Raw genomic sequence first — 133511 nt, forward strand, 5'->3', positions numbered from 1 at the left:
GCGGTACACGAAAGAGAATGAGGCCAGACGAATAAACAGGCTGTTCGCAACACAACCTGCGAAGGTGTACGCTCAGTGGCAGGGTCCTAACAACAGAGCTGACCCACCAAGACTGGAAACTGAAAGGTACTGGAAAGGCATATGGGAGAAGGAGGTTGCACATAACAGCAGTGCACAATGGCTGGTGACCCTGAGAGAGGAGCACAACAACCTCCCTGAACAGAACCCAGTTACCATAACAGTGGCAGACATACAGGAAAGAGTCTCAGATATGAAGAACTGGACAGCACCAGGCCCGGACATGGTCCACACCTACTGGCTAAAGAAACTCACAGCACTCCATGAGCGCCTAGCAGCACAAATGAACCAGCTGCTGAGGGATGGGACTCACCCAGAATGGCTAACCGAAGGGCGAACGATCCTGATCATGAAGGATCCCTCGAAGGGTGCAGCCCCATCCAACTATCGGCCAATAACCTGTCTCCACAACATGGAAGCTCATGTCAGGCATCATTGCGGCTAAGATAAGTGGACACATGGATCAATACATGAACGAAGCGCAGAAGGGCATTGGTAGAGATACCAGAGGAGCCAAACATCAGCTCCTGGTTGAAAGAACAGTCGCACAAGACTGCAGGGCCCGACGTACCAACCTGTGCACAGCTTGGATTGATTACAAGAAATCCTATGACTCGATGCCACATACATGGATCACTGAATGCCTGGAGTTGTATAAGGTGAACAGGACCCTAAGAGCCTTCATTGCGAGGATGTGGAAAACCACACTTGAAGCCAATGGCAAGCCACTTACCCAAGTGTCCATCAAATGTGGCATATACCAAGGTGATGCACTCTCCCCACTGCTGTTCTGCATAGGACTGAACCCCCTAAGCCAAGTAATCACCAAGACAGGCTATGGATACCGCCTAAGAAATGGAGCTACAATCAGTCATCTCTACATGGATGACATAAAGCTGTATGCCAAGAGGTGTCACGTTGCATGGTGGTGGTGGACCCCAAAAAGCAGGAGAGAGGAGCGGGGTGTATTTGAAGATGTGTATTGAAAAAACACAGAAAACTAAATCCTAAGCAAATAAAGTCCAAAGTAGCAAACAAAATCATGACTGAAGATAAAACATAGCAGCAACCAAAACATGACTCAAACAAACATGACAGTAGCAAAAACAACAATGACCCGACACTGAGTGTGCGGGCAAGAGTCCTTTTATAGGCCTGATTACCTATGGCCAACAGGTGTGCAGCTGCCAGGGGAGCTCTACAGTGCCACCTGTTGGTCCCCAAACCGAATCATGACAATAGGGACATAGATTCCCTGATCCACACAACCAGGATCGACAGCAGCGACATCGGGATGTCATTCGGGCTTGAGAAATGTAGTCGGATGGTGACTAAGAGAGGAAAGGTAGTCCGCACTGAAGGGGTCTCACTCCCTTAAGGAACAATAGCAGATAATGAGGACAGCTACAAGTACCTTGGTATACCACAAGCCAATGGCAACCTCGAACTGGCAACAAGGAAAGTGGCTATGGCCAAATACCTCCAGCGAGTGAGGCAAGTCCTAAGAAGCCAGCTCAATGGCAAGAATAAGACCCGGGCAATAAACAGCTATGCCCTGCCAATGATCAGATACCCTGCAGGAATAATAAGGTGGCCAAAGGAAGAGATTCAGACCACGGACGTTAAGACCCGAAAGCTCCTAACCATGCATGGAGGGTTCCATCCCAAATCCAGCACCCTGAGGCTGTACGCAAGCCGAAAGGAAGGAGGCCGGGGACTAGTGAGTGTGAGAGCCACTGTCCAGGATGAAACATCCAAGCTCCATGAATACATCAAGGAGAAGGCTCCAACGGATGACGTACTCAGAGAATGTCTCAGACAATGGGGAACAGAGGATGAGGAGCTGGAAGAGTGACCATCACGGGAGGACAAGCCCCTACACGGGATGTACCACCGGACCATAACTGAAGTGGCTGATCTTAAGAAGTCCTATCAGTGGCTAGAGAGGGCTGGCCTGAAGGACAGCACAGAGGCACTCATCCTGGCTGCTCATGAGCAGGCCTTGAGCACCAGAGCCATCGAGGCCCAGATATTCCACACCAGAAAAGACCCAAGGTGTAGGTTGGGCAAAGAGGCACCTGAGACGATCCAACACATAACTGCAGGGTGTAAGATGCTGGCAGGGAAAGCCTACATGGAACGCCATAACCAGGTGGATGGCATAGTCTACCGAAACATCTGTGCGGAGTATGGACTGGAAACCCCAAGGTCAAAATGGGAAACACCTCCGAAGGTGTTGGAGAATGACAGAGCGAAGATCCTGTGGGACTTCCAGATCCAGACTGACAGGATGGTAATGGCGAACCAACCAGATATCGTGATCATAGATAAAGGGCAGAGGAAAGCCGTTGTATTGGATGTAGCGGTCCCAAGTGATGGAAACATCAGGAAGAAGGAACATGAGAAACTCGAGAAATACCAAGGGCTCAGAGAGGAGCTGAAGAGAGCCTGGAAGGTAAAGGTGACAGTCGTGCCTGTGGTGGTCGGAGCACTCGGGGCAGTGACCCCCAAACTAGATGAGTGGTTGCAACAGATCCCGGGAACGACATCGGACATCTCAGTCCAGAAATGTGCAGTGCTGGGAACAGCAAGGATACTGCGCAGAACCCTCAAGCTTCCTGGCCTCTGGTAGAGGACCCGAGCTGAATGAGGGACGGACACCACCCAAGTGGTGAGACGAGGAAATAACAAGAAAAGAAAACATTTGTGACTGCACCACAAATTCTGTATGGCAACAGCTTCATGTGGTATTGGAATAGATTTGTCTCAAAAACATTTACACGAATACATGCGCAATTTACATTCCCCATTCATTCCCCAGAAACACAAACCTATACGCAATTTTCAGACGTGTTTTGATTAATGTTATGTGCATTTATCATAAGTCAACATTTGCAAATATTACATTGTGCGTTTTATTGTCGAATGTTTGTTTGTGGAATCAGCGAAGACGCACATTTATTTTTGACACAAACGACATGCCGTTTCAACACATTCACGTGTGGAAAGGCCGTGCCTCGTTTGGCCGCTAGATAGCAGTGTTTCTATTTCTGTTGAACGGGGTGACCTCTCACGTTTATTGTTTCAAACTTGGAAATTGAAAAAAAGTATTTGATCTTCTGTAATATGTTTATTTAGCACACGTCAGGAAAAAAATACGAACGCAATATGTTTCTATCGAGCTTGTTTTGCCTTCTCACAGAAAATGTTCTTCTTAGTATATAGCAGTAAAGAACGTCTTCCAGCGTCAATGTTTGTTTATCCATTCCACTTTCTGAACCACTTGTCCTATCTCACTCAGGTCACGTGAGTGCTGGAGTTTATCGCTGCCCTCTTCAGGCGGAAGGCGGTCTATTCTATGTATTTTTTTCCGCACAATCCAGACGGCAGGATGCATTTTCCAAAGCAAGTACTGTATTTACTTGCCGACATTTGCAACCTTACGACGTTCCGGAAACACTCGGCAACCACCGGCGAATAACTGGATCATGCTGGTTGTCTTCGTGTTTGTGAAGTCACGTGTGATCACTTTTCAGGACTTGATTCTTGACCAGTGGTGGAAGAGAAAATTCATGTGAGGAGACAATTGAACCAAAAATTGTTAAATGCCTTGATGTGCGCATTCTGCCCAAAATTTAAAAATGTATTTCTTTTAAGATCCGAAAAATCCTCATGCGTGTCGCTCCACCGTACTGAGTGTGTGTGTGTGTGTCGTGAAGGGGACTACAGGTGGGTTGCTTCTACAGTGTGATTTTGATCATCTCTTGATTCATATTTGAGTGATAATCTTAGAATTTACATAGTATAATGTGAGAATGTTTTGAAGATTTCTGTGCCAAATAAAAGTTTGTTCTCCAGTGCCAAATCATAATTCTTTTATATATATAAGAATTATTTTATTTATTTATATATATATATATATATATATATATATATATGCATGCGGCTGGATAGCTCAGTTGGTAAGGCATCGGTTTGGCATACGGGAGACGGTGGTTCGAATCCCGCTTGGGGCAAAAATGAGCACATAACACCATCCAGTGTGGGTCCTTGGGCAAGATCCTTCACGCTAATGCCTACCTCATACAATGATGAGAGACAATAAAACGAATGACATGCCGGCTCAGACGTCGCCCGGCCAAACAAGGTCTGCGTCAGGTGCTGGGGAACCAGAGCACCTTCATGAAAAATGGGCTACTGGAACAAAGCGGAGATGGGCGAGAGGCGATAACATGGCTCTGTTGGAATGCTACTACTCAAGCAACCCTAGTCAGAGGGGTTACATGCAGAGAATGTGGACTAAATGGTTACTTCGTAACCCACAGTCACGGTTGACCACGAAACAACTAGTAGCTCAGTGTTCCAACATCCACAAACGGCAACTGCTGTCACAACTTGAGATTGATGAGGTACAACGCAGGTTCCATGGCGAAGGGCCCCAGGCTGCCAGATCAGAGGAAGAGGTCATACAAGAGATTGGGAGGCAAGCCCCAATGAATGCAGATGATGAGATTGGGTGGCCAGCCCCAATGAATGAAATGCTGAGCGAGGCAGCAACTGACCTGAAAGCTAAGATCATGGCGAGAATGAAAGCTGGGCAACCTAGAAACCGATTACAACGGCTATGTGAAGTACCATCTGAAAGTCTCATAGAAAGTGTGAATGCAGCACTGAGGGCGATCCCTACCGTAACGATCACAGAAACCAATGAGCTGATATACGCGTCAGCATCAGTGATCCTGGAGACTCTGGGCTATAAGAGCAACCATGGAAGCCATGAGATACGTTACCCACCATGGAAAAGACGGTTGGAGGCTAAGATCAAGGCGGCCCGGAAAGATGTGAGTCAATTGACGGAGGCCCAGAGAGGTGTGATGAAAAGGCCGATACCCGAGAGGTACATCCAGATGACCATACCTGAAGCACTCGAAACTGCCAAACAAAGGCTCCAAGCCTTGTCCAGTCGCCTAAAGCGGTACACGAAAGAGAATGAGGCCAGACGAATAAACAGGCTGTTCGCAACACAACCTGCGAAAGTGTACGCTCAGTGGCAGGGTCCTAACAACAGAGCTGACCCACCAAGACTGGAAACTGAAAGGTACTGGAAAGGCATATGGGAGAAGGAGGTTGCACATAACAGCAGTGCACAATGGCTGGTGACCCTGAGAGAGGAGCACAGCAACCTCCCTGAACAGAACCCAGTTACCATAACAGTGGCAGACATACAGGAAAGAGTCTCAGATATGAAGAACTGGACAGCACCAGGCCCGGACATGGTCCACACCTACTGGCTAAAGAAACTCACAGCACTCCATGAGCGCCTAGCAGTACAAATGAACCAGCTGCTGAGGGATGGGACTCACCCAGAATGGCTAACCGAAGGGCGAACAATCCTGATCATGAAGGATCCCTCGAAGGGTGCAGCCCCATCCAACTATCGGCCAATAACCTGTCTCCACAACATGGAAGCTCATGTCAGGCATCATTGCGGCTAAGATAAGTGGACACATGGATCAATACATGAGCGAAGCACAGAAGGGCATTGGTAGAGATACTAGAGGAGCCAAACATCAACTCCTGGTTGACAGAACAGTTGCACACGACTGCAGGTCCCGACGTACCAACCTGTGCACAGCTTGGATTGATTACAAGAAAGCCTATGACTCGATGCCACATACATGGATCACTGAATGCTTGAAGTTGTATAAGGTAAACAGGACCCTAAGAGCCTTCGTTGCGAACTCGATGAGGATGTGGAAAACCACACTTGAAGCCAATGGTAAGCCACTTACCCAAGTGTCCATCAAATGTGGCATATACCAAGGTGATGCACTCTCCCCACTGCTGTTCTGCATAGGACTGAACCCCCTAAGCCAAGTAATCACCAAGACAGGCTATGGATACCGCCTCAGAAATGGAGCTACGATCAGTCACCTCCTCTACATGGATGACATAAAGCTGTATGCTAAGAGCGAAAGGGACATAGATTCCCTGATCCACACAACCAGGATCTACAGCAGCGACATCGGGATGTCATTCAGGCTTGAGAAATGTAGTCGGATGGTGACTCAGAGAGGAAAGGTAGTCCGTACTGAAGGGGTCTCGCTCCCAGAAGGAACAATAGCAGACATTGAGGACAGCTACAAGTACCTTGGTATACCACAAGCCAATGGCAACCTCGAACTGGCAACGAGGAAAGCGGCTACGGCCAAATACCTCCAGCGAGTGAGGCAAGTCCTAAGAAGCCAGCTCAATGGCAAGAATAAGACCCGGGCAATAAACAGCTATGCCCTGCCAGTGATCAGATACCCTGCAGGAATAATAAGGTGGCCAAAGGAAGAGATTCAGACCACGGACGTTAAGACCCGAAAGCTCCTAACCATGCATGGAGGGTTCCATCCCAAATCCAGCACCCTGAGACTGTACGCAAGCCGAAAGGAAGGAGGCCGGGGACTAGTGAGTGTGAGAGCCACTGTCCAGGATGAAACATCCAAGCTCCATGAATACATCAAGGAGAAGGCTCCAACGGATGACGTACTCAGAGAATGTCTAAGACAATGGGGAACAGCAGATGAGGCGCTGGAAGAGGGACCATCATGGGAGGACAAGCCCCTACACGGGATGTACCACCGGACCATAACTGAAGTGGCTGATCTCAAGAAGTCCTATCAGTGGCTAGAGAGGGCTGGCCTGAAGGACAGCACAGAGGCACTCATCCTGGCTGCTCAGGAACAGGCCTTGAACACCAGAGCCATCGAGGCCCAGATATACCACACCAGACAAGACCCAAGGTGTAGGTTGTGCAAAGAGGCACCTGAGACGATCCAACACATAACTGCAGGGTGTAAGATGCTGGCAGGGAAAGCCTACATGGAACGCCATAACCAGATGGCTGGCATAGTCTACCGAAACATCTGTGCAGAGTATGGACTGGAAACCCCAAGGTCAAAATGGGAAACACCTCCGAAGGTGGTGGAGAATGACAGAGCGAAGATCCTGTGGGACTTCCAGATCCAGACTGACAAGATGGTAATGGCGAACCAACCAGATATCGTGATCATAGATAAAGGGCAGAGGAAAGCCGTTGTAGTGGATGTAGCGGTCCCAAGTGATGGAAACATCAGGAAGAAGGAACATGAGAAACTCGAGAAATACCAAGGGCTCAGAGAGGAGCTGGAGAGAGCCTGGAAGGTAAAGGTGACAGTCGTGCCTGTGGTGGTCGGAGCACTCGGGGCAGTGACCCCCAAACTAGATGAGTGGTTGCAACAGATCCCTGGAACAACATCGGACATCTCAGTCCAGAAATGTGCAGTGCTGGGAACAGCAAGGATACTGCGCAGAACCCTCAAGCTTCCTGGCCTCTGGTAGAGGACCCGAGCTGAATGAGGGACGGACACCACCCGAGGGGTGAGATGAGGATTTTTTTTTTTAATATATATATATATATGTATGAGAGAGAGAGAGAGTGATTAAAAGTTTAAAATATCTTGTGCATTTTTCAGAAAGTTTTATTTAGTGTAGCAACACTTCGTTTTGTAAAAGCAGTATTACATACACTTGTCTAGCTTATTGAATACATACGAGTAATTACAGTACATCAATATAATTTAGGCATGCACTAGTAGGGCCTGCCGTATGGCTGCTGCACTGTCACATGTTGGTCTTTGGTCATCTCGTTTCATCTGTGGTCTCCTCATTTTCACAACTTGCCACCATCCATTCGTTGTCAAAACGTTCTCCCCATTTTTCGCACAAATTGTGAAGTGTACAACATGCTGCAACAATGTTATTGAGGTTCACCATGTGTGTTTCCTGTGTTTTGAGCAGAATCCTCCATCGACCTTTCAACCTGCCAAATGCATTTTCCACAACCATTCTTGCCTTGTTATGTTTATAGTTAAATTCTTTCTGAGGTTGTGTCAGTCTAGTCTACCATTGTCTGAAAAAGGCGTCATAAACCACGTAGATAAGGGATATGCTGCATCGCCCAACGGCACTAATAGTACTGGCACTCCACTAATATCCCGTTTATCTCCCCAAAACAATGAGCCAGATGTTCTGTTTTCATATAAGGGAGAGTTTGTAAATACTCGTGTGTCATGTACACTACCTGGCCAGCCAATACAAATGTCTATAAATCGATAGCTGCTATCGACAACTGCTTGCATCATAACAGAATAAAATCAATTTCTGTTGTCGTAGTCAGTATGACAATCGTGTAGTCGAATAATGAGAATGCATTTGCCATCGAGTGCACCCAGAACTTGAGGAAAGCCCCAGCGCTGTTCAAACTTTCAGACATTTTCAACCACCAGCTCACCAACATTCATCATTTCCGAAACAATGGCCGAACAAGTCTGATGAACGATGACACGGATTGTGTTTTTAGCAACACCGAAAATATGTCCTATTGTTCTGTAGCGCGCGTTGGTAGCCAGTTTCCATAGGGTGATCGCGACCCGTTATTTCCACGCTGATCGGCATTCGCGTGGCAATCGTTGCACGTGAGAGGGATGGATGAAGCTTCTCGCACACATATCCGAATGCTTCCTTGCTCATTCTGAAGTTAGATATCCAGTCTGAATGAGTAAACGAACCGTTGACAACTCGGTCCCACCAAAGAGAACTGCGTGTCTTCATCCATGTGTTTTTCTCGGCGTTTGGTGACGCGACGCCGTGGCGACCGTCCACATGGCCATGAACGCCACGAAGTCGTCCACTTGTTGCTGAATAAATCGAAGGATACGTTGTTTTCGTGCTCTTTTGTATTTCAGCAATCTTTTTTCTCTCTCTCATCCTGCAGCGTGTTAATCGACCACATGGTTGATTTCTCCGGAGAAGCCATTTTTTGTCACAAAGGCGGAGGAAAGAAAGTACTTTAAGCAAATGTTACTTCCGCATTACTGTCGTTTTGCTACGCTGCAGAAACTGCCGTGTGACAGCAAGTGGGCTGCACCGATGCTACGCCAGACTAAGCGTAGATGAAAATGCATATATGTCATACCTGTCAACTCATACGGTTTAGCCATAGTTCATACGGATTTTGTGGTGAATCTTACGTAAATGGCCGTATCGCACAAATCATACGGATTCTGAAAATTTCCGTTTTCCCCCCCCCACCTCATTTGGAGTTGGTGAAAAAAGTAACGCAGGAATACAACTCTGAACAAACACAGTAATGCCACTAAGGAGAATGATGATTAGACATTAACCAGACATTGTATTATGGAGATCTACAATAAATATCATTGAAATTTAGTGGGGGGTTTTCTGCCGTTATTTTGACATAAAATGCTTTGGTATGTTATAAGGTTTTTTTGCTTTTTATAAGGATTCTTTTGGTAGTTTATACCGGTTGGCGCTCCGAAACGTTGACTGGTATGATATGTTGTCATGATTTTAGCCACTTGGAAGGGAAAAGGTAGTCACGTGCTGAACTTTCTGCATTCATTAGAACATATACAGTATTCATCAAAGCATTGCATGCATTCAAAATAGGTATAGTTCATCCTTCAGTGATACACAGAGACACGTCAACAACATTATGAAAAACAAGTCTGGTTTTATTGTGAATTTTGGCTTTTGTCCATGAAAATTGCCAAACATTTCTGTGTAATAAAGCAAGGTATTTGGAGGGAGGAAATGTAGAATAACACAGCAAACTCAAACATTGTCTTAAATGAGTCTTTGGTGGCATGACTATGAGAAACTGGCAAGGGGCGCGGTGAAAAGGAATTGTAAAAACATAACCACACATAAAGAAAGTGTGGCATCTACACCTGAAATGATGCTAAACTGAACTGGGCAAAGCATGATCTAAAATTAGATGGAAGAAGTCAAACAGAATTGAGTTGAAGAAATTACATGTGTGGAGCAGAGTGACTTTCTTGAATGGTGTATTTGATGGGTTGGCCGCCGTCAGCAGAGAAAGAAAAGAGTTACATTTGTACTGTCTGCGATGGATTGGGCTCAGTGATTGACAATTACCGGTAGATTCCAGTGTTCACATGTCAAACAAATGAAAAGCAGACAGCAGGAGGGAAGCTTGAGCTTTATCCCATCTTTCCAAGGTCAACTCTTCTCTCCACTCCATCCACTATGGCTTGCCCATGCCCACCAGAGTAGAAGAACTGTTTAGGCAAAGTTGTGAAGAGCCAGCCTGAACATTTCGTTGGTGCATACCCAAGCGCTATTTATTTCCTTCAGGAGGAAAATCTGATGAAAACCCATGATTTGGTCATTGTCAGCCTGCAAACAAAAATAGCAGCTGTTGAGACAGCCACCGGCACATCAGTTCCACCAAATATGATTTTAATCAAACAGCTGAAAACAAACCAAATTAAAAATGAAAACATCTGAAAAAATGTCCAGTCAACTTGTATTGTGACATGCTTAACACTGGTACAACTAAAACTTTGCATTTGTAGCTCTACTTACTTTGAGCTGTCCTACAACCATACTCAGGATGCAGCTGTCTGTGGTTGGCTGGTGGTCATGTGCTGTAATAGTATGCCCTATTTTTTTGATGCCCAGATTCTGTCTCACGTACACACACACACACGCACAGGGAAAGTTAATATATAGTGTAGTTGAGATTGATGTTGCTTAAATCACGGATGCCCATTTTTGCCATTAAAAAAAAATAATAATGTGATGTCCAAAATACCCCATTAACCCAAAAACGTAACTTTATTTTCACAAGAGAGTGATGATTTGCTTTGAGACCCTGATCTAAATGGCATTTCCCCCCATATTTTTGAGTTGAGAATGCAAGTCATTAAGTGCAACATGAAATGGAAACGGTAATGGCCCAGCTCGTGAATGATTGGTAACATAGTCGGCAGCATGAAACACCAATCAGAACGCCCCTAACTTTAATAATTTTGCATGATCTGTTCAAATGAAGATGTAGGTACGGTCGGTTTCGAATATATTTGGACCCCTTCTGCCATATTTCAGGCTTCAAACAAAGATATAAATTTGGAATTTTGGGGGAAGAATCATGAGAGTGAACAAAACTTATTCAATGTTTTAAACTGTTTTTTGAAGAAAAGTGTGGTGCGCATAGTTATTTGGTGACCCCGCCTCCTGGATCAATACACTGTAGAATCAGCACAGATTCTCAGTTTGATTCAAGTCTGGACTTTGACTTAGCCATTCTAACACCTGGATATGCTTAGTTTTGAACCATTCCATTGTGGATTTTGCTTTTTGTTTCGGATCACAGCCTTGTTGGAAGGGGAATTCGGTGTCAGTCTCAGGTCTGTTGCAGACTCCAACAGGTTCTCTTCTAGAATGGCTCTGCATCTGGTTGCATTCATCTTGCCATGACTAACACGAAGTGGCCAAACAATATTGCACACTTCACTTTCTGTTTTTTCCCCCCCCAAAAGTTTATTTCCTTCCACTTCACAATTGTTGTACCACCTGGTGTTGATTATTCCTGAAGAGATTCCCATGTTATGTCTTTTTGTTTGAAGCCTGAAAGGGTGAAAAAAGTTAAAAAGTTCAAGTGGGCCAAATACTTTTACAAACTACTGCAATTTTTAGCAAAGGTGGCCAGAATCTTGAGATGAGCGAGGCAGAATAGTTGGGGAAATGGTCAAAAAAACTTATATAGGCCATTATTTTAGCAAGGAGATGATATAGCATGCTCCTATAGCTTGGTTCATTGTGACCCATCACTACATCAGCAGCCATGAAAGCAACATTGTCAATGTATACATTTCAAGCAGAAAAACTTACAAGAAGTTTCTTGGTAATTGCATCCTTGCCGCAGATTTTTTCCCCTTCCCAGGTTAGTAACGACTCTGCTATCTGTGTGATAGACGGACAGTGTTTAAGTCGGAGTTTATGAACTATAACCATATACATTTGTAATTTCTGAGTTCACAGCCTCTGTAGAACGGTTGGTTTGAATGTTTTTAAGTTTAAAAAAACTAAAATCACTTTATAATTCAACTTGATACAATTTATTCCGTCCAACTTTTGATTTTATTACGGCAATATTTTTCATGAGTCTTGAGTCTTTCTTACAACCTCTTCAAAAAAAGTGTTCCGCAAGACAATTTTTTTTAAAGCATGTCTCAACGTTTAAAGGTCTAGATGAAGCTAAAGTTGCACTCACATACAGATCAGCCAGTTTTGCTCTGTCATTTTGAAATAACTGGTAATAGTGTCGCACGAAGCCAGTGCCTATCTGCTCCCACAATGGTGAGTCCTGCATCCTGAATCACTCTGCATGGGACACAAGAGAGAAGTAAACAATGATCACAGAGATTTCATGGGAAATGGCCATGGACCTGTACAATGAGATGTGTTCCAACCTCAGCCACAGTACAATTTCAACTGACACCAATCCTTCAGCATTCTTGGGACACCAATAAATCCTGGTTTGTGTCAGATATTTGAATATGTGACCAATAACATAGTATTCAACAGGGTTCAACATGTAGCGGTAGCCCGATGGCCGGGACACGCTTGGATAAAGGTGCACGTAACAGGGTTAAACCTAATGTCACTAGCTTTGACTAGTCTGTTTGCCACTAGCCTTAAAATAGCACCACATCAGCAGGACCATATAATGGAGGTGAGGAGCAAGGGCACTGATGTATAATGATACTTCGTCGACGGATTATGTACAGAACAACTGGGTGCTACTAGGGGGAAAAAAATATTCATCATAGAAGTTGTGCACCAACAACACGACACTTTACGGCAATGTGTTGTTACTGTTCTAACGACTGCTGGAAAACAGCACATGGCCAGGCTCAAATATCTCCACACATACTTAAACATGCATCCACATGTTCGCAAAATGTTTGGCTAACGTTCGTCAATAGCCAAAGTTATTTTACTGCACAGGAATTTTGAACCTGTTCATATTTCCCGTGCAACAAGAAAAGTGTCAGCAAACGTTGAGGGACGGTTTCGCAAACTTTTGCAACCTTGAACGAACTCTGACGGGAACACAACTTGCACTGCTTTCGAAAACACTTGCAACTGTTCGCCACTGGATGGGACAGGTGATTAAGATTTAATATCTCATTGAGGGGAGAAGGTTTGCAAGTGTTTGTGTACGTAGCAATTGCTTTTGTTCAGGTTCATTAAAGGTCACAAACTAAGACGTTCAACAACAATTGTCTCAAGCAGTTTTTCGTGTCGGCATGAAATTTTAAACATTTTCAACTGTTTACAAACGTTTAAACTGTCTCTCTGGAATATCTTTGCAACCGTTTGCAACAATGAATGAAACCCTGACCCCCCCCAAAAAAAACAACAACATTCACTACATGTGCAAGAAACTCACTAAGATACGGACTTACAAGACGAATGCAATGAAATGCAAAGAACAAGGGGGAGGTAGGACTAGGTACGTTTTTCACTTCTTCCTACTTCCTTTAAACATGTAAACTGTGCTAAATTACTGGGGGGTTCTTATTTTATTATTTTTTATACTTCGATTTTACTTCATACCAAATTTCTGTTATCTGTTTATATGTCCTATGAACAAACAAATGCACGCATTACAAAATCGATTAAGATCATAATAGACTGTCTATTATGATCTTAACAGTCTAACAGACCGTTTATTAGACCGTTAGTCGGCTCTGTCAGAGCGATAATTATGCAATGTATTATTACCGAGTCAGAGAGGCGTCAACGTTTGATGGCGCTCAAATCCGGATAATCTTGATTCGGTACGTGAGTCTGCGTGACAGAGCAGGGCGTTTCGTTAGCACGCGGGACACCCAGCAGTCGACTTGTAAAACATGTTCACATTGCTGATTTCGACCACAGCATATTTTGATGGAATACGCTAGCGACCAGATTAATTGAACACATGGCTCGACAAAACGCAGTTTCACGATATCTTCTGCTTACAATTAACATGTCAGTAAGGGCGAAAGATGGCAATGCTATTTTTATCGCTCATTCTAGACATGCTTGAATAGGAACAGTTAGCTATAGCTTTCTAGCATTTAGCTGCTGAACCACCGAGCTAACGGTGGTGCGCGCTATTTTACCAATAACCGATCAAAGCGTGTTTCATCCCTTCTAAACCCTTGAGAAGCATTGTCACACGGTGCCCCCATGCGATATCCTTCTGACTAGATATTACTGACCCTTTCGCCGGTTGCTAAAAATAAATACAGTACTATGTCCCGAATTGTAAATGTCTTCACTGAGTTCGAGCTACAGCACTGGCTAGCTAACAGACATAGGCGTGCCCAATTCGACCAGGAAACAATCACAAATCGATTGACTGCGAGATTAAACAGTAGCTCATATTTTCCAGATTAACGTTGACTATTTTCAAAAGTATTTGCTTTAAATAAACAACAATCCTTACCTCGCAAACCCGGGCCGGGTATAGATGACACAGTGCGACTTTTACGTACACTGCACGTAGTAAAAGGATTCCGTCACTTGACACAGTGTATTGTGGGCATTGTAGTTTTTAAAACGAACATCGCCTACACAATGCCTATTTATTCCGTTGACATCATACAACGACAACAACAAATACACGCAAGATCTGATATTAAGGAACCTCAACAAAATTCAGCAACTCCATCCAATATTTTTTTTTCATACCGCTCTAGTTCTGGGTCACATTACATGACTTCAGTCCCCTGGCCTTCACCCCACCAGTTAGCCTACTGGGCAGCAGTGGACTATGTGCTATGTTATCCATTGTGATCATCTTCACTTCGTGTATTGGGAGGGGGGGGGGCGTTTAGCAGCTGCAGTGGCACAGAGGAAAATGGTCCAGGGGGTTATTAAAACAGCCCAAAATATCGTCAGGTGCCATCTCACATCCATGGAAGAACTGCAACAGATCCCGCTGAAGAATGTGTGACTTGTGTCTTTTTGTTCTTCAAATGCCATTCGTTGTTTATTATTTTGTGGTTTAGCTTTTCTTAATGCTTTATTTTGCACAGACGGATGGACAATTTAAATTCCATTGAATGTTACAATGATGGTAAAGCTGTTCTATTATCCTGTTCTAGGTCACGGGGAGCTGCAGTGCATTACAGTTGACATTAGGCAAAAGATGGACTTAACCCAGGACTGGTTACCAGTCATCACAGGGAACGTACATAGACAGACAACCTAATTCAGCATTGACTAGTCAGTTTGCCGCTAGTCCTAGCTCGATACCAGCGGCAGCGGGACGACATTCTGCTGACTCGTTTGCAGCACTTGGTGGGCATTGGCGGCAGGTCCTATCTAGCTGACGGGACCTTTTGTGTCAGCCTTGGTTGCTCTGAGTCACGCACTGCTCCCCTGTCATGTGGTGTTCCACAGGGCTCAATTCTGGGGCCTCTGCTGTTCTCGCTGTATCTGCCCCCATTGGGTTCCATCTAAAGGAAACATGGTATTCCCTTCCACTGCTATGCAGATGACTGCCAGATCTATGTCCCACTGAGCAAGAAAGACACCTTCTCATTAAGGCCACTCCTATCCTGTCTGGAAGAAATCAAAACCTGGATGGCACAAAATTTCTTGAAATTCAACGAAAAGAAGACAGGTGATATTGTTTGGTCCCAGTGGCCCTTGTACATTCCATCCTGTAGACTTGGGCCCCCTGTCTCCTTATCTGAAATCAACGGTCTCAAACTTGGGCCTTAAACTGGACAGTGATTTCAAACTCGATTGGCAAATTGGTGCCGTTGTTAAATCAAGCTTCTTTCACCTTAGAGTAGACAGCTGGTCAAAATAAAACCTCTCCTCTCACATGAACACTATGAGACAGTAATCCATGCCTTTGTCACATCCCGGCTGGATTACTGCAATGCCCTGTACTTTGGAGTCAGCCAGTCCTCCATTAAGCGCCTTCAGCTGGTCCAGAATGCCGCTGCTCGCCTCTTGACTGGTACTCGTAAGAGGGAGCATATAACTCCTACTCTGGCATCCCTTCACTGGCTCCCCATTCATTTTAGAGTTATTTTCAAGATCCTCTTGTTTGTTTTCAAATCTCTGAATAATCTCGCGTCACCTTACCTCTCTGAGCTTATCCGCCCCTACACACGTGCCCGGTGCCTCAGGTCTGTGGACCAGTCTTTGTTAGAAGTACCAAGAACTAAACTGAGGCTCAGAGGGGATCGAGCCTTTTCTGTTGCTGGTCCCTCTCTCTGGAATGACCTCCCACTAAACATTCGGCAAGCCTCCTCGCTGCCCATCTTTAAAGCCCTCCTCAACACTCACTTGTATTCTTTGGCGTTCGACTCAGCATGACTTAGATTTGTTATTGATTTTACTGCTTGGTGCTTTCTACCGCCTTTATTACCGATTCGTCTTACTGTTTATTGTGTATGTTAAATCACTCCATGTACAGCACTTTGTACGCAGCGATGGCTGTTTGAAAGTCCTCTATAAATACTGTTGACTTGACTTGACATGATGGAGGTGAGGAGCTAGGGTAGCGATGCAAAGTGATGCTTCGTCACAATTGTAAATGTTGTTTTTTACTTACATTTGTTCCTGTTTGTATCGTGCGTGTGTGTGCAAAATTGGTATTTAATTGATGATAATTTGATGTTATGATTGCTGTTGATGTTATGGTAAACCATGTTATGACAAACAATTACTTCTCAGCATGCATGCTATGGACTGAAAGTAATACACGCGGGTTCTGATTGGAATTGACAGAAATATTTTAAGGTGTTTTTTTTTAAAAACTGAAAACAGATTGTTTTAGGGTTTGCGTTCAGATCAACTGTATGTTTATTTTTTAAATATGCAGTTATTTTAAAAAATGTGGCAGAGTGTCAAGGGGTCTAAGAATTCTGCATCCACGTGAAAATGGTAGAAAAATCACAGATATCTAAATTTCCCACAAGAAATCGGGATGGCCAGGGATTGTTCTCCGCGCATCACGGAATTGCCACGAGTTACCGCCACAAGGAAGAACAACGGAAATACTTTCGTATAGTAGGCCACAACGCGCCTGATTAGTTTTCCAAAGGCGAAAGTCTCACTCACAAAACAACGTAAATTTACCCTTTTTCATCGAGATAATGCAAATGACGAACTTTATACAACAATGAAAGCCACCATTAATGATTTCCAATAATAGCAACGAACATGGCAAGATATGTGTGACTTCAAAATCAAAATACAAAAAAATGTCACTTGGATCACTTGCTAACCAATCACTTTAAGTTGGAATTACACGCCATATTGTCTTTTGCGTTCTCTTATGCATTATTAGGTCAACGTTAGCATTTCATACATTAGGAATGATAATATATGAAATGCATCATCATGTATAAAAGTGTGTTCATTGGGAAAACGACATTTTCTTGCCACCTTGGTTAGTGAAGGACCCGTCGGGGTGCGGTAGCAAAGCAGTGTAGTCTTTTTTGGAAACATTCGCATTAAAGAGCATAATCAAAAACTACAATACCCACAGGGCACTGTTCCACTCTACAGTGACTACATTCTGCTGCTTATCCGGGGATGTCACACCACTGCTATTTTCTCCTCGCAGTCCCCTCTCACTTTCAACGTACAGTTCCAGTGAAGTGAGACGGGGGTTGCATAGAAAGAAGCTAACATTAAGACACAGGCCAAAAAATGGCAGAGCTTGGTGCGGGGAGCCTGTCATTGGGGGATCCTGTTTTTAATTACCAAGAACATGAGCTGAATGAGCGACTCAAGCGGCTTTACCCGGCCGTAAACGAGGAAGAGACCCCTCTACCCAGATCATGGAGTCCCAAGGATAAATACAGCTACATTGGGCTGTCACAGAGCAACCTGAGGGTCCATTACAAAGGTTTGAGATTTGGTTTCATGCTGTGTGGAATAGTAAAGTTAGTCATACTAATGGTGTGGTGGCTCGTGTATGTCACGATGGTTATCTGTCTTTCTCTCTGTAATCATGTTGACGGTGTGAATGGTGAATCCAGTAATAGCTGCCTTTTTGCCCTTAGCCTTGCTTTGTGTCTCAGACGAGGAGATAAATGCCTAAATGGTGAACTCACTCAGTTCGGCAATTCATCCAATAACAATACTGAAATTACCCTTCATCAACTCCGCTTCCTTTCCGTATATGTCACGAATGGCGTTGTTATTTGCAGTGACATGACATCGTATTTGACGCACTCTACTGTTTGTATTTCTTGGTCATAGATCATTTATGATATACATTGAGTGCTCTGCTGGTATTTAGGAGCTAGCTAACAGCTATGCAAGCACGGTAGTTAGCTAGCTAACCAACGTTTCCGATCTAGTTTTAACTTGTGACTAGTATGCGAGTGGGGAGCTAGGATGACAGGATAAACAGGCCACAAGATGGATACGAAACATACGTGTTAACCGTTTAACTCGACAACACAAAGAAGAACGATCCAATTGCTCTTTTTTGTTGTTGGTGTTTTTGGCATGAATTATCACCCATGATAGAGTACAGGTATCCAATTCATGACAGCGTTCTCGTTGTTAAGATAAATAATTAAATACATCAAAACGCAAATTAGCTTAACGGTGTGCCCAGTTCAGTTGAATCCGAATTTGTCTCGAGCGCACAACAGTCTGATGCCTCTTAACGGGCAACCAGCTCGTTTTCAACAGCTGCTGGAGGCCGCTGCGCATACAGAAGGCCAAAAAAATGGTCAATCTGATTGGCGACATTTGTCTAAAACATAAAGTATTTGTCCTACAGTGGAATCAGTCGCCGATCCTGATGACAAGAATGTCTGTTGTTTGTATTTCATATAGATAATGTGTCATTTCTATAACGCCATGTTAGAACTAAGGTCTGTTTTCTGTTACTTTACATTAGGTCAAACTTTCAAAAAGGGAGGCTTCTATTTTGCTCATTGAGACACCGCGTCTGGTTTTCATCACTTAAACATGACTCAAAGATGCTGCACGATACAGTACTCTGTTTCACAAATTACAAACCTGGTAAATGCCCTTCCGTTTTGTGCCTAGCAGCTAAAGGCCTTCCGTTTAAATCTAGGTTGACATGCATAGTCAGATATAATTCACTGATTATATCATGCAGAATTGAGCTGTTCCTGTTGACAAAAGTGTGGTCCGATTTACGATATCTCACACTTGAGTTAATAAAAGCTTTGGATGGATGTTGACATACAGAAGTCTGAGAATTATCTTATCAATACTTTACATTCATTCATTCATTCATCTTCCGAACCGCTTGATCCTCACTAGGGTCGCGGGGGGTGCTGGAGCCTATCCCAGCTGTCTCCGGGTAGTAGGCGGGGGACACCCTGAATCGGTTGCCAGCCAATCGCAGGTCACACAGAGACGAACAACCATCCACGCCCACACTCACACTCACATCTAGGGACAATTTAGAGCAGGTGTCACCAACATTTTTGAGGGTGAGAGCAACTTCATGTGTACCGATTGTGTGAAGGGCTACCAAATTGATACACGTCTGAAATAACATATTTGTCCAAAATACCTTCAATAATATGAGGATGTGTTATTTTTAATACTTGATGATTTAAATTGTCAGACTTTGATCGTGTTTCGAAATGTCTCACAGTACTGCCAATGTTTGCATTTTTAAATCATAATTTCTACTAGCAAATCACAATGTCCAGGCACTGGCGGGCTACTCAAGTGGTCTTCACGGGCTACCTGGTGCCCGCGGGCACCATGTTGGTGACCACTGATTTAGAGTGTTCAATCAGCCTGCCAGGCATGTTATTGGAATGTGGGAGGAAACTGGAGCACCCGGAGAAAACCCACGCAGGCCCAGGGAGAACATGCAAACTCCACACAGGGAGGCCGGAGCTGGAATCGAACCTCTGCATTGTGAAGCCGACCTGCTAACCACTGGGCTACCGGGCCGCCCAATACTTTACATTTAATCTAAATAATGTTTACCTCAGGCATGCCGTGTCATGGTTGAGATTGAAATGTGTATGAATGAGTGATATTGGGATGATAAATTACAATGCCATATATATTTCCTTGTTACTTGCTCCAGCGACTGCCCTGCTCCCTCACACTTGTGGTTAAATGCATTTTGACCAAAAAACATTCCTGTTCAAGGCGAGCAGCTGTGTCAGGGGCTCGTGTATAAGATAAATAAGAACGACCGTTGAACTCTTCTTGCACACAAAGCTAATCTGGCACAGTCATAGCAGAAATTTAGATTCATGTATTTTGTTTACTACGAGGGGTATTACTGAATCAAGTCCAGCTGGAAATGAAAACTATTGCAATTGTTCCTTTTAGCAAGATCATGACCACAAAAATTCTCAGGAATGTGATACTGTATGGTGCAATGTAAGAGAGAGTCCATATAGACACTTAACTCTGTAAATTGTAAATCCTCATTGATCGCAACCGTATTGCAACTTGTGAAACATGACTTTAATTATGTGTTTCTTCTTTTCATCCACACTCATTTTATGGTTTCATTTATAATGGACGGGGAATGAGCCATTCATACACATGTATTTGCACAAACTTTGCTACTCTACCGAGTAGTGCACAGCCAAGGCAATTCTTTTTTCTTTTTTTAAGAATGTGCCACACATTTATGAAAGGTAGGTGAATCAGCAGTCGTTTACTTTGGCTCTGTCTCATTACTGACACTTCCACCCTTGTGCCCCCAAATTGCTCGTCCACCTTGAGGGTACGAGTGTGGAAGGTGTTCCAATTCTCCGAAGTACTGTGTCGTCCTTCTCCTTTCACACCTTTGTTCCACACGTCGGCATTCATCGTCGGCCAAAGTACACCCCCACAATTCATTACGGATTTCTCCAAAATAGCGGGAAAATGACGACATTCGGTGGGATTCCTTTGCCTGTGCCCCCCTCACCCCCAAAGAAGCCTTTTCATGTGTGAATAATCACATTGATACATATTTTATCATTTGTATTTGTGTTATTTGCTCATTTCAATTGAAGTATTAAAGTCCCCTAAGTATTTTTGTACAAGTGTAGTTGCCGTACTTACCGACCCTCTGCGTATGCAGCGCAGATAATGTAGGGGCCGCAGATAGTTCAAATAATATAGCATTTATTGTAGTTTTAGTCATTTTAAGCAGCAAAAATTGCAATTTTGTGTTTTGTTCTGTCTACTGTGTTTTACTGTTTTTATAATTTTTGCATTTAAATGAATGAATGGTTTTATTACTTTTGTCTAGATATTTTTATTACAGCTGTCAGTTTAGCGCGTTATTATTGGCATTAATTTAAATGAATTTTAACGGCATTAAATTTTTTCTCACGAGATTAACGCGGCACACGTCACAAGCGGATGTTACGGTGCTCTACACCAGAAACAAAACAACAAGCGCGCTGCAGAAGTCCACGCCCATGTCTGTTTTGCCAGCCACGGGAGCACGAGACACCAAAAACGGATACTTAAAGAGTTTATGAAAGGAAAGTTTACTTTTAAAAAGTTGCCATATTGCTCCACTGACAAGACCAAAGTTATCTGTTCTTCTCTCTCTCTCTCTCTGTATCATACAGGTATACGATGTATGCCACTGACGCGATTGTTACTTGTTTGGAACTATTTTGTGTGGAAGGTTACAGCGTTCCGTGTCCATATAAATAGAGCGGGTGGAGCTTCTCTGTGTTCGTCTGACAGTGACAGTGCGCTGCTGTTGTAGCAACCTAGCGAAAATTAAACGTCTGCAGTGTTGTCATCGAACCAAGTGTAGTCATCCGAAATGAGGTAGACACAAAAACCGTAGAGAGACTTCCGCGCAAGAAGGACCAACACAATCAACATTGCCTGACTGTGTTAGGGGGCATGTTTTAAATCCACTATCGGCTGAGTACTAGTTTACCTTAGATGTGCACTTTATAATGTTATATTGCTCTGTTTTGATTTCATTAAAAAAGCTGTTACAGCAGCTGTTTTCTGACAAAATATTTTTTTTCTCTGTTGTTGATGGTCAGTAATATTGTGTGAGAGATTATGTGTTAACAACTGCTCCAAGTGAAAAATGTTCATGTAAAATTTAAAATTTAAATTTTTATTTCAGTAAATATTTGCATTTGGCACAGAAAACTGATTCATGATTCCAATTTGATGAGAGCATTAAAATGCGGAAAAATAGGACAAAAAATGTAAAAGGAAATTCAGAAACGATAAAAAATGTGTGAGTAATCACAATTAACTTTTTAGTTCATTTGAGTTAATTATGACAGTTGCATTTTTAATTAGATTAAATATTTTAATCGTTTGACAGCTCTAATTTTTATGTTTGATTTTCACTCCATGTACGATTTGTACGCAGCTACGCTTGTTTTTAATGTGCTCCATAAATAAAGTTGAGTTTAGTTGTTTTGTGTGTAGTAACAGCGGTAACCTGATACTCCACCCATTAAAATAACACAACGACTGAGCACGATACTTCACAATAGATCATTTTAAAAATAATCATACTACAATAGGGCTAAACGATTGTGCGAAAATATTGAATTGCGATTTTTCTGACAGGGATTGCAATTTCGATTAAATTCACAATTATCTTTAACTCAAGCTTCAGTGCAGTATTCTTTATGTACAGTAACATTTACAAATATGACAGACATATACATCATACCATCAAAACGTTACACGCTATTACTCTAATAATGCACGGACACAAAAGAGAATGTGTGGGGTAGGTAGTCCTTTCATCAAAGTTTTAAAATGGTTCAATAAGGCAAGAACTATTGCTTGTCATCATAAAAGTATACATATGCAGTTATGTGTAATAGTGCATGTAAATAAATATATTTCTTAACCAAAAATGTTTTACATTTTGTTATAATGTACATGTTCTTTGTCCATAAATGTTTGTATGTAAATATATTCTCCCCATATTTTTCCCAGAGACTTAACTGCTGAAATGAATCCTTTCAGTAGTGTGAAATTGTCAAATTATAATGGTAGTATTTCTTAATGAGTTATTTAAATGTGAATGGTAATTCTAGTTAAAAGGGTCAGAAAATGTATTTGTTATTCTGTGCTAGTTTTCATTTGATTGTATGTAATTAAATACACCTAACAAATAAAAAACATGTAGTCCCTTAGCGATGCTAAATTAATTAAAAAAAGAATTTTATTGAAATTAAATTCAAAATTTAGCATTGCTTCAGACCGATTATTGTGTATGTCTCAAGACTCAGTACTTTGTGGTGCAAAATAGTGCAAATAAACGCATATAACATTGCTGATATATTTTATATATTTTTGACCTTATAAGCTCCTTATCATGGCTGAAATCAGCCGCATCTGATTCATTCTCAGTTTTCGAGTGTGCACATACTATGTAGCTGTTTTGTTATTTTATTACGAGATAGTTAATTGTAATGCTAATTTTCAGTTTTTAGCTGGTTACTCTCCGCCTTAATGTGGTCCTAGCCAGACGTCCATGAAAAGCATACTCTACACCAAAGCACTTGTTGTGGTCTTGCGTGATTGCATTTCACATTAGTTTAGCGATTCTTCTCGTGTTCCCTCTTGTTGCCCGGTGTTCTGCATGCTTATGCAGTACCTGTAGACATTCCTTGTCTGCCTTGAGTTGGGGCGCAACTTGTCACAAGTGTTTCTTATTTGCCGCCACGGAGATTAGGATTACCTTACTTGAAATGCTTTACCATTACAAGTTCCAGAACGGCCTGACACCATACCATACCCGCCTTGCTTGGCCCAGCCTGGCTTCTGTTGATTTTCCATTACTGTAGATGCCAATCAACTAAAGCAGGATCAACAGAACTGTGCAATCCTCCAATTCATGGTGCACATTCATAGTAATATGGGGTTCTGCCTCAATATTTCACGAGTGGAGTTTTGGCCACTGCCTGCGGTGGTTCAAAATAGGAATTGCCTATGTATGCTGTGTTGTAGTTGCCAATTACACTCAATTAACAGTACAGAAAATGCACAGTTACTATTTGGTCCATCTCAGAAAATAGGCAAATAGGTTGGGCATAGTTCACAAAGTAAAGGGAATTATTTTGATTCAATGCATAGATAATCAGTCTACAAAAATCTTGACAATAATCAACTGTTGAGGTGCTGAAATTCCAAGGACTGGAACTATTCTACATTAAATGGGGTCTCCAAATGATTCATGGATCCTCCAAAAAAGTTTTGATTAAGGCCCGGTGGCCCAGTGGTTAGCGCGTCAACCTCACAGTGCAGAGGCCGTGAGTTCGATCCCAGCTCCGGCCTTCCTGTGTGAAGATTGCATGTTCTCCTCTGGCCTGCGTGGGTTTTCTCCGGGTACTCCGGTTTCCTCCCACATTCCAAAAAAACATGCATGGCAGGCTGATTGAACACTCTAAATTGTCCCTAGGCGTGAGTGTGGATTGTCGTTCGTCTCTGTGTGCCTTGCGATTGGTTGGCAACCAGTTCAGGGTGTCCCCCACCTACTGTCCAAAGACAGCTGAGATAGGCTCCAGCATCCCCCGCGACCCTTGTGAGGATAAAGTGGTTCAGAAAATGGTTTTGATTAATTTGATAATCAATAGTTGTCAATGAATTGATTGATCACTGATATATACAGACTTATATATACTATACTCGTCCTCGAGTGCCCCTAAAAAGCCTGTTTTACACGTTTACCCCCTCGAACATATCTGATTCAAAATTATTAGCTTATGTTTTTATGTTTGTTTTTTGTTTGTTTATTGAACATAAAACATATACAGTAATAATTTGACAGAAAATAAGGTTCAACAATAAAAAAGCAGATGTCAAAAATATGTGTAAATGCAAACCAGACGATATAAATCCTGAAGTGAATTCATGCAACTTTTTTCACGTAAGCATAGTTCTTTTTTAAAAGTGGAGGAGTTTAAGTGTATTGGGCTCTTGTTCACGAATGAGGGCAGGAAGGAGCGAGAGATCGACAGGCAGATCGTGCAGTGTCTGCTGTGATGCGGAATTTGTATCGGTCTGTCGTGGTAAAGAAGGAGCTGAGCCAAAGGGCTAAGCTCTCAATTTACCGGTCGATCTACGTTCCAACCCTCATCTATGGTCACGAGTTTTGGGTCGTGACAGAAAGAACGAGATCCCAGATACAAGCGGCCAAAATGGGGTTCCTCCACAGGGTGTCCGGGCTCTCCCTTAGTGATAAGATGAGAAGCTCGGTCATCTGGGAGGGGCTCAGAGTCGAGCCATTTCTCCTCCACATCGAAGGAGCCAGATGAGGTGGCTCAGGCATCTGATTAGTATCCCACCTGAACGCCTCCCTGGTGAGGTGTTCCGGACATGTCCCACTGGCAGGAGACCCCGGGGATGACCCAGGGCACGCTGGAGAGACTATGGCCTGGGAACGCCTTGGGGTCCCCCGGGAAGAGCTAGAAGAAGTGGCTAGGGAGAGGGAAGTCCGGGCTTCCCTGCTAAAGCCGCTGCTCCCCCGACTTGACCCGTAGATGTAGACCATATGAGCGGTAGAAAATTGATGGATGCATGGATAATTCTTTTTTTTTGTTGTTGTTGCAGGGCATGGCAAAAATCACAAGGATGCCGCATCTGTACGAGCCACGCATCCAATCCCTGCAGCCTGTGGGATTTACTATTTTGAAGTCAAAATAGTCAGCAAAGGTCGAGATGGGTAAGTGGACACCTTTTAAAAATCAGCTTTAGTGCATCTCCCTACTTGTCATTTATGTTGAGTCCCCGGTTCTCAAACTCGCAGCATGAGGACCACTTGCGGCCATATTTTGCAGGTCTTTACTCGACAGCAGTTCAAGCCCATATCTCATTGAGCGGTGAATGTTTGTGAGTGTTAGCGCACATAGTCAAAGTTGTTTGTTCGACCAAGTTTGTTAAAGCTTTGCTAGATATTCACATTTTAAAGAACAAACAGTTCTTGTTGCATTTTCTTTTTTTATTTTCAAAATTTGCTGGAGACAAGAAAAACGGTCATTTCCAGGCGTGTGTGTGTGTTTGCGTGCACGCTTGTGTATGTGTGTGTGAGCGTGCGTGCGTGTGTTTGCGCGCATGTGTAAATGTGTGCCTGCACGCGTGGATATGTGAGGGCTGAGGGACATAGTTATCATATCAAAATCAAAATTTAAACCGTCAAGATACTAATATCAAAATGATGACAATATCAATCACGTGACCTTGCCACTCTTGCGTTCATGTAATCCTCAATTCAACCGAATGACGGATATTCACTGAGTCGCCTACCAATGGTGATAAAAGCTATATCCCACTGAGCTGTGAACAATTGCATTTTCAAAGGTCAAAGTGTTCTCGTCAGGGTTTGTTAAGGTCACAAATATATGCCAAACACTTGCCAGACATTCGCCTGTCCTTTCACCAATATTGCTGGTAAACATTAGGCGACCGTTTTACAACCATTTACGACCTTAATCAAACCCTGATGAACTCTGAGATCAATGCTCAATCCATCCATCCATCCATCCATCCATCCATCCATCCATCCATCCATCCATCCATCCATCATCTACCGCTTATCCGGGGCCGGGTCGCGGGGGCAACAGCTTTAGCAGGGAAGCCCAGACTTCCCTCTCCCTAGCTACTTCTTCCAGCTCTCCCCGGGGGATCCCGAGTCGTTCCCAGGCCAGCTGGGTGACATAGTCTCTCCAGCGTGTCCTGGGTCTTCCTCTGGGTCTTCTCCCGGTGGGACATGACCGGAACACCTCACCGGGGAGGCGCTCAGGAGGCATCCGAATCAGATGCCCAAGCCACCTCATCTGGCTCCTCTCGATGTGGAGGAGAAGCGGCTCGACTCTGAGCCCCTCCCGGATGACTGAGCTTCTCACCTTATCTCTAAGGGAGAGCCCGGACACCCTGCGGAGAAAACTCATTTCAGCCGCTTGTATCCGGGATCTCGTTCTTTCGGTCACGACCCATAGCTCGTGACCATAGGTGAGGGTTGGGACGTAGATCGACCGGTAAATTGAGAGCTTCGCCTTTTGGCTCAGCTCCTTCTTCACCACGACAGACCGATACAACGTCCGCATCACAGCAGACGCTGCACCGATCCGCCTGTCGATCTCCCGCTCCCTCCTACCCCCACTCGTGAACAAGACCCCAAGATACTTGAACTCCTCCACTTGGGGCAAGATCTCCACCCCGACCCGGAGTGGGCACTCCACCCTTTTCCGACTGAGGACCATGGTTTCAGATTTGGAGGTGCTGATTTTCATCCCAACCGCTTCACACTCGGCTGCGAAACGCTCCAATGAGAGTTGGAGAGCCCCGTTTGAAGGAGCCAACAGCACCACATCATCTGCAAAAAGCAGGGATGAAATACTGAGGCCCCCAAAACGGACCCCCTCAACGCTTCGGCTGCGCCTAGAAATTCTGTCCATAAAGGTTATGAACAGAATCGGCGACAAAGGGCAGCCTTGGCGGAGTCCTACCTCAACTGGAAACGATTCCGACTTACTGCCGGCAATGCGAACCAAACTCTGACATCGGTGGTATAGTGACCGAACAGCCCGTATCAGGGGGTTCGGTACCCCATACCCACGAAGCACCCCCCACAGAACTCCCCGAGGGACACGGTCAAACGCCTTCTCCAAGTCCACAAAACACATGTAGACTGGTTGGGCGAATTCCCACATACCCTCAAGGACCCTGCTAAGGGTGTAGAGCTGGTCCACTGTTCCACGGCCGGGACGAAAACCACACTGCTCCTCCTCAATCTGAGGCTCGACTTCCTGACGGACCCTCCTCTCCAGCACCCCTGAATAGACCTTACCAGGGAGGCTGAGGAGTGTGATCCCTCTGTAGTTGGAACACACCCTCCGGTCCCCCTTTTTAAAAAGAGGGACTACCACCCCGGTCTGCCAATCCAGAGGCACTCTCCCTGTTGTCCACGCGATGTTGCAGAGGCGTGTCAACCAGGACAGCCCCACAACATCCAGAGCCTTGAGGAACTCCGGGCGGATCTCATCCACCCCTGGGGCCTTGCCACCGAGGAGCTTTTTAACAACATCGGTGACTTCAACCACAGAGATAGGAGAGCCCACCTCAGAGTCCCCGGGCTCTGCTTCCTCCAAGGAAGGCGTGTTGGTGGAGTTGAGGAGGTCTTCGAAGTACTCTGCCCACCGGTTCACAACGTCCCGAGTCGAAGTCAGCAGCGCCCCATCCCCACTGTACACAGTGTTAGTGGTGCACTGCTTCCCCCTCCTGAGACGTCGGATGGTGGACCAGAATTTCCTCGAAGCCGTCCGGAAGTCGGCTTCCATGGCCTCACCGAACTCTTCCCACGCTCGGGTTTTTGCCTCGGCGACCACCGAAGCCGCGGACCGCTTGGCCAATCGATAACTGTCAGCTGCCTCTGGGGTACCACAGGCCATAAAGGCTTGATAGGACTCCTTCTTCAGCTTGACGGCATCCCTTACTGCTGGTGTCCACCAGCGAGTACGGGGGTTGCCGCCACGACAGGCACCAACCACCTTACGGCCACAACTCAGATTGGCCGCCTCAACAATAGAGGCACGGAACACGGTCCACTCGGGCTCAATGTCCCCCGCCTCCCCCGGAACATGGGAAAAGCTCTGTCGGAGGTGGGAGTTGAAACTCCTTCTGACAGGGGATTCCGCCAGACGCTCCCAACAAACCCTCACTATACGTTTGGGTCTGCCAGGACGGACCGGCATCTTCCCCCACCATCGGAGCCTACTCACCACCAGGTGGTGATCAGTTGACAGCTCCGCCCCTCTCTTCACCCGAGTGTCCAGAACATGCGGCCGCAAATCCGATGATACAACTACAAAGTCGATCATCGAACTGCGGCCTAGGGTATCCTGGTGCCAAGTGCACATATGGACACCCTTATGTTTGAACAAGGTGTTCGTTATGGACAATCCGTGACGAGCACAGAAGTCCAATAACAAAACACCACTCGGGTTCAGATCGGGGGGGCCGTTCCTCCCAATCACGCCCCTCCAGGTCTCACTGTCATTGCCCACGTGAGCATTGAAGTCCCCCAGCAGAACAAGGGAGTCCCCAGCAGGAGTACTCTCCAGCACACCCTCCAGGGACTCCAAAAAGGGTGGGTATGCTGAGCTGCTGTTTGGTGCATATGCACAAACAACAGTCAGGACCCGTCCCCCCACCCGCAGGCGGAGGGAGGCAACCCTCTCGTCTACCGGTGTGAACCCCAATGTACAGGCACTGAGCCGGGGGGCAATGAGTATGCCCACACCTGCTCTGCGCCTCTCACCGTGAGCAACTCCAGAGTGGAAGAGAGTCCAACCCCTCTCGAGAGAACTGGTACCAGAACCCAGGCTGTGTGTGGAGGCAAGTCCGACTATATCCAGTCGGAAATTCTCTGCCTCACACACCAGCTCGGGCTCCTTCCCTGCCAGAGAGGTGACATTCCATGTCCCAAGAGCTAGCTTCTGCAGCCGAGGATCGGACCGCCAGGGTCCCCGCCTTTGGCTGCCGCCCAGCTCACATTGCACCCGACCCCTTCGGCCCCTCTCATGGGTGGTGAGCCCATGGGAAGGGGGACCCACGTTGCCTCTTCGGGCTGTGCCCGGCCGGGCCCCATGGGTGTAGGCCCGGCCACCAGGCGCTTGCCAACGAGCCCCACCTCCAGGCCTGGCTCCAGAGGGGGGCCCCGGTGACCCGCGTCCGGGCAAGGGAAACCTTGGTCCATATATTTTGCTCATCATAAGGGGTCTTTGAGCCGTGCTTTGTCTGGCCCCTCACCTAGAACCTGTTTGCCATGGGTGACCCTGCCAGGGGCATTAAGCCCCAGACAACTTAGCTTCTAGGATCATTGGGACACACAAACCCCTCCACCGCGGTAAGGTGACGACTCACGGAGGGGCTCAATCTCCGATTTAAAAAAGCTCATCCTTAAAATTCATTCACTGCCAGCCACATTAAAATGGATATTCTTGGAATTCTACAGCCATCACTGGCAATGAATCAGTTAAAAAAAAACTCCAAAAAAACATCCTCTTTCATCCTTAGTCCGTGAACACAATATGAATCGGATTACTGCATTTGACTCGTGCTGGCACACACAATGTATTACTGGAAAACCTTTGATATGAATCAACGATTAAGTACAATGTTCCAGTGCTCACTCTGTTCACACATTTCTCTCAAATAAGATAAAGACCAAAGAATTATTTACCATTTTAATTCTCGGGTCCGTGCTTATCATTTCATCATCAAAATTAATACAAACCCCCCACACTATCACGATTTTACTGGCCCCAAACCATTGTTCGTATCGCTAGCTAAACTATGACATTAGCTTCCCTGTTTTTGTGGGTTTTGTAATGACGAATGACGTTACAGGTTTTCTTCATTCTGTGAGGTGCAAGCCATGCATTTTGCCATCCTATCTTTGCCATGGTCATTGACAATATAGTCCATTAATTCAAATTAATGATCCTTGGAGTTTCTCCCATCTCTGTTGGTGTTTAGTTTGATCCCCATTTTAGTGTCATTTTAGCGTGAATGAAACTAAAAAATTGTTTTTTCTTTCTTTCTTGCCTTCCTTCTTTAAAAGGCAAACTGTGTTAGATTGCAGATTTCAGACAGAATGACTCATCATCTCATGTGGTTAAAGTCTACGTCAAATCGAGTTACTCCATCTCTGTGCATTAGAGGCAATCAGAAATAGTATGTTCCAAATGCCTTATGGCTCCATCAGCCAAAGTTTCATTATGAAGACAGTACATGCAGTAAAGATGCCAAATTCAAAAGAAGTTGTTGTTGTGATTAAAAAACAAACAAACATGTTTGTAGAGAATAATTAACACATTTATTGTTGACACCTTTTCTTTTATTTTTTGCATGCAGCTACATGGGAATCGGCTTGTCGGCACAGGGGGTAAACATGAATAGACTGCCTGGTGAGTAACAAGTGACTGATATTGCATGACAAGACCAGGAGCAATTGTGAAATGTATAATAAAATTCATTCATTCATTCATCTTCCGAGCCGCTTGATCCTCATTAGGGTCGCGGGGGGTGTAGGCGGGGGACACCCTGAATCGGTTGTCAGCCAATCGCAGGGCATGTATAATAAAAAGCTTTGTAATTTGTGTTTGTGTGTATGTAAACATTGTTGTTGGACAGCCTGAACATTGCCCTTTTAAATGACACTCTATTTGTATGGAGTGTACATTTGTGCATAGTACCTTTAAAATGTGTCCTAGTCTTTGCTGCCTCCACCTTAGCAGCTTGTTCTGCTTGCACTATTGACTCCTCCTGGGTGTTCTGAATGGTTTAAAGTCTATCAAGCGCACGAAAAACAGAATTTATTCCTTGAACCAGTAACCGTTGTCACACAATGCTCTTGGATGGCATTTTACTCGCCAACACTTGTTGAAAGTCAACTGATGTGAGATTTTACCGTATTGGTGCAGCAATCAACATGCAGGATCTCGCCTTCTTCAGATTGTGAACCTCTGATTCGCACTTGCGTAAGGACACTCTGCACTCATCAGTGATAATAATATTGGTACACATGTTCAATTATCGGTGCAAATATATTTGTCTTTGCCCAGGGACAACCGTAAGCTCAAAACAAGAGCTTAATACACTTTGGAATTTCAGATAAGATAAGATAAGATATCCTTTATTTGTCCCACAATGGGGTAATTTACATCCTCCAGCAGCAAGAATGTATGTAGAAAGAAGAAGAGGGAAAAAAAACAACAACAACAAACATCTTTCAATTAAATACAATATGAACACAATGGATAAATCGCAGTACTATTTACAATTTACCTTCACATAATTTAATTATTATTATTATTATGATTGTTATTTTTTATTCATCAGCCTGACAGCAGTCGGTAGGAACGAGCGTCGGTATCTCTCCTTCTTGCAGCGTGGGTGTAACAGTCTCTGGCTGAAGGAGCTACCAAGTGCTGTCAGGGCGGGCTGGAGGGGGTGGGAGGGACTGGCCATCATAGCTTTTAGCTTAGTTAGCATCCTTCTGTTGCCCACCTCCTCCAGAGTGTCAAGGGAGCAACCCAGGACAGAACTGGCCTTCCTGACCAGTCGCTCCAGTCTCTTTCTGTCCCGGGCGAGATGCTGCCTGACCAGCAGACAATGCCATAATAGATGGCCGAGGCCACCACCGAGTTATAGAACGTCTTAAGGAGTGACCCCTGAACCCCAAAAGACCTCAGTTTCCTGAGTAGGAAGAGTCGGCTCTGTCCTTTCCTAATCAGGGTGTCCGTGTTTGTAGACCAGTCCAGTTTGTCGTTGAGAAGAACACCAAGGTACTTGTAGGAGGTCACCCTCTCTATGTCCATACCCTGGATGTTCATCGGTGCTGGTGAGGACTTTTTCCTGCAGAAATCCACAACCAACTCCTTAGTTTTCCTCGGGTTGATCTGGAGGAGATTCTGCTGGCACCAGTCCACAAAGTCCTTTAGGTTTAGGTTTCATAAAATGTAGTCTTCATCTAAATCACAAGAATAAACGGTCTGCATAAACTAATACCACACCAGCAATACTGTTTTCATATTTGTGTTGAAAATAACAGGGCAAGGAGGAAAAGATGAGTGAACCCTGGGATTTAATAACTGGTCTCGCCTCCTTTGGCAACAACTCACCCAAAAATTAGTTGCAGACCAGACATGCACAACCATCAGGATGAATTTTGGACCATTCTTCTTCACAAGAAATCTTGTGCTCATGCAAGATTCCTGGGATGTCTGCTGTGGGTAGCACTCTTGATCCGCAGCATCTCAATTTGGTGCGGGTCAGGACTTTGACTGGGCCACTCCAAAACATATCTCCTTCTCCTTATAAAGCTATTCTGTTGTTGATTAGTATTGGATCATTCTCCTGATGCAATATCCATCCTCTTTTGAGCTTCAACTGTTAGCCAGATGGCCTTGAGTTCTTAGTTCTTGTGATAAAGTTGATCATATTTTTATTCCATTGATGATAACGAGTTGTCCAGGTCATGAGGCAGCAAGGGCACAAATACCATGATGCTTCCTCTCCCGTGCTACACAATTGGGATAGGGTTGTGATGTTGCTGTGCTATATCCTTTTTTTCCCACACATGACACTCACAACCAATTCAAGTTTGTTTTCATTTTGTCCACAGAATATTTTGCCAGTCAGGGCAGTGGAACATCCCAGTGCTCTTTAGCAAACTTCAAATGTGCAACAAAGTTGTTGTTGTTTTTTTTGGGGGGGTACATCAACAGCTTCTTCCTTGGTGTTCTCCCATGAACTCCATTCTTGTCATATGTTTTACATATGGAAGATTTATCAACAGAAGTGTTGACATGTGCCATTGATTTCTGTAAGACACTCTGGGATTTACAGGAGAACGACTCCTTGGAAGAGAAGTAACGCTGCAGGATATATGTTAGAGCTGTCAGTTTAGCGCGTTTTTATTGGCATTAATTTAAATGAATGTTAACGGGATTAAATTTTTTCTCGCGAGATTAACGCGCCACACGTCACAAGCGGATGTTACGGTGCTCTATAAATACACCAGAAACAAAACAACAAGCGCGCTGCAGAAGTCCACGCCCATGTCTGTTTTGCCAGCCACGGGAGCACGAGACACCAAAAACGGATACTTAAAGAGTTTATGAAAGGAAAGTTTACTTTTAAAAAGTTGCCATATTGCTCCACTGACAAGACCAAAGTTATCTGTTCTTCTCTCTCTCTCTCTCTGTATCATACAGGTATACGATGTATGCCACTGACACGATTGTTGCTTGTTTGGAACTATTTTGTGTGGAAGGTTACAGTGTTCTGTGTCCAAATAAATAGAGCGGGTGGAGCTTCTCTGTGTTCGTCTGACAGTGACGGTGCGCTACGAAATGGATATTTCAGTAAATATTTGCATTTGGCACATAGAAAACTGATTCATGATTCCATGTTGATGAGAGGATTAAAATGGGGAAAAAATAGGACGAAAAATGTAAAAGGAAATTCTGAATAAATAAAAAATGTGTGAGTAATCACGATTAATTTTTTTAGTTCATTTGAGTTAATTAGGACAGTTGCATTTTTAATTAGATTAAATATTTTAATCGTTTGACAGCTCTAATGTGTGTGTGTGTATATATATATATATATATATACACACAGTTGGTAAGGCATCGGTTTGGCATATGGGAGACGGTGGTTCGAATCCCGCTTGGGGCAAAAAAAATGAGCACATAACACCATCCAGTGTGGGTCCTTGGGCAAGATCCTTCACGCTAATGCCTACCTCAGACAATGATGAGAGACAATAAAATGAATGACATGTCGGCTCAGACGTCGCCCGGCCAAACAAGGTCTGTTGGAATGCTACTACTCAAGCAAGCCTAGTCAGAGGGGTTACATGCAGAGAATGTTGACTTCGAAACCCACAGTCACGGTTGACCACGAAACAACTAGTAACTCAGTGTTCCAACATCCACAAACGGCAACTGCTGTCACAACTTGAGATTGATGAGGTACAACGCAGGTTCCATGGTGAAGGGCCCCAGGCTGCCAGATCAGAGGAGGAGGTCATACCAGAGATTGGGAGGCAAGCCCCAATGGATGCAGATCATGAGATTGGGAGGCCAGCCCCAATGAATGAAATGCTTTGTGAGGCAGCAACTGACCTGAAAGTTAAGATCATGGCTGGGCAACCTAGAAACCAACGGCTATGTGAAGTACCACCTGAAGGTCTCATGGAAAGTAAGAATGCAGCACTGAGGGCGATCCACCCGTAACCTTCACGGAAACCAATGAGCTGATAGACGCTTCAGCATCAGTGATCCTTGTGATGATTGGCTATAAGAGCAACCATGGAAGCCATGAGATACGTCAGAAAAGACGGTTGGAGGCTAAGATCAAGGTGGCTCGGAAAGATGTGAGTCAATTGACGGAGGCCCCGAGAGGTGTGATGAAAAGGCCGATACCCGAGCGGTACATCCAGATGACCATACCTGAAGCACTCGAAACTGCCAAACAAAGGCTCCAAGCCTTATAGGATACACGAAAGAGAATGAGGCCAGACTAAACAGGCTGTTCGCGACACAACCTGCGAAAGTGTACGCTCAGTGGCAGGGTCTTAACAACAGAGCTGACCCACCAAGAGAAGGAGGTTGCACATAACAGCAGTGCACAATGGCTGGTGGAGAGGAGTACAGCAACCTCCCTGAACAGAACCCAGTTACCATAACAGTGGCAGACATACAGGAAAGAGTCTCAGATATGAAGAACTGGACAGCACCAGGCCCGGCCGGACATGGTCCACACCTACTGGCTAAAGAAACTCACAGCACTCCATGAGCGCCGATGCAGCACAAATGAACCAGCTGCTGAGGGATGGGACTCACCCAGGATGGCTAACCGAAGGGCGAACGATCCTGATCATGAAGGATCCCTCAAAGGGTGCAGTCCCATCCAACTATCGGCCAATAACCTGTCTCTCCACAAAATGGAAGCTCATGTCAGGCATCATTGCGGCTAAGATAAGTGGACACATGGATCAATACATGAGCGAAGCACAGAAGGGCATTGGTAGAGATACCAGAGGAGCCAAACATCAGTTCCTGCACAAGACTGCAGGTCTTGACGAACCACCTGTGCACAGCCTGGGTTGATTACAAGAAAGCCTATGACTCGATGCCACATACATGGATCACTGAATGCATGGAGTTGTATAAGGTCAACAGGACCCTAAGAGCCTTCGTTGCGAACTCAATGAGGATGTGGAAAACCACACTTGAAGCCAATGGCAAGCCACTTACCCAAGTGTCCATCAAATGTGGCATATACCAAGGTGATGCACTCTTCTGCATAGGACTGAACCCTCTAAGCCAAGTAATCACCAAGACAGCCTATGGATACCGCCTCAGAAATGGAGCTACGATCAGTCACCTCCTCTACATGGATGACATAAAGCGAAGAGCGAAAGGGACATAGACTCCCTGATCCACACAACCAGGATCTACAGCAGCGACATCGGGATGTCATTTGGGCTTGAGAAATGTAGTCGGATGGTGACTAAGAGAGGAAAGGTAGTCCGCACTGAAGGGTTCTCACTCCCTGAAGGAACAATAGCAGACATTGAGGACAGCTACAAGTACCTCGGTATACCACAAGCCCATGTCAACCTCGAACTGGCAACAAGGAAACGGCCAAATACCTGGCGAAAATGCTGACCTTTAAACTGGGTTCTTAAAAGTAATAAATGTCATTGGCAGCGAATGAGTTATCAACAAGCTACCTGTAATTTACCGGTACTTGCTGTTTGAATTCAAGCACTTGTGCTGAAGCCAAGATGCGGCAGGTATTTTTTAGGGATCTTGATTTCCTATCTGTTGATTTTGACTTTGGAGTTATACACAATACTTATTCTCAAACTTACATTACAGTCAATTTGATCTTTTGTTTGGTTTTAAAACAATTTAGCTTTTCTAAATGCAATCCATTCTGAAATACAATTCTAAGTTTAAACTGAAATTCACGTTTGTATATGAAATCGCCCCACTGAAAATGTTTGTAGAAAGTAAATAGTTTGTTCTCATTCATAATGTAAGTTTAAAAGTTAAACACTTATATATGAAATGGAATAATATTAATAATATGAAAAGGAAACCTATTATGAAACCTTCATTCATAATATGGTCATATTTTCATTGTCAAACCCTTTCAGGGACAGCGGTCACCACACTGGACACCCTATCATGTTATCAGGTTGTCATTATTGGTGCATGAAAGGGTTTATAAAATCTTTTACTTCATGTCCCTGGGATTAACCTGAAAAAAATTGACTCTTAAAAATGAAAAAGTTGCTCCTCAAATGAAGTCACTGATTAGCAAAATTGCTCCTGAAAGAAATAATTCCTTGAATAGCTTTCGTTCGTTCTATGAACAATACACAAACGCACATACACAGGCACACCTACGCATGCACATGCTCACTGAGTCACGTTTACCCACATACATTGACATCAATGAATGTCCCAGCACACTGGCCTACACTACAGTAGCTGGAAGCATGACTAAAGCCGATGGCCTGCCACTTCCAATCAAATGGCTCCCCTCTTCTACAAACCACATTGCAGAGCATCCAGGTCTGTCTGGAGCTATTTGACCCGCTTATTGGCCAGTCAAGATATATTTTGTTGGCTGGACTTTGTCGAATGCAGTGGACACAAGGGCAACCAGTTCACCTGACTTTATATGCACTCACAAACAAAGATCATTCTTCTTGATTCCAATGTGTCATAGGGTGGAATAGGATGGAACAGAATTGCATGGATGAATTTGTTTTCTAATTCTGTCCATCCAAACAGTCATGAAAATATTTTTGGTTGCTGGGACTGCAATGTACTGTCGCCGTGCTGAACAGATTACTGTTGATTGCTGAAAGTCTGAATGTATATTGTTAATTTTCTAGTGTATACTTGTCAATCAATCTGTTCTGGACCCGCTGACTGTAAGGGAACTTCTCTACCTTTTCTCTCGGGATCTATTTGTAGACTACATGTTTACATGCCCATGCAAGGAAGGGAGTTCATGCATCTTTGCGTTGTGTGTCCCTTGATAGTACAATGTTCTCTACTGCTGACCTCTATGTCTGATCCCGCTGTGGAGGCCTGCCCATTTCATTAGCATGTCGTAGCACTGAGCCTGGGTTTAGAGGCAATATCCCTGTCAGCAGATTAATCTAATACCTCACCATACAGAAACTACACAAACACAAAACACACAAGTATCCAAATTATACAAATATTGAAGTCACTTCGATGCACACGGTGCACATTTAACTACACTCGTTTGATGAAACAATACAGTGAACCCCCGCCGTGTCGCAGCTAATCTTTCATGCCGCCGTGATATCACCAAATTCTCAATAGTTTTGAGACTGACAGTTTTGAGACATATTTGAATTTAGAGTTGCGCACCTTTAATGATGTAGTACAAAATGCTTCAACGTGCCGGTGATCAGGCGCCGACAGGTATGGCAGCCTCGGTCACACGCTCCCTAGTATTATCCCTGTTTTTGTCATTTTCGTTTGTTTTTGGCGACCCTGAGCGGCTTACTTACACGAGGGAAAAGTTGCTGCGCATTGGGGAGTCTACACTCGGTCTTTTTTCACCAGCACACGAAAATCCACAAGGTTTTTCGGAGCTAATCGCGAGCGGAGCGGCTGCGCTGTACGGAGCATGGAAACGCCGCCGGAGGAGGGGGAAGCGAGCCGGCGTGCTCGTCAAGCTCCGGCAGCGCGGATTTCGAACCCCGCTCCCATCGGTCCATCTTGCTAATCTACGATCTCTGCCAAACAAGATGGATGAACTTCTTCTCCTCACAAAGACCAACAAAATATTTGCACGTTCTGCTGCGCTCTGCTTCACTGAAACCTGGCTCAGTGACCGCCATCCAGATCCCGCGCTACATCTACCCGGCTTCCGCCTTCTCCGAGCCGACCGCGACACGGAGCTATCGGGCAAATCGAAAGGTGGTGGTATTTGCTTCTATATCAACGAAGAATGGTGCACTGATGTCACGAAGCTCGACGCACACTGCAGCCCTGACCTGGAGTCGCTGTCTTTAAACTGCAAGCCATTCTACTCGCCACGTGAGTTCACCTCCTTTTTACTAGTCGGTGTTTACATTGCGCCACAAGCTAACGCTAACACGGCGATACAAACGCTAGCCGAACAAATGAACAAACTCGAACTAAAATACCCAGAGTCACCCCTGATCATTTTGGGCGATTTTAATAGAGCACATCTTAACCGTGAACTTCCCAGATATAAGCAGCACATCGACTGTTTCACCAGAGAAGGCAACATTCTAGACCACTGTTTTACAACAATCAAAAATGCATACCGATCGGTCGCCCGTGCAGCATTGGGTCTTTCTGACCACAATTTAATCCACTTAATACGTACATACAGACAGAAACTCAAATGTGTTAAACCGGTTGTTAAGACTGTGAAAAAATGGACAGATGAAGCAAAGCTAGCTCTACAAGAATGCTTAGACTGCACTGATTGGGGCGTCTTTGAAACTTCAACGGGCACACTGGATGAATACACAGACACTGTAACATCATACATCAGTTTCTGTGAGGACATGTGTGTACCAACGAAGTCCTACCGCCCCTTCAACAATAACAAGCCATGGTTTACTCCCAAACTCAGGCAACTCGGGAAAGAGAAAGAGGCCGCATTTAGAAGTGGAGATCGGGCACTGTACAAACATGCCCGAAACCAATTGACAAAGGAAATTAACATCGCAAAGAGAAGCTATGCAGAGAGGCTGAAAAACCAGTTCTCTGCTAACGACTCTGCATCTGTATGGAATGGCCTGAAAGCAATCACTAACTATAGAATGCCATCCCCCCAAACAGTGAACAATAAGGGTCTTGCTAATGAACTAAACATGTTTTTCTGCCGATTTGAAAAGGACACCCCCATTTCCCACACACACCCACCTCTACCAGAAACCACTCTACCTACCCCCCCACCCTCTTTTTCTCCACTACAGATCCACGAACAGGACGTGAGACGGCTCTTCAAGCAGCAAAAGATCAAGAAAGCTCCGGGGCCCGACAAAGTGTCCCCCTCCTGCCTGAAAGTCTGCGCTGACCAGCTGGCTCCGGTCTTCACACAAATCTTCAACAGATCCCTGCAGCTGTGTGAGGTCCCATCCTGCTTCAAACAGTCTACCATCATCCCAGTTCCCAAGAAATCGGCAACATCGGAACTGAACGACTATAGGCCTGTCGCCCTGACGTCTGTGGTCATGAAGTCCTTTGAACGCCTTGTGCCGAACCACCTAAAGAACGTCACTGGACCCCTGCTGGACCCTCTCCAGTTTGCCTACCGGGCAAACAGGTCTGTGGAAGACGCAGTCAACATAGGTCTGCACTACATCCTCAAGCACCTCGACAGCACAGGGACCTACGCAAGGATTCTGTTTGTGGATTTCAGCTCTGCGTTCAACACCATCATCCCGGAACTCCTCACCCCCAAACTACTCCACCTCGGTGTGTCCCCTACGATCTGCCAGTGGATCCTCAGCTTCCTGACGGGACGGACACAACAGGTGAGACTGGGAGCAACAACATCATCAATACGCACCACCAGCACTGGAGCCCCACAGGGATGTGTCCTCTCGCCACTGCTCTTCTCTCTCTACACAAACGATTGCACCTCAACAGATCCAGCTGTCAAACTCATAAAGTTCGCAGACGACACCACGGTCATCGGTCTCATCAAAGACGGCGACGAGTCTGCGTACCGCCAACAAGTGGAGCAGCTGGAGCTCTGGTGCGGCCGACACAACCTCGGGCTGAACACGCTCAAGACTGTAGAGTTGATCGTGGACTTCAGGAAACATTCTTCTCCTCAGTTGCCCCTCACACTATCCAAATGCCCTGTGTCAACCGTCGAGACCTTCAAGTTCCTGGGAATCACTATCTCCCAGGACATGAAGTGGGAAGCCAACACCATCTCCATCCTGAAAAGGGCCCGGCAGCGGATGTACTTCCTGAGGCTGCTGAGGAAGCATGGCCTGCCACAGGAGGTGCTACGACAGTTCTACACGGCAGTCATCGAATCAATCCTGTGTTCTTCCATCACGGTTTGGTTTGGGGCCGCCACAAAAAAGGACAAAATCCGACTTCAACGGACAGTTAGGACGGCAGAAAAAATCGTTGGCACCGCCCTACCCACTCTTGAAGACTTGCACACTGCAAGAATCAAGACAAGGGCACGGAAAATCCTCCTGGATCCCCCGCACCCTGCCCACCACCTTTTTCAGCCACTCCCCTCAGGCAGACGCTACAGATCCATGTGCACCAAATACAGCAGACACTTAAACAGCTTCTTCCCTCTAGCCATTAACTCCTTAAACAGTCACTGACATAGTCACTCTTCTTGCACCACAAAATGGTACTACAAAACTACTGGTTACTCTAAAATGGTTCAATGATTTTGTTGTTTACGATGATACTAGTGCAGCGTGTTATACCGGAGACAAATTCCTTGTGTGTTCTACATACTTGGCCAATAAAGATGATTCTGAGTCTGAGCTCTTGTGCATGTAGACGCAGCCTAATCAAACAAATCATTCACTGTCAGTGTCATATATTTATGTCATTTAACAATCCAGGCATTCAATCCCAGGTATGTAGTGATATATAATTTTCATTTTTTCGAAATGAATGATTGATTGCATCATTATTTAGACAATAACCAGTAAATCTCAAAAACTGGGTGGAGTTTTCTTCATAACATGGTCTTAAAGGCACTTCTAAAAGGATGAGGACAAGCGATGCAGATAACGGATTGGATTAATAAGGGTGCCATTGAAATTAATGTTGGTGACTCGTTTTAATAATGCCCAATTTTGATGATGTCTGGTCTGTTGTTTGCGCCAAGGAGTCGATTTGTTGGAGGTTTTGAAATTAAGAGCTATTCAATGTCATTACTTTCATGTGCATACGATTTTAATATCAGTCCTGCAATAGTTAATTGTACACGTTTAGGATGTGCCCGGTGAGGATAAGCAATACAGAGGACATTCTGGATGAAAAAAAACAGTTGCTTAAGGGGTGTTCACATGGCACACATTTATATCGGTGCTGCACCGATGTATTTTGTTACGATATATCTTACACCAGTGTAAATTTTGTGGAGCGTCCACCCGTATAAAGTTGCTTTACTAAAGAGAAGCGTATTAACCCCGGTGCAACCCCACTTGTGTACATACGTCAGTTTTTGCGGCCGTGCAATATGATAATAATTATACGGAAATAAAATATTTGCATGCGTAAAGTGTACTTCCTTTTCCCCGTCTTGTTTGTGACATATCGAGAAACCATGGTTTATACTTCTCCAGACAAATCAACGCTGTGGTCTATCTGACACCGTAAAAGAATGAGAGAAAGAGAAAGGAAAAATGGTGGAAGTACAACAGAACACGAAAGCAATGCATTCTACGATTCATTCGGCAACAAATACCCGTATGTAATCAACTCTTCTCACGCGTAGCGAGTCTACCCCTGTAGTGTTCAGACGTCCCAATTTATATCGGTGCTGTCCCGCAAACTACCATTTACTCCCGAGTAAATTTTTAAACCACCTCCTGAGCAGGGTTAAATTTGCTCCGGTTTAAGCCGTTTTCAGGGGCTACTCCGGCATAACCTTGTACGTGTGAACACTCTATGGGGGGTAGCCCCGGTGCGACACCGGAGTAAAAGTTGCCGTGTGAACACCCCTTTATTTAGACACCTATTTCTGGCCACTCCCTGAAGTGCTAACCTCTGCTGAGTTGGGTTGCCTTCTGCGTGCTGCTGTGCCTACTGACTGACTCACCTGTGTATTCTCTCAATAGAGCCCCCAGCTGGCCATCTATTTCACTGCACCAAAAACACGGAAACTGCATTCCTAAGAAATCTCATCAGTGCAAAGTTGCTGGGCAATTGGCAATGATCGTGAGCATCAAAGATAAATGAATGACGAAGCCACTCCTGTTCCAATGAACATGACTCATGATTTAGTTGAAATTTAGGATATTTCACACGCTCGGTGCCCTCGTGACAGGCATTTTTTTTCACAAGGGTTGAAAGTATAAAGTAAAAGCTAATCCTAATCCTTGCCCTATTTCAGGATGGGACAAGCACTCATATGGTTATCATGGAGATGACGGCCACTCCTTTTGCTCCTCTGGGACTGGCCAACCATATGGTCCAACTTTCACAACGGGTGATGTGATTGGCTGCTGCGTTAACCTCATCAACAACACTTGCTTTTACACCAAAAATGGCATCAGTTTAGGTCAGTGGAAATGGATCCATGTACCATAATTTCTCGAGAATAAAACACAATCGTGTCTTATGTAGCACTATTCCCAAATTGCCATATGGTATCTGTTTTCTTTTCTCTTTTCTCTCTGTACTACACGCCCCCTTTTTGCTGGTATTCATGCTCACAAACTGATTGATTTTTGATATGTGTATGCCACTACTTTTTCAATATGTGCAAGTAAATCTTTTCAGGTTCCCTCAAAACACAGACTGTATGTTTGAAAGTCACCCTCTTTTTCGCTGATTTTGTCAATATCCGCCACCTGCACACATTTCTGTTCTGAAGAGAGAGCGCGCCGTCTCGTTATGAAAGACACACTGCGCCGTGGTCCTCTTGTGGGCCTGCGACTGCCCCATCGTGGAAACCTACAGATAATCCAATTCCGTCGATGGCCCAGGGAAGCTGGGGTGAGGAGGGGCTGCTGACGAGGTGGCTGGCTGGACTATGCACTGGAAACGGCACCAGATTGCATATGCTCACCAAAACATTTTGCAGTTTGAAGTATGAGCCACTATCACCTAGCCATTTAGCCATATGGCTATATATGCGCTATGGCTGTAGTTAGTTTTTTCTTTTTAAGCAATAAACGCAGTTCATTAAGTTAAAAGTTTCCCGTGGGTCGTGAAAGACACTAAAACATGATATCAACATGACAGCGCTATGGTATGGTACGGTATGGTATGGTATCTATATAGCAGCACCCGCAGTGCTCTGTCTTTCACGATAAGTCGGGAAAATTCTATTATTACATTTACATTTGTAAAGTTAGGCATTACATATCGTATTGGAGTGGAACAGTGGCGGATGTTGGGCTATCAATTTCGGCCGACGTCATAAAATGCGTCCGTTTATTTATATGTGAATTCTCCTCTCCATTCCTTTTCAAGAAATTGATCTGTGTACAATAAAACCCACCAGATATAAAAGATTAATTTGTTGCTAGTCGTTTTCAACAAAGAGAGTGTTGCTAAAATGATTATATAAGTCTCCAGTTCAACTCGGAACAGAATGAGATTTGAAAAATGCTCCCACGGATGCCTACACCAAAAGATCGGTGATTGGCTCATTTCTTTGTCAATCAAAAAGAGATTCAGCCTCATACAGATCATCCAATCATCATGCAGAAAAGCTGAGCGTCCGGGCCAGCCCATAAACGGCCACTGTCCATAGACTACCAGAGACGCTGAGCATCCAATGGGTGGGACAAAACTAGCATTTATCCAATGACTCGTCTTATTTCAATGCATTGGGACAACGGGCTCTGAATTCTCTCGACGCCCAGCGTCCGCGTTGTAGACTGTAGATGCTCAGCGTCCACACAGTTTAAAGCACAGTGAAACTGTGAAGAGAGTCGCGTCATAACCAGTAACAAGAAGCTGATTCGGAACAAAAGTTAAGTGTATTGTCGCGCCTATGTAGTCAATGACATGTACACACATTTGTATGTACACACATATATTTGATCATTTATTTTTGGACATTTTGGGGGAAGTTGAGCTTCCCTAGCAGTCTTAGAGCAATCGCCTCTGGAGTGGAACTATACCTGTTTCACAAGCCCTCGGTACCGGTCAACGTCCACACGATATGCCAAATTTTCTTACTTTTTGTGTACACGTGTATTATCCCCCGGTCCCCCCTGATTTGTAATTGGCAAGAAATTATGGTACATTTGCAATCACTATGCATCAATGAAAAATATTAATGATATTAATTTATTGGAATCATGGATGACAAAAATTATTTTCTTTTACCTTCCAGGTGTGGCTTTCACAGACCTCCCTGTAAGTACTATGGTGTGACCTTTTTCTACATGATGCCACCTTCTCAACTTCAAGGCTGTATTGAGCTTTACCTGTACTTTGAATGATTTACAGTGGATAGAAAAAAATCTACACATACCCGTTCAAAACACAGGTTTTTGTGATTTCAAGAGATAAGATAATTTCAAAACTTTATTTAATAACATGAATCCATCAATTGAATAAAATTTGTGACAAATATTTTGAGATTACGACTTTGCGGTGTTCAGAATTAACTCATCACATTCTAACTCATGTTAAATGGAAGTCAGCATACATTTCTTGCATACATTGAAGTGCCCCTGATTAACAACAGTTAAGCATTAGATGTTATAGCTGGCTTTTTTTCTAGTTTTGTAGGGACATGATACAGCATAAGAGATGATCCCAATGGAAGAATCCAAAACAATTTCCAATATACTGTACATCATGGAGAACCGTAAAGACAAACACTTCAGGTTAAGAAAAGTTGAGGACAATAATGACATTATCAATGTCCCACCAAATTCGATGAGGGAAAAAAAAAAGAAAACTGGTCATAGAGGCTGCGAAGAGGCTGGCAGCAACATTGAAGACGCTGCATAAAGTGTTGGCAACTATTGGCTGTTCGCTTCATGTGACACCCGTCTTCTTCAAATGTCTGGGATATGGGGTTGGGTGACAATATGGATAGAAGTCTTACCCTTCAAAATAAACCTCAAAGCCCTGCTACATTTTGCAAAGATTTCAAAAGTTGTTTGCCGCAAACACAACACCGCTCATAACGAAAATGCTGCATCTACAGTGATGCAGGGTGGTGGCATAATCGTGGGGCTGTTTTACTTCAACTGGAACTGGGGCCTTAGTGAATCTGGAACAAGTTATGAATCGTTTCTTGGCACAAAACCTCCACGCTTCGGCTGGACAGCTGAGTAACCTCATCTTTTAGCATGACAATCTAATCAAGGTTAAAGTTTTGGAATTACCAATCCAGAATGCAGAACTGAGTCCGATCAAACATCTGTGGAAGGATCTGAAACAGGATGTGCAGTGAAGATAACTTTATTATCTGCCCGATTTTTTTTTTTTTGGGGGGGGGGGGGCCATTTTACAAAAGAAAATGTTTCACATTGATTTTGGATCACAAAAACCTGGCGCTTAATCAGGGGTATGTAGACTTTTTATATCCACTGCACTTGACACAGACTTCCCTTCCTTCGTTTGCTTGACTCTTGTTCCACTGATCATGTGATCACATTTTGTCCAATAAGAGGATAGTATGTAATTCTTTGGACCACTTTCAATGTTGACAATTGAAATGTTTCCCTATATGTTGATTGTATTACACCAACCGGATCACATTTTTGATCCGGTTAGTGGTTTTTTTTTTTTTTTTTGTACTTACTAGAAAGGTTTGCTGTTACTAGACTCTAGAGCCACACAGTGGTTCTAGAGTGACGTGACGTGTCATTGCGTTGTCGATATAATCCTGTTATTTTCAACTTTTCCACCCTGCTATTAACCCAGCCTAACCTATACCCTACTGTGGGGCTTCAAACTCCGGGCGAGATTGTTGATGCAAACTTTGGACAGCAGCCATTTGTCTTCGACATTGAGGACTACATGAGTGAATGGAGAGCTAAAATCCATGGGATGATCGCTCGCTTCCCAATAGGAGAAAGGCTGGGTGACTGGCAAGCTGTCCTGCAGAAGTAAAGTTTCATTCCGTTTCAGTCTTTCCTTAAATTGAGTCTTGTTTGTATTTTAAATGCAAGAATAGAAAATTTTGAGTATTTGCCATACTGCATTGTCTTAGTAAGATACTGTGTTGACCTCAACTAACCTACAAAATTATATGAGTAAAGCAGCAGTTGTCATTTGATATTTGAAATTCATTTCGCTATTGTTCTTAGGGAAGTCAAGTGTTAATTTATTTACTTTGACTCCAGTATGGTGTCCAGCTACCTGGTCCACCATGGATACTATGCCACTGCCACTGCTTTTGCTAGAGCCACAGAGACCATGATTCAAGAAGACCAAACATCTATAAAAAACAGACAGAGTAAGTGAATAAACCGCGCGCGCGCGCGCACACACACACACACACACACACACACACACACACACACACACACACACACACACAAAGTAGACACTACTGTACTCTCGGACAGGTAATAGAATTTTTTTTCTGTCACTTTAAGATACAGGCATAGATGCATTCACGAGATACAGTAATCCCTCGTTCATCGTGGTTAATGAGGACCAAAACCACCCGCGATAAATGAAAATCTGCGAAGTAGCGACCAATTAACATAAACAGGTAAAAATATATATACATTTTTTAAGTCTGCAAAAAGTCCGCAAACGGTCCGCCAGAAGCTGCAAAACAACAGCGAGTCGCATAGAGCAACATACACAGTACTGTACTCCATGTATATGGGAAAAAATTATGAATATGTTTGAAAAAAATCCACGATGCACTGAAGGCGTGATAAACTGACCGCGAAATAGCGAGGGATCACTGTACATCATTTGTTATTGAAAAAAATTATTAATTTTCCACCGCATATCTTAAGAGCCCTAATGGTGCACGATTGTGCCTCGGCATACTGGTCGGGAATCTCCACATTAGATATGTATGATTTGTTTGATTCATCGTAAACCGAGGAACCCCCAAATAACCTTATTCAAGCATCCAATTACGGTACTTTGTTGAACAGGAATACAAAAGCTGGTGTTGGAGGGGCGTGTGGGTGAAGCCATTGAAGCCACTCAGCAACTTTATCCTGGCCTGTTAGAACACAATCCTAACCTTCTGTTTATGTTGAAGTAAGTTGGCTTTATTTAAGGTTGGTATTTCTTGTAAAATTCAGTAACGCCAGTGTGCGTGTTTTTAGGTGTCGTCAGTTTGTGGAAATGGTCAACGGTACAGACAGTGAGGTTCGCTGCTTGACCATCCGCTCCCCCAAATCCCAGGGAGGTTACCCTGGTTCTCCCAACCTTAGCCCTCACCAGGGGGCTGGAAATTCACACATGCACACTGGAGGTGGGGTTTTATTTGTATTTTTTTGCTTTTTAAACCCATTTCGGAATCATCAAATCTGTCTTAAATGTCATGAAGATTATTCAATTCATCTTGCTCCTTCCTCCAGGTGTCGACAGCCCAACATGCAGTAATGGGGTGACTCCCTCCAAAAAATCAAAAACCCACAGCAGCGTTGTTAGCAGCAACATGAAATACCCCAGCACATCCTCCTCGGCCTCTTCATCCACCTCGTCCTCACCTTCATCCATCAACTACTCAGAGTCTAATTCTTCTGACTCCACCAAGAGCCAGCCACACAGCAACAACAGCAATCAAGAAACCAGGTAGGCATTGCTTAACCTGGTGCCCACTAAATCTGCGTCTTGAAAACTAATCTGTATTAAGTCAATCATTCAATCTGGTGCTGGAGCCCTGAGTGGCACCTAAAGCTTAATTCTTCACTTCGGCAAGACTTTTTTATTCTCCCACAATTTTGTGCTTCTAACTTTGAGGGAACAGTTTGGGGAAGGTTGTTTTCTATACATGTCTGTGGCAGAAGCCGCACAACAACTGATTGCTAGGTCTGATCCTAGAAACAGATGTACAGGTATATGAAGTGTTCCTCCACCTTTACAAGGGTTTGGTCCACACTTTTCTACATATTATAATGTTAATACACATGGTATTTTAATATGTTTTAATCTTGTGCAAGTGATGTTCCTATTCAAATTAAGTACATTCAAAGGTTTTTTTTTTCCTAGTGTAGGTATCAGGTTCAATTTCAGCTCCGGCCTCCCTGTGTGGAGTTTGCATGTTCTCGATGGGCCTGCGTGGGTTTTCTCCGGGTACTCCGGTTTCCTCGCACATTCAAAAAACATGCATGGCAGGCTGATTGAACGCCAAGTTGTCCCTAGGTGTGAGTGTGAGCGTGGATGGTTGTTCGTCTCTGTGTGTCCTGCGATTGGCTGGCATCTGGTTCATGGTGTCCCCAGCCTACTGCCCGAAGGCAGCTGGAATAGGCTTCAGTGCCCCCCGCAACCCTTGTGAGGATAAGCGGATCGGAAAATGGATTGATGGATGGATAGACACCCCCCCCTTCCACAACCTCCCACCTTACATGTATGTGGGCCACGGAGGAGCTCAAAGCAATCAACAAAAGAGTAACCAAGTTAGTAGCAAGCAAGCTCGAGTGATGTTGTGTCCAAACAGAGCAAAACAAAATTTTGAATGCCCCAACACTTACAATAACACAAAAAGAAGTCTTGCTGCTATCGCAGCAACCTGAAATCCACGTCAGGCTTTAGCCATCATCCATGTGTTTCAGTTCATTTGTCCAGTGTTTTTCAATCTTTTTTGAGCCAAGGCACATTTCTTTCATTGAAAAAATCCCACGGCACACCACTACCTGAAAATGTGAAAAAAGAGCTTATTTTAACAATTAAGTGTTTTAATATTACTATAAGCGTTTTTTTTTACATTGAAAATTCATGCAATATTACAACACATTGAAGAGGAATCAAATCAACATCAATCCAATATTTGGTGCATTCATTTTAATGGCAAGTAAAATATTAGGGGTGTTCACGCGGCAACACTTAACCTGAAAAAATTGAAGGTAATTGTTTTTGGCACAAGACCAATCAAACACCAAGCTAAAATTATGGTAAACTCAATTGAAATAGAAAGAGCGTATGAAACCAAGTTTCTCGGATTAGTAATAGACTCAAAACTATGTTGGAAACCACATATCGATAACGTAAAAAGAAAAATAGCCAAGACCTTAGGGATCCTCTACAAAACCAAGTGCTACATAAGAGATCTTTGTACACATTATACACTTCATTATTATTACCATACATGACCTACTGTGTGGAAATATGGGGAAATGCCTGCAAAACAAACACACTCCCTATTCTCAAACTACAAAAAAAAGCAATTCGAATTATTAATAGATCAAAATATACGGAACCCACAAATCCACTATTTATCAAATTAAATACGATGAAATTTTATGACCTGGTTGACTTTAAAATCGCCCAATTAATGTACAAAGCACACAATAACCTGCTCTGCCAAAACATTCAGAAGTTTTTTGAAATTCGAGAAAGCAACTATGAATTAAGAGGTACCAACTTATTCAAAAAACTCAAAACAAGAACAAACATCAAGCAAAGAAGTGTATCTAGCAAAGGTGTTAATATGTGGAATAATCTCGAAACGGACCTAAAAATGAGTAAATCGCTTGCTGATTTCAAAAACAAATTCAAAAAAATAGTACAAACAACCTACATCAATCAGAGTTAAAATGATAAATTCTAAAGATTAAATAAAATGATAAATCAGAACTAAGTTGATAAATAGAGAAAGGTATTGAAATATCCATTATGAATACAAGAGAAAATTGACACAAGAGTGCCAGGGTGAGGATGTATATAATCCCGATACAAACCAAAAGTTGTGAAAATATCACGGTTAAGGGTAAAGTATGAGCCTTAATGGAGACTTCTTCTTACTTTTTCTTTTCTGATTGATATAAAAATGATTTAGTAGATATAAACAATAAATTTCCCCAGTGTGGGACGAATAAAGGATATCTTATCTTAACCACATAACGGGGTAGGACTAGATAAGTTTTTTTACTTCATCCTACTCCCTTGAACATAACTGTGTTGAATGAAGACTGATTTCTTTCTTTTTACTTTTTTATCTACCTTATTTTCTGTCAAATTATTACTGTATATGTTTTATGTTCAACAAACAAACAAACAAACAAACAACAAACAACCTCAGGGAGGTGGGTTAAAATGCTCGTTTGCGGGGCAGCACCGATGTAAAATGGTACGTGTGAACGCTACAGGGTTAAAAATTTGCTCCGGAGCAAATGCTCGTTTGTGGGGGGAGTAGCCTTGCTACGCATGAGAAGAGTTTATTACATACGGCGAGAATGCGTTGCTTTCGTTCTGTTTGTTGTATTTCTGTCAACTGTTTGTCTAATATCGGAACTCTAATTGGAACTTTAACTTGCTCAGGGTCTGATTTTTTTTCTGTGACAGCCGGTTCTTTTTCTCCCGATCGTTTGAGCTCTCGGGCAATATTGTACCAATCCCTTTTCCCATCTTGTGTATTTGTATAATTCCAACATCATTCAAATGACTGTTCTGTAGAATGTGTCGCTTGAGCTGATCCACTGGTGAAAGGACACTTTCAGTCCTCTTTCATCTCAAACTGCTTTAAACAACAAAGCGTATGAGAGAAAAGTGGTTAGCACTGCACCACTGTCCATGTTTAGTTATGTCTTGTGTTCATTATTTTACTTTATGTTGTGTGTTGTGTTTATTATTTTGCTTTATGTTAACTGTTTTAAGTGCTTTGTTACACATGCTGCTGTTGTGAAAGCGCTATATAAATCAGCAAGTATTGTATTGAGGTAGTCCAGCTTCAGTAAACGTAAATCTAAATGAAATATACCTTTAAATGTATTGCCTCAAGTCGGAAACTTCGCTTGTCTCGAAGCATAGGGCAATTTCCTAGCTGCTGCTGCTGCTCCCTACCGGTATGAATTGAATTGAATACAACTTTATTGTCAAATGAGCTGCATGTATGTGTAACAAACAGCACAGATGGAAGAGTATTACATGATTACTCTTCCAGGCGATCGACCGTTTCTCACGGCACACCTGACAATATCTCGCGGCACACCAGTGTGCGGTGGCACAGGGTTTGAAAAACACTGCATTAGTCTATCTTGTGTGATATTTGTGTCTTGGGTCATAATGAATTGCTACATTTTAATTCAATGTAAAAGGTTACCCTCCTTGAAGCTTTTCTGTGCAAAGTGAAAATCTCGTGTCTTTGTTTACGTGTGTATAGTGATAGTGAGATGGAGATTGAAGCGGAACACTACACAAATGGGGTTGTCGAGGGCTCGTCCACTCGTATCATGAATGGCACATATAAACACGAAGAGATACTTCAGCCAGATGACAACAGCATTGGTAATGGTGTAACAGGTACGCGGACGCAGATATTGATCACAATGAAATATTGCCAAGCTATTCTCATTCTGTTTCTTTATTTTTTGCTTCGTTCTTATCATTCAACTTTGTGCGCTGATTGCAACTTGCTTACCTTTTGGTTTCCATGTTAAATAGTCAATATGTGTCTGTTGCCAGGAGAGGAAGACTATCGGAATGGCAGACAGCTGTGTGGAGGCAACCAGGCAGCCACAGAGAGGATGATCCAGTTCGGACGTGAACTTCAGGCACTGAATGAAAAGCTCTGCCGCGAGTACGGCAAGAACACAACACACAAGAAGATGTTACAGGTACACCTCTTTTTCTTGGAACTGTGGAGTTTTGAAAGACAACCCATTATTCATACTTTATACTACAGTATAAAAAATGCTCAACAGGATGTAGATTACACTCATACCTTGAGTTAAGAGTTAAATTTGTTTCATGACCAAGCTAATAACTCGGTTTACTTGAACATCAAATCAATTAATTCACTACCAGCCCACTTAAAATGATTTGGGCAGCAAATTAGTTGTTTGAAATTTCGTTAATCTCTTCACTTCACTTGAACCTTGCTCGGACCTTGAATTTTGACTTCCAATATATAAAGCAAAAAAAACAACAAATCAACCAAGCGAGGACTCATAACTCAAAGAGCTTGTGAGCTGGGCACACTCGCAAGTCAAGGCACCATTGTAGTGTGTTACCTGGAAGGATGCGTTTGTTGCGGTACTTCACTATCAACACATTGTTGTTGATAAGACATTATCTCCCATGATCAATTTAAATTTTAAACTGATTATTTTTCTGTAGAAACCCTAAAGTGGTGAACTTTTAAATGGTGCCCTAATCATAATCCATTAGTTGTGAATCATATCTGTCTTTGTAGCACACTACACAATATTTATGAGTGACCTTTTTTATTAACAAAGGCAATTACTGAAATTTTATGTTACATTTATTAAATGAGTAGTGTAAATAAAATGTAATTATCGTAGAGTTACTTAGATTTCGGAATCAATATGTGATTACTTTGCAATGTTCACATTTTTGTTTGCTGCCCCCAAGTGTCCAAAAGATCGATGCAGAGGATTATGCAAGCCTTTTTTTTCCCACCCCCTCTGTGAATGTTTCAGGCTGTCAGTGTTTTACATGTGGCAAGATGAAATGTGTGCCATTTCCATGGTTGGTGAGGATGCTTCTGTGTGTGCAGGATGCGTTCAGCCTGTTAGCGTACTCGGATCCGTGGAACTGCCCCGTGGGCCAGCAGTTAGACCCCACTCAAAGAGAGTCACTCTGTTCCGCACTCAACAGCGCCATACTGGGTAGAAAAGAAAGCACACACTTAGATGTATTATTACTACACTGTATTTCAGTATTGAGCCCAGCATGTTCATCAATGAAAAATGTCGTAAAGTAACATTTTAGATGATATGCACATACTGTACACTCATTAGTGATGCATTTTGAATGATATTCATTCTGATTTGTGTCTCATGTCTAGAGTCCCAAAATCTGCCAAAACAGCCTCCTTTGGTGTTAGCGCTGGGCCAGGCCACAGAGTGTGTACAGCTTATGGCGCGAGTCAGGTCTGGTTCCTGTTCTTTCGCCAGAGTAGACAACTTTTTGCTCTAGCCCTTGTGTGGGTGAGTATGTACTAGAGTCGACAGAGAACATATAAGTGAATATGGTTATTCTGCTTGCAAGGATGAAGCCCAATTCCAATGAAGTTGGGATGTTGTCTGAAGCATAAATAAAAAGAGAATAAAATATTTGCAAATAATGTTCAATCCATATTTAATTGAATACGTTACAAAGACAATACATTCAAGATTAAAATTGATAGTTTCTTGTTTTTCGCAAATTAGCATTAAGTTAGAATCTTATGGCTGCAACATGATCCAAAAAAGCTGGGACAGGTGGCAAAAAAGACTGAGAAATTTGAGGAATGCTCAAAATACCTGATGAACAAGTTAAGTGGGAACAGATGGGTGCCATGATTGGGTACAAAAGGAGCTTCCCTGAATTGCTCAATCATTCACAAGCAAAATGGAGTGAGGTTCACTTCTTTGTGAACCACTGTGTGAGAAAATGGTCAAACAGTTGAAGGGCAGTGTTTGGGCTCATTAAACTTGAATAAGTGCAATGAAAACTAAATCAGAATTACATAAATTGAATTTGCAATGCTTTAATTTGAATTTTTACTTTCAAAAACACAATTATGCCATTTGAATTTGGATTCCCCACTGGAAATTCAATTCTGAATATATTGTCACATTCAGTTTTACAAATAAAAATTTGAAATCTATTTCAACACTGATTGAGTTCGCTTGACTTTACACAGTCAGCTTTACAAGTAACAATTCCGATTTTCAATGTGCAAATACGTCTGGCCAACACCCGGGAATTTAGGATGAGCAATGATTGCAGAACTCAAGTCTCCTCTTTGTCCAATCAGCAATTTCATTTTGAGCACATGAGACGAGCTCTTCGGGAAAAAAAAATGTTATCTCTTGAGTGGCTCTTAACCCCTCTAAAACCTTTTTTTAACCTTTGTGGTACAAGCCATTGTGTCAGGGAGGGATGCTTAAATTTAGCAACGTATCAAAACGAAGCCCCCGAGTTAGTACGTCTCGATTTTCAGGTTGTTCCCCCCCCCCAAGCCAAATTGCAACGGCTGTATGAAACTCCATGCCCAAGACATTACTGACATCTAGCGGTAGAAACAGCGCACAGCATGTAACGATAGACAGTGGGGCTCATCCCGTCTTTTAATTCGACACGGGGCTTCAAAAAGTGATCGCTAATTGTCTCCAGTTTATCAATTTGTCTATAAGGGCACCAGATGCATTTGAGATAATAGCAGTTTCACTACTGTGACCCCGCCCCAACACATACTTAATCAAAAACAGCACTTAATCTTGAAACCGAGTACACTTTCACCTTTAATCGAACTGTGTAGTGCTGAACAAGAACATGATTTTCTTCACTGACTAAACAAAGTTTAAATAAAAGACAAATTGATAACAACAAAACAAATAAAAATGAAAAAGATGTGATCACAAATTAAAATTGTCATCTTGTCATACACCATCAAGGCTTGTCCTTTATTAGTCCTTCTCAACGTCCTTCCCAAGCTCTCAATTTCCTTCCACCAATCCCATAACTGAAGTCAAACATTCACAAACCTAAGTGAATTGTTTTGCAACTATTGTTAAAGTATTCTGCAGTATTTCTCTTTTCCTGTTTTGCTGTACTGTCCTTAAATTCCAATGCAGGTGAATCATGGTCCATCTCAGAAACCCTGTGATGAAATTATCTTAAAATGTGGTTGGTTACACATAGATTCTATGATGTAGCTCAAGTCATTCCGGTATCATTTTTTTACATAATTTCCCAAATGATGTAAATTTATGTCCCAATGCTTGGGACATAAATTCCCAAGCCCAAATGATCAGTATCTATGATCATTTGCTCAAAATTTTGACCGTTATATGTCTTGTTTTTGTCTGTATTACATTAGATATATGTTGTAGGAAAATCATTGTCTTCTGTTTTTATTTGTTTAACACAACATCCTGACTTCATGGGAATTGAGTTTGTAAATGTATTGAAAAAGCAGTTTTTATGGACAGACATAATGTCCGCATGTCCAATACAATAATCGTATAAGTACTGAATATGATTGTTGCCATGCTGAGAGAGCATTGTTTCAGAAATACAGATCGTATACAGTATATAATTGCAATTTGTTGTACTTAAAATACTGTATGTCTCCCTGCAGGTTTATGTTAAGTTGCACTGAGAGAGCGGACATGTCCAGCAGGGGGTTGTCATGGCTACAGAGAAGAAAGCATGCGTGTGATTGGTGTGTTTGGCTGACTATCAGTGGCATAGCCAGCAGCCGTGACAGAAAAAGCAGAGAGAAGATTCAAAAAGAAAGCTTCCTTTTTAATTTAGTATTATCCAAAAAAAAGTGTGACACTATTTAAATATGAATTAATTATATTTTTGTTTATCTATTGGGTTTTTTTTGTCAGATTGTAGTGCTGATCATCGACAAACGGTCATTCTCTTTTGCTTTTCAATGGTGGATTTTGACCCCCTACAATAGGTTTTCTACAGATTTCAATTTTGAACTTCACCATATCTTGTGCCACACTGTCCAACTGCTCACTGCGGTGACACTGACAATAGGTGGTCATTTTTACATCATACTGAATAAAATACAAGTCGCCGTGAAATATATACTTGGACAAATATCCTTTTACTGATGCAATGCAAAGCAGACCCCTTGTTACTTTGCGAGGAGTGCGAAACAAAAGCATTTTGACGTTGTTCGCTCACCCAGTGTGTTTGACGTAGAAAAGACCCAGCTGAGAGACATCATTTCTGGATGAGGCAAATAAGTAGGCAATCACCTCTGACCCAAGTTTAAATGTACCGGTATATCAAAGCAGTCTCGAATTCTTAGCAACCGTTTTCTAAGGACCCGTGTGTTTGGAAACATTTACAGTTATGCTCTGTTTTCTTTCCCCTCTTTCCCATCCAAACTAATCACATGCCTCAATGAAACAAAAACAAAAGCATGAGCAGAAATTTAGATTCAATGTCACATTGTCGCTGACACTTCCAAGGCTATTGTGTTAATCATCACCATCCTTAGGCAAAACACACAAAAAGACGAGGTGAAAATATTTGCATCAATTTATGTTGTCAAATTGATGGAATCCACACCAAATAATAAAGAAATAAAAAGTGTTGTAACGAAGAAGTGATTCAATATTTTTCAGGCATGGGTGCGTAGACTGCATTCAACTGGAACCTGACTTAGGTGTTGCTGCTTCAGCGTCATTTTCACACATTTAGTCACACTTGGCAAAACAAATTGAGTGGGTGGTGCTGTTGAAATAATTAGTCTATATTTACTGTGGCATAAATATAGAATCTGCATTCCCTTGCAGCCTGAGCGCAATTTTAGTTTCCCCTTGTCTTCCAATTAAACATGCAGAATCAAATAAACATCTCTATTGAAAAACAAAACGTGAAAACATTACTTCTAATCTCACAAGTGCAATACAACAAGGTTGTTTTTTTACAAATTAAAAATAATTATTTGAGGTGTTTTTCCAATAGTGGTGGATATTTCATTTCTTTCAAAATGCTTGTGGAATTCAACTTTATGCTCGTCAGTGAACTGGCAAACAGCAAGAAATAAAATCTTACTGGGTCATTGTATTCAAGCATGACATTTTTACACGGGACATGGATTCACTCCACAAAGAGCATAGTTCCAAATGGAAATACTGAATTTGCAGGTGTTGTTTCGTAATGTGGACCCCCAAAATACAATTTGAGTATGTGATCAAACTTTTTTTAAGATTAAATATGTTCTTGACCAACAAGTATAAAAGGAAACTAATATAATAACCACAACTGCATCTGATTTCCAGCATTAAAGGACACCTGTTACACAAACAAAACCTCCTGCTTCAGCCCTGAAGGGAGCACACTCTGAGCTTTTGCTGATGCTTGAACTCAGAACTCCCTTTATCCCTGCATAGACATGACCACTGGTCTGATTAATGATGCATAGGATGCAAGAAATTTGTCGGAAAGGTCCAAGACCTTACAGAGAATGACTTGAGCCTCTGCAACAAAAAAAAAGCAGTGCACAACTGACTCCTATTGTGATTTTAATTTCTTTTATGTTTTAGCACAGCAGTAATAAAGAATTTCATTTTATGTCTTTTTTTGTATTTTAAAGAATTACTGTCTACTTAGCATGACTTTGAAAATCTATTAAAAAAAGTATGATTGGAAAAAATATGTACTGGAAATGTGTTAAAGAAATATTGTATTCTGTTTTAACAGAATTATTTTTATTAAAATACATCCATGAGCATATGACTGATCTTGTGTGTTGTATTTTTGTTTGAAGCTGTTCTAAAAGACGTAAATGGAGGACTCTGCCGTGTAATCCGAACGAGAATTTGAACGGTCATATAAAAATAAGAATATTTTATGAACGATCAGATTTAATTGATTTTTTTCTTGGAATTAAATTACTCACTGGTACGTGACAGATTTGTCTGTGGTATGCATGATGATCAAATGAAAGCCAAGGCTGCTCAGAAAGGCTGATCTCACATTAAATAAGTCGCTGGATATGTGGCGTGCCAGTGAAATAACGTTCACCCAGACGAAAGCTTTGCATGATGAAGTGGAAGTGCACAAAACATTCACTGCAAAGGCTAGCCAAAAAAAAAAAAGGAAGCAGCTTCACGAGAGAAAAGCCAATGACCAAAGAAAACAAAATTGAACTGTGACCGATGCACCTACAAACATGAACAAGGAGAGTGTCCAGCCTATGTCTTGGCGTGCACGAAATGTGATAAAAAGAATACTTTTGCAAGAAAATAGGCAATACAAAAATGCATGTTGAGGAACAGAAGCAGGACGGTGATAACTGATGAAGAGATGCACATTGAAACTATAGAAATGAGAAGCATGAAAGCAGTTGAAAATACTAAAAGTGACCAAGACAGATGGTCTGCAGGGCTGTAAATAAACAAGAAAAAGGTCATGTTTCGAATTGATACTGGAGCTGATTGTAATGTCATGTCAGCTGAAACATTTCACAAATTAGATGAAGCAAGGCTGCGTCCATCCAGTTGCAAGTTAGTGACATAACTCAGGCCACAAGATAGAGCCCATTGGCAAAACACAAGTCACATGTCAAAAACACAGGATTGACTTTGAGATTTTGTCAATGTTTTCTTTTTGTATGTGAAAAACTGGCTGAAAAAATGCGATACAACTATTCAAGGCCTGAATAAAGAATCAATTTGCGAAAATGTGAAAGTTAGAGGGCAGGGAGACAAGTTCCGCAGAAAGGAGCCGAGTGCTGAGTCCCCACTGTTTTTCTCGAAGTTTTTGGGCGTTTGCGTGAGATGTGCATAAAATGAGAATTAAGTTGGAAAAATCGGTAATCGTCAGGTCCAGATCCCAGGATGGTCATTGCCACGGCCTGCGTTTATGTGGTTGCGTGTGACAGCAGCAGAGACGATGATATACACAAACACGTAGACTAAATTGTTGGTATCCCTATGTGGTATTTTAAGATATTTTGTGATGTTTTCTTTAACCAATGTATATCTTCTCAGAGGTAAACTCTTGAACCTGCTTTGGAATAATTGCAAATGATTACAAATAAGATAAACCCTTTGGAATGCTTTTAAATGATTATAAGTGAGATAAACTCTTGAACCTGCTTTGGAATAATTGCAAGTAAATGATTACAAGTCCGTGCCACTTGGTTACACAACAAACAGTGTGGCGTAGGAAGGGATGAGAATGGCCACTCACCCCTCCCGATGCACACACTTTAGAGGATAAAAGGAGGGGAGCGATGCTCCTCAGCAGAGTCCGCTATGGGTTACCGTACGAACGCCTAGCTCGTATTGAAGCTCACTCTGCTGAGGGTGTTGGCTCTCCACCCTACTGGCACACGGTAAGAGTTCTTTAGCTTCATACAACTTGTTGGAACTGTGTTATCATTTCTGTGTGGGACCAATAAAGTGCCTATTGTTGGTAGCCAGAAGTGTCTTGTCGTTATTTCTGAGTGCCTATCTCTGACGATCCTTTATAAAACTTGATATTCATTCAAGTTGAGTATCAGAAGTGTTTCAAAACACTATGTTAAATGTTTATGAAAGAAAACCCCAAAGTGGGTCACGGATATAATCTGACAAAAGAAATTAAAAAATTAAACATTGCTTTTCAATTGTGGTTCAACAGAATCGTTTGGAAAAAAAAGAAAATCATGAAACAGGCCATAAAAATGATGGATCTGTGGTGCCAAAGAAAACGATACACAGAAGGTGTGTCGCAAATACAGCAATTAAACCCGGCATACAAAAAACAAAAACAACACCCTTTCCTAAACACACCTCTGAACAATTCGCTCCGTTTTGGGATTTATGTCAACAGGCGCCCCCAGAAGTCATCCATAGTCAAAATCCTCACGCATATGCAAAACGACAACCTGGCCATGGCGGGTGCACAACAAAGGAGACAGGGAGGACAAGGGGCACACAGGCCCTTTGTCCACCTGCCAAGGAGGGTGTCGATGGAGTCAAAGGGCACCCTGGCAGAGGCCGGCGCAGCAAGATTGGGAATCTGACCCCGGCGTGGGGCTCGAGCCAACTCCTGGACACATCTACACGGGCCACCTTAACTCTTGTCTATTCAGACGTCTCAGGCTTACCATCAAAGTCAATGAAGAAGCCCTTATCCTCATGTTGCAGACACTCTGATGGTCCATCTTAGAGGGGGCTCAGCGGGCCGCAGCGTGCGCCTTGGCGGACTAAATCGAAAGCCAGAGAGCACGGGTTGGGGTGGAGCCAGAAAACGTGCGCCGGGCTGTGAAGTAGTTACCGGGGAGAAAATACCAAAGGTCTCCTGCAGAGAGTACTGTGACTTGGCCAGAGATCAGGGCATCAGGGCGTGCAGGATGAACTCCTCAGGCACACAAAAGACCTGGCCATGAACAAGTCCCACGAGTGAAGAGGCTAACCGGGAACAGGTGGGTGCCATGATTATGTTCAAAAAGTCATTCACAAGCAAAGGTGGGGCAAGATTCACCTCTTTGTCAAGAACTGCGTGCAAAAATAGTCAGTTTACGAACTATGTTCGTCAACGTCCAATTGCATGTTCTCCCCGTGCCTGCGTGAGTTTTCTCCGGGTACTCTGGTTTTCTCCCACGATCTAAAACTATGCATGGCAAGAACACTTTAAACCAGGCATTTCCAAAGTCCGGCCCGGGGGCCAAATCCGGCCCGCGGTCGAATTTCATCCGGCCCTCGGCCCCAGTCATAAAATCAGTGCCGTCTGGCCCGCAGGTTGGGCGCAATGGAACACGTGTTGCATTGACTGAGGTCTCATAGACTGGTGAGTGATGTTTCATAGAGTACTGCTTCCCTCTAGTGGCTAAATGAGTAATAGCATTCACTAAATGAGTGATCGCATTTAGACACTAGAGGCCATCACTCACGAGTTAATAAGACATCACTCCGTGTTTATATTGACTGATATGTCATATTTCAAATGATCCTTGTAGTTGTGGATATGTGTATTGCTTGTTCATTTACCTGTTGTTCGAGTCAAAGGTTTTGTGACTATTGAAAAGTCATGGTGATACATTTTATGTTTCAAATCAATCAATTTGCACTCAGGAGACTTCTGTTTAAGAAAAAGTCAAGTGAATAAGCAGTTGCATGTGATATACCTGTTTCAAATGAACCAAAAGAAATTCTTAAGATTGTTGAAATTAAAATAAAAATGGAAATGTGAAACAGACTGGCTTACTAAAATTTGTTGAACAATATTGTTGTTCAATGTAAAGAATGTCAGCCAAGGTCGGCCCCCCGACATTTTACCACATAAAATCTGGCCCCCTTGGCAAAAAGTTTGGACACCCCTGCTTTAAACTGTCCCCAGGTGTGACCGTCAGCGCAAATGTTTGTTTTTCTGTGTGTGCCCTGCGATTGGCATAAAATTTTAAGTTCAATGATTATTGCTAAAAACAATCAAGTGAATGAATCAGTTGGAACACTCAATATCCTTTCCTTGCAGTCTATTCAGTTAAATCCCGGTTGAATATGATTCGCTTATCATTGTATTCTGCTGTTCTTTATGTTTAACACGATGTTCCATTTCATTGGAATTGGATTTGTTAATAAATATTTTTACTGTCTAATTTACTTGGCATGAGTCACTTAAAGTAGCTACTGCTTGTAGCAGGCGTGTTGTTGCCATCAGCTATTTTTCCTGAGCTGAGTGGGCATATATAGTCATTATAGTTAACGGAAATGAATGAAATGATTAAAAAAAAAATCCATTAAATAAAAGAAAAGAAAATACTTCTAAAAAACAAAAAGAAACGGACTGAAACTACATCATGCGTTTATAAAACAAAATAAACTGTATTTCTAGTGAAAATGTCCTTTGTTTTTGTGTTTGTCTATGAATATTATACATATGCTTTCAGGGTTCATTTCAAATTTATTTATTTATTTTGGTATGATTGCACATCTGTACTGAAGAAGCAAGGTCCAACAGTCCTTTGAGAATTGTAGTGTACAGTACTTTATTAAAACAATAGTTAGTACTTTTTTTTTAAATCTTGGGCTGGACATACTGAATCTTCTATATATTAAAAGAAGTAACAAACTAAAACAAATATAAACGAAACTATTTTTTTTTCAAAATTAAAACTAATAAAGGCTAACACATCTGCTCTGAAAACAAATTCCGTTTCACCCTTTCAGGAACGGCGGTTGTTACTACAGTGGACAGTTTATCATGTTATCAGGTTGCAGGGTGAAAGAAAAACAGAAGTCAAATGGAAATAAAAACTAACTACCCGTACATAAAAAAAAAGAATAAATCAAAGATGATTATAACGTAGCAATTTTAAAGTGGGCAAGTACCGGTACTTGAAAGAATGTCAACTGTATGGCTCAACAATGACATATTCAGCTCGCTTTACAAGTCTTTGGCCTTTCAAAGGCTATTTCATGCTATTTTAAGATCCTCCTCTTTGTTTTCAAATCTCTGAATAATCTCGCGCCACCTTACCTCTCTGAGCTCATCCGCCCATACACACCTCAGGTCTGTGGACCAGTCTTTGTTAGAAGTACCAAGAACTAAACTGAGGCTCAGAGGGGATCGAGCCTTTTCTGTTGCTGGTCCCTCTCTCTGCAATGAGCTCCCACTGAACATTCGGCAAGCCTCCTCGCTGGCCATCTTTAAAGCCCTCCTCAAAACTCACTTGTATTCTTTGGCGTTCGACTCAGCATGACTTAGATTTGTTCTTGATTTTACTGCTTGGTGCTTTCTACTGCCTTTATTACCGATTCGTCTTACTGTTTATTGTGTATGTTAAATCGCATCACTTTGTATGCAGTGATGGCTTTTTGAAATTGCTCTATAAATACTGTAGACTTGACTTGACTTGACAAATGATAAACCACACAGATGTCAATCAAAAACCACGTCACAGGCTTATTTTCATGAGATGGGCCCTTTGATCCAATGCTTCTGACAATGTCAATGAAAAGAGCATTGATATATATTTTTTAAGCGTGTGTACCTACCCATCCTCGCCTTCACGGCACATGCGGCCTACACGCTACATTTCCATTTGATCCTTTCTTTTGCACAAATCCTTGCTGCACCTCATGTTGCCCCATCCTATCTGTGGGTATACCTAATTAAGTGTCTGCTGTCTGCAAGTTATGACAACGTTGATTGACTTAACCTTTCTGCCCTGAGTAAAGTATGAAAAGCCAGTGGAAAAATAGAATGTCAACTGTTTCATGATGGTCTTGTTACAAAGGAAAAGGTACCAGTTTCAAACGGCGTCAATAGCGTGTATTTTTGTGTATGTACACTCATTAGCCACTTTATATACAGACATGTAGCGAAATAACCAAAATCAAAAACATGCGACAAATTCACCATGATTGTGTAATGTCTCCAAGAGGTTGAATAAAGTACCGGTATCGAACTGTAGGCTGCAGCTAGCTTTTTTCTAATCATCTTCGTGTATAAGGCAGAATCTCTTTCGTACGGGTTCCTCTTTTGTATGAATTCTTTATGCGCGGTTCGTGACTGCATATCGTATGTTTTGCTCAGGTGCAGTGCGCCACTGAAAAATCCACAGACTCACAGTCAGTCGCTCCATTTTTAAGATGAATTTCATGAAACGGTGCAACCCTATGGTGTGATGTATTCAGAGTCTTTGAAAGCTTGACCCCGCTGCCTGACCGAAATGGTATAGCTCATAAATCCAAAGCACAAGGCTAACAAAACCACACAATTTCTAAATAAATGCTTCATCAGGCCTGAAGACAGTGTGCTGTTTCACTCCCACACACAACAGTGGTTCAATTCTATTCAAGTCTCTCCAAAATCTCTACTGTCTGGCCAAAGGTTAGTGGCTCAGATCCGGGCTTGAAATTTCACTTTGAGTGTTGTTGAACTTCTTTTCTTGTGCCGAGCCTGTAATTATTCTTAAGGCGAGCGCAGCGGGCTTCTTCTGACTTTCCAGCGTGTATTATACCTTTTAAGGGCTGTCGACATCCACGGAGCACCGAGAGACCTCCGGCCTTCAGAATTGGGATGAACATTTAGCGGGGGTTGCTATGGGACACAGAAATCACCATGACAACGAGCCACCTCGTTCTCACGGGAGGAGGGAAGGGGTTGTAAAATACACTACGCCCACTTTTCGTATTGCCCAATCACTTGGATGCATGTTTATAGTCACATGCAATTCATTAAGGACATGTGTTCTGACTTCAGTCACCCTTCCCTCCATCCAGCCAGGCAGCTATGCTTGCTTCTTTTAGCCTGGCTGAATAATAATTACTGTGAGGCCAGTTGAAGGATGCGGCCCGCCTGCTCTCAACTAGATTGTAATGGCTCGTAAGCGCTGCTGATTGAATTGATTGCCGCAGTTGGAGTCTGCGCAACTTACGATCGGCTGATATGTTTGAACATTAATCAGCTCCCACCAACAGACTGCCGCATGTCACTTTATTTCAAACACAGTCGAGAATAAATACACAAGAAAACTCAACAACACGATACAGTTGTGTTTTATTCTCCCTTGCACAAATTAACATAATGTGTTCAGCTAGACATACAACAAACATTGGGGAGCACTTACCTTTATTGTGGTTTTAAACCCGAGAGCTTTTCGGTCTAAAATAAAGTCATTTCAAGACTTTGGAAGGACAGTGCACAGTTATTTGGAGGTAGGTCGGTCGGTTGGTCGATCGATCGATGGATAAATAGATACATCGGACCTGAGGACATCTTGAAGGTTTTTCATGAAAAAACATTTTACAAAACACAATTCCAAGTTTACTTAGTTGTGATTCTCTTTACTACATAGAGACAAAGGTTCGAGATGAATTGGATGAACAAATGGAAATAACAAACACCCACATCAGACTCTTATTTAACGGTGTGTAATGTAGTTTGCGCGACTGAAATTGCTGTGGCGTGGCATCATTGGTCAGCAAAAGACCATTCACGGACTGAATTGAATTTGCTACCTCACAGTCAATAAGAATAGTCTGCAACTGGGTTCGATGGCCCATTCATTCAAATAATTTCTAAAAAACATATTGACTCTTAATTCTTCACAATTCTTAAGGCTGCTTTTTACTTACAGGTTTGTTCCTGCTTGCATTTTGTCTCATGAAACCATGACCGTAGATGGTCTCAGAGGACTTCTCAGCCACGGTTTATACTGACTTATGTCAAAGTACGCTATGTATTTGAATAGAAATTCCTAAGAACATACAATCAACTGTGAAGTCTGCCGACTTCTGATAAGTAGGAATTTCAACTTGTCATTTAGTTAGCAATCCTCATTGTCAATGGTTTAGTGGATCACCTACATTTTTTCTTCTAGCCTTAATATTGTTCCTAGGTTCAATAACTGCAACCATACTAAAAAATTGATGAATAACTCCTTGTATTATTTCATCGACACCTAAACAAATTGCTGTAATGCGTTGCACAGCAGGGCACATATCGAGAATAGAGACAGACAACCATGCAGAGTCACATCGTCACTGAGTGGGAACTGATGTCAAATAAAGAGCGACACAGGGGCTTTCAAACATACGGCCCGCGGGCCGGAACAAGCCCCTAAGGAGGTTCGATCAGGCCCGCAATTTAAAAATGAAAAATGACATAAAAGACACGGAATGAATATTTTTAATAAGGTGCAATTCACGGATTATCCGCTAGGTGACGCACTGTTTTCTCTTTGGTTTGTAACATGTAGGCAGGGATTACATTTAGATTTTACTGTACATGCACATGTGTAAATGGTTTAAAAAATACTTTCTTTATCAATCTCATTTAATTTTAAAATGCATATTTCCATACCAATAACTTAAAAGTTAAAGTTTTGTGCCTTTGTACAATCAGTGGGATCAGTTGCAATACATATACGTGAATGATAAAAGTAAATTGCAGATTTGTCTAAGGAAATCGAAGATGTTTCAGGAAATGTTTGGTAAAAGATATATTCATTAAATTTCAACATTTTCCGAATGTTCTTGTGCTTCACTATACCAAAACAAAGGAAACACATGATCATTTGGTTATTTATAGCAGAGTATGGTATAATTCTAATGGTCCGGCCCACTTCACATCTACTGAGGCCGTATGCGGCCCACAATGTGAAATGAGTTTGACACCCCTGCACTACACCATCAATGACATGAAACGGGATCGTATTTTCCAATTCTTATATTAATATTGAAATATCACTAATGAGTTTATGCATTTCAACGACGGACGAATGAGGCTCACTGAGGTAGACTGTGACTTGTTGTCAAGAAAGCACATGAACAACAACAAAATCACTAGTCTTCCAAAGTGTGCCACACTTGGTCACATATTTGATTGCCGATGGTCAGTCTTTGAGATCAATGTTTTCCTCAAGCGGAGGTAAACGCGACACGCTCATCTCCGCTTCACAATGTAATATCCCGATTATAAATTTGAAAAAAAAACCTCTACAAAAAAATGCAGAGAAAGAAAATACAATTATTTGCTCCAACAGTCAAGCAAAAGTTTCCTGTTCATGAATGTTTGCACAAAATCGATAAGGCCGATAACAATATTGAAGCACCTTCGGATTAAGGCTGTTGTCACAGCCGGCGGTGGGCATCCGGTCAAACTGACGGAAGGTCCTCCCGTCTATAACTGTTTCAGACAGTACTTCAGGCCGACCCACGTGAGGCCAGTCCGTCCCTCGTCGGCGTTGAGAATGTAATTTGCACGTGACACACAGACGCGAGACAAGTAGCAAAAAAAATCAACAGACAGAAACACGCAGACACACGGCGGGGTGATTGGTGAAATTACAAAAAATACGGGACACATGCCACTGAGGTCTGTGGGCCTGAAAGGTTTACAACACAGATTTATTTTTGGATACATTTTTTGTTCATTCTGTATTTGGCTACGTGACGGGTGTGACGTAATATTGTCTGAGTGGACATCGTTTGGCTGCCCCTGAAAACTCCCTTGACCAAAAAGTAGTTTATTCAAGCACGTATATTATAAGTCAACTTTTTTATACTAAATTGGAGGCAGTACTCTTTAAGTGTACTTTTTAAATGCTATATTTTCTAATTATTTTTTTCATACGCATCGCACGGCCTGAAATACTGACGGTGTTCAACTCCAGTGACGACAAATAAGATAACATTGTCCTGAAAGCAGGGAACTAGAACATTCAGCTCAAAGGCCATAGTCAAGGTGGAGGGAACTAAGAACAGTAATAAATATTAGTCAGTATATATATATATACTGACTATATATATATAGTATATATATATATATATATATATATATATATATATATATATATATATATATATATATATAAAATGCTTTTTTTTAACACAGGGAAATTACATTTGTATCCCACATTTTAATCATGTGCAACAACACGTGGGAATTAATAATTTTTTTCACTGCATGCGAAGTTGTATGAGGATGTGCACATTTGTGCAACCACCTCATCTCAATTGTTCATTTCTACTTCTTTTCCTTTGAGTTGTACTGGTCATACTGTAGGTCACATCAATGACGGAAAATGTTTCGAAGTGATTTGTCTCGGTTTGATTTTTTGAAGCACCCTCCCACCCCAGCATGGTATTTGAACAGGTGTGTGACTTTTTAGCCACTGACCATGCATGCACACATCTTGCATGCACAAACCTGAGTCTTACCTTCAATAAAATGCAAATCCTACAAGATGAGTTACAGCATGGAGAGTGGTCCGTACACACAAACTCATGGTTGTGGAAGCGCATCTGTTTTAATAACAGAAAACTAAAACAGACAAGTTTAATATTCAGGAATTGGTATCTAAAGGTCGCACAATAAAGCTGGATCCCTGCAGGATAAGGAAGATAAAAGAGAGGAAGGAATAGAAAGGACACAACAGGGTGGTGGAAAGCGAAATGGAGGGATGCGGTAGGTAAAAATGTATCAAAAAAATTGACCGCCAGGAGTCGAAAGAAAAAATATCAGCAAATAAAAAAGAAAAAAAGAAAAGCTGGTCACAGAGTGGAAGCAAAAAAAAAAAAAGCAAGTTCCAGGGGGTGGCTCGGAAGTAAAACTGGACATGAACAAATGAATACATCACAAATAGAAACAAATGAATGAATAAAACAATATGAAGTATTGAGGAAAAGCACATCAAAGCGAAAAAGAAAGTGCAAATGATGTGAACGCCGCAGTGAGAAAACCGCCTTCATGTCATTTGCCATTCAAAACTCACAAACAATTTTGCCGTTGAGGCTGTGTTGTGAATGCCAAATCTCCTGTCAATGAATGGTAATGGCTAGTTATGGATGAACATGTCAGCTCCTTCCCATTTCCTGTTAATAACGCCAGCTTCTGCCTGGCTGGCTGACCCCTCTGCTGCTTTTCTATTTCCATTCATCGTTAATAGCAGCAAAACGGCCTCGCACAACACATTGGCCCAACTGCCTCATTACTTTTCACAGCGGAGAAAAAAAAAAATAAAAACACTTATTTGCCTTAAATGAATTGGAGCAGTGGGCTTTTCAAATCATGTTTGCAATGTCTGATGTGTGTGACTTTGTTTACATTCTTGTCACAGCCAGTGTTTGCCGGTTGACAATTGTCACGCAGTGAGTAAATCTTAGACATGCCGCCCCACGCTGATGTTCTGTTCAATGTTTCGTTTTCCTGGCCTCCGTAGCCAAAGTGCTTGCTCACGTGGGGTTTTCACTGGCTTTCGTGCGGCACCGGACCTGCTCCGTATGGCAAGTGCCTTGAAAAAGCACAAAGTAAATACAACTTAACTGAACCGGGAGAGGCAATGCCGAAAATGATTACATTTCATATCTGAGGATTTTCTGGTCACTATTTCATGTTCCCTGGTGTCGCTCTGTCCCTTTCGTTATTTACACGCACGCACACACACACACACACACACACACACACACGCACACACACACACACACACACACACACACACACACACACACATACACATCCCCCGCGCCCCCACACACACAGTTTGCAGTCGAGGTCGATGGAATTGTGATATTTGGAGGTAGATGAAATGGCCGTCAAGGTCTTGGAGTGCTGTGTTACCTGTTTTACTGCTCAGCGATAAGAGCTCTTAGGACCTGAAAAGAATATACACATAGAAGACACAAGAATATGCACGCGCACGCACCAACACGTACTCAAACACACACATAGCTCTTTTGGAGGCCTGCTCCAATATCTTTCAATTCATATCCGTGCTCTTGGGCTGCACTGCTCATCGGTGTCTTGTACAATGTTGTTGGTGAGGTACAAAACGACCTCGTCCAAAGCCCTTTATGAAGCCAGACCCCGAGCTCTGGTGCTGTTGTACTGTATATACTGTATATCATAAAATAGATGCTTCCCGGATTTTACGCACTAAAAGGCGCACCCAAAAGCCTTCCATTTTGTTGAAAGCTCACAGTGTGCCATAAAATCCATGCGCCTTGTGTATGGTCATTACGGTAATATGTCGATCCCAAAATGACTCCTTGCTAGAGACATGCTTACAACGTAGAGTTCAAACTCAAGGTGACGCTTACGCAGTTGAACACGGTAATAGAGCAGTGGCAAGAGAGTTCAACGTTAACGAGTCAATGTTATAACTTGCTGTTGTTTAAGTGAACTGTGCCGCTGCTTTATTAAATACGTTTTACTGACATCTGATCATTCTGTTGACATTTCCTTGAGCGTAGCTCCATCTAGTGGATGCATTGTAGATTGCGTCCTATAATGCAGTGCGTCCAATATATGAAAAAAAAAAAACAAAATCGGGCCAGCAACCTATATGAGCCTACTATCAAAATCTTTTTTCATTTTCAAACATTTTTTATAAAGCTCCAGGGAGCCACTAAATGTCGCTAAAGAGCCGTATGTTGCCAACCCCCGAAATAGGCTATGCATTGATGCGCCTCATAATCCAGTGTGCCTTTTAGTGTGGAAAGTACGGTCTGTCACTACTGCCATAGGAAATTTTAATATCTCTGAGAAGGATGAGTGACATTTGAAATCAGAACGCTTTCAATTCACCTGGTTTGTGAACACAACATCACCTCTTTGTTCTGAATGGCGCATGTGGGAAGCACTTCAATACATACAAATATTGTCCCTGAAGAGTAAAAAATGAATTTTGGCTCTAATGTGTATAAAAATAGTTTTTGCGTGAATTACGCTGTACATTTTACAAGGCCTGGGAATTGGACCCGTTCAATCACTCTGGCCTAAGTTTCCTTGAAAACACACACACGCGCACACACGCACACACAGAAACAAGACTGCTGTCGTTATTGTTACTAACATCACAACAAGAGAATCAGCAGTCGAAATGTGAAACGTCACATTGTTGACACAAATTCAACAAGCAAAGTAAACATGATCGGAAGTACTGTCGAATTCCAAGTGAATAAAAAGATAATCCTGACAGTTTTATCAAAGTCAAGCAGACCGCATATCAACCAGCCATTTTGGGGAGTCAGAAAGTGTAAAATATTCTTGTGGCACCCACGGCTTTACATCCCAATTTTTATCACAGTGGTAAACACAAGCAGCCTACGCATTGCGCCACGTCGTGTTCGGAGTCTGTCTCTGTACAATGCCCTCATCAGAGGTGCTGTCAGAGCCAACAATACTCGGAGTGACAGCTTGGAAAGAACTGGGAGAACGCAGGATAGTATTCACAATGAAGCTTAAAGAATGTTCAAGGACATGAGGCTTCCATTTCTCTTCTGGTAATGTTCCATATTAGACTAATGTTCAATTAGCTTGTCAATTAGCTGTTTACTGAAATGTAATTCTTATACAGAGAATTACCGGGGGTAGAGGTGTGGGCGGGTGACTCCTTTATCACAGTCCATCTTATCCTTTGTGACTCATTCTCTTGATATGTGTCATGCAAATCATCTCATTAACAATTTGAGCATGATCAGGAATTCTAATAGCTTATAGAGGGAAGATGGGACGTTCAGAATGAGTTGTCGAAGTCGTCATGGAACAGCCACCTACCTAACTACCTACCTATTGATCTAAAGGTGTGTCCTTTGTGTGGGAGCATTCATAGATGGCTCCCTAAAGCGAACACACAAAACCTGTAACTAGGAAATAAGAATATGTAGCCCTTTTAATGAAACTACAGGTCAGTTCACATTCTATTTTTTGGTGGGAGTTTATGTATCTCTTCACGTCGGTTTACTAAACCTAATAAAAAAAACAAACCCTGGAAGCTGAGCCCTTAAATCCGTTTTCCTATTATTGGTTCCAGATTATTTCTGGCATTCAAAGAGAACATCAAGTGACTGGGGGTTGATGTGGACCACCAGTTTACGGGACTCATTAACAAAAATGCCATGTCAGAAGCGGCAGAGGTAGCTTGCAATAGTAAGGATGGAGCACATTACTCTTGTGTGGCTCTTTAAACAAGAAGCAAAAATGGATCAAATCAGCGTTACTCTAGCTATTCGATGCCTTACATCACATGATTTCAAAGTCAAGGCCCGGGGGCCAGATCCGGCCCGGCACATCATTTTATGCGAAATCATCTGTGTCAACTTCCATGATCCTTGCTTGAATCTGTAATTTCTTGCTGAAATCTCAAATTGTCATACATAATCACTAAAGGTGACATTTTGCAATCATTCTGTTACCCTGTTTACACCCACTTGAGCAATAATTGAACAAATACTTGACTGACTTCAAAACTAGTGAGTCATATTTTTTTTTGTCTACAAGTAATAATGTGATGGGCGGCCTGGTAGTCCAGTGGTTAGTACATTGGTACATAAACCCGAAGTCCCACACTGTTCATCTCTTTCTGCAGGCTTTGAAATTCTGCTCCTGCGATTGTTGGCAATGAAAAAAAGTGAACCCATTATTAGTCTTGTATTCCTCTCCTTTCTATCACTTTTCTCTCCTCCCCCTTCAATGTTCACACCCCCGAGGGTGCTCTCCCCCCGAGGTGCTCTCACCCTCCCTTCATGCACCTCTCACCTCACCCATGGTTCCGGTCCTGTTCCGGTGCGTTCTCCAGTGGTGAATTAGGAGACGCGGGAGGGATAATGACCACTGAGCGGAAGTGAGCAGAGTTGAACAAAACAACTTCCTGCACAGCGTGCCGGTCACTTTATTACCCGGGCCATTAATGTAACAACATTGCCCTGCAAGAATTCTTTCTTCCCTCCGCTCTCCCTGATTCTCTTTCTCATCTTTTCTCCCTCCACCACACATCCCTTTTTGTCTCTCTCGTGTTCTCTGAACATTCAGGTGATCTCTAAATACCACGGCGCGCAGCCGACAGACAGATGACAGACCATGAAGGGTCGCTGTACGCCGATCATTAGCGCCCTGTGGTTGACTTCAATTAGCCTGCAGAGACACTGTGCTGCACTGAGAACATCGAGTCAGAAGGACTCTGCACTTCTCACATGTACAGTTACCGGTACATTAAAAGCATATAGCCCTGGAAAATACCGGCTACATGTTCCTCGTGTGGAGTCGAATCCTCTTTAGACCGGGAAATGCAACAGAAAGAAATGAAGGTCTCTGACTCTGGTAAATGCATCTTTGAAAGCGTATTTGAACACATCTCCAGACACCAGGCAAATGTGTGATCTGTGTAAATTTCCACACTCGCGTCAACGGAATTCCAAGTAGTCCTTATGGCCATCCGTTTCTATTCTCATAATCGACAACAGTATTCCCTCCAATCTTTCTTTGGGCCCAAAATCTCCTTTGTGCACGTTTGTTGTGACATCGCCACTTTTGTTTTCAATGTTTGGGAAGTGCTGTGATCCGAAAAGATGCCATTGACATCATTGCTTTTCTCCACATGACATTTGTTTTCATGGAAGACAAAGTCCCAAGTGACAAGCATTTGCAAATGGTAAAGTAATAGTTTGTGCGTTTTATATGCTAAGAAACCAAAACGCAATTGCGCATTTTCCGTTACCGGAGTTAATTCGTGACTCTGCATTAAACACTGTGACACAAAAATAGCAAATGCGCCAAGTTTTTGTTTTACACAAAGCCAAATGAAGCTTGACTTGCATGACTGTTGTCGAAATAAAATGATGCGGTGCTTGTTGAAGGTTCAAGGGAGGAAGTTGACATTTTAGGTAACACTATATCTTGTCTGGCAATCCGCTAAAGTGAAACAACAACTCAGAGACTATCACAAAGGGTGACAGCAAACACTGATTGTTGGTAGTGTATGTGTGTGCATGTCAAGAGCAGGACAATTATGTAGATCACCTCTTGTGTGGCTACACTCTCGTTTCTCTCGACCCCCTACGGGAGCTTGATGGGAAACAGCCTTTCATTTGCCCATTGTGGTAATTGGTGCGTGTGAGGGAGAGGTACATGTGTTCTGCTCCCCCTCTTCGTCTGTCAGAGAATTAGAAAACGGAATTCTCTGAAGAGCGTCTTCCTTCCTCGTCCAATCTGACACATTTTCATTATTCACTTGGCGACGGAAAACATTTCTCTTTCCTCCGGCCACCTGCCGACATTAATATTTGCAATTCCACCGTTGATTTACATTGAGATCAATTCTGGAACGGTTCATTCAAACAATTCAATGTTAAATTAATACGTTTTGCAATTAAATATTTTCTTTGCTCCAGACCCTTCTCAGCAAGGATAAAAAAAAGAAAAAGAAAATGGAGGTGTTAGGATGTCGCTATGGCTAAAATTGAGATTCAAATTGGCTGGTAAATACATTATCTTTATAATTAAGAACAAAGAAAATATCGTGTGTGGAATGATTAATTGGCCATACCTTGTTTTATCAAATCCCAACTATTGTCAGTCCCTGTATTATAAGGGATGCCAAACACGCGGTGGCCCAATAATTAAGATTGTGAACAAGTGTGTTGTCGCCCACTATTTCTCATATTGTCACATCTCTTTAAATTCAGCCTTATCTATAACACTGGCATTATTTGGATTGTTATTGCAGTACAGTCTGGTTCAGATTCTAATCAGACTGCAGCATGCAAAAAACAAAACAAAACAAAACAAAACAAAACAGAACCACTGTTGCACATCAAACGCCAAACACTTAATTAACAACTTGATTTCTTCATAACATCACCAGTACATCTATCCGTTTTTGTTGAGTGCTTATCCTCATCCGGGTCTTGGGTAACTGAGGCCAATCCTGGAGGACACCAGGATAGAGGCGCGATACAACCTAGACTATTCATTCAGTTCAATAGTTATGGCTGCTAAGTTTGTTTTCTTTGTTTTGTGAATGCATCAGGTTGAGATCATTAGCATTGGTAAAAGCACCGCAGCATATTAGGCAAAACTTGCAAACCATTGCAATTGAAATAGAAAAAAATCTATATATACTGTATATATATCTTCTTCTTTCTACATACATTCTTGCTGCTGGAGGCTGTAAATTTCCCCATTGTGGGACAAATAAAGGATATCTTATCTTATATATGGCCAATTTATATATATAAAAAAAAAAAATCCTCATCTCACCCCTCGGGTGGTGTCCGTCCCTCATTCAGCTCGGGTCCTCTACCAGAGGCCAGGAAGCTTGAGGGTTCTGCGCAGTATCCTTGCTGTTCCCAGCACTGCACATTTCTGGACTGAGATGTCCGACGTTGTTCCCGGGATCTGTTGCAACCACTCATCTAGTTTGGGGGTCACTGGCCCGAGTGCTCCGACCACCACAGGCACGACTGTCACCTTTACCTTCCAGGCTCTCTCCAGCTCCTCTCTGAGCCCTTGGTATTTCTCGAGTTTCTCATGTTCCTTCTTCCTGATGTTTCCATCACTTGGGACCGCTACATCCACTACAACGGCTTTCCTCTGCCCTTTATCTATGATCACGATATCTGGTTGGTTCGGCATTACCATCTTGTCAGTCTGGATCTGGAAGTCCCACAGGATCTTCGCTCTGTCATTCTCCACCACCTTCGGAGGTGTTTCCCATTTTGACCTTGGGGTTTCCAGTCCATACTCCGCACAGATGTTTCGGTAGACTATGCCAGCCACCTGGTTATGGCGTTCCATGTAGGCTTTCCCTGCCAGCATCTTACACCCTGCAGTTATGTGTTGGATTGTCTCAGGTGCCTCTTTGCACAACCTACACCTTGGGTCTTGTCTGGTGTGGTGTATCTGGGCCTCGATGGCTCTGGTGCTCAAGGCCTGCTCCCGAGCAGCCAGGATGAGTGCCTCTGTGCTGTCCTTCAGGCCAGCCCTCTCTAGCCACTGATAGGACTTCTTTAGATCAGCCACTTCAGTTATGGTCCGGTGGTACATCCCGTGTAGGGGCTTGTCCTCCCATGATGGTCCCTCTTCCAGCGCCTCATCTTCTGTTCCCCATTGTCTGAGACATTCTCTGAGTACGTCATCCGTTTGAGCCTTCTCCTTGATGTATTCATGGAGCTTGGATGTTTCATCCTGGACAGTGGCTCTCACACTCACTAGTCCCTGGCCTCCTTCCTTTCGGCTTGCGTACAGTCTCAGGGTGCTGGATTTGGGATGGAACCCTCCATGCATGGTTAGGAGCTTTCGGGTCTTAACGTCCGTGGTCTGAATCTCTTCCTTTGGCCACCTTATTATTCCTGCAGGGTATCTGATCACTGGCAGTGCATAACTGTTTATTGCCCGGGTCTTATTCTTGCCATTGAGCTGGCTTCTTAGGGCTTGCCTCACTCGCTGGAGGTATTTGGCCGTAGCCGCTTTCCTTGTTGCCAGTTCGAGGTTGCCATTGGTTTGTGGTATACCAAGGTACTTGTAGCTGTCCTCAATGTCTGTTATTGTTCCTTCAGGGAGTGAGACCCCTTCAGTGCGGACTACCCTTCCTCTCTTAGTCACCATCCGACTACATTTCTCAAGCCCGAATGACATCCCGATGTCGCTGCTGTAGATCCTGGTTGTGTGGATCAGGGAATCTATGTCCCTTTCGCTCTTAGCATACAGCTTTATGTCATCCATGTAGAGGAGGTGACTGATTGTAGCTCCATTTCTGAGGCGGTATCCATAGCCTGTCTTGGTGATTACTTGGCTTAGGGGGTTCAGTCCTATGCAGAACAGCAGTGGGGAGAGTGCATCACCTTGGTATATGCCACATTTGATTGCCATTGGCTTCAAGTGTGGTTTTCCACATCCTCATCGAGTTCGCAACGAAGGCTCTTAGGGTCCTGTTCACCTTATACAACTCCAAGCATTCAGTGATCCATGTATGTGGCATCGAGTCATAGGCTTTCTTGTAATCAATCCAAGCTGTGCACAGGTTGGTACGTCGGAACCTGCAGTCTTGTGCGACTGTTCTGTCAACCAGGAGCTGATGTTTGGCTCCTCTAGTATCTCTACCAATGCCCTTCTGTGCTTCGCTCATGTATTGATCCATGTGTCCACTTATCTTAGCCGCAATGATGCCTGACATGAGCTTCCATGTTGTGGAGAGACAGGTTATTGGCCGATAGTTGGATGGGGCTGCACCCTTCGAGGGATCCTTCATGATCAGGATCGTTCGCCCTTCGGTTAGCCATTCTGGGTGAGTCCCATCCCTCAGGTAGCTGGTTCATTTGTACTGCTAGGCGCTCATGGAGTGCTGTGAGTTTCTTTAGCCAGTAAGTGTGGACCATGTCCGGGCCTGGTGCTGTCCAGTTCTTCATATCTGAGACTCTTTCCTGTATGTCTGCCACTGTTATGGTAACCGGGTTCTGTTCAGGGAGGTTGCTGTGTTCCTCTCTCAGGGTCACCAGCCATTGTGCACTGCTGTTATGTGCAACCTCCTTCTCCCATATGCCTTTCCAGTACCTTTCAGTTTCCAGTCTTGGTGGGTCAGCTCTGTTGTTAGGACCCTGCCACTGAGCGTACACTTTCGCAGGTTGTGTTGCGAACAGCCTGTTTATTCGTCTGGCCTCATTCTCTTTCGTGTACCGCTTTAGGCGACTGGACAAGGCTTGGAGCCTTTGTTTGGCAGTTTCGAGTGCTTCAGGTATGGTCATCTGGATGTACCTCTCGGGTATCGGCCTTTTCATCACACCTCTCTGGGCCTCCGTCAATTGACTCACATCTTTCCGGGCCGCCTTGATCTTAGCCTCCAACCGTCTTTTCCATGGTGGGTAACGTATCTCATGGCTTCCATGGTTGCTCTTATAGCCCAGAGTCTCCAGGATCACTGATGCTGAAGCGTATATCAGCTCATTGGTTTCTGTGATCGTTACGGTAGGGATCGCCCTCAGTGCTGCATTCACACTTTCTATGAGACTTTCAGATGGTACTTCACATAGCCGTTGTAATCGGTTTCTAGGTTGCCCAGCTTTCATTCTCGCCATGATCTTAGCTTTCAGGTCAGTTGCTGCCTCGCTCAGCATTTCATTCATTGGGGCTGACCACCCAATCTCATCATCTGCATTCATTGGGGCTTGCCTCCCAATCTCTTGTATGACCTCCTCCTCTGATCTGGCAGCCTGGGGCCCTTCACCATGGAACCTGCGTTGTGCCTCATCAATCTCAAGTTGTGACAGCAGTTGCCGTTTGTGGATGTTGGAACACTGAGCTACTAGTTGTTTCGCGGTCAACCGTGACTGTGGGTTTCGAAGTAGGGTTGCTTGAGTAGTAGCATTCCAACAGAGCCATGTTATCGCATCTCGCCCATCTCCGCTTTGTTCCAGTAGCCCATTTTTCATCAGGGTGCTCTGGTTCCCCAGCACCTGACGCAGACCTTGTTTGGCCGGGCGACGTCTGAGCCGGCATGTCATTCGTTTTATTGTCTCTCATCATTGTATGAGGTAGGCATTAGCGTGAAGGATCTTGCCCAAGGACCCACACTGGATGGTGTTATGTGCTCATTTTTGCCCCAAGCGGGATTCGAACCACCGTCTCCCGTATGCCAAACCGATGCCTTACCAACTGAGCTATCCAGCCGCTATATATATATATATATATATATATATGGCCAATTTATATGTATATATATATATATATATATTAAAAAATTGGCCCTGCGATTGGCTGGCAACTGATTCAGGGTGTCCCCCGCCTACTCCCCAAAGACGGCTGGGATAGGCTCCATCACCCCCCGCGACCCTAGTGAGGATCAAGCGGTTCGGAAAATGGATGGATATATAAATTGGCCAGTTAGTTTGGTTTTGAAGTTATCTATGATAAAAACCAAAAACACAAATATGTAGGGGATGGAGAAAATTACCGCAAATACACATCCATCCATCCATCCATCCATTTTCTGATCCGCTTATTCTCACAAGGGTCGCGGGCTGTGCTGGAGCCTATCCCAGCTGTCTCGGGCAGTAGGTGGGGGACACTCTGAGTTGGTTGCCAGCCAATCATAGGGCTCACAGAGACGACCAACCATCCACACTCACACTCACACATACGGACAATTTTGAGTGTTCCATCAACCTGCCACGCATGTTTTTTTTGGAATGTGGGTGAAAACTCACGCAGGTACAGGGAAAACATGCGAACTTCACGCACGAAGGCTGGTGCCGAAATCGAACCCTGCACCTCTGCACTCTGAGACCGACGTGCTAAACAGTCAACCGTAAATGTTGTTTGTATTATTTTTTTGTTTTTCAGTTTTTTTTGCCCATACAGCAAATCATACTCCATCGTCGGTTTGTCGTATCACTGTTGAAAGGATTTCTTTTTTATTGTATAGTTAGTGACTCTTATTTTGTTCTAAATCTTGTCTCTTCTGGGTGTGATTTTAACCTTGACCACTACACAACTCAGGGACAGTGCGAATTTGAAAGAAAAAGAGGATGAACGACATGAGGACCTGGATGTCGTCCGCACAACCTCTTTTTATCATTTATTGAACAAGAGGAAAGCTGCTTTGATACAGAAAGCAATGGCAATCGATCGACTTTATAGTGCACATTTTTGGGCATGATTGATGTGTGTTGTGAGAGGATATGTAAACGGTGTTCGTTTGGATAAACTTTTGTTTACATTAATGTTAACATAGAGAGATTGCCACACTGTTACACAGTACTGTCCAATATTTTTGTGTTCTCCATTGCTCTTCAGTTGGTATTATTCGTGTGATGAAAGAACTTCCGCGATGCAGGGGGGAGATTACTGTAATGGGGAACAGGTTTCCAAAAAGGTAAGCAAATAGCTCAATCGGAGAATGCTGAACAACAAATATACAGCGGTCCACAAAGCCTTCTAGCGAACTGTTTCTTGACGCGCATCATTTTCTGACAGTTGAAATATGAAAGCACATTTCTATCTTCAACCCTTGGACGTGTCTTTTCAAAAGGTGAAAGAAAAGCTCTCTCACTGAGGGGAAGAAGAGAGAAAACAAGTGGACCTTCCACCTCTCGCTAGAGGAGCATCGTGTGCACGGCAGCGTGAGGCGAGGGCTCGCCACGGCGGAGGGGGAGGGGGGCGGCGGGGTGGTGGAAGGTGAGAGAAGTCAAACACAGCGGGTAGGGTGCAGAATGGCCCCGTGTTGCTTGAGGCAAAGAAAGGTGAGACGGGGGGCGAGTAGAGCTCCCGAGAGGCCATCTTATGAAGCGGGAGAGAAAGTAACATCAAATGCCAGAAGGGGAGGGGAAGGAAGACAAGGAGGCTTTCTTTGGAATAGTGGTGGATTTAGCGAGACGTGCGAGAAATAGGAGGACTCACAGTGAGAGAAAAGAAAGGTGCTATATGAGGACTGCAGCTGAGACATCTGGAGATGCTGAAAGGAAGACAGAGAGGAAGAGGAAGTGGGAGAGGGAAAAAAAGAAAGCACCAGGGAAGAATGGCAATACATTCTCACAGACTCCTCTGGGATGCGCCCAATATAACCCACCAACAGGCTCTTGTCAATATGGATTTACGAGGCTACTTAGACCAAAAAGCTGACTGAACACGAGGGGAAGGGGGCCTTCTGTCAAAATTCATTTTCTTGTAAATACTGTAAGGGGAAATTAGACGTGAAGACGATCAGTTTTGCGTGCATGCGCTTGACTGATTTCACCTCACTTGTGCCATCCAGCCTGATAGTGAGAACTCCCTCTCGAGATTTTGTGCATTTCTCAAATGATCTCCAATGCAAACTTAGAGAGCGTCATTTTAATATTGCAACAGTAAATGTCCAACACTGTATGCTGTCCCTCTAACCCGGGGGTCGGCAACCCGCGGCTCATCAGCAGCATCCTAAAAAAGAAAGACCATCTTAAAGTCAGTGATGCGGCTAAAGGATCTCGTGTGTTTAGCAAACAAAGGCCACAAATATCAGAGGAAGTGGAGAAACCTTTGCTTATTTTTTATAAATGAGAAACAGAGAGCAGGGAACAGTTTGAGCCAAGATACGATTTGTGGCAAAACAAGACAATTGTATGGAGATTTGATTAAAAAAAAAAGATCCTAGCACTGCTCCTGAAGGGTTTGATTTTAAAGCAAGCAGAGGATGGTTTGAAAAGTTGAGGAAAAGAAGTGATTCGTCATGGGGAGGCAGTCATTTCAGACAAGGAAGCTACTGAAAATTTTAAAGTTGAGTTTGAAAATCTCATCAAGGCTGAGGAATGTCTTCCCCAGCAAACTTAACGAGACTGGACTGATGTGGACAAAGCGGTTCAGAAAATGGATTGAGGGATGTTACCTCGTACCGTTGCGTAGGGTTGCAGAGAGAGCGTCCATAGTTACAGCCATTACTTTTGGGTTTATACATTCAAGGTGTAAAAGAATGCAATCTGCAATTGTCACGATGAGAGAGAGATGTTACTTCAATATTTATGTTAAAATGGCACTGTTTGTTAAAATTGGTAAAAATAATACATACAAATTGTTTGTTGTTTATTTGTAGAGGATTTGACATATTACCTGCTCTCTTATTACATGTCTATATAGTTTATGGTGTAAAATTGTTTTAAAAAATGCTTTAAAAAAAGTTGTTTTCTCGACTTGGTACACATTAATTTTTTACATCTATATATATATTGCGCGTCGTCCCGCACGCGGTCTGTCCTTCCGTCTGTCCCTTTTCAAAACGTACCTACTTCACCGCGCCGCTGCGCGCCGCCGCTGCACGCCGCCGCTGCGCGCCGCCACTGCGCGCCGCCACTGCGCGCCGCCACTGCGCCGCTCAGGCAGTGGCTCACTACGATCGCGCGGGCATCTTAGCGAAAAAATGTTGTCTACCCACAAGCATTGCAATGAAATTGTTAGTTATTTAGTAGAGCTAAACATCTCTTTATTTTCGCGATAAGCAATGAAGATGAACAAAAAGTTGAACCAAGCAACAACACTTTTGTGGGCCGAAGGCCCACCTTACCAGCCTTCCGCAGGACCTAGCTGATGAGCTGCCCGGAGGGCGGCGAACCACCACCCTACCAGCCTTCCGCAGGAACTAGCTGATGAGCCGCCCGGAGGGCGGCGAACCAGCTAGTTAATTATAATGGGAAACATGGTTTTGGTTTTCGAACAAATCGGTTTTTTGAACAGCCTTCAGGAACGGATTCTGGTCGAAAACCGAGGTTTGACTGTATTTAAATATATATTATACATTAAATATACACACACACACACACGCGCGCGCACGCGCACACACACACACACACACATGTATGAGGATTTTTCAGTCATAAAACAAATACAATTCATACAAAATAAGGAGAAAAATGTTGCATTGGCTCAAAGCAAGTTGTCTTTATCCCTAAGTTCAAACTGTAAGGTACAAAGAGACAATATTTTTGCATGCCTGCTGCTTTTCACCACTGGTGACAAGCACCTCCGTTATATTTGCAACAAAGGTTCCTAGCAACCGTTGTCGAGGAAAAACATCATGGAGATGAACACCTGTTTGATCTGCCGCGACCCTCTGTGATAAGTGATCCAGTAACCATGCCGACCGCAATATGGGATGGATACATAGGGCGCTATTGACAGGATTGGAAGATAACACAAACACACACACACACACACACACACACACACACACTTACACAAGGTTGGATATGCTTCAGACCTGCGGGCGCATACTCACACATGAATAAAATTGCAAAAAATGCGTGACATTCATAGAAAATAAAACTGCAATGCATTCACACTGGCGAGCTCCACCGTAGTTTGAGAAGGAACGCAATGCCGTGTGGGGGAGAAGGAGGCACCAAATGGTGAACATGATGAGAGTTACTCACAGCGAGCAGGTGGACGACAAAGTCGCAGTGGAAGTCAGCCGTGACCTGTGAGTGGCAAAATTAGAGTTGTGTTTACTCATAAATAGACGTAACGTTGTCTCAAGAAATTGTTAGTTCTGTCTTGAACTAATTAAGGTAAAGTTCATTTTCAATTCAGTGCAATGTTTCCTGTTTGTATTTGTGCAAGAGTCATTAGATCACATTCAGCTTGGATAAATCCTCACACATACACTACCTTTGGGTTTCTAAAATGTCGTCACAGCGTAATGGGAATCTTACCTCCCATCAAAAAGGAACATCACCAAGCCACTAAATCACACTTTTTGTCTTGAGAATTTATTTGTATTTTTTTGCAACGTATATTATGTATAATCTAAATTGAGCGTAGGTGTGAAGGTACATCCTAAAACATAATGCTGAGGAGTTTCAATTCCTCCTTTCTTCTGTCTCATCCCCAGGTGACCCTTCTCCATCCAAAGGCCCCGGCTAACCCCCCTGAGTCTTCACATCTACTTTCAATAAGGCCACATCAAACAATGGGTTAAAGTTGCCCTTCAAACAGGTGAGGGAAAGGGAACCAACGTGATGAATGAGAAAGAGTAAAGAGAGGAGACAAAAGGTGAAGATGTGGCGGATGGGATGGGAGGTCATGGGGAAGGGAGAGGCCAGTGGGGGGTGGGATGCCAAGAAGTATTACATATTTTCCTCAGATTTATACAGCAAAGGTTAAATTGTATTGCATTAAAATGTGCATGTTGATCTCTGGGAACTTTGCATTGGGGCAAGAGGCAGTGCCAATACTATTCCCATCAATATAGATTACAACAGCGATCGCAATATTATTGTGTAGAAATAAACTTGGCTGTGCGCACATCGAGCGACGTGGCTGAACCCGACTGAACTGTCGCGTTGCGTGCGCGGTTCTGTGACTACTTTTCATGAGTGAGAGAGAGTACATGAGGGCTTACACAACAAAACTTGAATTCCTCTCTTCCTCGGTAAACACCACATCAAGCACATCTGCTCAAAGCAGTGTATTTTATTACACACACACACACACATATATATATGTGCGCTAAAAAATATATAGTGAACACTTGGAGTTACATTGTGCAGTTTCAGTGTTCCATTTATAATTTTGTCGTATAGATAGATAGATAGATAGATAGATAGATAGATAGATAGATAGATAGATAGATAGATAGATAGATAGATAGATAGATAGATAGATAGATAGATAGATAGATAGATAGATAGATAGATAGATAGATAGATAGATAGATAGATAGATAGATAGATAGATAGATAGATAGATAGATAGATAGATAGATAGATAGATAGATAGATAGATAGATAGATAGATAGATAGAAATTAAGTATGTTTATAATTTCATTTGTGGATGAAAAGTTAAAATGCCAAGGGTGGAGAGTCTCACTTGGGGAAATGCACAATTTCAGTCAATGATTGATTGAAGTGGATAACCTTTCCATTATCCTCACTCTAACTTTGTCTCACTCAACCATTTCCACTGTTTGTGCAAATATACTCCATCTACAGTAGCGGCCACATCAGTCGGCTCTTCCTTGACCTGTGTGCCAGGTCGTCAAAGAATTAGAGGTGCAAATATTAATCTATGAATCCATAAGTAATTTGTTATCACATTAATACACAATTGTTTTCATAATTGATGAATTGTTTTAATTTAAAATTGTCCAAAGAATTTCAGCTTCTCTGCAGTAAATATTGAATTTCTGTAGTCCTCCGTGAAAGTGGACTGATTATCTTTGTGTTGAAAGAAAAAAGCTTTGATTTTACTTTGGAAAATAATGACTGGAATGAGCGCTCCCCAAACAATAAAGAAAAAAAAATCGAAAAAAAATGTCGTGTTATTTTATCCTAGTTTTCCCTCTTAATTGTTGTTGTCTGAATACCAACGTTATAATCAGGACTTACAAAAGTGTAATATTATTTTGTTGTACAGCGTCAATTTGATCTGCGCAAAGCATCCATACAAGAACACTTTGTTTACACTGGCATACAAAATGGTTTTTGAAGTCGCGTTGTTTAAAAAAAAAAAAAGATGCGATAATAACTTTGGCGGGAAGGCAAAGTAGAAGAGCTTTCATCCTGTTCCTGCCTTAGCTGCGCTGGCCCTTCAGCAAACGGCAGATGAGAATGGAGGGAGCAACGGGTTGCAGCGGGGCGGGCGGCAACACCAAGTTAGGGAGGAAGACCAGCGTGCGGGGTGAGGACAAGGGACAGCAGAAGGTTCAGGGAGTGTGTGTGTGTGTGTGTGTGTGTGTGTATACACGTGCGCGCGCACGCTTACTGTTGGCAGCATCCACCACCAGCACTGTCACAGCCACACGCTCGGCTTCTTCTTCTGCGGCTGATTGTGATTGTTGTTCAAACAAGGCCGACAGCTGCCACAAACATCTCGGCCTCGGTGTGGAGCAAATCTCGCATGCTCACTTCACGTACACGCTCACGCAAACACAAGCGAGGGTGCGAACGTGTCACTCTTTGCTGTCACACTTTATGGCACCCTGTTATCTTTTTGTTCTGTTTCTCGGTCTCCCTGATAAGACGGCGGCCGCTGTGATTGCCCTATGCTCTCTTGTAAGTATGACAGCTCAATCATTCCTCAAATCAACATGTTCCCTCATCACAATTGAATAAGAAATATATGTGTGTGTTCTACGCTGGCTACCTCTTCCACCACCAATAGACTGACTGGCCACAGACCGAGAATTGCTTCTGATATTGAGACATGCATTATGAGACCGAGCAGTTTTACATGTCCTGCCACCACAACAGTAAACATATTCCTCAATTATTACAATTACTATCCGTTAAAGGCCCAAGCAAGTTTACTTTGTTTACTGCAGCTCTTATATTGGCTATCATTATTTTGTATGGCCTACTTTCCCCCCCAAAACTATTTTGATTCTTTAAATGACTGTTGGCTACATGATTAAAATTAATTGGCAGCAATTGAATTGACTTTCGACTGTGCAAAAAGTGTGGATGTCGCTAGAGAAAAATTAAAATCATGTCACCATAAACCAAATACATTTGAGCCCAGTTGTGGTGCCTGTGGTTTTTCCTGACGCCTCACCAAGCAATCAATTAATCATGGAAAATAATCTGCAGATTAATCTGTAATAACCATCACCTGCAGCGTTAATCGCTTTTTCATTCTCGCGTTCACATTTGCTCCCTCCAGTGTGCTATCTTTACAGGCTGCACCCTTTCTAATCAGTATGCCGTGCATCTGCAAGCACAAACACAACAATTTCACTAAATAGCAGAAATTGCTCCATGCCCAAAAAGGGTGTTTAGAAAAAAAATCAGAAAAGAAAAGAAAATCTATCACTGTTAAAGTTTAAAAAAAATATTATTTCAAACAAACCTCTCACACTGATAATGTCGAGTAGGTATAAAATTTAGATTGAACTAGAATGATTATATATATATATATATATCCAGCATATATATATATATATATATATATATATATATATATATACATTATATATATCTTGTAAAAAATTATGGCTTTTGCTACCTCTCTCCTCACCTTTGCTTTTTCTCCTCCAGCCCCCATTATTTCTGTCCACCACGGCAGTTGTACATTATGGAATTGTAACCAGGCAGCATCTAATTGCAATAATTGGAAGAATGTACTGCGTGGCCTGTTTGAACACCTGTTAGCACAGAATGTCTGTCAGGGGTGCACATTGTAGGTGCTGTGTCACACCATTAGGTGCATGCATACGTGTGTGTGTGAGTGTGTGGTGGGGGGATACGGTACGCCGTATATGCAGTACTGATGTGCTTTTCATGGCCTATTCAAACCTCACAATGGTGCCCATGCACACGTTCACGCTGTTTTGGGGTTAACATTATTATGTTAATATGAACAAGTGTCACAGCACAAGCTTCCATTTTAACACAGCTGACCCTTCCAGAAGGTGACAGCCGGTCACTGACACATCCCCAGTTGGTATTCACTCCCACTGATTTGGGTCTGTGACAAAATAAATAATATACATGATACATCTTCACACCTCTCAAGCTGTCATCACTAGCCTGCAATTACGTCAAGTCTTCATATCGACTACCAGATACCCACTGTGCACTATGAATGAGTTGCTTTGGCAGTATAAGCTGTCAGTGTGTTTTGAAAATCAAGTGCATTTTGTTTACGTTCACTCTTGTTCCTGTGAGACATCTGGCCAGATGTAAGGAGCTGTTCTCCTCAACGGTGCTGAAATGTCAATTCATACACTCATCCAGACTACTGGGTAAACATGCACCGCCGCGTCTGACGTTCATAAACGCTGTCATTTCATCACGGCGTTCAAGACTAAAATAAAGATTCTTTTTAGTGTTTCCAGCATGGTTCAATCGCAACGATTGCACGCTTAGCTGAGATTCATTACAGTTACAGTAACACAGCAAGCTCCTCCTGCACACAGATTCTCTCAGTCTGATATTTGTTTATCTATTGATTTTAAAACAGGGTTGCAACGTTATTATTTCAAAAATAAATGAATTGTAATAATAATAAAATATTGAGCGGGTGTCATCATCATGACCAAAAAGGCTGCTGCTAATCCATTGCAGTTCACCAGCAGGTTGCACTCTGCTTGGGTCTCCAGGCGAGCTTTCCTCCAATCTAATCACTCTGCTGCCATAATTGCTAATTGAGGTGCCCACCATTAGCGAGATCAATACTGCCTGTAAGTACCATTGCGACGTAAGTGTCACGCGCATGCATGCATGTGCAGTGCGCAGTCCAGCTTCAAATACCTGTTGATATCGCCGTAGGTGGAGCGCCTCCTCGTCTTCATCACATCTAAACCGAGGGACACAACAAGAAACTGCAATCAAAGAAAGACAAACAGAATAAATGCCATGGTATATTACCCACATGACTTTAGCTATACATGAATAGTGTTGTTTTGTTTCTTTTCAAACAAGCACCCGTTTGATTGTTAACCTCTTTTCTCTTTCTCCGCGTTTGTTTCCCGAGGCGCTTACACGTCAAATGCGCTTTAAATCTCACCTCTTGACTGCCAGTCCAAAAGCTGCCGCAGTCTCCCCGCTGTGCCTCGATGGGGAGACGAAGAGCCGTCAGCAGACCAACCAGCGAACCATGCCCGCTCCTTTAAAAAGCTGCCGCCGCTCCAATGGGAGGTCTGTTGGCTTCAGCGGGACCTGACGTCACTCTCAATGCCACGTCCTGACCCCCCCCCACCCCTCCCCTCCCAGCACCAACCCGCAAGCCATTCGATTTGAAATATCAGACTAATTATCTTGGTATTATTATCTCAAGAAAAAGGGCGACGAGGCGTTCAACGAGAGGAGCAAAAAAAACAGGATTTCTTTTTGACAGGTCAATTTTTAAAGGTCTTTTAAAAAATTGAGATATGCGATCAATATGATATCAAAAACAACAGTTTGTTCACCACACATGTGCTGCATTTTCATCATGTCTAACTGTTGAAGATGTGATATAAATCAATTTTCCTCCAACCTTTATTGCACCAAAGCACATACTACATTACATTCACAATCATACTTAGGGACAATATAAGTATGATTGTCCCAGGAAGACCATGCAAAGTGCACACAAGAAGGTCAGAGCCCACGGCTAGTGGGTGCATATACATACAGTATAGATAAATACAGTATATATATATCTATCTCTCTCTCTCTCTCTCTCTCTCTCTCTCTCTCTCTCTCTCTCTCTCTCTATATATATATATATATATATATATACTTGAAGTGTGTATATATATATATATATATATATACACTGTATTTATCTATACTGTATATATATATATATATATATATATATATATATATATATATATATATATATATATATATATATATATATATATATATATTCAGCAGCTGGATAGCTCAGTTGGTAAGGCATCGGTTTGGCATACGGGAGACGGTGGTTCGAATCCCGCTTGGGGCAAAAATGAGCACATAACACCATCCAGTGTGGGTCCTTGGGCAAGATCCTTCACGCTAATGCCTACCTCATACAATGATGAGAGACAATAAAACGAATGACATGCCGGCTCAGACGTCGCCCGGCCAAACAAGGTCTGCGTCAGGTGCTGGGGAACCAGAGCACCTTGATGAAAAATGGGCTACTGGAACAAAGCGGAGATGGGCGAGAGGCGATAACATGGCTCTGTTGGAATGCTACTACTCAAGCAACCCTAGTCAGAGGGGTTACATGCAGAGAATGTGGACTAAATGGTTACTTCGTAACCCACAGTCACGGTTGACCACGAAACAACTAGTAGCTCAGTGTTCCAACATCCACAAACGGCAACTGCTGTCACAACTTGAGATTGATAAGGTACAACGCAGGTTCCATGGCGAAGGGCCCCAGGCTGCCAGATCAGAGGAAGAGGTCATACAAGAGATTGGGAGGCAAGCCCCAATGAATGCAGATGATGAGATTGGGTGGCCAGCCCCAATGAATGAAATGCTGAGCGAGGCAGCAACTGACCTGAAAGCTAAGATCATGGCGAGAATGAAAGCTGGGCAACCTAGAAACCGATTACAACGGCTATGTGAAGTACCATCTGAAAGTCTCATAGAAAGTGTGAATGCAGCACTGAGGGCGATCCCTACCGTAACGATCACAGAAACCAATGAGCTGATATACGCTTCAGCATCAGTGATCCTGGAGACTCTGGGCTATAAGAGCAACCATGGAAGCCATGAGATACGTTACCCACCATGGAAAAGACGGTTGGAGGCTAAGATCAAGGCGGCCCGGAAAGATGTGAGTCAATTGACGGAGGCCCAGAGAGGTGTGATGAAAAGGCCGATACCCAAGAGGTACATCCAGATGACCATACCTGAAGCACTCGAAACTGCCAAACAAAGGCTCCAAGCCTTGTCCAGTCGCCTAAAGCGGTACACGAAAGAGAATGAGGCCAGACGAATAAACAGGCTGTTCGCAACACAACCTGCGAAAGTGTACGCTCAGTGGCAGGGTCCTAACAACAGAGCTGATCCACCAAGACTGGAAACTGAAAGGTACTGGAAAGGCATATGGGAGAAGGAGGTTGCACATAACAGCAGTGCACAATGGCTGGTGACCCTGAGAGAGGAGCACAGACACCTCCCTGAACAGAACCCAGTTACCATAACAGTGGCAGACATACAGGAAAGAGTCTCAGATATGAAGAACTGGACAGCACCAGGCCCGGACATGGTCCACACCTACTGGCTAAAGAAACTCACAGCACTCCATGAGCGCCTAGCAGTACAAATGAACCAGCTGCTGAGGGATGGGACTCACCCAGAATGGCTAACCGAAGGGCGAACAATCCTGATCATGAAGGATCCCTCGAAGGGTGCAGTTCCATCCAACTATCGGCCAATAACCTGTCTCTCCACAACATGGAAGCTCATGTCAGGCATCATTGCGGCTAAGATAAGTGGACACATGGATCAATACATGAGCGAAGCACAGAAGGGCATTGGTAGAGATACTAGAGGAGCCAAACATCAACTCCTGGTTGACAGAACAGTTGCACACGACTGCAGGTCCCGACGTACCAACCTGTGCACAGCTTGGATTGATTACAAGAAAGCCTATGACTCGATGACACATACATGGATCACTGAATGCTTGAAGTTGTATAAGGTAAACAGGACCCTAAGAGCCTTCGTTGCGAACTCGATGAGGATGTGGAAAACCACACTTGAAGCCAATGGCAAGCCACTTACCCAAGTGTCCATCAAATGTGGCATATACCAAGGTGATGCACTCTCCCCACTGCTGTTCTGCATAGGACTGAACCCCCTAAGCCAAGTAATCACCAAGACAGGCTATGGATACCGCCTCAGAAATGGAGCTACGATCAGTCACCTCCTCTACATGGATGACATAAAGCTGTATGCTAAGAGCGAAAGGGACATAGATTCCCTGATCCACACAACCAGGATCTACAGCAGCGACATCGGGATGTCATTCGGGCTTGAGAAATGTAGTCGGATGGTGACTCAGAGAGGAAAGGTAGTCCGTACTGAAGGGGTCTCGCTCCCAGAAGGAACAATAGCAGACATTGAGGACAGCTACAAGTACCTTGGTATACCATAAGCCAATGGCAACCTCGAACTGGCAACAAGGAAAGCGGCTACGGCCAAATACCTCCAGCGAGTGAGGCAAGCCCTAAGAAGCCAGCTCAATGGCAAGAATAAGACCCGGGCAATAAACAGCTATGCACTGCCAGTGATCAGATACCCTGCAGGAATAATAAGGTGGCCAAAGGAAGAGATTCAGACCACGGACGTTAAGACCCGAAAGCTCCTAACCATGCATGGAGGGTTCCATCCCAAATCCAGCACCCTGAGACTGTACGCAAGCCGAAAGGAAGGAGGCCGGGGACTAGTGAGTGTGAGAGCCACTGTCCAGGATGAAACATCCAAGCTCCATGAATACATCAAGGAGAAGGCTCCAACGGATGACATACTCAGAGAATGTCTAAGACAATGGGGAACAGCAGATGAGGCGCTGGAAGAGGGACCATCATGGGAGGACAAGCCCCTACACGGGATGTACCACCGGACCATAACTGAAGTGGCTGATCTCAAGAAGTCCTATCAGTGGCTAGAGAGGGCTGGCCTGAAGGACAGCACAGAGGCACTCATCCTGGCTGCTCAGGAACAGGCCTTGAACACCAGAGCCATCGAGGCCCAGATATACCACACCAGACAAGACCCAAGGTGTAGGTTGTGCAAAGAGGCACCTGAGACGATCCAACACATAACTGCAGGGTGTAAGATGCTGGCAGGGAAAGCCTACATGGAACGCCATAACCAGGTGGCTGGCATAGTCTACCGAAACATCTGTGCAGAGTATGGACTGGAAACCCCAAGGTCAAAATGGGAAACACCTCCGAAGGTGGTGGAGAATGACAGAGCGAAGATCCTGTGGGACTTCCAGATCCAGACTGACAAGATGGTAATGGCGAACCAACCAGATATCGTGATCATAGATAAAGGGCAGAGGAAAGCCGTTGTAGTGGATGTAGCGGTCCCAAGTGATGGAAACATCAGGAAGAAGGAACATGAGAAACTCGAGAAATACCAAGGGCTCAGAGAGGAGCTGGAGAGAGCCTGGAAGGTAAAGGTGACAGTCGTGCCTGTGGTGGTCGAGCACTCGGGGCAGTGACCCCCAAACTAGATGAGTGGTTGCAACAGATCCCTGGAACAACATCGGACATCTCAGTCCAGAAATGTGCAGTGCTGGGAACAGCAAGGATACTGCGCAGAACCCTCAAGCTTCCTGGCCTCTGGTAGAGGACCCGAGCTGAATGAGGGACGGACACCACCCGAGGGGTGAGATGAGGATTTTTTTTTTTTTTTTTTTATATACAGTGAAAATTTTACAGTTTGAGCCCTGCGAGTCCTAGGGACTCGCTGATCAGAAAAGTATGAGTCACATTATGCATTAAGAGCAGAGGTGGGCAAACTACGGCCCGCGGGCCGGAACAGGCCCTTTGGTCTTTTTAATCCGGCCCGCCGAAGGTTGGTACAGTACACAATTAAAGTAAATGTAAATGATTGCATTCATTTCATTTGGACTTGTAATGACAGGCATTTCAATGCCAGGTGAGGCAGTGACTTGAAGTTGCAGAGCACATGGAGGGAGGGGTAGACGATACGGAAGCCCGCAGTAGCGCCAACTCAAGTAACTCCGCTTGATACGATTGACTAAGTATGTCCGCGCCACTATTTTCAATCATTGTATCCAAAACGGTGACATGCAAGTCGGATTAGTGTATTGCCGGATCGCAGACACAAGACAGGCTGGGTGTGTTTCTGTCAGTCATTAGTGAAATGGGTGTCCGTAGGCACTTGACGACGACATGGAGGCACGAAAACCTACTTTCCCTCCTTGCTTAGTCCGTCCTTTAAAAAAAAAAATCTTGTCCTCCGTCCACTGGGACGGATAGACGGAATGCACATCTTTGGTGAAAACAATGACGAAATCCCAATATCATGAGGGTAATAGCTCGGAGAACATATTTTTGGAACAGTGAACTGACTTCAAATTTTTGAATTGTTAATAATCGAAATACTAAAATTGTGAACTGAATTTTGAACTAGTCTGCATCGGTAAAGAAGTAAACAATAGCATTCGTCTCGCGTTGTTCCTGTGTTGATGTCATCAGGTTCAGGTTTGGACATAAAAAGGAGGCATTTTTAAGATGGCTGAATACTGTCAAAAACCAAGCCTGAATTACTACTGAGTCATTTTGGCGGAGTATTTTTACTTCATCAATTTTAAGTGCAGATCTACAGTGTAAGTCCCCATGTTCATCCATTTGCATTGTAAAAAATGTGTTGAATTTATTCAATTTTATATCGTCAAGTGTTAGCCCAAAGGAATTTGTTTTTCTTACATGAGTGGGATAATTATATTATTATTGAGGAGGTAAAATGATTGGGTTATTCCTGTGGTCTCAAACGATGGCATTCTTCCAGTTTAGGCACACAGAACCTCACTAAATAGAGGCTGTTTCTTAATTTGCACAGAGAGAAACAGAGAGAGAAAGAGAGAGAAAGAGAGACAGAAGAGAAATAGATAGATATGTATGTACAAATGAATAAATAAGTGTGAGTGTGTGTGTGTGTGTGTGTGTGTGTGTGAGAGAGAGAGAGAGAGAGAGAGAGAGAGAGAGAGAGAGAGAGAGACAGAGAGAGAGAGAGACAGAGAGAGAGAGAGATTTTGTCCTAATCTGCTCGAAAAAGGTCACGCTTGACAATTGTAAATGTTCAACCTGTTAAACATTACCAAAACCTCGGTCACTTGAGCCACAGATTCCTTGATTGTGACGTGAAAGGGAACAATAAGCAGGTAGCAAATCATGAATAAGATGCCTTGTGACACAATGCTGCTTCTCAGAGGTCAGTGTTGGTACGATCACATACTTCTGGTTTAAGGGAAGTGACTTGAGATGTGTGTAAACTGCTGTGTTGGTTAAAAACACACACACACACACACACACACACACAAAATACTGTCCATTCTGCTTTTTTGATGCAGTTGCTGCTCTTCAATTGTTGAGTTTGGTGAAGTGAACATCCGGGTACAGGAAAGAAATGATAAAATATTTGTAGATTATGAATGATGATGATCCAGTGACAGTATTTGCACCGACTGTTAACTTAATTAACTGCTGCTCCTTTGGCTCATGCAGCATACAATGTGTCATTGCGCACCGAAGTGTAAAGATGATTTGAATTTAAAGCAACAGCTTGCGAATATTTGTACAGCAAATGTGTATCTACATGCTTGAATAATGTATCCATTGTGGGCGCTTCGAGTGTGTTACAGAAAAGATGCTTATGAATCTGATTATTCTTATTCTTATTATCATGGTAAATATACATTTTGCATTAATTGAAACGAATAAAAAAAATGTCAGACATCACCGGTCCCTGAGTCGTAAATGAGGCTATGCAATTTGTTCAGCCTGCTCTTATGATAAATTTGGGAAAAACAAAGCCATGTTAATTGAATAAGAAATAGAATCAGATATGAAATGTTTCAATCAGTGGTTTCCCAGGAGCTACAAACACAGCAGGCCTTGGCTGATGCCTACCAGTGGCCCAGCACATTCTGCAGTACTGATTCACACTTATACCTTTTAAATTGTCAAAGTTTTGCATGGCTGCACTGTTGTGAAACAGCAAGCTGAAGTGCAGGTGGAAGCGGAGTTCCATTTGATTGTGTTGTCTGACAAAAGTGGCCTTCTGATGCAGTTGGATATCAATCCACAAAAACTGTGCTTGAACACACATGATGTGGAATCTGCCTAAAGGTGGCCAATGAATGATGAATTCATACATGTTTACTGTACCTGCACAGAAATGTGCAAATCAGGTCCATCTATCCACCCATGTTCTAATCCGCTTAAGGGTATCGGGCGTGCTAGAGCCTATCCCAGCCGTCTTCAGACAGTTAGCGGGGTACACCCTGAATTCGTTGCCAGTCAATTGCAGGGCACACACATAGACAAACATTCACCCTCACATTCACAGATCGGGACAATTTAGAGCAGTGGTTCTTAAACTTATTCGAGGTACCGAACCCAACCAGTTCATATGCACATTCATCGAACCCTTCATTACTGAAAAATAAAAATCCAAAAAGTGCTCCTTCAGTTTTGCCGGTGCGAGACTCGAGTAGCTCAACTTGGCATGCCAAATTATTCAGATAGGTTGCTGAATCCCATCATGTTCCATGATGCATGTGAATCCATGTGGTACACTTTGGTTTTTTTTTGCTCGACATAGTGAGCGTGTTTTAAAACACTACATTATTTTTTTTTTTTTTATGTAGTGAGCATGTTTTAAAACAATGTTTCTCAAATTTGTGTTTAAAATGAAATGATTTGAACAAGTCATTGTAAAGTTACTGAAAATGTGAAAATAAACTCAATAAAAAGGTTAGAATGTGAGCAATTTCCCTTATGTCTGATAAATTTACATTTGCAAAAATATTGCCATCCATCCAACACATTTCCATACCGCTTTTTGTAGATAAGCTGGAGGAGAGGTAACTGGCCAAAAACAGATATGCTGTATATAGTTTCTGTATCATAAACCTGTGTGCATTTGAGATCATTTGGAAGTTTATCTGCGGTACAATTAATACATGTTGTTCCAACGTTCATTTTTTTTACTCTTCCATATCTGGTTGTTAAAAATATTTTTTTTACAACCCACCATTTCCCGAGGTAAAAACCTGGCTTGTTAGCTGTTAAATGCTCCATTATGTTCATCAGCTACTTGCTAGCTGATTGGTAATTATTTTGTTTTTGTCTCCGCAACAGCTGCCTGCTGCTGATGAAAGTCACCATTGACCCAGGGTGCACAAGGATGAAGGTTTCCACACATTTGTCTTTGAGGTGGATGAGCTCACAAAGGCGTCAACTGTGGAACTGCATAATCTGCATCAAACTGCATAAGAATAATAGTCAAACTGAGTTAGAGGACCTTATTCCTTTTCTAAACCAGCATTTAGGTGCACACCTGCAACCCCTCTGCACTCCCCCACCCCCGCCCACACACGCACACACACACACACATATGCATGCAGCACGAAAGCATACAGTTAATTGTTGGAGTCCCGATGTTTTTTAATCAGCAGCGGGGCCCCGCCCAAGCAGTTAAAGTCATGTATTAGTTATGTCATGTATTATTATGATTATTATTATTATTATTATTATTATTAAAGAGCAATGGGGAGAGCAGTCACCTGGGCAGATGGTCCTATCAGTCTAAGGTAAACCAGCGGCTAGTGCATCCATGTTTGGCTTAACGGCTTTTAGGTAATTCATTATGTTCAGTGAGGGAGAGCAGCTGTCCAACGTAGCAGCCCTGGATACACACACACACACACACACACACACACACACACACACATATGTGCATATATAAACATACTTGCATGACCAGATGAACAGGCACAAACACACACATCCCCCTCCAGCACAGGTGGTTTGCAGTTCCAGGTCCATGTGTCCATGTGTATCTCAGATCAGATAACTAGCCGTGATCTTCGTGAATGCTCGCATAGAACTCATTCACCTCTAAATCTAGAGGCTAGTTTAGAATAAAAAAAAAAATATATATATATATATATATATATATATATATATATATATACAGTATATATATTTTTTGTGATATATATATATATATATATATATATATATATATATATATCACTCCACAAAATACTTCCTGCAAATAGTCCAAATACTGGATATATTTTTTACGCCAAGAGCTCAGTCATCTACATAGTCTTTATTGGCGAGACTCTTGTACATTCATGTCTCTCTTTCATGTTATTTATTCTCAGTCTGTAAACAACTTTATCCATCAACATGAACTATTATAGTATTAATATGCGCAGCCTCTTCCTATTCTATTGAATGTCTTTATTCATGAGCATGACTGAAACGTCGGCACCATGGAGAGTCCTTTCTAAAGACAGCGTTCGGTAATGCCCTAGTAATTTCACCAAATCATTTTAATAGCGGGTGAAAGCTTGTACGCTTTCTTGTCATGCAATAGAAAGAAAGTGACTAGACAGACAGAAAAGTCAAATTCAATTCATCCTACAAACAAATGTATTTTCCAAAGTATTGCTTTGTCTCAGAAAGTGACCTCATCAGCCCTGGAACAAAATGAAACATAGACAATCTCTATTGTGGAGATGGGTTCTGCTTATTTCCCTCTGAAAGAAAGGTTTATTTGTGAGTATTAGGAAGCTTTTTTCTTCGTTGTCTAATCAGCAGCACAATGGAATATTTGCACTGCCTTTATTCTGCTCTTGCCATTGACTCCTGTTTGCTGTTTTTGGTAGAGTGGATGAAAGTAGGGTTGAAGGAAAAACAAGCGGTTGATTATTTTAAAAAATGGTCAGAAGCCTCAGTCGTGTGCGGTCGAACTGCCCTGGCCCAATGTGAGTACTATGCTATTGTCTCTCTTTGTGTGTTGTTGCACCTTTAGTGCATCCATATCCCATTTTGTGAAGCTTTGCATCAACGACACATTGATGCTTTTTGTTAGCCCATCCGTGGCGTTTCCTATGATGCATTTGCATTTGGCTAGAAGACATTAACGCCAAGTTTTGCAGTTGATTTAAATACAATTACAAAGATTTTGCTTGAATGCTCTTTTTAGACAAATGGTTCAAAATTTGCCAAACTTTTGCTTGTTCTCAAGTGAGCTTGGTTGAGTAATTTTTTTTGGGTTACGTGCCTATTGAAAAAAACAAAAGAAAACATTCTGCTACGAAATTCAGCTGAGGTACCAATACCAAGTCCTACCACCTCTCGCTCAACCTCTAGTTGTCACGGTAATGACATCTGTATCCACCATTGGCCTGGCAGCGAGATGAGAGGAAGGCCGGCTCACTTCCATGGCCGACTTCACAAACAAGCTGCTTTTCAACAGACAAGAGAAAGGGGATGTAAATCTTGATCCTTGGGGTATTTTGCCAAAAGTAACTTTCAAAATGTTGCAAAAAATGCTGAATATAGCTCCTTGAATGAATGAAGATTGGATGATGAATATTATATTTTGAGCATAAGGATGACAATAATGATGCAAGAAGAGGGAAGACATTTTTTTCGGAATCGAATCTAATTGATGCAGGCAGGTTAAATAAAATCAGGTATATAAATGTTTCTATAAATATGGAAAACAATGCGTTGGTCATATCATTGGCATTGTGTGAACATAGTTTTTCTTTGCTCTCTGTCATTCAGGGCAAACAGTGGAGTTTGTGGTGATTAAATTGTCCATAGGTGTGAATCAAAAACAGGTATCAGTTTATTGCGTAAATGCAGCATAAATAATAATAATAATAAAAATAAATCTCTTATTAGATGTAGCACAAAGTATAATGTTGTACTTTGTAGATGGTTGACGTATCTCACATATGAACATGAATGAGTGTCTGGATTATTTGCAGTCAGCTCAGAATAGATTTCCTGTAGGAATTAACAGTGTTCATTGAAAGGCATTGACAGCATTTTACAGTGGGAGTGATGGTCAGCCAGCACAAGCTGCACCAGGATGGAAAGAGGACTGGTGCAAATGGGATTTGGTCAGCTTTAACATGCAATTCAGTCCTTGCTTTTCAATGCTGCAAACTGTACATGACAGCATAACAAATACAATTTCTCGCTTGTAGCGACTGATGGACATGTTCCAAATGCTGCTTGTTTCCTCCAGCCAGCACTCTGCAAAAGGAATAATAACGGAAAAGTGGCCATCACTCTGATTTTCACCTCACATTCTGAAATGGCAGAAATTGCAGGCCTTCTTTGACTCTCGCTCTTGATTCTTGGCTGTAATGTGTACAGCCGCTCAGTCCCCTGCCAAGGCCATTTAACTCTGTCAGAATTGGAAGACGTAAAAGTAGCACAAAACAAGTTCGTATACTCTCTTTTTAAGGCCTCCCTTGGAGCTGGGCTTTTTCTTACTCTGGCTAAACACTGGTGTCTCTGACCTTGCTTCTTTGACTTCCAACCTAAGTGAGAGGACGGTGAACCCTGGGTGACAAGAATCCTCAACATTTCTTTTTAGGATCGTTCCATATTTGGCTTGTTTGCCATTCTTACAACAGTATGCTTAGAAAGACCTGAAAGTCATACTTTGAAATAAGGACAGCTTCATTTTAGAGGATCAGTCAACAATACTGTTTACCATTTCATGTATGTAAAATGGGGCCAAAATGTCACTTACTGTAACAAATTAAAATTTAAAACTACTAATTGGTTAGCACGTCTGCCTCACAGGGTTTGATCCCAGGACCTGGCTTTCCTGTGTGACGTTTGCATGTTCTCCTTGTGCCTGCATGGGTTTTCTCCGGAGTACTAAAATAGTGCAGCAGTGGCAGTCAACCTCGTCGTCGGGAAGATGGGCTTTCATCCGTTTCATGCAAAGCACCCAGGTGACCACTTCCTCGACGGCCGAGCCTAAAAACGTCGAAAAGCCGCATCGGAGGTTGTCGCCGTGCGGTATTTAGACACACGCACATTGGGGGCGCCGAATTCCGGTTTCCCTCCACGTTCCAAAAACATGCACGGCAGGCTAACTGGACGCTCTATATTGTCCGTAGGTGTGATTGTGAGCGCAAATGTCTATGTGTGCCCTACGGTTGGCTGGCAACCAGTTCAAGGTGTAATCCCGCTTACTGCCCGGAGACAGCTTGGACAGACTCCAGGACGCCCGCGACCCTCGTGAGGAAAACCTATTCAGATAACGCATGGACGAATGAAGAGATGGCATGATTTTTGATGTACAATTAACAGCTTTAAAAACACATTTTGTCACTTGCTGTACAAAATGTAAATTTTTTGTTGTTGAAAATTGCAAAATTAGTCAAGTATCCCTTTAAGCAGGGAGCAAAGATAGTAGGCAAGTGAAGAATCAGGGAAGTCCAGGGATGCAGAGTGGACGGCCAAAGTCGGTTAGCACTACCTACAACCTACTGTGCTGTAGAGGGAAAGACTATAAACTATAGTTATAAGAATGTATGTATACTTATGTCACCATATTAGGTTTTTTTCTTTTTAATTCCCATCTCAATCTTTTATTGAGTTTTATGGCTTGCTTATCTAACTGTCTATTTCGCTGCATGACAGAGCAGCAAACATACAATACAATACAATACATGCTGATTTATATAGCGCTTTCACAACAGCGGCAGCTGTAACAAAGCGCTTAACAAAACAGTTAACATCAAGTAAAACAATAAACACAACACATAACATAAAACACAGACAGTCATGCAGGCATAACCACTTTTCCATCACACGCTTTGTTGTTTGAAGCAGTTGTTGGACATGTACCGTATTCTATATGGCGCACCTACATGCATTCAATTTTCTCAAAAAGCAGACAGTGTGCCTTATACTGTAATCCGATGCGCCTTCTATATGGTATTACAGTCTCTGTATATTCCACATTGAGTTGTTTGCCTGTTAGTGTTCCTATGCCATCTCGTGGTGATTATTAGCAGAAACCACTTGGAGCATATATAGGTTCTGCCCGACACTAATTGATATGAGCATTCGCCAACACACACTCAGCACAGACAACAACTTTGTGAGCTCTGCGCAGCCATTATGAAACAAAGATTATACCAAAAGCATAGTTAACTACTGATTAAACGAAGGAAGGAAACAAGCATGACTTCCAAGGATGGGAGCCCGCAAGGTTTGTGTGCCTTTTTGTTGAATCAATAGTCTTCATAACTTTTGTCTTTCATTTATTGTTTTGCAATGCCATTTGTATTTATATGTTTCGTGTCCGTGTTTGTGACCAGTTCTCATGGCTTGTCAAGGAATAAACCCTGTATTTTTATGGACTTTGTGTCGTGTTTCATGCTACTTCCTGAGGGAGTTACACCTGGATCAATATTCTGATTTCTTTGACGTAATATTTTAAACATTCTGTAAATCGCTTTGTTACAGCTGCAGCGGCTGTGAAAGCTCGATATAAATAAAGTTGTAGTGTATTGTGTTGTATTTCCTTTAGCGTAGCTCCATCTAGTGCAGTGAACGGTTCTGTGATAACCTCCCTAGAGGAACGGCAACGTTGGCGCGAACACTTCGAAGTCCTACTCAATCACCCATCACCAGTGTTGGCACCTGTGCTTCCTGCAATTGATGAGGAGTACAACTGCAGCTCGGACCCGTCTACGGTAGACGAAATTCGAGGCGTCCTGCGTCAGCTCAGGAATAATAAAGCCCCAGGTGAAGACGGCATCCCGGCGGAAGTTTACAAAAGCGACATTGACGTCTTCGCAGCGTGGCTTCATCGCGTCTACAACACCGTGTGGACGTCCGAGACCATCCCGGGTGACTGGAGCGAAGCAGTGTTAATACCCCTTTTCAAGAAGGGTGACAAGAAGCTGTGCGTCAACTACAGAGGCATTAGCCTTCTCGATGTGGCTGCAAAAGTATTCGTCATCCTTCTGCTGTCAAACAGGCGTCCTTGTCGGAACGATGTTATGTCGCCATGCTGCGCGAGTTAGAACTGGGGGACAACTGTCCGTCACAACTCCTCCACCGACTTCAAAGCCTTGCCGGAGATAAAGCCAGTGACCGTAGCTTCCTCCGTCAGAACTTCACTGAGAAGCTCCCAAGATGGTCCAGGAGATTTTGGCAGCTGCCCACTCTGTCCGAGCTGGCCGATCTGGCAGACAGGGTTGCCGAAGCCTGCGCTCTGCAGCCTACTGTCTCAACAGTCCAGCACGCACCTCAAACAAACCTTAGCAAGGACGCCTTCCAGCAGTTCCTTGAGACTGCCTTATGCATGATGAGATCCACGATTTACGAGCCGAACTCCGGAGCCATGACAAGGACCAAAGCCACAGCCATGGACGCAGCATGAGTCGCGGACGTGGCGGCAGCCGAGAGCGCTCCCCCTCCCACGGGGACTCGTCTGGCATCTGCTGGTATCACCGCACGTGGGGCGACTCGGCAAAGAGATGCCGCGAACCGTGCTTACTGGCGGGAAACGGACCCGCCAGTAAGTGAGTGCGGGACTCAACTCCCCTGGCATCTTTGCTGCGAGCCGCATTCTTCACGTCCTTGATCGGACTTCTGGGCGATGCATCATGGTCGACTCCGCCCCCAATGTCAGTGTCGTCCCTCGAACCCCAGCAGAGCGCCATCACACAACCAGCGGCTCCTCCCTCCAATTAACCAACCTGCACCCTCTTCATCTCCCTACCCGACACTGTTGCGGCGTTCCCCGAACCTGACAAACTCTGCGCGGACGACCGAACCTGCGCCTCACGATGTCGTTCGTCTCATCGAGACGACCGGTCCCGCCAAGTTCCAGCGTTCTCGACGACTGGCCCTCACGAAGCTACGGATCGCTGAAGCTGTGTTTTGACCACATGTTTCAGCTCGGTATCATCCGTCCTTCGAGCAGCTAATGGGCCGTGAGGACACCGACTCCAGCGACCGACTCAAACCGGCAGTCGCAGAGCAGCAGTTTCTTTGCTCACGAACAGCGCCGTTCGCCAACAACACGAGGCCATCCTCACCCCCATTTCCCTCATTGACAGCAGCTTCCTTCGTTCAACCTCAACTGCTGTCCTTCCCGTGACCACTTTGACCATGACATCATCCACAGCTGTTCGCTCGTAGATGTCCCGTTCGCCCAGCACTCCGCCACTGACATTGTGTCTGGCGCCTTCATCAAGCCAAACCACGCACAGCGGCTAGTGAGTCTGCTTCACTTCCTGTCGGCTATTCTGACCATTCCGTCATTCCTTCCTTCGTTGCCTACGCCAACTTCAGATTCAGGAGGGGGGCCCTGTAGCAACGCCACTCGAGTGAAGCGCGACTCAGCAGTCAATAGTCCGCTGCTCTCCGCTGTGTGTGCATCAGCGCGGACATGTACGCACGCACGTCTGTTGGCTTCAACCAATCAGTGCTGACGCAACGGACGTTACACATCAAAGAGCTTTGATCTACGACAACAGCAAAGCAAGCTGCAACATGTATCTATTTAAGCGATATTAGCCTACTATCAAAATATTTTTCAATTTTCAAACATTTTTTATAAAGCTCCAGGGAGCCACTAGATGTCGCTAAAGAGCCGTATGTGGCTCTGGAGCCGCGTGTTGCCGACCCCCGATCTAGTAGATTCATTCATTCATTCATCTTCCGAGCCGCTTGATCCTCACTAGGGTCGCGGGGGGTGCTGGAGCCTATCCCAGCCGTCTCCGGGCAGTAGGCGGGGGACACCCTAGATGCATAATGCAATCACAGCCAGTATTGTAACTTCAATTCTATGCACCTTATAATAAAGCGTGCCCTATGTATGAAAACAGTTTTAAAATAGGCCATTCATTGAAAGTGCGCCTTATAGTGCAGAAAATGCAATTTGCAAAAATAAACAAAAACAACAGTGCCTGTGCGTGTGTTGTGTGTTGTGTGTGTGTTGTGTGTGTGTGTGTGTGTGTGTGTGCGTGTGTGCGCGTGCGTGCGTGTGCGTGCGTGTGTGTGCGCGTGCGTGTGCGTATGTGTGCGTGCGTGCGTGTGTGTGCGTGTGTGCGTGCGTGTGTGTCCGTGTGTTGTGTGTCCGTGTGTTGTGTGTGTGTGTGTCCGTGTGTTGTGTGTGTGTGTGTGTGTGTGTGTGCGTGTGTGCGCGTGTGTGCGTGTGCGTGTGTGCGTATGTGTGCGTGCGTGCGTGTGTGTGCGTGTGTGCGTGCGTGTGTGTGTGTCCGTGCGTGTGTGTGCGTGCGTGTGCATGTCTACGTGTGCGCATGCGTGTTTGTGTTAAGGGTGTGGAAAATAATCGATATTAATCGATACATTGATGCGCACGTGCGCGATGCGAGTGCATCGGCTCATTCACTGGATACGACGCGATTGACGGGTGAAATCGAGATTCATCACGATGCATTGGTGGGTATCGGTAAAATCCGATTCAAGCGCCGTTTTATTCATGTTAAACGTCACCAATCTGCCCTTTCCTAGGCGCAATGAATGCACCATCATTGTTTTGCGTTTTGTATTGAATACGGACGGTAGCCTTGCGTCACATACAGTCCAGTACACAACTAGCAAAACACTATGGAAGTTTGCGCAAGCAGCAGCGAGGAAACTACTGTATTTAATGCTTCCGCACTATTCAGATCTTATGTTTGGAAATACTACGGCTTCGAAAAGAAAGACGGAAAGATTGATAAAAGCTCCGTAATTTGCAAAGAATGCACCACAAATATGCAGACCACTTAAAACGATGGCACCACATCACCGTCAAGTTTCCCGCCCCCTCCCCCGTCCAGTTCCTCGTTGGACACCGGAGAAACTCTTGGCAAACCAGGTCAGGATCAGAAAAAAATCGCCTCTTATTTTGGGGGTCCCCTTGCAGCTCACTGTGACCGCGCAAGGAAAAACTATATATGGATGACTCTTTTGGACATTTCATTTTGACACTCAGTGACAGTGGTCTGTGTACGCTACAATACACACAGCAGCTTTGAGGCTGTGACTGCCACATTGTTTCAATTATATTTTTTTCTGTCCTATGGAGATGGATATTTCATATAAGACACTCCGTGAGTAGTCTGTTTGTGTTTACACTACAGCAACAGCTGTGAGTCTCAGGTGCCAAATTGTTTACATTTTCTTTGCACAAACCCCAATTGTGAAAGGGCTTAAATAAGTTTTTACACGTTCTACTGTTTATAAGGAATAAAGTGGTCTAATTTTTGCAATACCATACTAAATTCCATCTTTTTTAAAACTTTTTTTCTTTGCGTATTTGCATCATGTTTAATTGCACAATATCACAACAAATTGCACTGTATCGTATCGGATCGCATTGATTTGAACTAAATGTGTATCGCGTCGTATCACATCGTGAAGACGGTGAAACGTACCGCATCGTGTCGCCAGAAAATTCCATGTATCGTTTAAGTATCGCATCGCTGGTAGTGCATCGAGATGTGTATCGAATCGTCCTCAGTGCTGAGATTCACATCCCTAGTTTGTGTGTGCGTCCTGTACTAAGCAGCTAAATCACAAACTGACCTGATTTTATTCAATGTATGCAGTCAGTTATATTAGTAAGTGAATTTGCACTCAAATGGTCTATTAAAAAAGATTTAAATGTGCACTGAATGAAAGAAACTTCATCTTCACAATTATCGGATAGAAACGTTCAATATACAATGAATTATTGCGGAGATACAGTCAGTTAGGCGTGGGATCGGTTCCCACTTTTACGGTGTGAATGTGTGTGTAAATGTTTGTCTCTAAAATAATAATAATAATAATACATTTTATTTATAAGCGCCTTTCAAGACACCCAAGGACACTTTACAATAACAAAAAACACAAAACAATTCGGGTTGAGCAGCGGCAGCCAAAACGTGCCAGCGTTCACTCAACCCGAAGGTCAGAAAGAAACCACAGGGGAGGGAGAGAGGGAGAAAAAAACCCACCCTCGAACTACCCTCATTTTGAGGATAATTTGAGTGAGTCAAAAAAACTCCAGCATAAGCATATGAAAGTTACAACAGGTCACAAGACATAAACAATAAAGACGGTGAATCAAGGGAATGTATGAGGGAGGGGGTAATGGTGGGGGACTAGCTTCCGTGCATATTTTCATCAGGGGAAGGTCGAGATAGCAGATGTTGTTTTGGTAGCAGGCTGCCCAAGAATTTAAGACAGCCTTGAGTGCGTGGCTTATGTCTCTTTAGGGGCGTCGATCAGCCAAATCCATGATTTCAGTCAGTAATTGAACACGGATTCCAGGTTTCTCCAAGTTGTTGACCATCCTGCTGTGACGCTCCAAACCCGCAACAGTTTGTGGTTGAGCACAGTCTGAGTCTGAGTGTTGGACATCCATCCGCGTTATGCCATCCTTAGACCGACAGCCTCGTCCAATAGAGCCGCTCCCGTCGGTTGAATTTTCGATAGATCAGGAAACTGCTCACACCAAACAGCAGCATACCTGTTATCGGAAGGCCGAAAATGTAAATGTCGTCTAAATCCTCAACGGAGTGTTGACAGGCACACCATTCTCCGCTTCCTCCAAGGATCTAGGGTGTTCCCAGCAGCAAAAGTCCCCGAGGGGCAAGTAGGTTCCCCACTGCCTGCTCTTCTCATCGAGAAAATGTTGTCGATGGCATCGAGAGACCAGCCAACCAATTCCATGTTTGTTTTTAGGATGAAAATACGACAGGAGGCTAGGAAAAGTCAGAAATTAGACAGCACATGGACTGAGTCGGGAGCAGGGAAGGGTGGGGTGGGGGACAGCGCAGAAAGCAAAAAGCGTGCGCCTTCATCGAGAGCCAAGCAAGAATGTGCCCTGCGACTGACTGGCGACCAGTTCAGGGTGTAGTCTGCCTTCTGCCCGAAGTCAGCGGGGATAGGCTCCAGTAACTCCCCGTGACCCTGTTCAGGTGTTGAAAATGGATGGATAGACAGCAAGTTATTTCATCAATGTCCAGAACCACAGAATGCTAACCACCTGTACCCATCTCTGTCTATCGAACTTTACAAAAATGAGTAAACTACAGCACAACTTCTGTTTGCTGTCTACAGTGCATTGAAATACAAGCACTCCTTTAGGACTGTGAATGACATCTGAGGCATTTTTCATTGCAACAGCTCATTCAACAATGCACCAAGCAGACAGAAAGGCCTTTCTCCTTTCTCATCCATCTCTGCCTGCTGTCTGCAAAGCTTTTGTTAAATGCCAGACACAACTATCTTACATGATGAAAAAAAGATGCAGGAAATGGTCAAACTAAATACTTTTATTTGCTCCAATGCATTGAATAACCTTTTATAAAGTGCTTTATATTGTAACCATCCACTTTGCATGCACATACAGCAAAAAAAATCCTGCAATTTCACTCAATCTTATTTCTAAGCTTTTTCTGCCGGAGAAAGATGTCAGGATCTTGAGCAATCAATTTTGACTGTAAAAAACAAAACAACCCCCCACCCCCTACAATGTCGCATGAAATATACAACCTGCAGATGAAATAAAAAAATGGTGGGCTCTCAATCTACATGTACTTCACAAATTGATGCTAATAGCAGAAGCGAAGCACCTCTGTGGTCTGTGAAAATGACAAAGAAGGTGCCAAAGGTAAGCAGTTTGTTTTTCTTTTAAATTATTCTCTTCATGGTTATTGTTGCTAACGTACCGACGTAGCGACAGCAAAATTGTAGACAGATTTTCTGCAAGATACAATTGCAACTTGAAATTATTTGAAGTGGATAATTTCACATTTTTCTCCCCATTCACATCATGTTTCTTTTCACACTTGTCTTCCATGCGCACTATAGCCATGCTATTATGGAAAATGAAAATTATGTGGAAAATTGCAACATTAAAAGAGACTCTTTGGTCAAGGATAATTACTCAAGGGACCATTAGCAGTCTTTCAAGACCTACATAATGTTCACATTATTCTTTGTGAAGGAATTCTTCATCCTTAGGAACTTGCCTCATATGAAAGAGAGTGCATGAGAAAAAGCTGCAATTTACAGAAACTTGCAGCACCACAACAAAGGGGATTGATGGCAGAATCCTTTTCTTCAATCAAAATTATTGTGGAAAAGATGGTGTGTCATATTATTATCCGAATCAAACAAAAATTAATGCCTTTTAGATTGTAAATACGGGACAGTTTACACGTTGTGCACCCCATAGGTAACACTCAAGAACAGGAAAGCATAATTAGACGTCAGGAAAACAAAACAAAAACGTCCCTGTCTTGAAATCAGATTCAGTGAAGAGTTGAAACCATGATCATCTTACATCTAAATGATGTGAAAAGAAATTTACAAAGAAGGAAAGGTATAGTTCTGACTATTAAGTAAGGGGTTTTGTAATTTCAGGGAAATGGAATACAAAATTCCATCACCTTTAGTTTTTACATTTGTGTGAGGAACATTAACAAATAAAAGGCAGAGAGCAGACAGTAGGCAATAACATAAGAATCCTTAATTTGTCCCACACTGGGGAAATTTACAGCCTCCAGCAGCAAGAATGTGGGTAGAAAGAAGAAAGAAGAAAAAACTAACAAACATCGTTCAATTAAATGCAATATAAATACAAAAGGCATAAATCCCAGTGCTATTTACAATTGTTTTTCAAATCATTTAATTATTATTATTATTGTTGTTATTTTTATTCAGCAGCCTGACAGCAGTCGGTAGAATCAAGCGTCGGTATCTCTCCTTCTTGCAGCGTGGGTGTAACAGTCTCTGGCTGAAGGAGCTACCAAGTGCTGTCAGGGCGGGCTGGAGGGGGTGGGAGGGACTGGCCATCATAGCTTTTAGCTTCTGTTGCCCACCTCCTCCAGAGTGTCAAGGGAGCAGCCCAGGACAGAACTGGCCTTCCTGACTAGTCGCTCCAGTCTCTTTCTGTCCCGGGCTGAGATGCTGCCTGACCAGCAGACAATGCCATAATGGATGGCCGAGGCCACCACCGAGTTATAGAAAGTCTTAAGGAGCGACCCCTGAACCCCAAAAGACCTCAGTTTCCTGAGTAGGAAGAGTCGGCTCTGTCCTTTCCTAATCAGGGTGTCCGTGTTTGTAGACCAGTCCAGTTTGTTGTTCAGAAGAACACCTAGGTACTTGTAGGAGGTCACCCTCTCTATGTCCATACCCTGGATGTTCATCGGTGCTGGTGAGGACCGTTTCCTGCAGAAATCCACAACAAACTCCTTCGTTTTCCTAGGGTTGGTCTGGAGGAGATTCTGCTGCCACCAGTCCACAAAGTCCTTCGTCAGTCCCCTGTAATCCCGATCGCCCCCCTCTGTAATGAGGCCAACAATCGCAGAGTCATCGGAGAACTTCTGAAGGTGGCAGTTTGGAGTGGCGTCTCTGAAGTCCGAGGTGTAGAGGATGAACAGGAATGGAGCCAAAACAGTCCTCTGCGGCGCTCCAGTGCTGCAGAGAAGCCTGTCCGACTCACAGCTCTGCAACCTCACGTACTGCGGCCGTTTTGTGAGGTAGTCTATGATACATGCTGTGAGATGGTGGTCCACTCCAGCGTTCTGCAGTTTGCCTCGCAGTAATTTGGGTTGGATGGTGTTGAAGGCACTGGAGAAATCAAAGAACATGATTCTCACAATGCTCCCAGCCTTCTCCAAGTGTGACAGCACAGAGTGGAGGAGGTAGATAATGGCGTCTTCGACGCCGATGCCAGGCGGATAGGCAAACTGCAGCGGGTCCAGTGCTGGTCTCACCAGCGGTCGAAGGTGGGCGAGGACGAGTCTCTCCAGAGTCTTCATCAGGTGAGACATCAGTGCCACCGGTCTGTAGCTGTTCAGATCCTTAGGGTGGGCGGTCTTGGGCACTGGGACCAGGCACGAAGCTTTCCACAGCTGTGGAGCTCTGCCCAGCTTCAGGCTCTATTTTTCTCTAAATTTCTATTCCCCCAAATCATATCGGTAAGTGATTTTAGGGTACAATGGTCATGAATGGAAATCGATGTCTGGGCTGTTTCGCTTCACTATCCTGGCAATCTTGAGGATAAGTGGTTCAGATAAAGGATGAGTGGATGGATGAATATTTAGTTCATGAGTAAATAAATTATAAATGCTAAATTCAACAAGTGAGTATAAATTATTGTTTGAAAAGTTTTTAAAAAAGTCATTTTTACATATTAAACACACGGTGCAGTTTGAGGGGCATCATGCATGCTTTATTTGGACTACTCAGTGCAGTCCTTCTTTGGCCCTGATGAAGAAATGATGGCGCTGTATAAAAAGATCCAATGTAACCAGTGTGTGCCGTCTTCTTCTCCTTTTTCCGTTCCCTCTTCTTTCCACAACAACGCAACTCGCAACAAACAGCGTTTATCTGCTTTGGCACAAGAGCTGCATCCAGGAATGCGCTCGAACGTGAGACGTGAGTATTTTATTCCTTTGAATTTGTAGGACTTCAATGTCGAGTTCTCCCAAGCTCTTTAAGCTCTTTGGCTCGTGCGCTTAACTTTGTTGCTTGTGTCGGATCAGTTTACTAACTTGACATATCTTCAAAAGATGCCAACAGTACCGTAAGTAAGCGCTGCAGCTGCAAGACCCGCATTTGTTTGACGGTGAGGGCAACGGAGAAGTGACGTGACAAGTTGCGTTGAATCGTTGTATTTCGTTAAAAGAGGGTCATTGTAATCAACCAGCATTCCTTTCACCCCTTACATTGTCTTATAAGACTAAGAAACAAATGGAAGACAACGAACTTTCGCCCGAGTAGAAATACCTACCTCTCGTGTTTTCAGAAAAAAAAACGTTGTCAACACCATTGGAAACTTAATACAGCGCCCTTCTGGCTTCAGCCACAAGGCTCCATTTGTTTATTCTTAGACAACTTAAAACAAACCAGTGTCACACCTGTCCAAAACCTGTTATCATGAGAAAAAAAAATCTAACTTGTCAGATTAGAAATTGAGATTTTTGACACAAAATGAACCAGCCCTAGTTTGTTTTATTTCAGCACACAGGTCATTTTAAGCATAATTAAGTCTAAATAGTTTGTACAAAGATGGTCCCACATTTTCCATTTGCATTGGAAAACACGTCATGTAATAAAACGCGAAAACATCGAGTCACCTCTTAAACGTACAAAAGAGCATCATTTAAGGGTGTTGTGAACTGTTATGGATGATATATTCTCCCAGAATAAAGAGTACCGTAATATCATTTGTTTATTTGTTTGTTTAATGCCATTGATATAGTGATAATGTTAGTGCAAAAACAATTTTAATGCAATCATCTTTCAATTCTCAAGTGTATTGAACATCTGCATTGATCTTCAACAAGTATTAACTACATACCGCCTGTAGTGGGAGAGTAAAATGAAATGACCTTTATCACCTTTACAATGTCCTTCTCTCACCTCGCTGCACAAGGCTGGAATGACGTTTTGAGACACCCACATTTGTTGAAGCAATTTGACCTGCCTATCGTGCGGAGAACTAACAGCATTATTATTATTATAATTATTGGTCCGTGTCATTATTCATTTTCGCAATTAATTTAAGGGTGGTGTCAACGAGCGTTCTTTGTTCCAAGCACTAAGACTTCTCTCTGGAATGACCTCCCACTGAACATTCGGCAAGCCTCCTCGCTGCCAATCTTCAAAACCCTCAAAACTCATTTGTATTCTTTGGCATTCGACTCAGCATGACTTAGATTTGTTCTTGGTTTTACTGTTTGGTGCTTTCTACTGCCTTTATTACGATTTGTCTTACTGTTTATTGTGCATGTTAAATTGCTCCATGTACAGCACTTTGTATGCAGCGATGGATGTTTGACAGTGCTCTATAAATACTGTTGACGTGACCTGTTGACTTGACTTTGTTCCAATTTTCAGGTCCATTTACAAGCCCTCTTCATTTCTTTTGGCCACTCAAGTGTTTGCTTGAAGGTGTACCTAGCCTCGGTGCTGTGCTTTAGTTGAATAACTCAATAACAATGGCAAAGAGCAGTTAATGGGACAATCAAAAACGCGGTATAATGGCCGACTGGCGACTCTGAATTCTTTGAATGACATCACTCGCCAGACATTGCCAAACAAAAGCATTTTCGTTGTTAAGACCGTATTCATGGCTCTAACTATGAACCTGTGTTGGTTGTGTTAAAAAAAGAAATTGACAAAAGTACCTTTAAAAAAGTTTTTGTTGTATTACACAAAATATGGTTGGCCAAGTTTACTTCACACTTGACCTTTACATTCATAAAAGATGGCTACAAGCCCTCTTGAATGAAAGGAATTTTCCTTCCTGCAGGTTTTGCACAATTCATGCACCTCCATGTCTTCTACTTAACAATAAGACGGAAAAAGAAGAATGTCTTTGATTAATGAAGTACATAATTTCACATCCTTCCATTTACTCCTTCAATGCATGGAATTAAAATATTAACACTACATTCTTCAGTTCAAGATAATTGTGCATGGAGCAATTAGCAGTTTTATTTCAATGTCCTTTGAGCATTTTCCTGTTTCTTGTAAGGCAATTTCAAAACCTCTTTCCAGGAAAATGGGACTTTGCAGAAACCTTTATAATTATATAATTATAATTGCTGCAATTATCTATGAACATCATGCACTGAACATGGCCTGAGTACATTAAGTAGATTTATTGATGTTCAATCAATACAAAATCACATAATCATATGAAAGTATAATACAATGAATACTATTTGTATAAATAAGGTTCTATTGTTTAGTTACTAGGTATTTTTTCATAAGGCGGAGAAAAAAAAAGTTTGTTTCCTGTAACGTGACCGACCGAGAATTTCTACATCGAAAATGCCGACCGTAATGTTTTTTTTGTTTTTTTCTTCAAACAACCCTCTACATTTTTGTGTCGAGGGTTTGGTGCAAACTCTGGCGATATTCACGTTGAGCGCGTGCGTCATTTTCCCTGTTGTCTGTCAACAAGATCATCATGGCAGCATCCGCGATCTCCGACGACAGTTTAAACCGCGTTTTCTGTGTTACAGTCGCATGCTCGCACCGTAATGTTAAGAAAATAGCATCCATTGATGTTTTGAAAAAATTCAGCAAACCATTTGATGAACACCAGTATAAACCATGTGAAAATAGCACAGTGTCAATGTGCCAACTGTGAATTCCATGACATTGATGAGATGGATATGTAAGGTGTTTCAAGTTTTAAATGCTTTACCTGACCGAAGCGATTCGATTTAGATGTATAGAAAAAACACAAGAAACGGTGGCAAAAGCAGCCGTATTGACTTATCGATGTCATGATGAAAGCAGCATGCAAAAGCAGCAAAAACAAAGAATTTCAGAAGAAGGTAGGTGGGTCTACAGCGTGTAACTAGACAGGTTTTGAGTTCTGAAACAGTAGGAATGTTTTATGGTGATTTTGTTTACATTTTTGATGGAAAAAAAAGATTTCCTACCTAAAACGTTGTCCTACCTACCAACCCTATGCTTAAATTGAACGATCTTTTTTGTTTGGCCTAATTTAAATCTTGTCCCAGTTGTCTCGGATCTGTTTTTTTTTTCCATCTCTGTTCTCAACTGTACCTTGAATGAGCTGGGAGGGGCTGCAAATTCTGGGTCACTTGTTCGATAGGCCATTTTTCTTCCTCTCCTCTGGTTCGTTTTGCATAGTTGAACATCACTAGCGTTAGCGGCGGCCCCCTGTTCTCGTCACCATCTGACCGCAGTTAAGCATAGATTCAGCGTCTTTTTACTTATAACTGATGGCAATGGCTGTGTACTAACCTCACTAAATTCAAGGTAATGCTATTGCACAAATTAATATTAATGCATCAAGGCTTACAAAACAAAATATTTACGAGACGATTTACATGGAGTTGAATGTATTGGAGCTGTCAGTTTAGTGTGTTATTATTTGCATGAATTTAAATCAGGGGTGCCCCAAACCTTTTGGACCAAAGATCGACATTTCGTTCAACCAAACTCCAGGGATCGCTCCTTACCACGCACGCGCATGCATGCGCACACACGCGCACCGTGATGAAAAGCCAAACATGGAAGCAAGCGATGCACTTTTGCAGCCCGTTAAGTATCGTAGCTCACACGTACCGTTTTAAAGTGCTTCCCTCAGCCCTCTAGATTCTTATTCTTTGCCCGTTCCCTCTGTGAATTGTACACGAAGCAAACTGAATGAGAATAATGACGATAAAAGATAGAGCGAAACAGCTCTGATTACAAGCTCCAATTGCAGACTGTTGAGCGCAAACAATTTGATTTCAATTCAAGATTTACCTGCTTTATTTTATTTTTTATTTTTATTTTTATTTTTTTTGTGTGAAAATGAGACTGAGGATGATTGAGGATGCAGCGTACATTAACACAAAAATATTACTAACATGTACAAAAACACGTTTTTTTTTTTTCTCCTCGACACTCCTCGGATCTACTTGGGACCTGTCTTAGATCTACCGGTAGATCAAGATCTACCCAATGGGCACCAATGATTTAAATCAATTTTAACGTGATTACATATTTTTTTCACGAGATTAATGCGGCAGCACATCACAGCGGATGTTACGTTGCTCTAAAAATAAACCGGAAACAACAAGCGTGTTGCACAGGTCCACGCCCATGTCTGTTTTGCCAGCCATGGCAGGGCGAGACACCGAAAACGAACACGTAAAGAGTTTATGATTGGAAAGTTTAGTTTTTTAAAAGTTGCCAGATGGTTCCACTGACAACAGCAAAATTACCTGAATGTTTTTCATTCGTAAACTGAGCTATCATCATAGCACATGGAATCTGAAATACCACTTAATGGCCAAGCACACAGCTGATGTGAATACTCCGCTCCCTCGTCAAGACAGACAGCTATGGATCATTTCATCCATCCATCCATCCATCCATCATCTACCGCTTATCCGGGGCCGGGTCGCGGGGGCAACAGCTTTAGCAGGGAAGCCCAGACTTCCCTCTCCCTAGCTACTTCTTCCAGCTCTCCCCGGGGGATCCCGAGTCGTTCCCAGGCAAGCTGGGTGACATAGTCTCTCCAGCGTGTCCTGGGTCTTCCTCGGGGTCTCCTCCCGGTGGGACATGACCGGAACACCTCACCGGGGAGGCGCTCAGGAGGCATCCGAATCAGATGCCCAAGCCACCTCATCTGGCTCCTCTCGATGTTGAGGAGAAGCGGCTCGACTCTGAGCCCCTCCCGGATGACTGAGCTTCTCACCTTATCTCTAAGGGAGAGCCCGGACACCCTGCGGAGAAAACTCATTTCAGCCGCTTGTATCCGGGATCTCGTTCTTTCGGTACGACCCATAGCTCGTGACCATAGGTGAGGGTTGGGACGTAGATCGACCGGTAAATTGAGAGCTTCGCCCTTTGGCTCAGCTCCTTCTTCACCACGACAGACCGATACAACGTCCGCATCACAGCAGACGCTGCACCGATCCGCCTGTCGATCTCCCGCTCCCTCCTACCCCCACTCGTGAACAAGACCCCAAGATACTTGAACTCCTCCACTTTTAACAACATCGGTGACTTCAACCACAGAGATAGGAGAGCCCACCGCAGAGTCCCCAGGCTCTGCTTCCTCCAAGGAAGGCGTGTTGGTGGAGTTGAGGAGGTCTTCGAAGTACCCTCCCCACCGGTTCACAACGTCCCGAGTCGAAGTCAGCAGCGCCCCATCCCCACTGTACACAGTGTTAGTGGTGCACTGCTTCCCCCTCCTGAGACGTCGGATGGTGGACCAGAATTTCCTCGAAGCCGTCCGGAAGTCAATGGCCTCACCGAACTCTTCCCACGCTCGGGTTTTTGCCTCGGCGACCACCGAAGCCGCGGTCCGCTTGGCCAGTCGATACCCGTCAGCTGCCTCTGGGGTCCCACAGGCCATAAAGGCTCGATAGGACTCCTTCTTCAGCTTGACGGCATCCCTTACTGCTGGTGTCCACCAGCGAGTACGGGGATTGCCGCCACGACAGGCACCAACCACCTTACGGCCACAACTCAGATTGGCCGCCTCAACAATAGAGGCACGGAACATGGTCCACTCGGGCTCAGTGTCCCCCGCCTCCCCCGGAACATGGGAAAAGCTCTGTCGGAGGTGGGAGTTGAAACTCCTTCTGACAGGGGATTCCGCCAGACGCTCCCAACAAACCCTCACTATACGTTTGGGTCTGCCAGGACGGACCGGCATCTTCCCCCACCATCGGAGCCTACTCACCACCAGGTGGTGATCAGTTGACAGCTCCGCCCCTCTCTTCACCCGAGTGTCCAGAACATGCGGCCGCATATCCGATGATACAACTACAAAGTCGATCATCGAACTGCGGCCTAGGGTGTCCTGGTGCCAAGTGCACATCGTTATTCCCGGAGGCTTGACTAAAGAACTCCAACCGCTGGACATCGGCATCAACCGGGCTTTCAAAGTAAAGTTGTGAACGGCAAGGGAACAATGGATGATCGACGGCAAACACTACTTTACAAAGAGTGAGAGGCAGCGCTGGACGAGTTACGCCACAATTTGCAAATGGATTGTGGCTGCTTGGACGAACGTGTCTGCTTGCACTGTTGTTCGAGTTTTTTGCAAAGCCGGCATCATTTCTGAGGAGCCACATGGCAATGAGAGTGACTGACAACGAGAGGGAACGCGGCGTTTTTGATGGATTACGGTACTTGCACAATTGTTCCATTCTTTCTACACACACACGCGCTGCCACCATGTTTCGCTCTGTTCTTTACTTTCAAATGTGGGAAAGCTTCACACGAGACTGGCTTGAGGCGTCCACTTACACGCCCACCCTTCACCATCCTCTCTCTGTCTCTGTCTCTGTCTCTGTCTCTGTCTCTGTCTCTCTCTTTCTCTCTCTCTCTGTCTCTCTGTCTCTCTGTCTCTCTGTCTCTCTGTCTCTCTGTCTCTCTGTCTCTCTGTCTCTCTCTCTCTCTCTCTCTCTCTCTCTCTCTCTCTTGTATATATGTATGTATGTATGTATACACGCCCACCCTTCCCTGATTGGCCGCCTTCTTTCACCGTCACTTCAGCCTTGTCTCTAGATAAACAGCGTGTCGGCAGTCAGTCAGATTTTGGAACTCAGCGCATATAAAGGACGCTCCGCACCATAAGGCGCACTGTCCATTTTGGAGAAAATTTAAGACTTTTAATGGCGCCTTATAGTCGTGAAAATACGGTAATCACATTGAAATTTAGTTAAATTAATGCCGTTAATAATACACGAAACTGACAGCGCTAATATACTGTATATATAATATAACAGGTCCTGAGCCTATATATATATATATATATACAGTATATATGTATAGATATAGATACTGTGTGTATATATATATATATTAGAGCTGTCAAAGATTAAAATATTTAATCTAATAAAAAATGCAACTGTCATAATTAAATTCACAAAAAATTAATCGTGATTACTCACGCATTTTTGATTGTTTCTGAATTTCCTTTTATATTTTTTTTGTCCTATTTTTCCCCATCTTAATGCTCTCATCAACGTGGAATCATGAATCAGTTTTCTACGTGCAAAATGCAAATATTTACTGAAATAATTTAAATTTTACAAGAACATTTGTCACTTGGAGCAGTTATTCATACATAATCTTATCTCTTAACATAATCTCTTATTTGTTTTCAAATCTCTAAATGATCTCGCGCCACCTTGCCTCTCTGAGCTCATCCGCCCCTATACACCTGCCCGGCGCCTCAGGTCTGCGGACCAGGCATTATTAGAAGTACCAAGAACTAAACTGAGGCTCAGGGGGATCGATCCTTTTCTGTTGCTGGTCCCTCTCTCAGGAATGACCTCCCACTGAACATTCGGCAAGCCTCCTTGCTGCCCATCTTCAAAACCCTCCTCAAAACTTACTTGTATTCTTTAGCATTCTACTCAGCATGACTTGGATTTGTTTTTTGAAAGTGCTCTATAAATACATTTGAGTTGAGTTGAGATAATCTCTCACACAATCTTACTGTCCATCAACAACAGTGAAAAAATATTTTGTCACACAACGGCTGCTTTAAAAGCTCTTTTTATGGAATCAAAACAGAGCAATATAACATTATAAAGTGCACATCTAAGGTAAACTAGTACTCGGCCTATAGTGGATTTAAGCCACGGTTGCATACTTCGTTTTTCTCAAGTTTGCTTTGAACACAGCAGTCAGGCTATGTTGATTCTGTTGGTCCTTCTTGCACGGATGTCTCTCTACGGTTTTGTGTAGACATCATTTCGGATGACTACACTTGGTTCGATGACAACACCGGAGAGGTTTTATTTGCAGTCGCTACGACTGCACCGCTGAACTCTCGACGTGCAGAGCTCAGCACACCGTCAGTCAGACGAACACAGAGAACCTCCACCCGCTTTATTTATATGGACACGGAACACTGTAACCTTCCACACAAGATAGTTCCAAACAATCGCGTCAGTGGCATACATCGTATTTGACAGGCTGCCTGCTCTTTATTCACCAGAGGCTCATCAACCTAGTCTCTTATTTCTCTCCCGAAAGAGTGTCTTCTCCCGCTTGGTGTACCTTTACCTTCTCCGCTACGTAAAATCTCTACGCGGCTTGTAATGGAGGCTCTCGCTGGCAATCTGTAGTGGAGTCGTTAGATGCAATGCAAATTATTTCTGCTATAGTCGAGCTGTGGACAATGTTGACAGGCTTGCATGCAGTATCTATACATTTAGCTATGGCTTCAGAAAATTTGTTCTTCGTCGTGTCATCCATTTTCTTCGCTTTGAAATGATCCATAGCTTTCTGTCTGAGACGAGGGGGTGGAGTACTCGCGTCAGCTGTGTGCTTGGCCATTAAGTGGTATTTCAGACTCGACGTGCTATGATGATAGCTCAGTTTACGACTGCAAAACATACAGGTAACTTTGGTCTTGTCAGTGGAGCAATCTGGCAACTTTTTAAAAGTAAACTTTCCATTCATAAACTCTTTAAGTATCCGTTTTCGGTGTCTCGCGCTGCCGTGGCTGGCAAAACAAACGTGCGTGGACCCATGCAGCACGTTTGTTGTTTTCTTTCTGGTTTATTTATAGAGCAACGTAACGCTGTGACGTGTGATGCGTTAATCTCGGGAGAAAAAATGTATTCCCATTAAAATTTATTTAAATTAATGCCAATAAAAACACACTACCGGTAAACTGACAGCTCTAATATATATATATATATATATATATATATATAGATGGACTGAACCGTTTTTTCAACCGTTTCGACCAGTCGTCTGTCCCTTCCCCCAACCACCAACTGCAATCGCTCTCACTGAGGACTTCTTCTCCCCCCCCTCGACCAGCTCTCATCAACCCAGTATGTCACCTGGTTCCTGCCTGTCCGTCACAACAGAGCAGGTGAGGAAGATGAATGTGAGGAAGGCAGCAGGTCCAGACAAGGTCAGTTCCCGGCTCCTCAGGACCTGCTCTGACCAGCTGTGTGACATTGTCCAGCACATGTTCAACCTGAGCCTGAAGCTAGGCAGAGCTCCACAGCTGTGGAAAACTTCATGCCTGGTCCCAGTGCCCAGGATCCCCCACCCTAAGGAGCAGAACAGCTACAGACCGGGGGCGCTGACGTCTCACCTGATGAAGACGCTGGAGAGACTCGTCCTCGCCCACTGGACCCGCTGCAGTTTGCCTATCAGCCTGGCATCGGCGTGGAAGACGCCATTATCTACCTCCTCCACTCTGTGCTGTCACACTTGGAGAAGGCTGGGAGCATTGTGAGAATCATGTTCTTTGACTTCTCCAGTGCCTTCAACACCATCCAGCCCAACTTACTGCGAGGCAAACTGCAGAACGCCGTAGTGGACCACCATCTCACAGCATGGATCATAGACTACCTCACAAATCGGCCACAGTACGTGAGGTTGCAGAGCTGTGAGTCGGACAGGCTTCTCTGCAGCACTGGAGCGCTGCATGGGACTGTTTTGGCTCCATTCCTGTTCATCCTCTACACCTCGGACTTCAGAGACGCCACTCCAAACTGCCACCTTCAGAAGTTCTCCGATGACTCTGCGATTGTTGGCCTCATTACAGAGGGGGGCGATCGGGATTACAGGGGACTGACGAAGGACTTTGTGGACTGGTGGCAGCAGAATCTCCTCCAGACCAACCCTAGGAAAACGAAGGAGTTTGTTGTGGATTTCTGCAGGAAACGGTCCTCACCAGCACCGATGAACATCCAGGGTATGGACATAGAGAGGGTGACCTCCTACAAGTACCTAGGTGTTCTTCTGAACAACAAACTGGACTGGTCTACAAACACGGACACCCTGATTAGGAAAGGACAGAGCCGACTCTTCCTACTCAGGAAACTGAGGTCTTTTGGGGTTCAGGGGTCGCTCCTTAAGACTTTCTATAACTCGGTGGTGGCCTCGGCCATCCATTATGGCATTGTCTGCTGGTCAGGCAGCATCTCAGCCCGGGACAGAAAGAGACTGGAGCGACTAGTCAGGAAGGCCAGTTCTGTCCTGGGCTGCTCCCTTGACACTCTGGAGGAGGTGGGCAACAGAAGGATGCTAACTAAGCTAAAAGCTAGGATGAAAATTTTTCTTCTTTCTACCCACATTCTTGCTGCTGGAGGCTGTAAATTTCCCCAGTGTGGGACAAATAAAGGATATCTTATCTTATACTGTATATGTGCACACACACACACAATATGGTGTGTACTAATATGGCTACTGAAAAGAATTATAGTTTGTACATGTACAACTAGCCGAAGTCTCCTCGACTCTAACAAACATGTCTAATCGACGTTGAAATACAGTCCAAATTTACATGTTCTGACGACCTTTTATCGCACTTTCAACGTCCCGGACGAGAAGATGGCCAGCGGGACCTGCGTGGGGTTGGTTGTTTTTGAGGAGGGGTCCCTAAGCTTTTTTGCACCACGGACCGGTTTATGTGAGACAATATTTTCACGGAGTGGCATTTAAGGTGTGGCGGATAAATACTACAAAATAATATGGTAAGAGCTGCATGAACACTGGTGTTTTCGAGAGATCACAATAAACACGAGGAATGTCTAACCTGGCCGCAACACTCTGATCGCTATGGTAATGTTTAATTCTTCAAAATACGATACCACGCAAATTCAAAGTGCATGAAAATGTTGACTCCCCACAATACTGAATCGGTGCAATTCAATAAAGTGTTTTTTCTTTCTGTGCACCCATGGCTTTCATATCCCTTTTAACAGGGCCCATCAGTCCCCTCATCAATTTGTCACCATCACTCATTTCTCTCGAGTGTCAGAGCGTGTACTTTGACTGTTGCTTGTTGGGGGCAGCCTAGTTGGGTCTCAAGTTGCATCTTTCTTGTTCCATGTGATTTTTTTCTTCTTTTTTTTGGGCCAATTATTATGTCACATGTCTTTGTTGTTGAAACCTTTATCCTTGCTTGGGACCGATAATGATGCACCGCTGGTTTTGCAGCATCAGGTGGCTGACTTTAAAAGGCACCACGGTACATCTGTTGTCAATCGAGAGCAGGGGAGCCCAAGCCCGGTCCTTGATAGCCCCTCTCCAGCCTGTTTTAGATGTCTCACACTTCCAACACACTTTTCAAATGATCAGATGATAGTTGAATCAAGTGTGTTGGGGAGGCATCTAAAACAGGCTGGGGATAGGGGCTCTTGAGGTCCAACCTTGGGCCCTCCTGATGTAGGGCGTTGTCAGATGTCCCTTGGTCAGTTTTTTGTTTGTTTGTTTTAAATGAGAAAATATGTGACACGGTAGATAAGACGATTTTAATTAGTGTTTCATTTTGACAAATTCAATATGATAAGGCTGCGCGTTGGTCGACTGGTTAGCACATCCGCCTCACGTTTCAGTGGTTGTGGGTTCAAATCAGGGCACGGGCCTTCATGTGTGGAATTTGTTCCACTTGTTCTCAATTCGGAAAATCGGGCTCATGACATTCAAGGTTGAATCATCCAGGTATTGCGCCCGTATTCTGGATACATTGGCCTGGGCATGCTCAAATATGACCAGGACTACAAAGTTTGAAGTGTTGCATTCCTGGCTAGGGTATCGTTAAATTGTGCAAACCATATTTTGAGTAGTGAATAAGGAGCAGAGCCTGAAAGGTGCTGTGTGTGACAGTTACTCAGGGATAACTGTTCCCTATAATGATTGAATTTTGCAGTTGTGGTTTAAAAGCAGCATGTCATAACAGATTTTCTGTTTCTCCATTTCAGTTTTTCCTAAACAATGAGGTAGCTGGGCACTGATGTAGTTGTTCAGCCGCTCCAGCTGTCCACACCATCTACCGAATAAGCAGAGCTTTGAATCAATGCTCTGAAGTGATGGATGAGGACACACCCACCCTTAAGCCCAGACGCATCCAGAATCAAAATGTGGTCCATCGTCTTGAGAAGCGTAGAGTCTGTTCGGGCCGACCAGGAGCGCATTGGTACCGAGTACGCTGCTTCCACCAGAACCTGTTTCCCAACTTTACGGTAGTCAATGTGGAAAAGCCTCCTTGTTTCCTGAGGAAGTTCTCACCTGATGGCCGCTGCTTCATCGCTTTCTCATCTGACCAGACATCTCTGGAGGTAAAATTTGATTCATTGATTCAAGTATAAAATAACTGTCTTTTTCACACCCCTTGAATGTAATTCGGGATAGACCAATATTCTGAATTTTGACAAATGTCAGCACTGGTCAGGGCGGCACAGTGGTCAACTGTAAATCACCTTGGCCTCAGCGCAGCGGTGCAGGGTTTGATTCCAGCTTTGGCCTTCCTGTGTGGAGTTTGCAAGCTCTGCCCGAGCCTGCGTGGGTTTTCTCCGGGTATTCTGGTTTCCGCCCCACATTCCAAAAACATGCATGGCAAGTTAATTGATCTCTCTTAATTTGTTACTTGGTGTGAATGTGAGTGTGCATGGTTGTTCGTCCATGAGTGCCCTGCGAGTGGCTGGCAACCAGTTCAGGGTGCGACCCGTCTACTGCCCGAAGACGGCTTGGATAGGCTCTAGCACGCCCATGACCCTTGTGAGGAGAAGCACATTAGAAAATGGATCAGTGGATCAGCACTGGATATATTATTAAAAATATAATGGCCAATAAGAGATCACTTTAAAACTTCAGGGAGCTGTTTACAGTGGTTTGAAAAAGTGTTTGTCCCTTATTAATTTTTATTTTTCTTGCATGATTTTCACATTTGAACATCAAACACATTTGATTATGATTCAAAATGCAGTTTTACATTTTAGCCTTTAGTTATTAAGGGAGGAAAAAAAAATACATTGCCCTCTAGGAATAGGGATTGCCCCTAAAAACCACTGGTTGGGCCACCCTCAGAAGCAGCAACCAAAATCAAGGTTTTTCTGTAACTAGCAATGAGTCTTCCATATCTCTGTGGAGATATTTTGGCCCACTCTTCCAGCACAATTGCTTTACTTCGGAAACGCTGGAGGGATTTTGAGTTTGAGCAGCCTTTTAAAGGTTAGTCCAGTGCATTTCAATCAGATTCAAATCTCAACTTTGACTAGGACACTCCATTATTATTATTATTATTATTATTATTATTATTATTATTTCAAGCCATTGAGAAGTTGACTTACAGTGGACATTCAGATAGAGCCAATCAGGACCTTTCGATATGTCTCGGCCCTCCATCCACCCTCCTGGAGCCTACACCTTCCATCGGTTGACTATTCCCTCAATTCCCTCACCTCCTCCTCCACAGGCATGTCACTGTTCCCTTTGTCCCTGCCCACCACATTCATTGTCGTGCATTAAAAATACACACAGCTAAAAATAAGGGCAGCGAAAACTGAACTGTATAAAAAAAAGTACAAATATAAACAATAAATAGCAATCAACAGACAACCAAGGGCATGTGCGATTATTGCGGGTTGAAGTTAGGTAGTGAATTGTTTAAGTGCAAAAAGCAGATGTCAGAAGGTGAGGGGGGAGGGTCACAGTCTGTGGCAGTTTATTTGCCTGGATTTCAATAACTTTTTTTTCTAATTTCTTCTTGAATTTCTTTGGATCGTGGCATGATGCATTTGTTTCTTGAGATCTTGTAACCTTGTTCACTTCGTCAGAGAGATTCTATTTATATGATTTCTTGATTCAACAAATGTGGTGCTTGGTTGTTGCCTGTGAAATTGAACTCAGCTTTCCCAAAACTGTCGTTAGTCACAGTTACTTTGTGATTTAACAAAAGGCAATTACTTTTACACCTAGGGAGAGGTAGTTTGGGATTTTTTATTTATTTCTGCACATTTATAAATTAGATTGGCATTTATTTAGGAACTGTATTTTGTATTTCCTTGGGTAGTCTCTGTGTGAAATCAAAATAGTTTGATCAATCAGGGAGGGGGCAAACACTATTTGACAGCATTGTCAGCATGTGTTGATCTTAATCAATGATGTGTGAATAAAAAATAATAATTTGAACATCAGGCAAATACCTTTTGACGGGATTGTTAAGGGTAGACACGGTTTTAAAATCATTTTTCTTGGTCTCATCTATTATGTCACAAAAAACTGGCATTGTAACAGGAAGGAGTCTTTTTTTCTAATTTCAACTTTCTTGTGCCAGACTGATATGAGCTGGTCAGAAGCTATTGACCAGAATTTACAAAGACCTCTTACTGTATCCATTGATCATTTATGCAGTATTTGTCTTGCAGATTTATGAATACCAAGGCTGCCAAGCTGCTCAGGACTTGCTGAGAGGCCAGGAGGGTGAGACTCTTTTAACAGCCAATGACCAGCGCTCCCTCAATATCCGAGGCCGCCTATTTGAACGTTTTTTCTCCTTGCTCTATGTCACTAATGTGGCATCAAATGGAGAGCACCTCAACCGTGAATGTAGCCTCTTCACCGATGACTGCCGCTATGTCATTGTCGGCTCAGCCGTGTATGTCCCCGAGGAGCCACAACCGTACTTCTTTGAGGTACAGCATCAAAGATCTTAACTGCCTTGCAAGATTAAAAATCTCTCTCTCTCTCTCTCTCTCTCTCTCTTTCTCAATATATAAAAATCACTTTATTCAGTGTGTAGTTGTTCAACATATGCTGTCTTCTGCCAACAGGTTTATCGCAACAACGAATCTGTGACTCCTAATCCTCGCTCCCCTTTAGAGGACTATTCCCTCCACATCATCGACCTCCATACGGGCAGGCTGTGTGACACCAGGTCCTTTAAATTTGACAAGATCATCCTGTCCCACAATCAGGGCCTCTACCTCTACAGAAACATCCTGGCTGTGCTGTCGGTCCAGCAGCAGACCATACATGTCTTTCAGGTAGTCAGATTTTTCTGGCATGACGCACCTACCGTTGCAAATTACTGGCAATACCCAAAGCTATCAATTGCAGATACAATTAGGCAATTCGGAAAGAATCTAGTAACATCCCCTAACTCAGAGATCGGCAACTCAAAATGTTGAAAGAGCCATATAGGATCGACCCGTTACCGCACGCACTTACCAACACATTCCGACCTACCTTCGTCGAGACGCGACGCCAAGGCATGGGACGCACTTTTGCAGCGTGTTAACCATCATAGTTCACGTGCACCATTTTAAAATGCTTCTCTCAGCCCTCCACATTATCATTCTTTGCCAGTACCCCCAGTGAATTGTACATGAAAGGCTGTTTTGTTTCCCGTTTTATTTTTATTTATTTTTTTTGCAACAGCCAACTGCCTGGCATGCCGCTCTGCTCATAGAAACGTGTCGCAGGCTAGGACGCAAATCTTCGTTTACAGAAACGTTGAAATTTAATATTAATTGTACACATTTTTACAGCATCGGAAAACGTTAAGAATATTTGTGTCATTTTTTTTCCTCCTACAGAAACCATATTAAAACAAAAAATATATATTTCCCTACCACCTCTTTTGCCATTTTTGAACATTTTTGAAAAATCTCCAGGGAGCCACAAGGCTCGCATGCAGCTCTGGAGCCGCCGGTTGCCGACCCCCGCCCTAAGTCTTTCCCTCGACTTTGCAGGTGACTCCGGAGGGAACGTTTCTGGATGTCAGGACCATAGGGAGGTTCTGCTATGAGGATGATCTCTTGACTCTTTCGGCTGTTTACACAGAGACTCAGGCTGAGAGCCAGCCGGGCGTCCCGCGTCTCTACACAGACAAAACGATCAACTCTCTTAAGCACAGGCTGCTGGTCTACCTGTGGAGAAAGGCTGAACAGGATGGCAGTGCGACTGCAAAAAGGAGGTACAGATTTGGGCTTTTTGGCCTTTTCACCACCAACATTTTGAAACAAGTTTTTTGAAAGCTGCTTCAAACTTAGTGTTTCATGTAAAAGCGGGAGCCACACTAATCTGAAATGATGCTGATAATAAGATGCATTGCAACTACAGTCAAACCTCGGTTTTCGACCATAATCCGTTCCAGAAGGCTGTTTGAAAACCGAATTGTTCGAAAACCGAAACCATGTTTCTCATTATAATCAATGTAAAAAAAATTTAATCCGTTCCAAGTCTAGAAAACAACTTTTTTAAAGCATTTTTTCAACTATTTTACACCATAAACTGTATACATGAGTAATGAGAAAGAAGAAAGAAAGAAGGCTACAACAAACTACAAACATTTTGTATGATTAATTTAACCAATTGTAACATAAACATTGACATTGTAACATAAAAATTGAATATCTCTCTCTCTCTCTCTCTCATCGTGACAATTGTAGATTGCGTTCTTTTACACCTTAAATTTATAAACCCTAAAGTAATGGCTATAACTATGGACGCTCTCTCTGCAATCCTACACTACGGTATGAGGTAGCATCCCTCCATCCATTTTCTGAACCGCTTTATCCACACAAGTCCAGTCTCGTCCATGTTAAAAGTTTGCTGGCGAAGACATACCTCGCCCTTGATGAGATTCAATCAAACACAACTTTAAACTTCTCGGCAGCTTCCTTGTCTGAACTGGCTGTCACTTGTTTTGCCACAAATCATATCTTGGCTAAGACTGTTCCCTGCTCGCTGTTTCTCATTTATGAAAATAAGCAAACGTTTCTCCGTTTCCTCTGATATTTGTAGCCTCTTGGTTCACTAAACACACGAGATCCCTGAGCCACATCATTGGCTTTATGATGGTCTTTCTTTTATAGGATGCTGATGATTTCCGCGTGCCAAACTCCTTAGCCAACACAGACACACCTGACTTCACTATTAAATCTTTCTTAAATTCAATCATTTTGTGCACTATTTTCCTCTTTTTTTCAGCAGCTTTACTACTTCCACTTGCTCTCTTTGGTGCCATGCAGAAATAACAGTCCAATTTGCGTCAATCTCAACAAACACGTCTACTTTTTAAAAAATCTTTATTGAACACATCTGCTCACAATGGACGTTCTTTTTTTTTTTAAATCTTTGAACACATCTGCTCACAACGGAGGCGTCACTTCTTCATCAACCCGAGGAAGCGTCACTTCCTCGTTTAAGGAAGTCGAGAGAAGTCGAGTGGCGCATTCAAGTGCGCTCAGTTTGGTCGAGAACCGAATTTCGGTCATAATCCGAGGCATACAAAACTTTAAATGTTTGGTCGAAAACCGATTTGGTCGATAACAGAGACGTTCAAAAACCGAGGTTTGACTCAATTTCGATTGACCACGATCTTTTCTGTGACACGGGTCAACTTACAATTCGTTCATGAATTCGTTCATTCAACATGAAAATGTCTGCTGCAGCATCTGACTGTCGCCATCAATACAGTAAATACATGAAATTCGATAAAACACCAGGGACACTCGACCCGTATAAAACCGATGTCAGGAAAGTAAAAAACATGTTTAGAAAATAAGACATAGAAAAATAAATGAAACATCAACATCTCAAACTGAGGTAAAAGCCGGAGGAAAAACAAGCGTATTTTAATAGAGGATTTTAATTAAAACAGCAATTGAATTGGCCTGTCTAAGGTGCAGAGGCAGCTCATCCCACAATTTTGGAGCAGCATCTGAAAAACCGCGGTCCCCTGTATGTTTTCCCTTTGATTTTGTTATGGTGAGCAAGCATTGATATGACGACCTCAGGTGATGCGCCAGGGTGTAGGGCAAGAGCAGGTCAGACAATTACTGTGGGGCGAGCCCATGTAGGAATTTAAAAACAAAAGAGAGTTTTAAAATCAATACTGAACCGAACTGGAAGCCAGTACAATAACTTTAAAATCAGTGCTGTGCTGTCTTTTTTTTTGACATAGAAGCCATGCTTTAACATTCTGCACTAAATATTCTAAATATTGTGCTTTAAACATTATTGCGACATGTCACATTGCCGATTGATCTCGAAACGCATTTCATAATGATATGCGTTGCAATCACCATGCACTGGTGCAAAGCCATTTACCACAAATGTCCTACCTGTGTCATCCTCATGTCCCAGTGTTGTACACACGTCCCATTTGATGCACAAATGTAATTAAAAATGTAATCAATCTTAACTATCGTGTCCCTGCATAAAGGGCGGTCAGTGCACGGAGTATCGCACAACGCAGTTTAAAAGAGGTTCATTTAAAAAAATAAACATAACAGTGGGTGAAATGGTCCAAATCATAGCTTTCTATGTTGAACCCCATTCAAAGTTGGTACCCGAAGGAATTCCATTACTCATGGCACACCACGCATTCCGGAGTTCTGCAAGTGGCCTGATTACATTTGTACATGTACATTTCTTCAAAAAAATTTAAATAATCAACATCAGCATTCTCTTTGTCCCACCGGAGTGAATGTATTTAATAATAATAGATTTTATTTTCATTTCTTATAAAATACAAAACATTTCACCAAACCTTGGTTTTGAGATATGAAAGCAAACATTTAAAGTGTAAACTAGCCACTTGACCTGGTGATTGTAAACATACTGCATACAGTATAATAATAAATGTAATACAACCACACAGACAGTTCTATAGTTACGCGCGGCAATGACGCAACCGGACATCTCGTTTCCCCGTCATCCAAACCCAATTCCAATGAAATTGGAACATTGTTCATCCATCGATCCATTTCATAATCCCCCTATGCTCACGAGGGTTGCAGGCATGCTGCAGCCTATCCCAGCTGTCTTGGGGCAGTAGGTGGGGGACACCGTGTACTGGTTGCCAGCCAATCGCAGGACACACAGAGACGAATAACCATTCGCTCTTTCAGAAATTGTTGCAGCCACAAAATTCAAAGTTAATGATTATTTGCAAAAAACTATTATGTTTATTAGTTTCAAAATGAAACATCTTGTCTTTGGAGTGTATTCAATTAAATATAGGTTGATCATAATTTAAAAATCATTATATTCCTTTTTTATTTATGTTTAACACAATTTTCCAACTTAATTGGAATAGGATTTGTACATCCATTCTTTCATTTTCTGAACCAATAATCTTTGCGTAACTATGTTTTGCATGAAAAATGTTTTCGTAAAAAACGAATACATAGTCCTGTGTGGTTTGATGGAAATTTTAATATACTTTTTGTTGCAACGGTAGCTGCTGGGTTTTGTTTTTTCATATTATTCTGAATCTTCTTGTTAGATTTTTCCAATTTTTCGATCAGCTGAGGAGACTAAGGATGTGGAAGATGCAGCTGCTGGATGAGCATCATCTCTTTATTAAATACACAAGTGAAGATGTGGTTACGCTCAGGGTCACAGACCCCTCACAGGTACACGCACACATGTGCGTGCACACACACGCTCTTTGTTGGGTTTTTCCTATTCCCTCATGCCTTTTGTTGTCTGTGCTGTATGAAAAGGATTCCTTTTTTCTTGTCTCCAAGGGCCTTCTCTTCTTAAGACTTGGTTCAATCCTGCGACTCATTCAGGATATCAACAGAAGAATTTAATTAAACCATATTTCTGTGCATTGAAAAAAAATTCTTTTCCCAAACGCACACGAGAATGTTTAAGACTCCTGTAGCGTCTTGGCATTCCTAGTTGCAGTATTGCTTTTTTTTTTTCACTCCTTCGTATTAGTCAATATTTCCCCATTTATTCTACCTCAAATCTCTCAAAACAAAACCTCTTCTTTCTGTGGCAGCCATCTTTCTTTGTTGTGTACAACATGGTGTCGACCGAGGTGCTGGCCGTCTTTGAGAACACTTCCGATCAGCTGCTGGAGCTGTTTGAGAATTTCTGCGACCTGTACAGAAACGCAACGCTGCACAGCCAGGCTGTCCAGTTCCCCTGTTCAGCTTCTTCAAATAACTACGCTCGACAAGTCCAAAGGAGGTGCAATGAAGGGAAACCACACTGCTATGAATAGATTTTATTTATGTACTTTTCGAGGATTGAAATTTAAGACTGCTGACTCAGTGTTGATTCGCATCTCTGTCTGTGACTCAGATTCAAAGACACCATTGTGAATGCCAAATATGGCGGCCATACAGAGGCGGTGCGCCGGCTGCTGGGTCAGCTGCCAATTAGTGCGCAGTCCTATAGCAGTAGCCCTTACCTCGACCTGTCACTATTCAGCTACGATGACAAGTGGGTGTCTGTGATGGAGAGGCCGAAGACCTGCGGAGACCACCCAATAAGGTAGCGATCAAATCGGGGGGAAATTGCCACCGTAAAGCGGTATCTTCACTGATGAGTACTGCATCTTAACCGTGTTTCGCGTTACAATTTTACTCTGACAGCAAGCAAAAATTGGGCTTACTAGTGAGCTTCAGGCACTCCACTACTAGTTGGCAGCAGCAAACTTTACAACATCTGCTCAGTTCACACAATTTTAACGCGCAGTGAGTCTGTTGTGGGTTTTCCATTTTTAAAGATAAAAAGACTGAAACAACAGACCAGGATGTAATATTTTCAAGCACTGAACGTCACCCCATTAAAAGATGGAGTAGGTGCAAAAAGTGAGTAGAGTGGAAAATATGAAGAAAAAAAAACCCAATCGAAATTAAAATCTCAGAAATTGATGTGAAAAAATTACAACAATTAACTCACTCAGTACAGCGGGCGCAAAACTGAGTTCGGTTGTCGTGTGTGTGTGTGTGTGTGTGTGTGTGTGTGTGTGTGTGTGTGTGTGTGTGCGTGTGTGTGTGTGTGTGTTGCTGGAAACAAAAAAAAAGCATTCCCATTCATTTCAATGGAGAAGCTGCAGCTGGGGTCAAAAATGACTTTCAAATGCATCACAAAGTTGTCTTGTCACACACACCAGGTTCTATGCACGTGACTCTGGCCTCCTGAAGTTCAAGATCCAGGCCGGCTTGCTCGGACGGCCGGTCAACCACGCTGTGCGGCGCTTGGTGGCTTTTACCTTCCACCCTTTCGAACCCTTTGCCATTTCTGTCCAGCGCACAAATGCTGAGTATGTGGTCAACTTCCACATGAGGCATGTTTATGCATGAGGAACAAACAGGAGGACACATTTCAAATAGACATTTTTACAAAGACATACAAAGACAGAGGTGACGCTTCTTGATGGGAACAGCCATCAATGTCTATGCCACCGCACTCTCTTTGTTCAGCGGTCAGTTGGCCTTTTTCTCTGTAGTAAGGACTCAAATTTGCCTCCTCCTCCCCAGCCAAAAACACTTAAAGATGGAGAAGTAACACTCAGTAACTGATGGAGTTTTGCAAGAAAGTACTTGGGAACTGTCTCTCGCTGAACTTCCAAGAGGAACCAATGATTGTTTATACTGGGAATTGTACATCAAATGGTACCACAAGCACGTCATTTTATTAAGTGAGGAAAAGACATTTAAATTATTTTTTTTTACTCGGTTGGTTTTTATGCATACGTAATGTTTGTTTTATCATAATAAACTGACCACTTCATTTTTTTAATATTGGATTTGTGTTTTGCTTACTTAAACCAAGAAGGGTAAAAAAAAAACTGACAGAAGTAACAATAGGCAACCGGTTCTTCTAAATGTTGGACTTATCTTTTACTTATCTATATATCTTTTGGGTTCAAAACTTGAACACATGCTTTATGAATCTATGTGAGCTACATTAGCCTATCAAAATGACGAACTTGGCTACAAATACACAATGAGCATTCATGATTAAAAGTTTTTTTCTCCCTGCAGTAGAGGAGGCGTGCCCAAAATTTTTTGATCTACTTTTCGATCAACCATCCACCCGCGATCGACCCGTTACCACACACGCATGCCGTAATGAGCAACGACCATAAAGGCTGCTAAGATGAACGAGGCACGGGCACTTTCGCAGCGTGCTAACTGTCGTAACTCACGTGTACAGTTTAAAAATGCATCTCTTGGCCGCCCAGATTCCCCATTCTTATTTCTTAGCAAGTACCCTCGGTGAATTGTACATGAAAGGCACCTAGGTTTTTTTTTTTAAACAACAGCCCCCTGACTGACATCCGGCCCTGCTAAAAGAAATGTGTGTTGCAGGCTATGACGCAAATATTCATTGACGACATTTTGACATTTAATATTTATTCAACACATTTTACAGCATCAGAAAATGTTAATGTTTGTCCTCTGAAATAAATCGTATTAAAACAAAAAAATATTCCCTCCCATCATCTCGAGCCGCGTGGTCGGCAACACGCGGCTTGCCGACCACTGGTTCAGACCAACAAAGGATTTTCCAACAGTAGGCTACGAACTTTGATGAGCTTTTTTTCTCTCAGTAAAATTCACTGCAACGCTCATTTTTTTAAAACACATTTTTCACTCAATTATAACAATCATAAAACAGAATTTCTTATTTATATTTCTAACTTTGATATATATTCAAATAATTGCCCCTTCTTCTAAATGTTGGACTTATCTTTTACTTATCTATATATCTTTTGGGTTCAAAACTGCTTTGTTGACTCTCTGTTGTTGTTAAATGTGCAAAATGAGGGTAACTGGCATGTTTTTTTGTTGTTTTTCTTTTTTGCATTGATGTTTTATGATGAATGACAAATGTTCTGTTCTGCGTGAGCACCATTTATTCTTCTTGCAGTCAGCGCCATGGGATTCGTATGATTTCACAGCAGCAGTATTGGCAAATAAATTGGGAGAAAGGTTACCGGAGTGGTGTCACAAAGAACCTATTAAGACTTCTCTGCTATGCTTTCATGTGCTGCTGCATAGATTCTTTCGGGATCCAGTATAGCTCCGTTGTCACGGCCATCTTGATGTTCCCCACATCCTTAAAACGGGCCCCCCGAGCATGTTACAACTCCACCTACTGAAAAGTCGTGGACAAAAACCTTTCTTTCGCAAAAGCCCCAAAGTTGAGTTATGGTGGATGGGCATTCAGGCATAACGGTGACCAAAAAAACACATCAGTCCAGCAACAAAGGTGTGCCTCAAGAAGCATGAAATGATCTATTCAGTCTCCAGACTTCAACCCAATAGTGAGTTGAAGCCCTGAAATGGCACATCGCTCTGTTTATACCAGGGGTCGGCAACCCAAAATGTTGAAAGAGCCATATTGAACCAAAATAAACAAAATACAAATATGTCTGGAGCCTCAAAAAATAAAAAGTTTGATTATGAAGGGAACACAACTCTCTCTGGAATGACCTCCCACTGAACATTCGGCAAGCCTCCTCGCTGCCCATCTTCAAAGCCCTCCTCAAAAATTCACTTGTATTTTTTTGGCGTTCGACTCGGCATGACTTAGATTTGTTCTGGATTTTACTGTTTGGTGCTTTCTACCGCCTTTATTACCGATATGTCTTACTGTTTATTGTGCATGTTAAATCGCTCCATGTACACTACATGGAGCATACTCCTTTGTATGCAGCGATGGCTGTTTGAAAGTGCTCTATAAATACTGTTGACTTGACTTGACTTGAACACATGCTGTATGAATCTATATGAGCTACATTAGCCTATCAAAATGACGAACTTGGCTACAAATACACAATGAGCATTCATGATTAAAAGTTTTTTTCTCCCTGCAGTAGAGGAGGCGTGCCCAAAATTTTTTGATCTACTTTTCGATCAACCATCCACCCACGATCGACCCGTTACCACACACGCATGCCGTAATGAGCAACGACCATAAAGGCTGCTAAGATGAACGAGGCACGGGCACTTTCGCAGCGTGCTAACTGTCGTAACTCACGTGTACAGTTTAAAAATGCATCTCTTGGCCGCCCAGATTTCCCATTTTTATTTCTTAGCAAGTACCCTCGGTGAATTGTACATGAAAGGCACCTAGGTTTTTTTTTTTAAACAACAGCCCCCTGACTGACATCCGGCCCTGCTAAAAGAAATATTCATTGACAAAATTTTGACATTTAATATTTATTCAACACATTTTACAGCATCAGAAAATGTTAATGTTTGTGTCATGTTTGTCCTCTGACATAAATCGTATTAAAACAAAAAAATATTCCCTCCCATCATCTCGAGCCGCGTGGTCGGCAACACGCGGCTTGCCGACCACCGGTTCAGACCAACAAAGGGTTTTCCAACAGTAGGCTACGAACTTTGACGAGCTTTTTTTCTCTCAGTAAAATTCACTGCAACGCTCATTTTTTTAAAACACATTTTTCACTCAATTATAACAATCATAAAACTGAATTTTTTATTTATATTTCTAACTTTGATATATGTTCAAATAATTACCCCCTCTTACTGTGTCTGGTCTCAGCATTGCGAAAACAACAAATTGATTTGTGGCCTCAGAATTGAGCTTGGATTGGATGGCGGTCACGCAGCCTGCAAACAAATGTGCTGAATATTAAGCAACATTAAGCACTCAGAACGTATTCACAAATATGCAAATGGTCTGACACACCTCCTCTCGCAACCTCTTACAACACCTCTGACATGAATGCCAAGTTGCTGATACCTAACGTGTCTAACAAACAGACATGAAGGCACATGTCCGTCCAGCTGCAAGGGGTCACGGCGGTACGAGGAGCAGGTGCTGAGGGATTAAGTGTTCCTCTAGGTTTAGCCTCTGGTTACACACCACGGTGAACCTGTGAGGCGTGTGTGCGCGTGAGTCTGGAAGACTGTGCAATGGCGCTTCAGGGCTACACAAAAAGTATTCACAGATGGAAAGATGAAAGGAGATGATGGCCATGTAAAAAGTGGTGAGACTGGTGGAAATGAGAAAGCAGCAA

General features: G+C 43.1%; 4 protein-coding genes and 1 long non-coding RNA gene across 5 annotated transcripts; 3 read left to right on the forward strand and 2 right to left on the reverse strand.

The window, feature by feature from the left end:
* The first annotated feature begins 772 nt into the window (after positions 1-772).
* On the forward strand, positions 773-7500 carry LOC127597686 (uncharacterized). Its single transcript, XM_052060916.1, has 2 exons — positions 773-843; positions 5903-7500. Exon 2 carries the CDS (start codon positions 6022-6024, stop codon positions 7444-7446), a length of 1425 nt encoding a protein of 474 aa, XP_051916876.1. The 5' UTR covers positions 773-843; positions 5903-6021; the 3' UTR covers positions 7447-7500.
* Positions 7501-9620: 2120 nt separating this feature from the next.
* On the reverse strand, positions 9621-14529 carry nutf2 (nuclear transport factor 2). Its single transcript, XM_052061102.1, has 5 exons — positions 14432-14529; positions 12206-12315; positions 11824-11895; positions 10516-10614; positions 9621-10326 (listed from the first exon to the last, which is right to left on the reverse strand). Exons 2-5 carry the CDS (start codon positions 12302-12304, stop codon positions 10213-10215), a joined length of 384 nt encoding a protein of 127 aa, XP_051917062.1. The 5' UTR covers positions 12305-12315; positions 14432-14529; the 3' UTR covers positions 9621-10212.
* Positions 14530-17516: 2987 nt separating this feature from the next.
* Positions 17517-57539, forward strand: ranbp10 (RAN binding protein 10). Its single transcript, XM_052060879.1, has 15 exons — positions 17517-17860; positions 25519-25630; positions 30823-30875; positions 42616-42783; positions 44572-44594; positions 46119-46303; positions 46541-46653; positions 47315-47423; positions 47492-47640; positions 47747-47963; positions 51490-51629; positions 51792-51943; positions 52846-52957; positions 53137-53278; positions 55417-57539. Exons 1-14 carry the CDS (start codon positions 17662-17664, stop codon positions 53265-53267), a joined length of 1863 nt encoding a protein of 620 aa, XP_051916839.1. The 5' UTR covers positions 17517-17661; the 3' UTR covers positions 53268-53278; positions 55417-57539.
* Positions 53501-54472, reverse strand: LOC127597801 (uncharacterized). Its single transcript, XR_007961763.1, has 2 exons — positions 54340-54472; positions 53501-53583 (listed from the first exon to the last, which is right to left on the reverse strand). It is a non-coding gene; the product is annotated as an uncharacterized LOC127597801 (long non-coding RNA).
* A 51256-nt stretch (positions 57540-108795) lies between the features above and the next one.
* On the forward strand, positions 108796-130255 carry det1 (DET1 partner of COP1 E3 ubiquitin ligase). The gene is made up of 9 exons (XM_052060900.1): positions 108796-109043; positions 120688-121044; positions 123133-123399; positions 123538-123750; positions 124459-124682; positions 128001-128130; positions 128505-128695; positions 128810-129001; positions 129627-130255. Exons 2-9 carry the CDS (start codon positions 120796-120798, stop codon positions 129814-129816), a joined length of 1656 nt encoding a protein of 551 aa, XP_051916860.1. The 5' UTR covers positions 108796-109043; positions 120688-120795; the 3' UTR covers positions 129817-130255.
* The last annotated feature ends 3256 nt before the right edge of the window (positions 130256-133511 follow it).

Source organism: Hippocampus zosterae, chromosome 3 (genome assembly GCF_025434085.1).
Source record: "Hippocampus zosterae strain Florida chromosome 3, ASM2543408v3, whole genome shotgun sequence".
NCBI lineage: Eukaryota > Metazoa > Chordata > Actinopteri > Syngnathiformes > Syngnathidae > Hippocampus > Hippocampus zosterae.

Coding starts and splice junctions, on each gene's coding strand:
- nutf2 (XM_052061102.1), bottom strand. CDS start 12,304: ATGCAGGACTCACCATTGTGGGAGCAGATAGGCACTGGCTTCGTGCGA. Junction 11,896..12,205: donor CAAAACTGGCTGATCTGTAT/GTGAGTGCAACT, acceptor TCTATCACACAG/ATAGCAGAGTCGTTACTAAC. Junction 10,615..11,823: donor CAATTACCAAGAAACTTCTT/GTAAGTTTTTCT, acceptor TACGTGAGACAG/AATCTGGGCATCAAAAAAAT.
- ranbp10 (XM_052060879.1), top strand. CDS start 17,662: ATGGCAGAGCTTGGTGCGGGGAGCCTGTCATTGGGGGATCCTGTTTTT. Junction 30,876..42,615: donor AAACATGAATAGACTGCCTG/GTGAGTAACAAG, acceptor GCCCTATTTCAG/GATGGGACAAGCACTCATAT. Junction 47,424..47,491: donor AACCTTCTGTTTATGTTGAA/GTAAGTTGGCTT, acceptor GCGTGTTTTTAG/GTGTCGTCAGTTTGTGGAAA.
- LOC127597686 (XM_052060916.1), top strand. CDS start 6,022: ATGGATGACATAAAGCTGTATGCTAAGAGCGAAAGGGACATAGATTCC.
- det1 (XM_052060900.1), top strand. CDS start 120,796: ATGGATGAGGACACACCCACCCTTAAGCCCAGACGCATCCAGAATCAA. Junction 128,131..128,504: donor GGGTCACAGACCCCTCACAG/GTACACGCACAC, acceptor TTTCTGTGGCAG/CCATCTTTCTTTGTTGTGTA. Junction 128,696..128,809: donor GCTCGACAAGTCCAAAGGAG/GTGCAATGAAGG, acceptor TCTGTGACTCAG/ATTCAAAGACACCATTGTGA.